The sequence below is a fragment of the Ruditapes philippinarum genome, unplaced genomic scaffold (genome assembly GCF_026571515.1).
Source record: "Ruditapes philippinarum isolate M1 unplaced genomic scaffold, ASM2657151v2 ctg139_1_1_1_1, whole genome shotgun sequence".
Taxonomy (NCBI): domain Eukaryota; kingdom Metazoa; phylum Mollusca; class Bivalvia; order Venerida; family Veneridae; genus Ruditapes; species Ruditapes philippinarum.
In genome coordinates this window covers 292,075-436,253 of record NW_026858874.1, presented here as the reverse complement: position 1 = coordinate 436,253, position 144,179 = coordinate 292,075, and the positions used below count along the sequence as shown (strand labels likewise).

The 144,179-nt window shown below is 31.9% G+C and overlaps 5 protein-coding genes and 1 long non-coding RNA gene across 6 annotated transcripts; 3 read left to right on the top strand and 3 right to left on the bottom strand.

Annotated features, from left to right (window-relative positions):
- Positions 1-18,518: 18,518 nt before the first annotated feature.
- On the bottom strand, positions 18,519-19,361 carry LOC132754547 (uncharacterized protein K02A2.6-like). The gene has a single exon (XM_060745187.1). It carries the CDS (start codon positions 19,359-19,361, stop codon positions 18,519-18,521), a length of 843 nt encoding a protein of 280 aa, XP_060601170.1.
- Positions 19,362-32,587: 13,226 nt separating this feature from the next.
- LOC132754549 (prostaglandin E2 receptor EP4 subtype-like) lies at positions 32,588-35,003 on the top strand. Its single transcript, XM_060745188.1, has 2 exons — positions 32,588-33,479; positions 34,055-35,003. The coding sequence occupies exons 1-2, from the start codon at positions 32,598-32,600 to the stop codon at positions 34,631-34,633; spliced, it is 1,461 nt and encodes a 486-aa protein (XP_060601171.1). The 5' UTR covers positions 32,588-32,597; the 3' UTR covers positions 34,634-35,003.
- An 8,024-nt stretch (positions 35,004-43,027) lies between these two features.
- LOC132754546 (serine/arginine repetitive matrix protein 1-like) lies at positions 43,028-54,081 on the top strand. The gene is made up of 8 exons (XM_060745185.1): positions 43,028-43,147; positions 44,515-44,650; positions 45,387-45,664; positions 46,449-46,659; positions 48,253-48,445; positions 49,082-49,218; positions 50,175-50,496; positions 53,019-54,081. Exons 2-8 carry the CDS (start codon positions 44,552-44,554, stop codon positions 53,606-53,608), a joined length of 1,830 nt encoding a protein of 609 aa, XP_060601168.1. The 5' UTR covers positions 43,028-43,147; positions 44,515-44,551; the 3' UTR covers positions 53,609-54,081.
- Positions 54,082-54,993: 912 nt separating this feature from the next.
- Positions 54,994-56,987, top strand: LOC132754548 (uncharacterized). The gene is made up of 3 exons (XR_009629096.1): positions 54,994-55,198; positions 55,708-55,871; positions 56,266-56,987. It is a non-coding gene; the product is annotated as an uncharacterized LOC132754548 (long non-coding RNA).
- A 2,510-nt stretch (positions 56,988-59,497) lies between these two features.
- Positions 59,498-86,126, bottom strand: LOC132754545 (FAS-associated factor 1-like). Its single transcript, XM_060745184.1, has 19 exons — positions 86,050-86,126; positions 83,132-83,200; positions 75,332-75,443; positions 74,340-74,543; positions 73,604-73,695; positions 72,110-72,207; positions 71,138-71,246; positions 70,553-70,636; positions 69,852-69,944; positions 69,055-69,184; positions 68,465-68,528; positions 68,013-68,094; positions 67,412-67,566; positions 66,774-66,910; positions 65,956-66,044; positions 64,837-64,917; positions 64,234-64,344; positions 63,461-63,676; positions 59,498-62,894 (listed from the first exon to the last, which is right to left on the bottom strand). Exons 1-19 carry the CDS (start codon positions 86,110-86,112, stop codon positions 62,796-62,798), a joined length of 2,088 nt encoding a protein of 695 aa, XP_060601167.1. The 5' UTR covers positions 86,113-86,126; the 3' UTR covers positions 59,498-62,795.
- Positions 86,127-125,420: 39,294 nt separating this feature from the next.
- LOC132754544 (uncharacterized) lies at positions 125,421-127,315 on the bottom strand. Its single transcript, XM_060745183.1, has 2 exons — positions 125,680-127,315; positions 125,421-125,544 (listed from the first exon to the last, which is right to left on the bottom strand). Exons 1-2 carry the CDS (start codon positions 126,073-126,075, stop codon positions 125,452-125,454), a joined length of 489 nt encoding a protein of 162 aa, XP_060601166.1. The 5' UTR covers positions 126,076-127,315; the 3' UTR covers positions 125,421-125,451.
- Between the last annotated feature and the right edge of the window lie 16,864 nt (positions 127,316-144,179).

Sequence of the window (144,179 nt, the reverse complement as noted above, 5' to 3'; positions counted from 1 at the left end):
TCCGATATCTCTGTCATACCCTTTCTGAATCTTTTGTGCCAGTCGAAATCTAGTGTGCGGCTTACTGAGGCTTTTCCCTTGATATCCAATATCCTTTTGTAAGTTTTAGATGGTGTTTCGCCTTCCTCTTGACAAAATTTTATTATTGCTCTTATTTCAAGGCGTTCTATTGACGCCATTTTGAACAGACACCTTATTGCCACAAGCTATATTAAAATTGTGCCTGTAACGACAAATGTTGTTTAAAGTACGTCATTTTTTCTGACAACGTCATAGACATGACGCATGACGTTTTAGTGAACTTTGAAATACTAAATATGCCATATTGTGATATATACGTATCATAAAGCGCATGCAGTCGGCGCAAATTTACGCACTGCGCCGGGTATGCGTTACCATGGTTTTTAGATTCGCTGATACGGACAAGCTATCTGCGTTATCACATTATATATGATATCAGTTTATAGGTATTGCTTTCCGATTAATTGTGATATATAACAATAAGTGATAGGTTGAAAATTGTTCAACTTACAGCCACAGTCCGGTTTATTTTTGATCATCCCTCGTACTCTTGAATAATTTCATCATAAAGACTGAAACTTCGAAGATTCCTTACTGTAGGCACTAGAAAGTTAATGTTGGATTTCTCTGGATCACAATTTCCCCTCGTGTTAAGCCCTTCGATTATTTGTGATTCGTTCTTAAAACCAGACATATAGTTTAAGAACTCGACTCCAAGCAACTTCCAACCCAGCTTCCAAAATATTTTTGTTTCGTTGTCATAGCGCATTGATGAAGCTGTTTCATGTTTATACCATTGAATAACGTCTGTCCGCAATAGAAAAGCAATGTTGTCTGGCTTTTGTACTCAAGAAGTCAGCTGTCTGAAATAATCTAAGAAGACATATGCAAGGCATTGTAGGACTGAAGGCATCAGCTTGATCATTTCTTCTATGTCGCCTGTGAAAAAAAGGAAAATAAATATCAAATAAGAATCATGTGAGAACAAAACAAACAAACAAATTGTATTTGTATTCTTATTTTTAACAGTCATTAATAGCATATTTACAATTCTAATTTCAGAAACAAAGCAATGTAATTCAAGACGATCGAAAATTCTTTTATAATGTTCAATTACTTAAACTTAATTAAATAGCCATTAAGCATTTTACATTATTATTTATATAAATTAGTTGCCTTGTACCTTTGCATACGTTAGGTTCAACAGACTCATTAGATAATCCATGTTCATAACCATAATCATTTATATTGCCATACATCTAATTCTCCTGCATTCTGCTTGCTTCAGGTGATGCTGTAAATACGTTTATATATGTTTGAATGTTTTGTAGGTATTATACATGATTTGGATACCAAAGTTACATAGATTCGAAATACTATTCTTGGTTATGACTATAATATAAACACTTGGAATAAGGTGTTGAAATATGTTACGTCTATAATGTAGCAGGCAAATATATCTTACACTTGCTAAGTTGGTAGTAATAATAATAACAACTAAAGTGAAAAACTATTTTCCGGCTGTCCAAGGCAGTCATTAGTAGGCTACTACCATGTTTTGTCACGCTGTTTAAGATTAAACCACAAAGACCAACCAAAAGGTTCACACACGACCACTTTATGACGGATAGTTCAGTTTTGGAACATTTCTTAATATATTGCTACTATATGGATTTCTCATAGAATATGAATCGAAAAGGAAAAGGGTCCGAATAAATTTGTTTACGTTGTACATTATTTATAATGTTATATGATCCTGAAATATAATTGCATTGATCTGCTTGAGCGTACACACTATTATCTTTTAAAAGGGCTGCTATGTACCTTCTCATGTATTGGACTCAGCATAATCACCAAGGACGAAATCATTATTCATCACCATAATCGCAGTTTTTAGCAGACACCTCACACACATGTCAGGGACGGCTCTAATAATGTTGATTCAGTTGAAATGGCATTCATTTATATTAAGTGACATTCATTTTTGACGTTCATAAATCTTCACTTATTCTAAATAAAGTTATGACGATGCAGGGACATGTGTTACATTGCCGACAAACGGACATATATATTTTTGATTGGCAATACTCAAAAAGTCTACTTATATTGCAGTGTGCATCTCCAGCAGAAGTAAAACCTGTGACATTTTTTAATAATAAGGTATGTTTCAAGATCCTGTAAATTGTAAATAAGGATGTAACAACACTTAAGTGAAATTTTATATATGTATATAATAATTCTTCTAAAACTATTTCCAAACATCCAAGAATATGTTAAATATGTACTGCAAATGTTAATGCGCATTATAAGTAATCATTAAAATATATGCTTCGTTTATTATTGAATAATCTGGCATAGACTTTAACGAAAATAAATTTCTAATTACCTCCCTTTATTTACATGAACTGTAAATTCGGTTATATATTTACAAATAATGCTTTTTGGAACTAACAATGTTGATATATCTACATTTGAACATCATATTTATGATATAAAACCATAAAAATATTGAGTCACAGGATCTTTAACTAAATGTCTTTTAATAAAAAACATTCAATAATGATTTGGTTTGTAACTAAGTATAACATAATAAAATACATTGATATAAACATGATTGAAAAATGGAAGGTTACTTACATCTTTAAGATATTAGCGTTTACGATGGTATCTGCGGATCAAATGTCGTATTTTCTTCGGTACTTTGATAGTGACCTAAAGAAGAAAGATATCAGTAGTGATTTTTAAATAAACAAATTTTTATATCCCAAATTTTAAAACAATGTTCAAAAATATAATGCATTTTTTGCACTTTTATGTCAAAATGTATTTATAAATTGTTGACATTTTCTTCTTGTTTTTCATTTTTATTACTGGAAACTGAAAACAAACCAAAGTATTTTTTAAAAAAGAACTTTTATGCGCAAAAAATCAAAAATTAGGATTTATTTTGAGCTTTCAGCAAATTTTTATTTTTTTAAAAAGGATAAGGCTTCGGATGGTTGCCTTTGGCCGAGTAACAGCAACAGAGTTAAACAGCATGATATTGGATATCATACCAAAAATTGTATCTTTCCCAAACCGAAACTTAAATCACTTACCGAAATCTATTTTCCCGAACTTTTTATTTCGTGGAGGTTTTGATGGTGTAAATGATTTAATTCTTGATGATTTCAGTGGCGTTTGCCGATATTTTCTTTTCTTGAATGATATTGTTGTTGTTTCATTGGTATTCATTCTACCAATTTGATGTCACAGAGAGCTAAAAATAGAAAAATATTAGTTTAACACTTTTAAAGGCTACTGTTTCATTTCAAAATCCTGGTAAATTTGGCCTGCAAAATTTGTTTTGATAATTTAGGGTTTCAAATTCGAATATGGGTCACCATGGAGTCAAAAACAGGTCACACTGACAAAATATGGAAAAAACATTGTTAACGTTCTAATTGTCACATTTTTGACTCAATTGTCATCAAACTTGGTCAGGAAGCTTGTGTCGCTAATTGCTCAGAGGAGTTCGATGGGTCAGGTGAGCGATCTACAAAATTTTGGAAAGTCGATTTATGTTTTACAAACCCTGTGTTTTTTAAACTCCTGCTAACAAACTGCCAGTCAATTTAAAGCTTTACTTAGAATTTAGTTTGAAAATGAGGAACAATTGTATTTTATATCATTAAATAAATTAATCATATCAAGCTCTATTAACGTTTTTCTCTCTGTCATTCTTTTTTCAATCTATTGGCTTTTCTTGTAGAGAGTAGATATATATAAAATCAAACTTGATTTAGAATTAATGTGGACTTAGAAACCATTATGAGGTTGACTTATCGCCGAAATATGACAAACATTTGTTAAACATTTGTTAAAATCGGCGTACAATCAATCAAATAAAAAGATATTTGTCTTGAATTTTTTATTTATTTTCTTCTAAAGTTTGACTTGTCTGGCTACTAGTATGGTTACCCGCAAAAATATAATCCTGTATTGTGTTTGCATGTCATTTTAAAATAACATGTCAGCATAAAAATCTAAAATGGGAAATATATACATACAAGATAAGGATAGAGATTTTTTTTTAAATGCGTTCTTAATATTTCTTAATATTATGTACATAAACGCATATGAGGACGAAATTGTATTTTTAAGGAGAATACTTTTTAAGTTCACTCTTTATAGCACGTACACACGCGCACGTTCACACCCACACGCATGCGCGCGCGCACACACTCACACACACAGAAGTCAGGTAAACCGAAGCACGCACGCACACACAGATAGGCGAAAGAATTATACGTTATTCTTTGTGGTTATTATTCTATGTTCTAAGAAGAAAAAAACATACAATTACTGAAAAGGAATTAAAAAAAAAACGTAAGCAGAAAAAATACACATGCTTTTTAATTGGTCAACAATATGCTCATTTTTTTCTATAGATATTTCAAATATTGATAAAAACAATAGAAATGTATCATTTTGATAGTCTTGTTAAGTATTGATTGATAAAGAAATGCTGATGAAGTTCTAAAGGTTTTTATATACACAATTCAAATGATGGATAATAATAATTTTGTCTAGAACAATTTATTATCTGCTATATATAGATACATGTGTGTATATATGTGTGTATGTTATATTATGTGTCTATATAGCCAGTTTAATAAAAACAAACGTTTTACTTTAGCTTTCAATGTGTAGTCTTCTTCAGAAAAAAATTGACGTTTATAAAATAACAAATGACAAAAGACGCAACGTCCGTTTAACTCAGAACGTGACGTTTACGCGGGAATAAAATCTTCGTCAAATAAAGAATCTTTCATGAACATAAATACAGCAAAATACAATAAAGTACACATATAATATGGAACGGCATTTGTGCTACAAAAATTCTTGTTAAACTTGAATCCAGTATGATTCTTGTAATGAGCGTTCCATATCATCGGAGACAATCTCTATAGGCATAAATTTAAAATCCTTAATACAATGATTGCTTTTATTAAAATGTGTAGCGACATTGGTCGGAAAAATTGTTGATATCAAACCTAAGGTTATACATGCGTTTAGACACTTGTTGCTTCGTTTGACCAACATATTGCTCTTAACATTTATTACATGTGACAAGGTATATAACATTTTTCGTAGAACAATCAGTATTGTTATTTACATGATAAATCTTACCAGGAATATTAGTAAAACTAAATATATTGCTTTCAATAATGGAGCTGCAATGTGTACATCTACTTCTATTACATTTGGATAAACATTTCGCATTTTTGTTATTAGACCTAACATTAGAATAAACGAGAATGTTTCTTTTTTGTTTTTTTAGGTCTTTTAAATGCAACCAAGGTTTACTTTCATGAAGCTTTTGCGAAGAACATTTGGTAAAATTGGGTTATACTCAACAGCAAAGGGAATAACACTGCCATCACTTGTTTTGTTGTTAGTACACAGGGCCTAATCCTGTGTTATACATGAAACCTTACAAAGTGCATTATCAATAAAATTGATAGGATAATTTCTTTCTTTGAAGTATGTACGTCAATTCTGTAAAGAATCGTTGAAACATTATTGTCAGAAATGATACGGCGATAACGTTTTCCTTGACTGTACGGAATATCATTTTTGCTAGACACTGTGTGACAGGAAAAGTATTCTAAATACTGATGATTATATGTCTCTTTAACATGTATATCAGTGTATAATATTGTTTTCGTCTAATGAAACGTTAACATCTAAAAATGATACGAGAGATTCAGAAACGTTCGCTGTAAATTTTTTAGATTGATGAACGTTTTCAAACTATCATCAATGAAAGCATTCAAATCATAAAGGGAATAACTCCATATACAAAATATTACGTCAAGAAAACGGAACCATAAACTGGGTTTTAAAGAACGTTGGCTTAGTTGGTTTAAAAAATCATTTTCAAATTTACCCATAAAAAGCGAAGCGTAAGAGGGTACCATAGAACTCCCCATTGTTGTTCCCATTTTTTGTATATAATGATCACCGTTGAAAGTTGTTATTTTCTAGGACTCAGGAAAGAAGTTTACATATTTTATTACATGAAAGTTTTTTGGGGGGATTTCTCTCAAAAAAAATATCTGCAAGATTCTACTCCGTCTGTATGGGGAATGTTCGAATATAGAGATGTAACATCTAACGTAACAAGGTAATGTTCTTCCGACCAAAGAGATGTGGTTTTTAGTTTTGCAATAATATCCGAAGTGTCCGTGATAAACGACTGTAGATTATGTGTTAATGGTTTTAAAATGGAATCTAGGTACTTAGAAATATTTTTTGTTCTTGATTTACAACCGGAAACAATTGTGCGTCCAGGATAACCTAAAGAGTATTGTTCACTATACTGCTTATGAATTTTAGGAAGGATATAAAAGTCGGGAGTACGTACATTTACCGGAAAGAAATGTCAAATTCTTCTAAAATATTCCCGTTAACATTACCTAATTCATCAATACATTTTAAAACATTGCTATGAATTGCAGATGACGGGTCATGATCGAACTTAGTATAATATTGGGGACTATTAAGTTGTCTATTCACCTCTGCAATGTAATTTTCTTTTTTCATAATCACAATCAGCCTTTTTGGCTTGCAGCCACGGCTGCAAGCCATTTAATTTGGAAAGCTTGTTCCGGTTAGGTGTATTCCTGCTTACATTTGTTGGTGCATGATTGAACGGGAAACCAGCTGCAATCGTGCCAATCGCAACTTTTCGACCCTTTCCGTCACTCTTCGAATTAATGATAATAACCGAGGTAGTTCCGATTGCAATCGTGACAATTCGGGCGATTCCGTCATACTGCGGAATCAGACGAAGTTATATTACGGAAATCTAAGCTATTTTAGTTACTTCGGCAATCCCAGTTTGTTTATATAAATATGATTTCTATTTTTACTTGATTTATCGAAATTGTTCCGTTTCAATTCTTTTTCAAGACGCAAAAGTTAATTTCTTTTATAATTGGTTTTTGTCTTTATTAGTATTATACAATAGAGAATGGTTACTGTAGTAGTACTCCATCTCCAAAGGGCGGTCCTGCTTACCAAAAGATCGTGACCGCAGAATGTTAGTGCATGATCAAGTTATATTTAGATCTACTGACAGAGGTGAGGTAATCTAAAAATAGCCCATGCATATCTTTACCACGTGTTGTCGGTATATATGTGATCATAGATATTTTAGGTGTAACACAGTTGATACATGCATATTAATTGGTACCATGCACGTAACGAAATCTTTTAGTGTATTTACTTGTTCTCTAAAGCTGCTATATAAATGAAATTAGCAACTACCAAAACGAATGACTCTCTGCGAAAAAAGTGGAAATGAAATGTACACACTTGTTTCCATTCAGTATGATAGATAGATCTCCACGTGAGAGCCAATGTTTGTATTTTTACGATTGATTATTTTCTTGATTAGTTTTATACAATAGAGAATAGATTTCGAATCGTTTATGACAAGAAATATTCGTTTTTACAAAAGAAGTTGCTACTGTTAGATCGTCAGCATGTTTCCCGTTCAGTTCAGTTTCTGGTCCCTCTTTGGTTCCAAATAATCAGTGGACTTCTGGTCCCTCTTTGGTAATTAAAAAAAAATGTGTTAATAAATTGAAACAAAAACAGACAATTTTAAAGGGATGGGATGATGGCACAACTGAGCAAGCCTTTCCTTTTAAAAGGAAACTTTATTTATATCTATGTTTTCGTCACTGGATAAACTTTTTAATGATTAGAGTTCAGGTTTTGAAATATTCGTATAATTCCTCCGTTTTGGTTCAGCCTTAAAGATATTTTGATTCACAGCTTCTATGTAAAAAATCCAAATATGTATCTCTTCCGGCAGGTGGCGTGAAAGTAGATTGTTTCTTATTGAAAAAAGGTTTCTGTTTATTTTCATTTTCTGTTGATACATTATTTTCACCTTTGAAAAACTCTTTAAGCCTAAGGCTTCTAGTAAATTTGAACGAATTTTCACCAAACTTAATTTTGTCATGACCATTTGTTTCTGTTCGTTGCTCGGATAAATCGTCTGTTCTTTTTACCAAATCTTGCACTATTTTCATTAAGATTTTGTACAGTTTGTTGACTCTTGACTGCATACACCCTGTTTTGTGGCCTCTGCATATGTTTTTCTCGTGCCTGGGACTTGAAGTCTTTTTTAATTGTCTATATTTAAATCCTTAGAGTTTCTGTGTTCTTTCTGGGTTTTGAACCTGGTCATTCTGTCTTTCATTCTAGTAAATAAGAATATCATTTTGTTAATCATGTTCGACTTCTGATAAGTGTCGGTTATCGAGGAAAAACTTTTCGTTTTTTTTATTTCCGTTTCTTTCACTTTAGTATTTGGTGCCCTCGCCTTAGCATTAGACCTATTCATCATAGATTGGCGCTCTGTTATCGTACAGCCACTTAAGGGATCTTCATTATGTTGCATACCGCTGGCCGTTTAATAAAATATATTGGTGTCTTTCCGATCAATTAAATCTTTTAATTTTTTACTGTGCTTAACAGCTAAAATATCTTTTTCTGTTGTTTTTTTTTAAATATTTAATGTGTCTTACACTTACCAATAACAATCAGGTATAGTTATTACATATATGTTATCATTTATTTTACTAAATACTATAACCATAATTGTTTACGGTATTACAGACCCTTTATCATGAACCAATTCACTTTAATTAAACATATTACAGAGCCTACACAATTGTTATGTTACCTGTAAGACATTCTTCTGATAAAATATGTAACCCATTTGGACTAAAATTACTCTCTTTATGTAAGCAGCATCAATTACGCAATATAAATGGCCGATTAGAAAAGGGTGATTTTACGTTTCACTGCTGCTGTAGAAAAATAAAAAGGGTGCTAGCGTTGTAGATGATCTCATTGTTAATATTTTAGGTTACTGTAATTTGAATACAATGGAGTTGTTAGATTTAAACGAATATTCAGATCATTGTGCTGTTGAATTTTCTTTAAATTGTATTTTTTCAAGTTCAGCTAATAATACAATCATTAAAGAAGATAAATTAGTTTGGAATAATGATCATGTTCGTGACCTTTTGGCTTGTTAAGAGAATAATTGAAACAATTTCGACAAGATTGTATACGAAATTGATAACAAAAATATTAATATCAATGAAGGTATGCATGCATTTTCGGATGTGATATATAAATGTTCATCTATAATTTTTTGTAAAACAGTAACAAAAATGGTCTTGCTTATAACAAAAAGGGCAGAAATCGTTAATTTAATCAGGAATGTAGGCATTATAAATCACTTTTAATGAAGCAAGAAGAAGGCTCAAAATAGTTAACACAGAGGAAAACATAAAACGTTTTTTAGAATTCAGGAGCAAATATAATAAAATCAAACATAAAGCTAAATTAAAGTTTTTCACGACTGGAAAAAATATATTTTCTGATTTAAATAAAAGATCACCTCGTAAATTTTGGCAGAAAATTAATAAATTCCGAAATAAGAATGAGAGTTCAAACTTCGATGTTCCTTTTGATGATTTTGTTAATCATTTTGCTAAAATGCCAAGAAATACAGATATGAATGATTTAGAAGTAAACTTCATGATGAAATTCATGTAGATTTTTTAGATACAAAAATCGCAGAAGATGAAATCTTAAAAACGATTTTTTCGTGCAATAGAAATAAAGCTGCATCAAAGGATAAAATTGTGGCCGAATTTTTTATCGACGCAAAATATTTCATTTAAACGTACTAAGTTGAATTATTTAGCATTATCTATGATGCAGGGGTTGATCCTGAATCATGGACCAAGAGCATAATTGTCCCAATTTACAAAAGGATAAATCCGATCCTAGTAATTATAGAGGTATTATTTTTGTAAATAGCATGGCTAAATTTTTTTCCCTTGTTTTAAGAATCAGAATAAACAAATGGTGCGAGACAGAAGATATATGTTGTGAAAATCAGTTTGGTTTCAGAGATAAAAAAGCACGACCGATTGCATTTTTTATTACAATGTATTATCCAAAAAGTGTTACATGATAAAAAGAAATTGTATTGTGTTTTTATAGACTACGAAAAAGCCTTCGATACAGTTAATAGAGGAGCATTATTTGTTAAATTGTTAAAAGAGGGAATTAGAAGTAAAATGGTGAATATGATAAAAACAATAGATGAAAATACTTCGTTATGTGTAAAAAATGCTTGTAAATTTTCAGATGTTTTCGATTTATCAATTGGATTGAAACAAGGAGAGACACTTTCAACGATAATGTTTATACTCGTCATAAATGATGTATGCAAAAGCATTAACCTTAATAGTTTATCAGATTATGATTTTAACCAATTATGTGTATTTATGTTGCTTTTTGCAATTGATATGGTTGTATTTTCTACCAATCCTAATACTTTACAGAATCACCTTAACTATGTATATCAATATTCGAAACAATGGGGTCTTAAGATCAATATAAAGAAGACCAAAATTTGTATTTATGAAAAACGTAAATCTTGAGAGCAAAGACAATTTTACATTGATGATAATGTTATTGATATTGTAGACAGTTTCTGTTATCTAGGAGTGACTTTTGTTTCAAATGGTAACATTGCTAAAACAGCTAAATTTCTTTCTGGCCAGGCTTTAAAGGCAATGTACAATTTGTCTTTTACAAGAATACATGTCGGTATTATAACGAAGCTAAAACTGTTTGATTCCCTAAATGCACCAATTTTGCTTTTTTCTGCAGAAGTATGGAGAATATATTGTCCTAAAGAGGTTGATAAGATTCACATAAATGTTTGCAAAACCATATTAGGTGTGAAATCGCAGAATTCAAATTTCGCTGTTATAGGTGAATTAGGAAGATTCCCCTTATTAGTTATTTGCCACGAAAAATCTTTAAAATATTACACTATATTAAAATCAAACCCAGAGTCATTAATGTGTAAGATATTTTCTACTGAGTGTAATAGTAATAATGATCAAAATTGTGCTCTCTTTGTAAAAAAGCTATTGTACAATCTTGGTTTTAATGATAAATGGGATAATTTTAATAAAGATGTAAACTATTTTCCTACTTTGTCACGAAGATTGAGAGATCAATTTATTCAACATTGGCATACGACAATCAATAATTTGCCAAAATTTATCTTTTTATGTTCAATTTAAAACTGTATTTGAATCAGAGGAATATCTTAACAAAATAAAATTTGAAAATAAAAAAGTGACAAATTAGTGAAACTGTTTGCATTCTTTGGCTTAAGCAGTCACAATCTAGCTATAGAGACCGACCGTTATCGAGGCAGAGATAGACAGATAGATTGTGTGAACATTGTACAATGCATGTTGGTGAAAGTGAATACCACTTTCTTTTAATCTGTACACATTATTCTGAAATTCTCAAGAAATATTTTCTTAACACAGCATGGCCATCTTTACCTTAATATTATAATTTAATTTCAGGTAGAAAGCAATCAACTTTAATAAATGTATCGACATTTTTAAATGAAGCATTTTTGAAAAGAAATGAAATTAATATGTAAGTTAATGCATGTCATATACTTTACTGTTTCTCCACATCAGCTTCGCAATGATGTTACAATTATATAACAATTATATGTCATTGATGCATGTGTGATTTGTATATATTGTAGTTTGTTGCCATAGGCATTTTGTATGCGGATTTTTGCAAATAAAATATTGAACAGAATTGAATTGTTATATGTGGCGGCTTTTATAATGATATTAACACAATTGGACACACAATGATTAGTGTTATTTAGCTAATTTATATTTTTTCACCACTATTATCAAATTAATTTGGACATAAATACACAAAATATTCAAAATATCAAAATATGACATTTATATGATATTAATGAATTGCAAATTGCTTGGAAATGCCAAATTTGAAAAGTAATGGCATTTACATATGGTTTTTACTTATTACGAGTGATATTAAAACCCTCACTTTGGATGGATAGAGCTGCAACGTAACAAGTTACTCCGCAGATTCATTCGACGTTTTGGTGAAGACGTTTGCTTTATGTGATAGGCCAGAGCTTTAAACAGACATTGAATGTTGTGAAATTTAACATTTAAATCAAGCCATCATGGCTTTGAAGTAGTTTATCATCTTTATTTTTGTCAGCTTTTTTAATACAGGTAAGTTGTTGATTATATTAATAAACTATATTAATAAGTTTTGAGTTTAGCATGTTTCAACTTATAATTTATATTCAGCTGATGGTTCATAAATAACAATTCTTAACATATTGCATATGACCAGTTCTCATTCATTTCTTTGTGTTTATATCTACAAGTAGATATTCAGTGTTTTAAGAATGAGTTTATCTGTTTTTTAAACATTTCACAACGTTCATCCCACCATGGCAGTTGCAACGTGCTTGATGAATTAGAAGCCAACATACAACGTCCAGCATTATAATATAATGTCTGAATAGTTTCAATAGCTCGGTCAATATCAATATTTACAAGACTTGTATAAGTTGGTCTTGCATTTATTTGCTCACGGAAATGATCACCATGGTGATCCCACCATTTGTGTATTTTAAATTCAGATGATGTATTATTTTTATATATTTGTATTACGATTACTTTCATTTAAACAATTAAACTTAAAACAACATGCAATGGAAAATGGTCCAATTCAGTTAGACCAAGTACACTGAAGTTACATATATTTTCAAACAACTCAGACGAGGCTATCATATAGTCGAAAACGGACACTTCATTGTTAGAAACGCACGTAAAATTTCCCTTTAAATTCCCATTAGTTCTTCCATTTAAGAAATGTACACTTAAATCACAGCACATTTGTACTAGTGGCTAGTTTGACTAGTTCAAAATAACTACATCCATACTTAACTTTCCGTGAAACAAAATTTTAGTTATCATGTGGAACAAAGTTTAAATAGTCTTTAGTTCTAGAATTAAGATCCCCTGCTAGAAATATTAAATTACGTATTAGGAAATTCTAAAGTTATTTTGTCTAAATTTAATTGTAAATAAGAAATACCATTTCTTTCCTCTCCGGAGTCGTTAATAAGCGGCCCTTCAGGTGATACATAAACAAAGTACATAATATCATTTTTACACTTGAAAAAATTCAAAAAGATAAAATATAATACAACACAATCCTCAAAAGTGTTCTTTATACGTGTAATAATATTCAGTTATATAAGCTTTTTATGAAAACGGCAATACCACCGTTTTTACGTATGCTATTAGCACACTGGCCATAGCTTTTGCAGATGCGGTGGGTCCATCGCAGCGGTGGTTGAATATTCGTTGTAGAAGCGGTGGATAAAATATGGCCGTTTGCTGTTGTCGGTAAGTATGTGACTGAATTTTGTTTATATTTTAACGTTTTACTGGAAACACTTAGTGAGACTGGAGCCCACATATGTACTCTTTCAACTTATTACACGCACACGGTGCAATTCATTGCCGTTTATGCAAACAGTTCAGTACAGTTTGGCGAGGAGACAACACTTTTGCCTAATTTTGGTTAAAACCCGTACAAATGTTTACAAAACGATCCGATAATACAACGGCATCACATCGTATGAATAATACTATCACAAAATAACCATATTTTGGAAATTATTATTGCCTGTTTATATAATAAATTACAAACAATGTTTTCAACGCGAACGGCGGTGGATTCGATTACAACGCATTGCGGTGGGTCCGATACCAATAATGTATATTTTGAGGGTTTAACTTGACGTAATGCACTTTTCAATTGAGTACAACCTTTTTCTTACTTTGACATCTGAGAAACGTGTTTATTTGATGTTTTAAACAATATTATTATATATACACTCGTACAAAAAGATGTCCGAGTTCCGCTTCAATTTTCGTTCAAATGAAAATTTCTTTGTCCGTTATTTTCATAGGGAATTCACTGCGCATCGCTAAATTTCCTTTCGGTGGTGCATCAAGGTCAAATATTATGAGTCCTTGTTTCCGCCAGGTCCTCTTAGGTCCGGGTTGTCAAATGCATGATCCTAATATGAACTTGGAAATACAAATATAATGATAAAAGGCACTATATATGTTTTACTTTACTGCGCATTTCAACTGGAATGGTGCATTCACGCTGTTAAAATAAAATCTATCTAAAAATATGATAATATAACACAGTGACATTCAAAACTGAGATTTTCGTATTCAAGAAGCATGCCATGTTATCTCTTGAATATGTCTGTATGACAAAAACATGTTGAACCTGAAACTTACGGTGTTTTTAAGTCCAAGGTTGAACGTGGCTTATTCCATGATAATAAAGGCCAAAGGAATTTTCAATAGAAGCAAAATGGAAGCGGAACTCGTATATCTATATGTACGAGCGTATATATAATAATTAATATCGTTTTAAACATAGAAACATATTTCTCAGATGTCAAAGTAAGAAAAGGGTTGTAATCAATTGAAAAGTGCGTTACGTCAAGTTAAACCCTCAAAATATACATAAATGGTATCGGGCCCACGGTACTGCGTTGCAATCGAATCCATCGCCGTCCGCGTTGAAATCATTTTTGTCATTTATTTTATAAAACGGCAATAATAATTTTCCAAATTTCCAAAATATGGTTATTTTGTGATAGTATTATTCATTAGATGTGATGCCGTTGTATTTGAGGGCCGTTTTGCACACATTTGTACGGGTTTTAACCAAAATTAGGCAAAAGTGTTGTCTGCTCGTAAAAACAGTACAGAAGTGTTTGCATAAAAGGCAATAAATTGCACCGTATGCGTGTAATAAGTTGAAAAAGTACATATGTGGGCTCCAGTCTCACTAAGTGCTTCCAGTAAAACATAAAAACATAAAACAAAATTCAGTCATATATCGACAAAATTCAAACGGCCATATTTTATCCACCGCTTCTGCGACGGATTCTCCACCGCCACTGCGATGGGCCCATCGCTTCTGCGATAGCTATGGCTAGGGTGATTAGAACGTTGTGCTCTAACATGTTCAAAACAAATAACATATCCTAAAAAGGAGCTTAATTTACACTCACATTTTCCCCATGATTCACACAGGTAAATACTTTCAAAAGAAGAGAAACATGTATTAGTTCAGCATTGTCAACACGTTTACTTAATCCCACAGTATTACAGTTTGCAATGTTAATACATGAATAATCATTGTTTATTTGGCCTTGACGGTATCCCTATTTTATATTAGTTGAATCATCGGACAAACCCGTATCGCTCCTGATTGGTCGGTTCACACAGTGCGGTTGATCGGGTTCTACGTCAGCACTCATGTGGTTTTTGAACATCAACTTGCTGCGTGATGTGTAAAACATCGCTTGCCCTGGCCACGTAGTAAACCACGTGGACGTGTATTCCTTCGGCGAGCACCTATTGACACAATAGACTGAATACACAAAATCATTCACGATCTGTTTGTCATACGGATTACAACATAGTTACCATTTCGGCGTTCTGTCAACATCCAGATATTTTCTAAGTAATCGGATATTATTACCTAGTTCCATTGAACTGGAAAAAGATGTATTTTCTTGAAGAAAATCATTTGAACTTCGTATAGTATAGTTAATCGTATTGTAGCATTTAATAATACTTCCAGATACCTTGGTGTTATGTTTGGTTAAGATAATTCTTATTTTGATCAATTGGTGTCTGATATTTATCCCCATGAACTACGACTAAATAAACTCTTGAAATTTTAGTACATCATTTTTGGATCTTCATATTACTGTCAACAACAATTCTATTCACATGAAAAATTATGACAAAGGAGAAGACTTTGAGTTTTGTATAGCTTATTATCCACATTGAGATGGAGACGTACCCCATGCAACACCTTATATGGTTTATGTTTCTCAGTTAATTAGATTCGCTAGCGCTTGAAGCAAGGTAAAGCATTACAACAAGCGGATATTTTCATTACCAGCAAGTTTCTAAAGCAGAGCAACCACTATCATAAATTACGGAAATATGTTACAAAATTTTACAATCGTAATTATGCCCCCCCCCCTTTTGACGAAGAGGGGGGGTATTGTTTTGCTAATGTCATTTTGTCTGTCTGTCGGTCTGTCTGTCGGTAGACCACATGGTTCCCGCTGATTATCTTGAAAACTATTTATCACAAAGTCTTCATATTTCACATAGTTATAAGTCTTAACTAGTAGACTACCGTTATTGATTTTGAGGTCACTAGCTCAAAGGTCAATGTCAAAGGGGTTTAAGCGTCAAAATAATTTCCGCTGATTATCTTGAAAAGTATTTATCACAAAGTCGTCATATTTCACATTGTGATTGGTCATAACTAGTAGATGACCCCTATTGATTTTGGGGTCACTAGATTAAAGGTCACAGGGGCCTTAAATGTCAAAATGGTTTCCACTGATTATCTTGAAAAGTATTCATCACAAAGTCATCATATTTCACATATTGATTGGTCATAACTAGTAGATGACCCCTATTGATTTTGGGGTCACTAGGTCAAAGGGCAAGGTCACGGGGGCTTAAATAGTAATATGATTTTCGGTTATTATTTTGGTTTCTATTTATCACAAAGTCTTCATATTCACATATTGATTGGTCATACATAGTAGATGACCCCTATTGATTTGAGGGTTAATAGGTCAAAGGTCAAGGTCACATGGGCCTTAAATGTCTGAATGGTTTCCGCTGATTATCTTGTAAAGAGTTTATCACAAAGTCGTCATATTTCACATAGTGATTGGTCATAGATAGTAGATGACCCCTATTGATTTTAGGGTCACTAGGTCAAAGGTCTAGGTCACAGCGGCCTTAAATGTCTCATTATCTTGTAAACTATTTATCACAAAGTATTTATTATTTTTCTTTTTTCCATAATTGAACACTTTCATGTACCCATTCATGGCAAGTATCTCTAACAAAATTACCAATAATATGAGTCAAGGGCTAGAAAGGGGGGGGGGGCATATGTGTCGTTCGATTTTTCTAGTTTTGATTTAATTTCAAAGCTCAATAGTGATTTGAAAACACTTCTGCGGCAAGGGATGGGCCAGCCTGATTTTCAGTATGATGTTATTTACAAACCTCGTAAGATCTGTGGTCATGGTAATTGAAGGGGTCAGTGCAAGATAGTACCTAACTTAATTCACATCATTTTGAGAAAAAAGGCATTTTATGAAATTTTAGTTTTAATTGAAATATTTCAAAATAAGTTCAGTTGTAAGTGAATTTATAATTGAACAATCATTTGAAACCAAAGTTGTTTGTTTTACACAATATTTAACCAGTTTATTTATAAAAAAAAGTTATATTCATTAAATGTGGTTATGCAAACACGGTTTTGATTGGAGACCTCTATTAGCTTCAGGCGCAACTGTAATAGGCTGTCTTACTCTTTTAATTCGTTTTAAACCGATTCCATGAATAGATTTAACTGTACTTATGCAATTTTCAGACTTGCTACCATCATTCACAATAATAAAGTACTTGTAAGAAAAACGTCTGTAGTTTGCTCTTTCTCCTGTGGTCCCTCTCCTCTTTACTGGGTATTTCTGTATTATTCTAAAAAGATAAGCATCTTGTTTATTCTAGTCACCAATATCCTAAAATTCCTGGAATAATCTGTTTCTGCAGTCTTCAGATAATGTACTAAAACATTTTGATCTACAATTTCATGGTTCACCTATTACTTTTTGACATACAAGCTTTCCTCTTGAATTGACAAAACTTTCGCCTCTTTTGCACTTTCTCCTTTTAACGTTCCTTGCTTAATTTTCTGGTTGTCTTACTCTTTTACGCCCCCTTGATGTTATCCCTATATTTAAATTTTCCGTATGTTGAGTTTCATTTTCACCTTGCGTCATATTTTATTGTTACTGTCCATTTGACCGGATGCGTTACCATTTTTCGATGTATATAAATTATCTTATTTAAATCATATTGATTTCCTCATCTTATTGAGAGTCTATTGAAACGTTTGGGTTATAATCAGGATCTTTGTTATAGTCATTGTTGTGTTGGGTTCTTATATTTTAATCAGGAAAAACTAGAATATCGCTGTTACTTTTTACTGATTTAATATTGCGCTAAAACCCTTCACAAAAAGAGAGGATTGAACAGACTTTAAGAGCCTAAAAATGTAACTATACTGTTAATACTTCAATAGACTAAAACAGTTAGTATTACACTGTACATTCAATCACTACACTTTTCCCCCTTTAGAAAAAAATAATAAAAAGTCTAGCTTTTATTTACTATGGATAATAATAATCCATGAAACTGATTAAAGTTTATACTGTAACATCAAACTGTCAACTGTTTCTTTTTCTATTCAAATTTTAAGAATATTGTTTATCAGTTACTGTAACTAAAAAGAAACAAACATTTTAACTAAACATATGACTAGAATATAAGAGAACTTTGTTCTCCATGGTAGCACAGGGATTATTATGCCCTTACACACGTGCATGCCATATACTATTTAAATCACAAATCTAATTTCTTTGCCGGAATTCCTCTAGTCGAACGTTTTGGTAATTGTTTCATCGCTGGACTTGCTGTCTTTGAGATTTCATGTGATTCTGCTTGAACTAGGGTTTGAATACACGCTTCTGTTGCTGATTCTACTGTAGAATTTGGTAAATTGTCTTGTACCTGGTTTGACTGAGTTGAATCAAATGGTGCATGCATTGTTATAGGTATATTTGTATTGCTTTCGCTTACAGGAATATCAGTTGCGCGTTCACGAATTTGGTCAACATGGCGTTTCCAAATTAAATCACCCACTTTAACTTGGTAACTTACTGGACCAAGTTGATGAACTATGATTCCACCGACCCACTTTTCAATATATTTTCTGTAGTCGCGAATCCAGACACTATCGCCTTCTTGAAATATGCGAACTTTAGATTCTTTTGGAGTGATATTCTTTTGAACCTTGTTACTTAAGTTTGGACGCATGATATCTAGACGTGTTCGAATTTGTCGTCCAAAAAATAATTCTGCTGGAGAAACTTGTGTCGTGGTGTGTGGAGTGGAACGATATGATAACAAAAATCTCGCCATCTTTTGATTCAAAGTTCCAGGTTCATTATTCATAGTTTTCATGGTTGTTTTAAAAGTTTGGACAGCTCTTTCAGCCTCCCCGTTTGAACTCGGATGATAAGCTGCTGAACAAATATGATTTATTCCATTTAATTTAACAAATTTCTGGAATTCTTCAGAGACAAATTGTGGACCGTTGTCAGATACTATCTCCTCCACTATCCCGTAGGCTGAAAACACATATCTTAATGCATTACCAGTACTTTCAGTAGTTGTAGAAGCCATTTTGAGAACTTCCATCCATTTCGAGTGGGCGTCCACAACAATTAAAAACATTTGATTCATGAATGTCCCAGCATAGTCAATATGAATACGCTGCCAGGATTTACTAGGCCATCTCCAAGGATAGGCGGTGCTTTAGCCATCGGACTTCTATTCTGTTGACAAAGAATACAGCTTTTTACCTTACTTTTTAAGTCAGTTTCTATATTCAACCACCACATATGCATTCTTGCTAAAGATCTCATATTAACAATTCCAGGATGATTTTCATGTTATTCTTCTAACATCCTTTCTTGCAACGTACGTGGAATAACAACTCGTATCCTCTTAATAAACAACTTTCTTCAGTGGTAAATTCATCTCTAAACTTATAATATGGTAACTATTCTTCACTTAATTCAGATTTGACAGGCCAACCGTTTATTGTAAAATGTATCAACCTTGATAACAATGGATCATTTCGCGAAGCTTTGGCAATTTTATCGGGTGTAACTGGAAGAGAATTCACTTGTTCCTTGTTTACTTCGCTGCCTTCCACAAACAACACATTGTTCGACTCCTCAGTAATCTCAGGTAGCGGAAAACGTGACAATGTATCAGCATTTCCATTCTTCGTTGTTGATCAATATTTGATATCATACTGATAAGCAGACAACTGGATTGTCCATCTTTGTAATCTCGACGCGGCTAGAACTGGTATGCCTTTCTTTCTTAGGTCCTAGTATTAGACTTAAAGGTTTATTGTTCGTCAACAAAGTGAATTTACGCGCATACAAGAACTGATGAAATTTCTGAATACCGAATATTATGGCTAAGGCTTCTTTTTCAAGTTGAGGGTAATTTCTCTCAGACGCAGTTAGTGTTCTTGATGCATACGCTATAGGTCTATCTGAGCCGTTCTCCATTTCATGCGAAATAACAACGGCTAGTCCATACGGTGACACGTCTACAGCTAATGTTACTGCTTTCTCCGGATGATAATTTACAAGGACTGTGAATGACGTCAACAATTGCTTAACAGTTCCACATGCTTCTTTGCACGATTCTGTCCAATTCGACTTAACACCATTATTCAATAACTCTGTAAGCGGCTGTACAATAGTTGACATATTTGGGATGAATCGACGGTAATAATTTACAAATCCAAAGATGTGAATTTAATTTTTTCCCAGTCTAAAGTTAATGCTGATAACCAATTCCTACCAAATAATGCTGGTCCGGAACCTTTCACAACCACTAAAGGCAACTTAGCTTCCTGACTTCAATAACAGACATTTACATCAATTTCGCCCAAAATTTGAACAGTTTCATTGGTATATGTTTTCAGAATCACTGAACTAGGTCTAAGAGCTATGTTACTGAAATGTCCTTTATAATCAGTCTTTGACAATATTGAAACTGAAGCGCCAGTATCAAGTTCCATCTTCTGAGAATAACCTCCTATATTGACATGTACAATTATTTCCTTCTGTTTTGGTGACTTCATTGTAAACAATGGCCAATCTTGATCTTTTTCATCAGATTCAGATGAAATAGATTCAGCATTTTCAACAAACTGCACTCTAGATTTATTCTTTTTGAATTTCTGTCTGGATCTTCCTGAATGCTCTGGCTTTGATGTACTACGTTGTACCGACTTTTGATAAGATTTTACATGTTTTTGAGGGCAACATTTACCTTAGTGTCCATACTGTTTACAGGAATTACACTGACTTTTCTTATGAAAACAAACATCTGGCTCATGGTTACTTTTACCACATCGAAAACATTCCTTTTTGTTTGTTGTGAGTTTATTTGCACTATGTTTAACCTCAATCTCAGGACCGTTTTTAAGTTTCACAGTTTCTTTTGCAGCCATTTCCATCGATACTGCAATGTCTACAGCTTTCTTAAGTGTTAACTTATCTTCTGACAGCAGCTTCTTCTGGATTGAAGGTGTTGCTAGACCACAAACAAAACGATCTCTAAGTGCATCATCAAGAAAGTCTTTAAATTCACAGTTCTCACTTAACCTTCTCAATTCAGCTAAGTATTGACTCACACCTTCCCCCTCGCCCTGCTTCCTTTGATGAAATTTAAACCTTTCTGCAATGATGAGAGGCTTAGGCTTTAAATGATCCTTGATCAATGTTCTGAGTTCATCAAACGATTTATCTCCAGGTTTAGCTGGTGAGGAAAGATTTTTAATGAAACTGTAGGTCTTGGATCCTACCACCGACAACAGAATAGATCTTTTAATTGCCTCATCATCAATCTTATTTGCGATAAAATAGTGAGACAACCTTTCATCGTATTCGTCCCAGTTTTCGCCGTACAGGTTAAACTCGTCAATTTTCCCGAATACTGCCATTCTGCTGCTCAAATATTCAGTAAATCAAACAGTTAATAACCGACAATTGTTTTTCAAAGATCCTCGTCGCCACTGTTGTGTTGGGTTCTTATATTTTATTCAGGAAAAACTAGAATGTCGCTGTTACTTTTTACTGATTTAATATTGCGCTAAAAACCTTCACAAAAAGAGAGTATTCAACTGACTTTAAGAGCCCTAAAATGTCACTATACTGTTAATACTTCAATAGACTAAAACAGTTAGTATTACTCTGTACATTCAAACACTACAGTCATCAATTAAATTATCATCTTCACTCAAGTCGAAGCTGACATTTCCTTCTAACTGTTCACTGTCAGGTTCATTGTTTTCTTTTGTTTCTAATGACTCATTTACAGAAATCTCGATATTTAGAGAAACATTGTCAAGGGCAGTTATATTTTCATCTGCATTTGTAATATTCATCATTATCCAAACGTTCTGTAATCTTCAGAAATTCTTCGCCAGACAATTGACCTAGTACATTATCTGCCATGTTGATGCTTTAATTCATAACCAGGCTCACAATATTGGCAATGAATATCGTTAAGTCTTAAATCATCTAAGTGCGCATGATTTAAAGCTTCATCCGGGAAACTGCCATGGATACAAGTAATATGAAAATATCGTTGACAGTCTGAAAATTGGCATCGAGCATAAAACTGATCATTTGGTAATTTTAAAAGGTATTGTTTATTTTCGAGAACTTTCATCAGAATGAGACATACAGATGTCAAATTATCAGTTACATCAATTAAAAATAGTGTGATCCAATGAAAGTATTAGAGGCAAATTTTGCTTTCCTCAGTCCTCAGCATGATTTGAACGTACAGAAATTAAGAATAAATACTGGCCATGAAAACAAAATCCCAGAAATAACTTGATTCAGATTAGAATATTTTTAATTAAAATTTGGTATTTTTTCCGATGCATTTTATGATAAAAAGAACTGATTGTTGCAATGCAACAAAAGTCCTAACTCCAATTTTTGTTTGCATAGCAAACCTAAAGCATCCTAAATGCTAACATTTAGACTTTATCTCTCAAACTAAATATTTTATGTGATTCGTACTGAAAATCTCTAAACAATATCTTTAAAACTTAAATGTCTTCATACAAAATGTGAAAAAAGGATGGAAATGGTATATGTACAACAAAGGTCCTATCTCCATGTACACTTTGATTCACAAAATTCGTAATATTTTTCAAACAAGTGAACTTTTCTTCAAATAATTTAGATAAGACATATAAAAAATAGTGTTGTTGTGAAATATCATGCACATATTGAAATAAAATCAAAATGTTCTCACATTTTCATACAAATTTTGTTGACTGTCATTCTTTCATTAAAACAAACCACATGGAAACAAACAACATAGATAGCATTAATGTAACAAAAGTACCAACTCAACATGTTGAGTTAGGACCTTTGCTAATTTTTTTTTAATCAAAAACAAAGAAGTGAGTAACAAAGGGGGTTAATCAAATTCAAAAAAGTGTTCTTTAAATCACAAAGGTCCTAACTCAATTTTAGCAAAAATTGAAGTTAGGTACCTTCTTGCACCGACCACTTCAATGTTTCTGTTGTTTTTAATAAACACAGAGCCCGTCATATAGTCTACATTTTGTATATCGTTTCCTTTGCAACAACAGACTCAAAATAGCTTCATGACAAAGAGTATGCTGAAAGGAATATATACATGTATTTGGAAGCATATATTATTTGATATATTGACTTTCTTTCAGTACCTTATATTACTCGTAATATAGCGTGTTTGAAAGTATTGGAATGAAATATAAAAATTTAAAAGATTAGTTATTATTAAAGGAGTATATATTTATCTAAGAAAAAACGACGTGAACATACCATACCCCCTTTAATTTAAAGCATCATCGATGCTTGACAGGGAAACAGGTCGCTTTATTTTGAGTATACTAGTATATACATGGCAAAAGTTTGAAAAAATCTATTCAATTTAAAGATTCCTTGACTATAGTACTATAAACCATTGTCTATGCACAAATTTAATTCATTTGGCAATATTAATCTTATCTGAACAGGCATTTTCACTCCTATTTCTGGTTAATACCAATAACAATACATTGAGAAAATTGTTAAAATTTGTGTACGATGTTTAAGACTAAGAGACGAAAGTTTCAATTTTTTAGCTGCTTCATAGTAAAATAATTGTATTTCATTTACATAGTTATTGAATTAGTACTTCTGATAAGTTCATACTTAATGTTAATTACACGCCAAGAATATAGTTATAACTTCACAATTATCATGATTAAGAATTTTTGTTCACTTCGTACATAACCCAGTTACTTATGATTTTGTATTTTATGTATTGCAAAAATGTAATGATATTGTCTTGATCTTTATGTGTCTGTATGTATATGTATTGCCAAAGGTTTTAGGACTGATTTGCCAATAAACTATGAAACTTTGTTAATGATGAAATTCATATTTGAGGATTAAGTGACAATAAAAAGCCTCTTTATGTTCAATAATTATGTTTGTATGTCCAGATGTGTGTCACAATATGTCTATGTCTACTCTAGCATTGATTGTTCAGATGATGTTATTGATTATACATTTAGCAATAAGCGATTGTTATTATTATTAACATGTGGATTTTGGTAAAGTTAAAATTCGTAAAACCCAAAGCTATTTTGTATACAGTAACCGTAACAGTAAGGTAAGAGTAGATAAGAACAATTGTCCAGCTGTATACGAGGGATAATCTAGAAATACTCTGAATAAAGCCGTAAATTCAATAATATTTATTCAAAGTTTATATAATAAACACTATATTAATGCGTAATACATCCTCTTAACAAGGAAACAATTAAACACATTATGCCCACCATATGCATATTTAAGCAATCATAGTAATGTGCAGTCTGAACGTTGTACTAACTTTTTTCAATTGTACTGGTACAAAACACAGAGTATGTCTTATACAAAGGGAGCTTAATTTGCATTTTTTTTATTATTCTTCAGGATGAGATTAAGAGTTGTCGCTCCTGCATTTGAGTAGTAAATTTATTGTATCATAGTGCATTGTTGATATTTTCGAAGCCGAAGATATTATAGCAGGAATGCATATCGTTGCATTTCTGTGTCCGTCTGTTCCTCCTGTTAAAATATTTATTCAAACACTAATGTTAGGTGCGTCAGCCTTTAAATCAGATACATCTTTAACCCATTACATCATGAGCATTTTGTGAAAAATTGCTGTTTTCATTGAAAAGTCTCCCGTTACAAGTTCAAATTGCTATAATACTATAAAAACTGCTTCAACACTAATCAAACTTGGCACAAATGTTGACTGGACCATTGCCCTTGCAACAACATGCTCAGGCTTAAATTTTCTGTTACCATGGCAACGAGGGGACATCTCAAAATTGCCAAAAATCACTATTTTGCGTTGATTTTTTCCACCAAAATTGATTTCAAAGTGCTGCAACTTCTCAATGGATTGAGATAGAGTCAAATGCTTTTCAGCGTTGGTTACACGTTACCTTATGATCAATCTGGGGTCATTTACAGCCTCTCACAAGTCCAAAATTTTCTTGGTTTTCTTCAAACCCCCCAAACAGAAGGGGGCACATCCCCCTTCTGGCAACCCCCTGCTGTATCTTTTGGTTGGGGGCCGCGCCGAAAAAGAGGTCACTTTTTTTTACAACATTTCTCAAACAAAAACAAGTGTTTGGGGCCTAAATAAGGCATTTTTCCACCATTAGAGACAACAAAAGGGGGGTGAAAAAGGCGTTAAAAGGCGTGTATATGAAGTAATGGGTTAACAGAAAATGATGAAAATACTTGAAATTAACCAAAATCGCGTTTTTCCATGTTTCAACAAGGCCTGTCTTATAAATTTGAAGAAAAATTGTTGTTTTGTAGATTTTTTAATTTTTTCATTAACCCATTACTTCATGAGCATTTTGTGAAAATGGCTGTTTTCATTGAAAAGTCTCCCGCTACAAGTTCAAATTGTTATAATACTACAAAAACTGCTTCAATACTAATCAAACTTGGCACAAATGTTGACTGGACCATTGACCTTGAAACAACATGCTCAGGCTTAAATTTTCTGTTACCATGGCAACGAGGGGACATCTCAAAATTGCCAAAAATCACTATTTTGCGTTGATTTTTTCCACCAAAATTGATTTCAAAGTGCTGCAACTTCTCAATGGATTGAGATAGAGTCAAATGCTTTTCAGCGTTGGTTACACGTTACCTTATGATCAATCTGGGGTCATTTACAGCCTCTCACAAGTCCAAAATTTTCTTGGTTTTCTTCAAACCCCCCAAACAGAAGGGGGCACATCCCCCTTCTGGCAACCCCCTGCTGTATCTTTTGGTTGGGGGGCCGCGCCGAAAAAGAGGTCACTTTTTTTTACAACATTTCTCAAACAAAAACAAGTGTTTGGGGCATAAATAAGGCATTTTTCCATCATTTGAGACAACAAAAAGGGGGGGGGGTGAAAAAGGCGTTAAAAGGCGTGTATATGAAGTAATGGGTTAACAGAAAATGATGAAAATACTTGACATTACCCTAAATCGCGTTTTTTCATGTTTAAACATGGCCTGTCATATAAATTTGAAGAAAAATTGTTGTTTTGTAGATTTTTTGATTTTTTTCATTAACCCATTACTTCATGAGCATTTTGTGAAAAATGGCTGTTTTCATTGAAAAGTCTCCCGTTACAAGTTCAAATTGCTATAATACTATAAAAACTGCTTCAACACTAATCAAACTTGGCACAAATGTTGACTGGACCATTGCCCTTGCAACAACATGCTCAGGCTTAAATTTTCTGTTACCATGGCAACGAGGGGACATCTCAAAATTGCCAAAAATCACTATTTTGCGTTGATTTTTTCCACCAAAATTGATTTCAAAGTGCTGCAACTTCTCAATGGATTGAGATAGAGTCAAATGCTTTTCAGCGTTGGTTACACGTTACCTTATGATCAATCTGGGGTCATTTACAGCCTCTCACAAGTCCAAAATTTTCTTGGTTTTCTTCAAACCCCCCAAACAGAAGGGGGCACATCCCCCTTCTGGCAACTCCCTGCTGTATCTTTTGGTTGGGGGCCGCGCCGAAAAAGAGGTCACTTTTTTTACAACATTTCTCAAACAAAAACAAGTGTTTGGGGCCTAAATAAGGCATTTTTCCATCATTTGAGACAACAAAAAAGGGAGGGGTGAAAAAGGCGTTAAAAGGCGTGTATATGAAGTAATGGGTTAACACAATACGCTGTATGAGTAGGTGAAAAAAAGAAATGTTATTCCAACATAATAATTGTTATGTTATGTAGTAAATTTTAAAATGAATGCTTATAATCAAAACTACATGTATATTTAAGTATATAAGAAATGAAATACATGTATTAAAGTAATCATGTCGAAATACATTATAATTATGAACTCAAGTCCTGCAAACCGGATATAATAACAGTTGTGTCCTGTGTTTGACAGTCTTCGGTTTGCTTTCATACCCAAACAAATATGAAAATGCTTATATTTGTCTAAGAATTCTCATTTGTTTATCTTTTTTATAAGAATCCCGGTGTTTTCATTGCTTTTATAACCTTCATTGGATTTATATCCGGCTTAACTCATTTGTACGACAAATAAATCTTAAAATATTCTCGTGTTTGACTTGTTTGGACACAGTTTAAGAAAAATGATAAAATTTAAAAAGTGTATTAGATCGGAGTCAATATCGCTCTTGAAATGAACTGAATAAACCCTTGAAAGCACTTTTATAAACATCAGCGTCATATGTCATTTTTAAAGAAGAAGACTCTTTATTTTGCAAATTAACTCTCAAAAGAGTCATATGTACAAGCTTTCATGATATGTATACAATTACATGTATGCATAAGTATATTACTAATTACATAGCAAGATGACGTGACTGCAAGTATTTCTTTTCTTTTATTATTAATGGTTATCATTGATTATCATTCAATATACAAGTTATTTCCTTTTATAGAGATTCTACATTCAAATATATAGTAATAAAAAAGAATTCATATATGAATAATACTTGCCATATCGGGAGAGACAGTGTCAGCATCTATTACATAGTATCCTTAAAGTTCGAGATAAATGTATACTATAACATGTATAAAACATGAATGAAATTTTCTTCAGTACACTGATCTACATAGTATATTTACTTATCTAAGCTATATGATTTTGATTTATGACACAAAACATTGGAATTATAAAAATAAAACAAATGTTATTTTAAAACTATACATTTAACGCATATAATGCTTCTAATTTGATACAAGTAAGACCAGTGTATGATTTGAAAATTACAAATTTTTAGCCTTTATAATACTTTTAAATACATGTTAAAATAATGTTAATTTTGTGAAAATAACTATTTAATCCACTGTTTATCAGGTTTCCCCTTTTAAAGCTAAGATTATGGACAGAATAAAGGTCATAAACCATCTGATGAACAGTTTGACGATTATATATCAAAAGTGCCGGATAGAGCTCACCAAATGATCTTTCCTATAGGATACCCACAGTTCGTAACAGAGCATACGTTTTACAAAATATGGGGGGAAAGCAGTCCGATTTTTTGAGTGTCTGATGGATTGTACTTACTATTGAAGTAATTGGAAATCGTTGATAATACGTCGCTGTTGGTGATAGTTTAATGACTATTCATCTGTACAGAGGTCAGGGTATCTTTCTTGTTGACCAGTTTTATCTACAGATTTGTTGTCAAAACCCTTTGTAATCAACATCTCCAGTGATAGGAGAATAAAAGGATTAACCAGCAACGAACACGTTTGAGAATAGATTGATTAAGTGTTACATTTTGTAAATTACTTCATAACATCGCTTATTATTATAATATTCAAAATATATCTTATTCAATATATAAAACTAAAATATGCGTGTATCAATAACAAATAAAACGCCATAATCCGAGCTTATCAGATTATAGCTTCAAGTGGTGATTAGAAAACTTGTCAAAGTTTTAAATGTAGTGTGAAATATAGCATTTTTGGACATAGTCACACAATATTATGGTGTGTGGGGGTGGGGGCTTTCCGGATTTACTTTGCATAAACTGTTTTATATATAACGTTATCAAAGCATCACAGAGATTATAGATAATAAAATATGCGTATGGCGGGACAATTTTATTGCAAATTAATTAAAGAGCTTTTTACATAATTAAGATTCCTAGTGGTATTACAGTTACGGGGCCGGGAACAATGGACAAGATAGTTAACCTGCCTGAATGTAATTCTATAATTCTGAGTTACTTAAAGACTGACAGAAAAATCAAAATACGAAAACTGTTATCCAAGTCTGACATGGCATTTGGTAAAAATGTGTCATTTACACATGTGATCTTTGTTGTAATATAACATTGTACGTATATTTTACCCAAGTAACAGCTTGATAGTGATGGTCTAGAGAAGAAGGCGGCATTCACCTTTGATATGATATAGCAGAAAAATAGACATTCCTTTCTTCCATATCAGAACATCGTCATATGGAATAGTTTTCTTGAGGGATTTATTATCTCGGTATTATTGCGAATAAATTAAAAATTGAATTTTATTTTGTGTTGAACACATTGTAGATTTTCTATATTTTCTTCTTGCTTTGTTTAATAAGTTACATTAAAATGTTTTAGGGATTTCCTTAACATGCGTTTACAAAAATATTTCAAAAATTGTATGTTTTAAAGTAATCAGAACAAGTTTTAACACATACGTGTCTTTTTATTATATGCTTAGAAATGAAATATTGAGAAATATTGCGAAATATTGATGAAATAAAATGCGTATTTTTGTTTTCCGTATTTTTACTGTACAATTAATTTTTCACAGCAGTGAAAACATATTTTCAGTATTTTCACTGATGTTTTGTCGGACTACTTTCATCTAAATTCTGCCAATACACAAAATTAAATGGGAAATATTTAAAATTTAAAGGCAATAAAGAGAAAAGGCATATAATTTACAGAAAAGTCAAGTTTTTTTTCTATAAAATTTAAAAAGGGATTCTATAAATACAGGATTTATTTTCATCTTGTGGTATGAAAATTGTCATATTTCACTCATAGCTACCGCCACTCATGAAATATTTATTTTCATACCATCCGATGAAAATAAATCCTGTATTTATAGAATTTTTTTTTAATGTCCTCTATAAACTTCGAGAAACAAAATCTGTAGAAACACGTCTATGCAACTAATGCTAGCCTAATTTGTACTAGATTTTCAACTGCACTTAATCTGTTTAGGTGTATTTATTAAATACTATTTAACCTGAATGTTTCTAAGATTAGACTGGAAAAAAATCTTAAACCAGACTACTTGTGTTTTACTGCAAAGCTCTGTTTACCTATATTTTAGACATCTTACTTAAACAAAATACTATTATAAACGATATATTATGATATTTCATTCTTGCCGTTTACCTTGTTAATCTGCATACAATCGGGTTATTGGTTTATCAGATTAACTGCGCAGGTCATCTGGAGAAATAATCGAATTGTTGTGACATGAAATACAATGTAACTTTCCGGGGCTATTATTATACGATTTACTGAATGAGCGAACTTGTTTTCATTACCCGACAAATACTACTTGATGAGATTTTGAAAATAGTACTTTAGCGTAAAGTGTTCAGTTGTTTCGCAATGCAATCAAACAAATTATAAATGTTCATGGTTATTTAACAGTAATTTTATTTTAGCAAGATATGTGTAAAAGACGGAATAAGTAACATTTAATTTATTTATATAAAAACGGGAATTACAACATAAAAGTAAGTACACTTGTTCAAACATTTTTTTTGTTTAAAATATATTGTAAGTGCACGCATAAAATTAACATGAGCATTTTAAGCCCCCACAGTGTTGAGTGACATGTGATTTGAACTTAGTAACCATAACTGCAATGACATTGGTCCGTATGCATGCAAAATATATCAGATTTTATACATATTTTTATATGATTACTTATTCTAAAAATTCGAATTTATGTGAAACTACTTATAGTTTAATATATGAGCCGCGTCACGACAAAACCAACGTAATGCGTTTGTGACCAGCATGGATCCAGACCAGCCTGCGCTGTTCGCTTACAAACACTATTACAAGTAGAGAAACTGATAGCGAACAGCATGGATCCGCGCAGGCTGGTCACCTTTGTTAAAGTACAATTAATGCCCTATTCTATTTCCAAGTGCTTAGTCTACGTAAATAACAGCCTTCTTGTCATTTATTTTCTATATACATTGTGTATTATACAACATATATTACTGAATCTCCTTTTAGTTTATGTTATTTTTTATTTTATTTTTTAATTCTCATTAAATTCAGATATTTTTATCGTGCATACTTTTTGTATGAATGTGCAATTTTGTTCTAGATCTATCGGAAAAGTGTACACGATCAGAGACAGAAATTAATCTTAAATGAATTTCGATAAATATTGTTAACATTTATGTTCGACAAGATCTTACCGGGTGAATTCTACGTGTTTTCTAACAAGTCAAAATACAAGAACGTGAATAATGGGAATCCGGTGCAAATCTTAAAATTTGCTAAATTTGATAATAGATATAAAAGTTGCCATACACTTATTCATGATGACTCAGTATATAATACTTTGATATTTGTCAATATAAGGTGACTTATAGGTCTATTGGGCCGGGTGTAAATGCTTTAATCTTATTCACATGTATCACATCATTGATTTTACACACGTCACTATATAATGAATAAATTTCTTTCTTTCATTCTTACACAAATGTTGCCACTAAATGTGCCAAATGAAGAACGGGAAACATATTTAAAGTTATAATTTCAACACTAGTTTTATTCATTTATTTATCAAACTTAATTGATCGGCTTTGTTATCCCCCGCCGAAAAGGCGGCGGGAAATATAGAATTAGTCTCCGTCCGTCCTTTCGTCCGTCGGGCATTTTTGTCCGGAGCATATCTCAAAAAGTATTACAGTTATCAACTTTATCAATAATTTTTGAGTTATTGCCCTTTGTTATTTTTCATACTTAATTTTTCACCTGAGTGGAGCATAACTAAAACTGTCTTTGAGATGTCAACATGAAACTTTATAGCTGGATAGATCTTATTGAAGAGGAATGCTGTGCGCAATAATGATAACTCTACCCTTTATATTTTTGAGTGATTGTCCTTCAAGTTTGTTAATTTTCATACTTTTTGTCCGGAGCTAATCTCAAAAATTTTTAGAGGTATCAACTTGAAACTTCATAGGTGGATAGATCTCAATGAGGAGGAGTGCAGCACACAAGAATGATAACCTACCCTGCATTATTTTTCAGTTATTGCCCTTTGTTATTTTCCGCCATCAGTATTCACATAGGTTTCAAATCTGTAATCACTACAGCCATCAGTTTTCATTTCCAAAAGACCTCTTAAAATTGAAATATTCTGTTCTACTACATATACATTCTTCCAATGAGCAAACACATTCGGCGGGGTATGGCCATGTTAACATGGCTCTTGTTTGAACTTGAAATACGAATATATTTGCGCATTTAGAAATCATGGCTTAATTATGTTTATGTCTGATTAGTTTGACATGTTGTATGATAAATGATAGATAAACTATGTCAATAAAAACATATGATTTTTGGAATTCCTTGAATTATTGAATGTCTTGATCAATGCTGATAACTTTTTTATACATGCTTTTTTATGTATATGTTTTATAGATTTTTCGTTTAATTGTTATATGATAGGTAATTGACTTTGAGTGATAATTTGCAGATGAAAATAGTTTCTTGTTTGCATGATAATATTTTTTTAAATTATATAGGTGATGTCTTCTACAACTGCAGATGTCGCGACAACAGTTTATAACATGTCTTCTACTGCTGCAGATAGTGCGACAACAGTTTACAAAATGTCCACAGATGTCGTCATGAATGAAACAAACCAGACATATTTAACCGTCATTTCGGATAATCAACCGCCGACCGATCCTTTGATTACATTTACCGTACCTGCAACAATGTTTGCAGCAGGAGTCATCGGCAATGTATTGGCAATCATATTCCTTGCCCGGTCATCGAGAGAACATAAACGATCTGTATTTTACAGACTGGTCGGAGCACTTGCCTGCACGGATCTACTCGGCACGTGCGCTACATCTCCAGTAACATTAGCAGTGTATGCGAATAATTTTAAATGGGTCGGAGGAATGCCGCTTTGCAATTATGAATCATTTATGTTAATCTTTGCTAGTTGTTCAACGATATGTATTATATGCACCATGGCCGTGGACAGATTCGTTTCTATTTGTCATCCATTTTTTTACGATAAACATGTGTCTGTTGGAAAAATAAAGTTCATAGTTTTAGCACTTTGGACATTTGCCTTTGTAATGGGATGCTTGCCAATCATTGGTTTTGGGGAAAACATTGTACAATTTCCAGGAACATGGTGCTTTTTCACGTTTACCAGTACAGTCATGAAAAATAAGATTTATGCTTACTTGTACGCAGTGATTGGTATTCTAGGAATCATTGTGACGGCAATGTCAAACATGTTTGTTATAATCGTGCTAGTGAAGATGCATCGTAAAGCAGCTGCTATGTCACCGTGCAATACGTGCTCAAATAGATACAGCAGGGAAATACAGATGATGGTTCTTATGATTGGTATTGTCCTCATTTTCTCCACATGCTGGTGTCCATTTTTGGTAAGATATAAACGTTCGTTTCTGATAAACATTTAGAAATCATATAACCCGTGGTCGAGGGGTTAGAGTTGATGACTTCTAATCCAGTTATCTCTCTGGCGTGGGTTCGATCCCCGGGAGATGCTTTGGTAGTTTAGCGCGGAGGAAGGTAGTCTAGTACTGGTGTAACTCTCCAGGAACGATGGTTAGGAAACTACCCGCCTATATGACTGAAATACTGTTGGGAAAAGGTGTAAAATGAAACAAACAAACAAACAGCAAGTGACCCCAATCTCATATAAATATGGTATATCTTTAGCAGGCCAGTGAAAGAGGGTTTTTTTATATCAAAGTGACACTTTTATGTCTCTGTGAGTAGTATAGGCGTCGGTAACCGACGCCTATACTACTTCTGTGTGTATTTTCATATCGATCAGTTTTAAACATTTATCTGTCTGATTCACTACAGTCATAATGAAAGTTCAATGACATTGCAACGATAGAAATTAGTATATCTGACTTGGCATGCTAGTGTATGATATATATCTGAATAGTAATATAAAATTTTACTTTATAATAATACAATATATTTTCAGGTTCGTCTTATCATCAATCAGATAAATCACAGACATGTAAACGTCAAGGCTGATCTTATGACACTCCGTCTAGCCTCTCTAAACCAGATTCTTGATCCGTGGATATATATTCTGTTTAGAAAAGAACTCTTTTCAAATGCAATGAAATTGGTACGAAACGTTTTGAGTAGATTTTGTAAGACAGTATCAAGAAAAAACAGCTCGTGTAATTTCAAAACTGGAATCTCAAGTGCAAATGAAAGAACGTTTCATAAAGAATCTAATGTTGACAGTTTAGCTAATAATATTGATGAAAACGACATGTTTCTGAGCGAGCTAAGTTCAACAAAAAGACAAAGCAAAAACTCATACGAGAAAGGGAAGTCGAAAAAAGACAATAATATGTCATCTCTAAAACAATTGATGAGTCAACACAATCCACACTGTTTTGGACTAAAACACCCAGCTTGTCTATTTTGCTTTTCAAGTCTTCCTAGCGCGTTGGCAATTTCGTTTGGTACAGGACAGACTTTCACACCGGATATGATGACACAGGAAGAAAACGAACAATCAAGCGAGGCGCATAACTCGGATGCATAAATTATGACATTTTATTAGGCTTCACATATACATGTATTTACAAATTTTATGGCTAAATATCTGAGCCATAAATCTTTTATATTAATTCTTGTTCTGATATAAAACATACCATTTCTGATTGTTACTTTAATTTAACAGTTTTGAGTGACTTTGTTTTAACAGTATTTAATGAATATGTCTTTTTACCTGACTGTGCCAAATTTACATTTCATTATTGGACAATTATTGACAAAAAATAGTATGCATGCATAAAAAATAAAGTTAAACAATGTTGAACAGAAATTGTGATCTTTGAAGTGGCGCTTCCTATATGATGTGGATGTTTAACAACAGTTACTGTGAGATGATGAGATTTTTAGAGAATGATCGAGTAAATGTCTCAGGTCGATAACTAAATGATATTTTTTTTTACTTTTCATCTATTTTCTTTGCATAAATGTTACCCAGTAAATGGAATTTGACAACATTTAACATTGTCAAGAAAAAAATATCAAAGGGCAGGACGTTAAGTGGTTGCACACTTAATTGCTTCTTAAAGGGAGAAAAATCCTTGCAAACTTGACAAAATTGCTACCGAGTCATGAATATTTACAACACCGGTACGTATTTTCTTCAGGTAAATGGCTTTGTATGTTATTTGAAAATTTTAAATATGTCCATTCTTAAAGGCAATTTTTATGGCACACTCGGTTTTAGGTCTCAGCTTCCTAGCTTTCGATTTGGCGAAGTTATTGAAGATATTAACAAATATTTTTCGGCCGAAGGCCGTCTGATTTCACCTTGACTTCCGCTAAAATTAACAGTAAAGAAATGAATATAGGCAGAATTTTTATTGGCCGTTTTAACACTTATAGCCTGTTCGATTGATACTTTAGAAGAGCTTCCGTTATAGGTAGAGGTCTGTTCGATTGCGCGATGGCAAGAAGTGTTGGAAAAAGATATAAGTCAGAATAAATATAAAAACACAATAATGATATTTTCTAGATGTTTCTAACAGCTTTTCAATAGATACATGTATGTGAAATTAAATATGACAGATCGCCTTTTTGATACTTTTGCGTTCGATTGGGTTTCTCTTCTAAGCTGTTCTAGTCATTATATTCTCTATTAGACATACATCTGAGGAACACAGAGGGGCGCCGCCTTGGAACGGTCAGCAGCATAAATACTGCTGGGGAGTTTAAACCGGTTAATGGTGGAATTTGATTTGAATAGGAATTTATAAAAAAAAACAAAGATTTAGTAGATACTGTACACTAAGTTGCAAAATTCTCCGTGGAATTAGTGTACTCAATATATTGCTATTTGGACATAACAATGTTCATGTTTATAATTATAAGACAGTCAAGGCTTTCCATATAAATGCCGAGTTAGTGTTCACATCATCTCTGGGTTGGACATCCGTCACTTTAATCACCAACATTAAGTTTTCAATGAGCAGAGTGTTGAATGTATATTATATATATTACTAACATCTAAGATGATATTAATCTGTTAGAGGGTTCTAGTTCAAACACACCCAAATCATTATACTTTCAGTAAACACTACCACTTCACAGTGTCAGTAATCTTATATCTTATTTCCTGTATATAATACTCGCAAGATGGATTGGCAGTTTTCAGAGAAAGATAAATTCGGACTCTGATGTTTAGATTAAAACAAAAAATGAGCCGTTTCATGACAAAACCAACATAGTACGTGCGTTTGCGACCAACGTGGATCCAGACCAGCCTGCACATCCGCGCAGTCTGATCAGGATCCATGCTGTTCGCTTACAACCCGTATTACAAGTAGAGAAACTGACAGCGAACAGCATGGATCCTGATCAGACTGCGCGGATGCGCAGGCTGGTCTGGCTCAAACGCACTATGTTAGTTTTGTCATGGCACGGCTCAAATATCTTTGAGATATTTATTGGCGAACAGCTAGATTCTTTGAAAGGATGGACTTTTACTAGACAAGTTACTTAGTTATTATTTCTATATAAACTAAAAAATTTCCTTTAAGTAAATATTAACGATTTAACATTGTATTATTGCTATGAATAATGCACATTTGTATGAGTTACCGCGGTATTGACAATACAAGTCTATGCTATCACTTCCTGTTGTTAATACACCAGTTCAGTGTCTGTGACAATGAAGTGTCTCATCATTTAACTGATCAATAATCAATCCTCCTTAAAGAGATACGTATATGCTGTTGATGGCTATTAAAGGATACATGAATGAATGAATGAATGAATGAATGAATGAATGAATGAATGAATGAATGAATGAATGAATGAATGAATGAATGAATGAATGAATGAATGAATGAATGAATGAAACTGACTGGCTGGCTGGCTGGCTGATAATGAATGAATGAATGAATGAATGAATGACTGACTGACTGACTGACTGACTGACGGACGGACGGACGGACGGACGGACGGAAGGAAGGAAGGAAGGAAGGAGCGAGCGAGCGAACGAACGAACGAACGAAGGGTAAGGAGCGAACGAACGAACGAATGAATAGGGATTGTCGTTTCCTGAATCACTAACAATTTTCCCTCTTGCACACTGATGTTTATTCTTGATATAGGATCCACTATTTTCAAGTATTTTAAACATAATAGGATCAGTGCACTGTAACCAATAATAATTGGTGACCATAAGAAAAAGAATAAAAACATAAATTAACTTATTAAGCTTCATGTTCATGCACTTTTTGTCTTATACGAGCAACAACAACAACAAACAATTTTTTCAACAATAGGCCTATTCCTTTATGAAAATCGAAGAGCTGTCGGCTACATACGAAAGAGCATAAGTGCCAGGTGTGAGTTTTTTATGAACTCGAAATTTCGACTTATTAACTCGAAATTTCGACTTACATTGCACGACTTACATTGGTTGCCGGTGAAAGCAAGGATTTAATTCAAGATACTTTCTTTAATCCATGTGTAGCTATTGCACATTGACAGAGCACCTATGTATTTTACAGAACAATTTAATAGGATCAATTTGCAATTGTCCACACAGACCGGACATACCCTTCCCATTTTCTATGATTGTTTGTTTTTGTGGGGGGGGGGGGGGGGTGATCACGGATGTTTCTTGTGTCTAAAGCACACATACAACCATTATGTAGAGATACGTACAAGTCCAAAACCCACCCTATTATAAACTGTGCAATATTCATGTGTAAGCTAAGTTTTAAGTGGCGTGTATACGCCAGTTAGTCTGTCACGTTTCTAATATTATTTTTGTAACATTTTTAAAAGATGTTTGTCAATATTCGATTATCTATTATTTACTTAGACTTCGATTCATATTGTGTTGATGATAGCTGATAAAAATGGAACCTTTTCTTTGATACTTGTTGGGAATAATGTTAAAGCATCCGATTTTATATGAAACAGAAAAATTCTCGAATAGTAAGCCCAACAAATTTGACAATGGCATCAGGACGTCTATTTCTTGGTTATTCAGCAGAAAGTTCTAAATCAGATGAAAATTATAAGTCAGAAGAATCAAATAAGTCAGCAGAAATTCGTAGCTCCTTAGAAAGTAGTAGGTCAGATAGTAATTAAAATAAAAGTCGTTGGTCAGTAGAAAGTTGTTAGCCGGTACAAAATTGTAACTCAACTCAACCAAAACTTTTATGTCGGCAGACTGTAGTAAGTAAAGTGGTAGTTGTAAATAAGGTGAAAATCTTGAGTTAGTAGTAAGTAGTAAATATGATCAACAAGATCAACAAGGAAAGGCGGCGTTCAATGAACGCAACCCCCATATGACCCAGCAGAAAGTGAGAGTCATCAGAAAGTTGTAACAGAAATTTATGTCAGAAGTTTAAGTTGTAAGTTTGAAACATGCAGTAAGTCAGTAAACAGTAGGTAAGTCAGATGGAATTAGTTAGAAAGTTGTAAGTCTGAAAATAAGTTAAAAACTTGAAGCTGTTGTAAGCCAGCAGAAAGAAGTAGGTCATTACAGCATAAGGTTGTCATTACAGCAGAAAGTCAGCAGAAAGGAGTAGTAAGGCGGCAGAAAGAATAAGTAAGATAGCAGAAAGAAGTCAGGCAAAGAAAAGTAATTAGTCAACATTAAGTAGTAAGGCAAAAGAAATTAATAGTAAGGTAGCAGAAAGAAGTCAGGCAGAAAAAGTAGTAAGTCTGCAGAAAGAAGTCAGGCAAAAGAAAGTAATAATAAAACAGCAGAAAGTAGTCAGGCAGAAGAAGTAAGTAAAGAGAAAGTAATCAGGCAGAAGAAAAAAGTAAGTCAGCAGAAAGTAGTAAGCGAGCAGAAAGAAGTAAGGCAGAAGAAGCTTAAGTAGCAAGGCAGTCAAAGAAACATGATCAATTTATAACAGTGATGCCTCTGTTAAAGGTAATTTTGTCTGCTTAATTAAAAAGATAGTGAACATAAGTGAGTCCAAGCATCTAAAAGGTTGTTGATGATTTGAACAAAAGGAAAAAAATGATTTAGAAGACTTTGATAACCCTTGAGTGGTTGAAAGTACTTAATTTTGTCCTGTGATTGTTCCATTTTTTAAAATTTATTTGGTACATTTTATCCACACCAAATTGTCATTGAATACTGTCCTGTTAAATCAGGGTTACAAACCCACACTATGTAAAGATTCAAACCATATTTATTAGCATTTAAGAAATACTTATCAATATAAAACTAGGGGAGAATAACTGTGACAGCACACTTGGATTTTGACATAAGATGAATGTCTTACGTTTAAAATCTTCTTGTATTAATGAATTTAATACAAGTTTGATGAAATTGTGAAGTACCATGCATGCATATTTTTGTCATTGCTGTAACAGAAATGTCCTTCCTGTAACTAAAATGTCACTCATGTAACAAGATGTAAATGACATTATTATTTAACCACGGTCTCACGGGGGAGGAAGTGTTACACGAAGGATGGAGTTCTTATGATAACTTGTTTGGAGTTCTTATGATAACTGTCACGGAGTTCCTGGAAAACGTTACGGATTTCTGTGGAAAACTTTTCTATGTACTTGGAGAACTCGCGTAAAAAATGGTTATTTTTAGCTTTGAATGGGGAGTTTGAGGTGCTTAATTAAACTTTGATAATTAAGCTTGCGCTACATATTGTATTATGTTTCAGAAAAAAAATCTTTTAGTCCATATTTCGTCGCCGTTTAAAAAAATCTGGTAGTTTTGAGAAAAATTCCCGAATTACTCGCTAATTCGTTCATATTGACCTTTTCATTTGTGATCTTCTTCGTTGCTATACATAATCACCTAATTATAGTGGAGAGTTGCAAACATAAAGCCCGGGCTAATAAATGTATACCCGATTTTTCAAATGTTACGGAGTTCTTGTGATAACTCAAAATATGTCCTGGAGTTCTTATGATAACTTTTGTTACTGCCAGTGTGTTTCTTGTGCTTAATTACGGCACGTTTTTAAAAGCGTATTTTATTAGTCAATAAGTGTGTAAATCATTATGAAGCATATAGTACGCTTATCATTTGCACAAAAATTTGGTTATATAACGTTGGTTTTGATCGTGTTTTAGTTCCTAATTAAATTTATGCGAAATCATATTGACATTATAAAACCCAACGAATGCACTAAATGTTTCTGTGTATACTGTTCATCAACAAAAGTTTTATGTCATAAGTTTCCGCAAATGCAACATTGAGGCCATGTGGCAAAATTAAAACACGATCATTCAATATATATGGAGAAGACATGAAACTGCTTTAGTGTACAGTCTACATAGGATAAACAGGTGCTAAGCTATCTTCAGGAACGACCGCTTCCGTGGTCGAGGGGTTTGAGTCGATGACTTCTAATCCAGTAACCGCCTTTCTAAAGCAGACAATAAGTAGTTGGGCTTCCCTCAAGAAGCGGCTAAGTAAATTGTATCATTATATACCATGTATCGTATAGAACCGGGATACCCTTCACACCCAAGCACCCGAAATGTATGATCTTTTTATGCATAAAAAAATCAACCGATTACTACCGATCTCTTACTACAGATTTGCACGTGCCCTACGGGTTCGAGCGAAAGAAGTTCGACAACATATTTTTGTAATCAATTACAGCAAAAGTTGTTGCAAAATTTCCACAACTAGGACTCCAACTTTGATAAGAAAAATGTATGCAGCAATTTTCAGAAATATGGAGATTGCTGTACGTCACGTGATGCTACATTGGATGTAATAGAGAAAGGAACAAGGTCGATAAACGGCATGAACCTTACGGTGACTCACATATCTTACTGAAGACTTACTTTCTATCGTCATATCATTGTCATAGAACTTTATACGTTTCTATGACAAAAACTGATAACTTTTAGAAATTGAAATACCCGTTGAATATATAAAGACGACACCCACCTCATTAAATTTAGATAAAGGTAGTGCATACTACCTCCTATTTTGCTGAAAACCATTTACACGCATACCGATAGCATAGTTACTAAATGTTCTTTAAAACTGCCAGGAATAATGTATATATGAAGAAATCGTGCTTGAGTATTAAATTCAAAGCGTATTTTTATCCTGTAGGTAAATGCTCTACATTAAGTATGTTTACAGTCATTCCAATAAAATTTAAAAAAAACACACACACACACACACAAAGACCAAAACAAACACAAAAAATCACAAGAAACGGAGGTAAGAAAAATATCTCTTGAACTGAAAAACGCGATCAAAACCAACGTTATATAACCAAATTTTTGTTCAAATGATAAGCGTACTATGCTTCATAATGATTTACACACTTATTGACTAATAAAATACGCTTAAACGTGCCGTGATTAAGCACAAAAACACACTGGCAGTAACAAAAGTTATCATAAGAACTCCAGGACATATTTTGAGTTATCGCAAGAACTCCGTAACATTTGAAAAATCAGGTATAAATTTATTAGCGCGGGCTTTATGTTTGCAACTCTCCATAATAATTAGGTAATTAAGTATAGCAACGAAGAAGATCACAAATGAAAAGGTCAAAATATGTACGAATTAGCAAGTAATTTGGTAATTTTTCTCAAAAACTACCAGATTTTTTTAAAAAGGCGACAAAATATTAACTAAAAGATTTTTCTGAAACAAAATACAATTTGTAAGGGCAAGCTTAATTATCAAAGTTTAATTTAGCACCTCAAACTCCCCATTTAAAGTTAAAAATAACCATTTTTTACGCGAGTTCTCCAAGTATATAGAAAAGTTTTCCACAGAAATCCGTAACGTTTTCCAGGAACTCAGTGACAGTTATCATAAGAACTCCAAACAAGTTATCATAAGAACTCCATCCTTCGTGTAACACCTCCTCCCCCGTGGGTCTTGTCAGGTGATAATCAAACACTACATAACATATTTCAGTTTACATTTTATCTTAAGATAAAATAAAATTTAATTCTATAAAAGTTTGGAAAAAATAACGAAGTATACTATGCATGCTTATTTTTTGTCACTGCTGTAACAGAAGTGTCTTTCCCGTAACAGTACCTGTCACTCATGTAAACAACACATAAAAATGATTTTTTTATTTTACTGATGTCTTATCAGATGGTAATGAAGTAACAGTTCATAACATTTAGGTGATCTTTATATAAAATTACGCCAAATGCGCTCATTTATAATTATATAAACTCCAGTACTCTAAATATTTACGATTTAAAAATCCAGGTGTATTCATCATCTAAAATTGATATTTGGTACCTTTTTAATATGAATTAATTGTTCTTTGAAAAGAATAATACCAAACCTGTTGAACGTTACATGTTTAGGATGTGTAGACACAGTATTCTCATTCTAGCTGTTAAATATAAAAGTCCCAGGTGTTACAGGAGTGACATGAGAGAAGTACTGTATAGTCAGGTCATAGTCAATGCTCTTCTGACAAATTAAATGCATTTTAAGTTTGCAAAAATAATTTTTCATGATTGGGAAATATCCCTTATCACACCACATAAATTCAATCCTCAATGGACATCTAAAAATCAAAGATATTCAAACTGAAAATGTTACGAAAATATAGAATGACTCATAAATGTGTAACGTTATTAAATGTGGAATGTGTACCGTGGGTTTCGACATAATCATGTCACATCTAATGCAAGGTATAGCTATATTTTAACCTGCACTGTATATATTCCTCACTACTTTTTCTCTTTCTTTCCCTCTTGCGCATTTCTTCAGTTAGTTGAAGATGGCCAGTATATTGGAAGATAATCTCAATATTTCGACTGCAAGACAGACCGATTTTATAATCTGATATTTCAAAGATGTCTGTCTTTAGGGCGACCATTGTCTATATAAAAAAGCCCTTAAGCGCTAATTGGAAAAAGAAGAAGAGGTACGCAATATTGGAAGATGACAACAATATTTATTGCAGTCGTTAATATTTTGATCATTTTGGACAGGCGTTTGTTTGTTTACAAATGGCGGATGCAAGAATTTTTAAAAATTTGCTATGATATAAATTAGATTCTATCACATTATGATGTGAAGTTGTTTGTTCTTCTGCATAATGTAAGGTTCTTAGATACATATTTTTTGTTCAGCCATCAAATGTTACATTATAGTTTCTGGACATGATATTGAAAAATTATGCGTTTTTAAAATTCTTGACATGATTGTGCACGACAAAAATCTCTAAATCAACTCATCCCTTGACAAACTAACTATCATACCTGCCAGTTCCCACGCATTTGACATGATGAGACTCATGCATTTTTTACAGCAGAAATCATGCTCTAGTTTCAGTTTTCTACGCTAATGGCACAAAGGTCGTTGACTTCAAACCACTTGCCCCTCACCGCTGTGGGTTCGAATCCCGACAGGGACTTTGGATTCTTTCATGTGAGGAAGCTATCCAGCTAGCTTACGGAACGTCGGTGGTTCTACTCAGGTACCCGTTTGTGCCTGAAATAATGCACGGAAGGGCACCTGAGGTCTTCCTCCACCAGTAAAGCTGGAACGTCGCGATATGACCTATAACAAACAAACAAACAAAAACAAAACAGAGCAGTGCATACTGGATATTGAATGAGTGTAGTTAATACTGAATTTATTGAACAAGTTGAATAAAATCATATTAATGTGAGCCTCATGCGTGCATAATATTGTTAAACTTATTCAACTTGTTCAATAAATTAAGTATTGAATCTGCACAAATATAATATGCTATTTATCACATATTCAAAATAAGAATGGTTAACAATTAAAAAGAGTCATTTTGCATTGATGCCCCTATAGTGTAACACGAACATTAGCATGCTTTAACGTTATGTTTGCACATAACGCAAATGATGTCACGTCAAAGTGTTATTACACATACTTTTACTGGAAGTGTATTTTAAGTAAGTTAGGCCTGCTAACTAAGGTTTTTATGTCCCCACAAAGTGGGGGGTATATAGCGTTGCACTTGTCTGTCTGTACGTCTGTTCGTACGTCCCGAAAACTTGTGAATGCAACTTCTCTTAAACGGATGGCAGATTTTGCTTTAACTTCCAGGGATGAACAACCTTAATGTGTAGATGGAAGTAAAGGAAGGAATTTTTGCTGCGACCAAATTAACAGAATTATGGCCCTTTGTTGATTTTTTCACTATATACCATATATATGTTGTCAGTGGGGGCATCCGTGTCCTTTGGACACAGTTCTAGTTTTAAATGTGATTTCAGTTAAATATATACACATCACACATGTTATCTAAGAGAGCTACATTACTCGCAGGGCCTGCAGCCCTGCTCAGACTTTCTGCATATTAGAATCTCTTTGTCTTAAAAATTTCAGTTTCCCCCAGAATCTTTTTCTCCTATAAAATGTGATATTAAATGGGATCCTTTATGGTTATTTTACATTGATAAAACTTTTGGTCCTTGAAATTATTTCAGGCACATGCTATATATGTGAACATTAAGAGATAACAAAATGCAGCGTAGAAATCCAGGAGCAACTGCTGCATTGCTACAAAGAGCCAACAGTCAGCTGAAGGGAGAAAAAATTGAAAAGCCAGAGGATGAACTTAATGTAAGCACATAATCATTAATGATATTTCCTTAAAAACCAATTGTTTATCTGATAGCTGTAAATCGGCCATATATAGAAAAAAGCCATATGGCATTGAAGCTGAAAGAATACATACACAGAAAATATTTTCCAATAACAAGATTCTTAAATTAGCAACACAGGCAAAGCAGAATTGGACCAAGATAAAGAAAACTTATTTTCTAAAGTACAAAATGTTATGAACACAAAAGAATAAGTACACTATTTCATACTATGAGAGATTTCTTTAGAGATTTCTTGAAGGAATATAAGAAATGAAGAATACATGCAACCTGATTCTGATAAAATTAGTATAAAAGTGATTAGTTGTAGTACTACATGTAAGTTAGTACATAATCATGTTTCCATGAAAAAGTAAAACATATATTTTCAATATAGTATACTGTAACAACATAATTGTGTATATATATAAATGTATCAGGTAATGGTTAACTTTATCCTCCACACCAAAGCAATATCAGGAACTTTGGAAAATTTTATCAAACCTTCCCCCATAGAATAATAATAATCCTCACTATTAAAGTGACAAAAAATTACTCCATTGACCTGGCTATCTACCCTGAGGGTTAAAGGCCAGACTAACAATTTACTGTTTCCAAAAACAGTATATCAGAATATCTTATTGAAGTTTTGCAAACTTATTATGAAATATTTCACACTGACAGTGATATAATCGCTATGGATACTTACTTTTCAGGCCTACATTAGTTCATTAACACAGAAAACTTCCAAACAACAGAAGACTGTTAACTTTGAAGATCTTGGTGATAGTATTTCCATATCAAGTGATATTGAAGATGTGCGAGTTCAGGCAAAACCTGCCCCAGAAATTTCTTCAGGTAGTAAATTTTTGAAAAAGAAGCCAGGTGCAGTCGGAGATGAGAATGTAGAACCGGCAGGGAATAAATTTCTGAAGAAACCTCAGGTCTCGGCCACTTCTCCATCTCCAGCTGTTAAATCTCAGCCTGCTCAAAGGTAACCATTTGTATATAGTAAAAATATGTATCCAGGGTTGTCATTAACATTTTTTGCAGAAGGTTTGTTTTGAACTTGAGGCAGTCATTTCTGTCTTTATCATGCATAACAAAGAGTGTTTTCTTAATTTTGAGGCGGCCCATAATGCATTTGAGACAGGCATTTTGGCCTCCTGCCGCCTCTTAATGACAACCCTGTGTATCTACATTAAACAACCTTTTCTAAGTTACTGAAGGAAGTGAAGTAATTACTTGAAAGTGTACAAGCATAGAAAATGTCAGGATTCAATAACACAGTCTATTAGTTATTTATTAATGATTTAGACATGATGAACAGTTTGACAGTCTGGAAATATTCAAATAGGATTGATAATATCTGTCACATGATTGGGTTTGAATTCCATCCTGAGGTGAGGGTACCTAACCATTGAGCAAAAGTGAAGCTTGTTGAGTTACAGCCTATAGACAGTAATGTATGGATATTTTGATCTGAGTCACAAACACATGTCAGATATTTTTCATGTATATTCTACCATATTTGTAAAGGTTTAATTTACCCCAATTTATTAATTTTACATGGAAATTAATGTCATTTACATTCATAACTATTTTGTTTTAGTTGCATATGAATTCACAACGTCATTCAACCAGGCAAAGCGATATACTATTCATGCAGTAACTTCATAGAAGGCACTGAAATAAAAAAAATTTTTTTTGAGCATTTGCAACTTGCAGTATACGTCATGTATTCATAAAATATTTTCAAGTTTTTGTTTAATTTGAAGGTATGGTAGTCAGTCTGTTCAGAGTGCAGGGTCCAGTAGACCAGTCAGTCAACTTGGGTCAAGCAGACAAGCCTACAGTGCCTTGGATAAGGCCTCGGCACTAACAGGCAAGATTCAGCAGAGAGCAGCCACGCGCAAGACCTACACCCTTGAGTCTGACAGTGATGAGAGTTTTAGTGCTGTAAAACTCTCCCGGTCTATTGGAGACCAAGTAATCCTAATTTCTATATATCTATTGTTAAATACCTATACTAGTGACTACTATTTGTATATCAAACAATACAGAGTTTGCTAGATTTCAAAACAGATCAGATTGATTTTACTTTCATTTAAAGTTAAGAGGAGCTTAACATCAATCACAGAGTCAGTAAACTTATTTTGTTAAAGATTCTACCTGTTTCATTACTTCTGCACCTTCATCAGGAATACAGTAATGGTGAAACATGCTAAAAATATACCTTGAAATTGGCATTAGCATTAACTGTAGAAAAGCTAGGTATCTAAAATCTGACAAAAATTGAGTCAAATCCAATCATCTGCTTGTTTAACTTTTAGTGATGTCATCACCTCCTTCAAGATTTAATTAATTTTTAGCTCGACTATTCGAAGAATATGAGAGCTATTGTAGTCACCCCGGCGTCGGCGTCAGCGTCCGCGTCGGCGTCTGCGTTGGTTAAAGTTTTTTGTAAATTCAAATATCTCAATTATTACTTGAGATATTCAATTGAAACTTACAATACTTATTTATAGTAACAAGGTACATCAGATTGACAAGTTGGATAACTCTGCCTACAATATTGACAGAATTATGCCCCTTTTTAACTTAGAAATTTTGGTTAAAGTTTTTTGTAAAGTCAAATATCTCAATTATTGCTTGAGATATTCAATTGAAACTTACAATACTTATTTATAGTAACAAGGTACATCAGATTGACAAGTTGGATAACTCTGCCTACAATATTGACAGAATTATGCCCCTTTTTAACTTAGAAATTTTGGTTAAAGTTTTTTGTAAAGTCAAATATCTCAATTATTGCTTGAGATATTCAAATGAAACTTACAATACTTATTTATAGTAACAAAGTACATCAGATTGACAAGTTGGATAACTCTGCCTACAATAATGACAGAATTATGCCCCTTTGGAACTTAGAAATTTTGGTTAAAGTTTTTTTGTAAAGTCAAATATCTCAATTATTGCTTGAGATATTCACTTGAAATTTAAAATACTTTTTTTATAGTAACAATTTTACATATCTCTATAACTATTAAAGATATTTATTTAAAACTTCACATTTAGGGTCATAATTGTAGGTCACTGACAAAGCTTGCATTTAGGCTGATTTTTCTCCCCTTTTTCAACTTAGAAATTCATGGTAAAGTTTTGTTTGTAAGCTGTTATCTCAATAACTACTGAAGGGTTTGTGCCTTTTTTGGGACAATTTTATGCATTCATAATAATAAAGCAGTGATTTACTTGATAAAACATCTTAATAACAAGCCTTTGTACCTTTTCTGTCAAATTTATGTATTCATAGGTAATTAGTATTATTATACTCAATAAAACACCCTTGTGACATTACCTTCCGAATAGTCAAGCCAATACTGTATAATTAGACTCTCTCTAAGGCCTATAACATGAATTTATAAAAAAAAATTAGCCCTTTTGTGAACTTAAAAAATTTAACATTATTAAGGCTCTTTTACTATCAAGCACTTAGAATAGTCGAGCGTGCTGTCCTACCGACAGCTCTTGTTAATTGTCATGGTGAAGTGGTAACATAGATCTTATCATTGTCTTCAGTTATCAGATTCCCATAATTCTAAATCAGAGAGCATAAAAATAGGTCGGGATGGAGGCAAGTTTTTGAAGAAAGCCACTCCCAGTCAGGCCCCTCTTGCATCAATAGAACCACCTAGAGCTACCACAGCACAACAAAACCGAGGACTTTCACCAGCCAAACAGTCATTAGATAGTCAACCTCAGAAGAAAAAAGGTTTTATGTTGAACTTACCTCTTTTTAAAATCATGCTGTAGCTATTTTATAACAGGGAGATCAGTAAATTTCCATTTTATAACAAACAGGTTGTTTGATATTTATGCTAAAGGATATGTTAGCAATTTTCGTCAATTTGCCCTTATTTACATGTCGCTTACTTAACCAGTATTGTACAGTATGTGTTAAATTAAATGATTTCAATATCAAGATGTCAAAGTCAAATAGCAATAAAGTGTTTTTTCAGACTGACTTAAGTACAGACTGACCTAGCTATGGCTGCTGGCAAACTTTACTTTGGCTATTAGTAGCATAGCTATGACTTTATGTCAGCGATTTGTAGTAAAGGCAATGCTGTATTACAGCTTATTGTAGCTTAGGCATGACTTTTATTACTTCTAACTGTAGCATAGGCAATACTTTGTAGCATAGGCAAGTATTTGTGACAGCTAATTGTATTATAGGAAATCCTTTTATTACAGCTGGCAAGTTTTTGTGACAGCTTATTGTACTATAGCCATAATAGGATATCCTTTTATTACAGCATAAGCAAGTAGATTGATTATTTTCTTTTCTAAAAATAGTTATTTTTTATATACATGTGAATATATATATATATCTCTTTTTGTATTGCAGCATCTCCATTCCAACTGAAGAGTTCATTAAAGTATTCAACTGATGTTGTATTAACCTCTGAAGAGGAAAGTTTGGCTGAGTTTGTTGGTGGCCTTCCATCCTCGTCTGATAGCATGGACATTAAACCTAAGAGACAAGTTAGACATATCTATTTACATCAATAAGACAATATTAACTTTATACACCTTTAGTTATAACAGTAATTAATTAATAATGATATCTGTCATATGTTGCGGTTCGGACCGGAATATCCGTCCCGAGGGGACACGCCCATGGGCGGGTTCCCGAGGGACAGATATTCCGATCCGAACCGTTAACATATGTCAGATATTTTTTCTTGCATATTCTGCCATATTATTTCATATTTAAAATAGTTTACCTCAATGCGATATATGTTCATGAAAATTAAAGTCATTTCATCCATAACTATTTTCTTACAATAGCGTATGAACTTACAACTTAAATAACAACGGCGAAATGACGTCATCCTAAGCACATATTTCCCTTCTAAAACAACGTCATTTTAACGCGGTTCATTCATAAAGTGCGCTAAAATGACGTTGTTTGGCACGCAACTCATCTGGCACCCCCCATGCCAGACGAAATTTTCGGCATGGGTAAAACTAGCGGAAACGCCAGTCTGCTATGCAAGAAAATACTGTCTTCTTTCACACTTAAATCAGTTTATCAGTAGTTATACATGTATACACTGGATCTTCAGGTAGATTACAAAACAAATTCTATCAATACATATTAAGTTTACATCTTTACCATCCATTACATATGAGGAAATTTGGTAATGACACCAATGAGGTTCAAGCCAAAGATCCTAGTGTTGAAGGGCAGGCACCCAAATCATTATGTCTTCATTTCCCATTAGCTAATCTAAAACTGGCTGTAAGTGGGATTTATGAAGTAAGTAGGCAAAAGCTGAATTAATTAGAATCTTCACTACATATAGATAAAAACGTGCCTAATATTATTCAAGTCAACCATATGCCCTGCAGATGCTTTAGATGATATTAAGGTTTGATTTTAAAAGGTTGTGCATTTTTCTGTAACAGTAGTTTATATATATATTTATATATTTCAGTATGGTAGACCATCAGGACGACACACCCCGCAGTCACCACCTGCAAAAGTCAGCAAAGGCAGGCGTAGCCCATCTCCACCCCCTCCTAATAAATCCTCAGGAAGACCTACATCCTCCAAAAGTCAAGGTCGTTCTCCATCTCCGCAGAATAAACCACCAGTCCTGCGTCGCACACCATCTCCTAGTCCCCGCAACACTGATAGATTGTCACCCGGTCTTAGACGGCGATCACCGTCCCCTAAACTTAAAAGGTCATATTCTGATGACTCAAATGTAGCTGAATCTATAATTGATGAAATAGCTGATGACTTTGGAATCAATGGTATATTCTTAAATCTATTTGATTCAATTTGAAATCTCATGAGTTTATGATTAGATCATTTATATAAATTATCATAAAGAATCATAAATCATTTTCTTAGATTTAATTGAAAGAATTAACAGCTTATTTAAAGTGACATCATGCCTATCCAAGTGTAAATGACGAGTGCCCAAATAAAAGTCAAAATTACTTTATATTTTGCCATTATTGTGTTCAATTTTATATTTAACTATGCAAAACTAATCAATAATCCATGTGACACATGGAAATTTATATACATATAGTCCGGAATGTAGTGGTAACATTGAACTTTAAAAAAGAGTGGGGCAGTCATTTTAAAAGTAAGGTAGTTTTTATCATCCTTTTCATTTTTTATTATCATATATTGGTCAATCATCATCATAATAGTGTATTCCTTGAAATATATTATTAATTCATCTCAACTTGACAGCGAAAAAAAATTATCATAATGTCACTTTAAATATGAAAACATTGTGCTCATTCAACATTTTTCACATGATATTTTTTTTATTTAATATATTGTGCAACAATATTACTGAACAATATTCAGAATTTATAATACTAAAATATGTACATTTATTTAACATCATTTTTTATCCAAATCAGACAAAAATGGAAGTACCCCTAGGGTAAAACGGACAGTTGGTAAGGAACAGGGCTATGGTTTGCACATAGAGAAAAAAAATCTTGTCAACTTTTTTAGTTTTACTTTTTTATCTTATTTTAATTTCCTGCCATGTATCATATAAACGTCATTTATTGTTAAATAATCCTGAAATCAAAGTCTGTACCATTCTTTAAAGCTGATGCGCCTATTTATAAATTGATGTACATTGCATGTCTTTTCTATTTTGTTCTGTCATTTTTTGTTCCTTTTTTCCTTTATATTTAATTAACAAAATTGTCTTATTCTTTTCAGATATATTTTTAAGTCTTAACTTTATATATCAAGAATATGTACCATCTCACTTATCATTATCTCTGTTTTTTACCACTTTATATGTTGTAAGAATGAAAATATTTTTCTATACAAAATTATTTTAACATTTTAGCAAAAATGACAGACCACAACATAGTTTTACCTTAAGCTAGACTAAGTGCATTTTATTGATAAGTTTTACTTTATATATAGTATTACCTGACAGTATTACCTGCACATGGTGAAATATTGAGCACTGATTGTTGTGATTCTTATCTGTTATATATTGTCTTTTACTCCCCCTTTACAGCGATTACAACACACACAACAACAAAATATATATAAATATTAACATAAAATGATACCTGATTATGACAAATGTGCATTTATGTACATTGTATAATTAAACATACATTATTAAGTTCAAGTTAAAGTCTTCATTTCAAAACTTTTCATTAGAACTTTAAACCTGATACTTCTATATTTTTGTGTAATAGACATGCCCTAATTTCAACTTGGAATTTTCCATTTTTAGTAAAAGGGATTTCAGTACCAGATTTGTTAAATAGAGCAGACAACAGTAAAGTGTTTGGTCAGACTGTAGAAAAGTACAGGCTGGCCTAATACTGGTGGTATACGTCATTTGTTATTGTTGCAATGCTCCATGAGCAATGGTTTATTAAAGTGTTGCCTTGAACTTGGGGTGGCTCCACCGCTCATGTTTTAAATACTCAGCCTTTGGATTCTTTCATGTAAGGAAGCTGTCCAGCTAACTGATGAAAGGTCTATTGTCCTATTCTGGTATCTCTTTCTTCCAGAAGTATTCCTCCACTAGTAGAGCTTGGAATTCATCATGTAACTTTTACAATGTTGGCATGACTAAAAACACCAACAAATTAATCAAATCGAACTTTTGGTGATAAGTCTGAAATCTTCCAGAACTTTGTATTACAGCCTGAATTTTCCAGTGATTCAAACAAGAATTTGAACATTTAATTTGAATTGTTTATGTGTACATAATTAAGTGAACTCAACCTAATAATGTTATGAAATTTTTTTGGTCAGAAAAATACAGTAACAGTTAAAAACTGAAATTCTTAGAAGAAAGTTTATTCCAAAGGAATACAGGAAAAGTTATTCCAAAGGAGTACAGTTTTTCATGTATTTTAATTTTTACAATGGCAAAAGATAATGATTTCCTCTATGTGATTACTTATTAACTATTTTGTCATTTGAACATATTGGCAAATTTACTGACTTAAGATGGCAAACCTGCTTTTAAGACAAAGTGAATAGATGAATAGTAATATAACTTTATGTATTATTCTTTTAAAAAATTTATTTCAAGGAAGCAACAAATTTAGCAAAATTATAGTTGTTTGCAGATATTTTATATTTTTGTTATTTTCAAAATTTAAAAACCATTCCGACAATGATAAAATTATAGAAATTTTCTATTCAGTTTATATACTAAATATTGAGCTGACCTTGAAACCTATTATCATTGGGGAGTTGTTTCATATAACTAAATTTTTCTAACTTGTATTTCTTGTGTTAACCTATGGAATTTTTTGTTTTGTAGTGGTAATGGATTTAGATGACCTTGGACCTGTAGATGATGCTGAACCTCTGTCTAGACCTGATACCCCAATCTCTCGTAGCAATTCCCCATCTCCTGTAAGATCTACTGCAAGAAAAACAAAGAAAGAAAAGAAAGGGAGAGGAAATAAATCTATAACAAAATCAACCTCTGAAACGTCTCTGAAAGGTAAAAAGAATAATGAATCCCCATTTAGAGCAAAGGCTGACAAAGAATCTTCAGTATTTAAAGCCAGTAATGATAGGGACAAATCTCCATTTAAGGCCAGCTCAGGTGGGAATGATTCACCTTTTAAAGCTAATAACAAAAGGAATGAATCTCCATTCAAGGCAGCTAATACTGAATCTCCATTCAAAGCAAAGGCAGACAGTTCCCCATTTAGAGCCAGCAATGAGGGGTCTTGTTTAAAGCTTCAAATAAGAGCAGCTCTCCATTTAAAGCTCGTAGCTCTGACCGGTCAGATTTGTCAGATACCAGCAGAACAAGTTCTCCAGTCAAGTCACGTGGCAAAAGCTCAAAAAAAGGCACAGAAAAAGAAAAAAAGAGCGTTCGAAGGAAAGGTCGAAAGGTAAAAAGGCTTCAGGAAATGACCTTTTTAGTTCATTTGATTACAGACCATAGATGATTTAATGGGACATTCTATTAAAGAGAGTGAGTATGACAGTGTAAGAAGTGAGGTAGAAGAAGTAAACAGTGAAGTGTCTGAAGAGATAAGAACAGAGAAACCTGGTGCATACAGTTATAGTCAGAAATTCGAAGACACTGAAACTGAAATTGCTACAGATTATGAAACGACTAAACCTTCTACAGTAAATTATACTGAAGATTTTGATAGTATATTGAGAAGATAGGTTACAGCAGTGACAGAGGACGATCATCAGCGTCAGAGGTGAGAACAAAATACAGTGGTGATGAGACAGTGAGAAGTGACTCGGAAGTTCACAGAGAGCGACACAGAAACAGTGATATCTGAGTCTAAATTTACAGAAGATGAAGATGATAAAACATACAGTGAGAGTTATTCTGAGTATTCTGAGGATTTCACTAAAAGGTATGACTAGGCAATTTTCTTAAAAAATTTTATGATCTTAACATCTTTGTACAACATTTTGTTTATTTTTCCTGCACATATGCCAACTAGTTGTAAATGATAGAAAGAGCATCATAACACAAGGCTATCTGATTTGTACGAGGGGGCGTAGCCCCTGAGTATAAATCAGATTGCAGAGTGTTTTTTGATATTCTTTCTCTTTTGTATCATAGTTAAAAATAAAAACATGTTCCCTGTTGTCACAATATGACACCCCTCAAAAAAAGAACCAATGAACAAGCATCTGAATATGATATCATTATCGCTTTCCCTTTCTCTGATGTCACAATACTTTAACCCCAGACAAAAATGAGCCAATCGATGGGCATGCTCTTGAGTGTAGGTTACTTATACCTGCACTCCAGTTAATGCACTGTGCATGTATATTTATATGGTTTAACTCAGACACATTTTCAGCCGAAAGGTCCCCTAACTATAATACAAGTTGACATGATAGCACACTTATGGTAATGATAGATGTTATACATGTATATTGGTGAAAAAGCATGTTGGTCCTATTGTTTGAAAAAGTTAGTGAAAATAAAATTTTATAGTTGTAATGGTTCTTGGATGACCATTTATTTAAAAAGCTATCAATTGTTTAAACTTGAGCAAGTTGTTCATTGTATTCTCTTTATAGCTAGCTTTTTTACTAGGTTTGTAAGAATTTGATAAAATATACATAATTTACATCATTTACTTAATAAAACAATGCATATTTAAAACACAATGCATATTCAAAATACATGTACAATGCATGAAGATACATTACTTTACACTAATTCTATGCAAGATCAAGATATAGAAAATTATCTTATAAACTACATGTAATTAAAATCACACATCTTCTGTTTTACCAGTTTTGGTGCCAACTACTTCCCGTTCTGATGTAACACCACGTCCAAGGCGCGGCATGACCACAGCTGAGGCACAGACAGCTATGGATGGGATTTTATATTCTTGGGACCCAACAGGCTCTGGACTGGCCTTTCAAGGTGTTCCACATGGACTTCATTTTGTTGATCCTACTCCAATAGCAACACATGTTGTATCAGCAAAGACGCTCTTGAAAGTAAGATAACCTAGAAGTACAATATATAAATTTTACACAGAAAACTCTTGTGAAAGGGTCCTTTAGAATGCAGAGTTTTATATGTTAATATATGTAAAATAGTGGATGCATAGATGCCTACATGATCTTAATCTGTCCATATTGAATGATAGATTAGTGGATTTGCAAAATTTCACCATAAGATATTTGTTAACAAAAGAACACATGTCAATGTTTGTGGAGAAATCTGTTGTTATTCTAAACATAAGTTCTGTGTCGTCTGTCTTCCAAACATAAGGTCTTTGTAGGGTCTTATCAATACCAAATAAATATTTAAATAAAAGATGGCCATTAAATTTTCAGAATAAAAATTAAAGTAGTCATATTTACTTGCACAAAATCCTTTAAAGACTATTTTATAATGTAATTTAAAAAGCAAATTTATCTGACATAATTTTTGTTCTAGAAAAGACATTTCCTTATTAAATTACATGTATACAATGTAATCTTTATTTTATTTATTCTGTCAGCTATGACAGCATATAGCCCTGCCATGATTGCCCTACATGATATGTTGAAAGCACAGATGGAGATGACAAAAGAATTCCTGTCCTCACAGAAACAAATGTACGAGGACTTTACCAGAAATATTAAACCAACCTTCAAGTATACAACTCTAGAAGATACTAAAAAGGTAACATGATTTTATAAGTTACACGCTGTCATTACCTTTAATGGGTTGGGTAACAAATTCTAGCAACATAAGATTAAGCCCTTCCCAGGTCTTGCTTGCAGAAATCTGAATATCAAAGTTACATCATAAAGTCATATTTGCATTCAGCATCCATTATTCAAGCTGTATTGGTGAATTTTTTTTATTCATGGGAAATATTTTGGTACCTGAGAAATTGACAGCTATTTTTGTATTAAGGAATGACTTGCAAGTTTAGCACGTACAGACGTGAGATCATAAATATGTACTTGTAATTCAAATCTGTCAATAATTAGTACATTGTAGTAATGATGTTCAAAGTAACTTGAAATAATTTGTATTATTATACATGAACTTTATTTTTCTTCTTCTGCAGTATATAAAGAAACACAGAAGAAAGAAACTATCCTTCAAAGAAGCCCTGCAGTTAGTGGACCTTGAGATGGCCAAAACTTAACACTGCACTGACCAGACAGTTTTTAAAATGGATTGTGTATAGCTAACTGTGATAATGTTTTTAATGTAATCTTTTAGTGATCATCAAAACAAGTGACATGTTAAAACTGTTTTTGTTACTGAAATGTAGAAAATAGTTGCATTTCTTCCCATTGTAATGTATAAAGTATAGACAAATTGGTTAAGTTATCTGATATTATGTAATGTCGGAGTAGCAATAATTAATTTTAACTTAGTATTAGGGCAGCTTACATGACAAATTCTTGGTTGAGAAGATATACATTAGCTGCAAGTTTTAATTATTATAAATATGATCATTTTAGAAGGGAGAATAAAAAAGTGAATTGCAAATATTTATACATTCAAAGACACTGCTTCATTTAAATACCTTTAGTTATTTATGTACATTTGTGTATGTTCATATTACAGATATGTAGATTAATACAAACACTGTGAATATATAATTATCTTTAAGTTTTACCTGTAATTTCAGAAGAAAAAAAACTTAAATGAAAAATTTACACCTGTAGGTTTTAGTGAGCCAATTTATCATATAGCTTTATTTAGGTTATTGATATACTAATTGTGCTCTGAAAATATTGTAATATTTATTTATTTGTCTAGAATAAAAGTGAAAAATTATCATTTGTTTATTGTCATTTTACCATATCACTTATCTGTCAAACCAATGTATATAACTTACGTACGGATGAAGCTTATAATTGAGACACTTAAACTAGTACGAGAGTTGAAAAATAGTTGTACTTTAAGTTTTATTATAAACGTTTTTTTTGGGGGAGGTTTTATTAACATATAGGAAGAAATTAAAACTATTCATTAAAATTTCTTTAAACTTGGCATGCTGTTAGAATATAATGACAAAATATTTTAACCGGAAAAAAATTGGGTGTCATCGATCTCACATTTGAGTTACTCTTGAATCAGAAATATTTACTTATTTGAGGTCATTTCAAGGGCAGATAACTTAGACAAATGTCTACTAAATCTTGTTTTTACTTCTGGATTTTTATGTGCCCGAAAGAATTTCAGGAATACTATGTTATACCCCCTGGCGTCTGTCCGTCCGTCTGTTAGCAATTTGGTTTCCGGAGCATAACTTAAGTTCCATCTAGCCCACACTAGGATGATTGTCCTTATTGGGTAGAAGACCCCTATTGATTTTGGGGTCAAAGGTCAAGGTCACTATTACCTTAAAACTGAAAACAGTAGAGCATAACTTCAGTTCCATTTGGCCCAGTGTTCAAACTTCATAGGATGATTGTCCGTATTGGGTAGAAGACCTCTATTGATTTTGGGGTCCCAAGGTCATTATTACTATTAACTGAAAACAGTTTCCGGAACATAACTAAAGCAGTGTTCAAACTGCATAGGATGATTGTCCATATTAGGTTGAACACCCCTATAGATTTCTGGGTCACATGGTCAAAGTCAATATTACCTTAAAACCAGAGCATGATTGGGTTCAATTTAAATTTTTGTATACTTTCAAGTTTACAAGTATAGGACATTCAGCAAATAGTAAAACAAAGTATGCTAATCATAACATAACATAACATAAATTTTATTTAACATAAAATTGTAAACATACAATTTATAGTCAAATCATATTCTGTATAGTGTAAAGTGTTACAAGTTACAATTAGCCGAGAAGTATTGTTAACCAGTATGAACAAATGTTATGATATATATAACAGAGTTTGCATAAGAAATAATTATAAATGTAAGAAACAAATGTACTTTAACAAAGAAGAAAAAAATATTTGTTAACGTTGCCGAGAAGTATTGTTGACAAATATAAACAAAGTATGCTAATCATTTTGATTATTGGATCGATGGTATGTCTGTTCTAGGTTTTGTAACAGCTGACAGTGTTCCACCATATAGTACTGTCATGCTTTTGCATTATTACTTGTTTAAAGTTTAAACAGGCATCATCTAAGCATGAAAGTTTTGTTCATATCAATGAAGTAATTTCACTTTGAATAATTTTGAAAATATGGCTATTCATAGATGGCCTTCAATTTTGGATACTATGAGCTGATGTCCGAGTACCTCAGGTGGTCACAACATCTTTAGCTAAATTGAATTTGGAGTCATGAAAGGTTACAGGAATTTTGATCAGCATGTCAAGTTGTGCACCTGGGGGTTTATATTTGTACAGTAATTGCCCTTGACATACCGGGTAGTAAATATTTTGCAATTTTCAACTAGTGTCATGCGTAGTCAAACGTTTTTTTTTACCAGAGACATAGATAACAGAGATAGGCAACTTCCTAACCAGTTAAAATATCACGCGTTCCTGATAAACTTAAAACTTGTAGCAAGTAAAACTTATTAACCAGATATCAAAATCAGGAAAATAATACATTTTCTGAAAGCTTATGCATTTGTCTATGGCTGCAGGTAAAAATATTTACAGTTCCCATTTAATAAATGATACATCAGTTTTTAAAGAGAACTACCTATTAATTTTTGTTACAAAACTATTCATTTGACAAAAAAACTGGCTTAGTGGGTATGTTATGCTATGTTTTTCTAGGTGAAAGGCATGGAAAGTTACAAATATTTTAACATGCAGCAATAGATAAAAGATTTACCTTTCAAATGGTATATAATATTAAAGGATCAAATGTACCAACATTAAGTTTTATTTGCTACAAAATGCCTAATTTTTCACTTTTTGATAGGCATGAGTGATATTTCAATGGAGTATATAGGAGCTGCTTATCTGTTATCTATGTCTCTGTTTTTACCTAATCATAAAACTTTATAGAAATGTTGGTCAGCATGTGTAGTTGTTCATCTTTGGATTTGCTTGTATATTTAAAAAGATTTGTTGAGTAATTGCCCTGGATTTAGTAAAAATCTCTTCTAAAATGTTATGTCATGTGTACCTCTAACATGTCTAAAAGTGCTTCATTTAGAATCAACAAACTTTTCAGGAATGTTCATTAGCACATAAAGCTGTACACCTGGGGTTTTGCTTGAGGATTAATTCAGTTTTGTTAGAATTAATGCCCTTGACTTAGTATAAATTTGCAATTTTCAACTTGTGTATATATATTGTGTATTGACTATGAAAGTAATGAAACGCATTTCTAGTTATCACCTGAGAAAAGACAAAAACAGTATGAATTTTGTATCATTTTATTTCAGCAATTGTTCTCTCTCTTTGCAATCAAAACATAATATTTGTGCTATAATAACTAGCACGGTTGACTTAAAACCATGCAAGGGTTTTACCTTTACAAGATGACATTTAGAAATTAGATGTATAATGTATAACTAACTATTCATATAACAGGAGCAAGGCAGTGTTTCACAGGACATTTAAGCTGTTTTGGGAATGAATAAATATTATCATAATATCTATATACAATTTTATTATTAATAACTTAATGGTACTAGACTTGAAAACCTGTTTATGTGAGTTTGAAGTTGTACATATGTTGCACCATACTACTAAACTTAGACAAAAAAGTTGCATTTAATCATAAATTATCAGTATAATAGTAAAATTAATTGAAATTCTAGTAAATAGTTTTTAAATTATAATAGATTGAACATTCATACATCTTTACGTATTGGACAGATTACTGAAAACTACCAATGGCAAATTGCACAGAATTTATTTAAGACCTATCCTTTAGAGGGGTTTACACCATTTATATATAAACTATGAAGACAGGTCATATATGACATGATGTTGCTCCTGTATTGACATTTCTAAAATGATGATCTAGCAAAATTCAAAATGGGAAGTGGGGTTAAGGACATTGATAATGTGGAACAGTTATAGCTGATGGGGAGTTATAGAACAGAAACATAATTAGTAATAACAGTTTGGGGTTCAAGCAAAAACAAAATAATACAACAAAAATTTATAAATTACATTATCACATTAGAAAACAGGTTCTAGTACACTACATATACTTATACAAATTTTGTTTTTTACACAAGTCGAAGGTAATGTATCATCTATACATGTTTTAAAAATCATGTCATCCCTTGTGGAAATAACACTTTAAAGTCTTTAAATCTGAATGACCAAATTAACTTTGAAATTAATAAATTTATAATAATACATGTATTTAAAGCATGTTTCAATGTGAGTTTTGGTTCACAATGAACTTTGTTGTACATCTGTTATTAAAAAAAAGTTCTACCATGTTAACAAATAAATCAAGTCATCAAATTATTTGATTCTACAAAAGTTTAAAAATAGAATTATATCATCTGGTCTCAACATGTTATAGAAACAGTTGAAAAATAATCATAAGTTTGTTTATATTCTAATTGACATTATGTGTAACTAAGATTTTATAACATGTATATAAAATAATACTGTAAAAAATCATATATAACCCTTTCATGAACAAATTTTAATTCATAGCCCCACTAACTTAACTAGAACTGCCACTATCATGGCGTGAATACCCCCGCATACCACTTTGTCAGAATCAACAGTGGTCATTTAGAGCTCAAGGACAACCTCCCTGCCAAATCTGAGGTTACTAAGCCAGTGCATTGCTAAGTTATGTATTCTACATGCTTCAAATGTGAAAATGTCAAAATCAATACATTGCGGACAGGACATTCTTTAGCAATTGAGAAGAAAACCTTTTTTATGTCAAGGTCCCTGTGACCTTGACCTTTGACCCAGTGACCTCATAATCAATTGGGGTCACCTTATAGTCATGATCAACATCCATACCAAATATGAAGACTGTGGGTCAAAGGAATCTTAAGTTACTGGGCGGACAAGCTTTTTTGAAGTCAAGGCCCCTGTGACCTTGACCTTTGACCTGGTGACCTCAAAATCAATAGGGGTCATCTACTAATCATGACTAACCTCCATGCCAAATATGACGACTGTAGGTCAAAGGAATCTGAAGTTATTGGGCGGACAAGCTTTTTGAAGTTGAGGCCCCTGTGAGCTTGACCTTTGACCTGGTGACCTCAAAATCAATAGGGGTCATCTACTAATCATGACTAACCTCCATGCCAAATATGAAGACTGTTGGTCAAAGGAATCTTAAGTTATTGGGCGGACAAGCTTTTTGAAGTCAAGGCCCCTGTGACCTTGACCTTTGACCTAGTGACCTGATAATCAATAGGGGTCATCTACTAATCATGACTAACCTCCATGCCAAATATGAAGACTAAGGGTCAAAGGAATCTTAAGTTATTGGGCGGACAAGCTTTTTGAAGTCAAGGCCCCTGTGACCTTGACCTAGTGACCTCAAAATCAATAGGGGACATCTACTAATCATGACTAACCTCCATGCCAAATATGAAGACTAAGGGTCAAAGGAATCTTAAGTTATTGGGCGGACAAGAAAAAACTGACGGAGGGCCGGACGGACGGACGGACAAGCTGATTCCAGTATACCCCCCTTACAACTTTGTTGTGCGGGGGTATAACAATAAATTTCACATCATTATCTAATGTTTGTTTAAAAGCTAAAATTAGCCATAGAAGTTGTTATAAAGTCTCATTAAAAAGTTAAGATCTCTGTAACCAAAGTAAAATATCTGAATCAACCAATAACACATGTTGAAGATGTTAAATTAATTTTGTACATACAGTAATAGACGAAGCACCAATATGCAAATCTTGTTAAGTCTATAAAGATTTACAAGTATTTGATATTTTATTTGATTAAGTGTATACATATTTTATTATAGTATGGACAATGACAGCAAGAGTTTGCCTATTTTAAGAAACATAGGCGATGCAACTACAAAACAAAGAAAAAATCATCCTTCAGTCAGTGTACCAGAATCAAAAGTTCCCGCCCAATATTTCTTTAGTATACACAGGTTTTAAGAATTTTGTTCTCTTCCGGAGAGGGTAACAAATTAAGAAAAAAAATTTTTTTTTTTATATCCCTCATTTCAAATACAAATAGAAACACTATAAATACATTTTATTATAAGTAATTAAGTTATTACAAGTTTTACAAATCTTATACATTGTATAAGAAATAGATTACATATCTGTCTTTCCCGAGACATTACAATAATTCATTTTGATCACAAAGCATTTGAAACATTTGTTTTTGATACCAAACATTAAAAAAAAACAACACAATGTGTATTCTGACCCAAGTCTTAATAAATAGCCTTACCTAAAACATGATAAATGAAGACTCATGTATATGATACTAACCAAAATCTGCCTGGCTTAGCCTTGAACTTCGGTAGGAATTTACAATCATACATATAATTGGAAGAGGGAATTTCATTCAATTTTATTGTCAAAAGACTGTGTGTTAACACAAAACATGTTCACTTTAAACTTCACCATCCATGTATTCCTTTCAATCATTTAATCCACAGGGATATATGTATGAAGATGTTTGTGTAACATACACACATATATTTGTACACTGTAACACATACTAGAGCAGATCCGTTCATGGCACTTTAATCATGTAAGTCTGTACGTTCTTCAAGAATTAAAGTTTCTTGTGGACACAATTTTAAAGCTTCTAAAGTTTGACTTTTAAAAGATTTGTCAGATAACTGAAATATACAATAAACAAAACTCATTTTAAATCATTCAAAATATTTGGACAAAATGACAAAAATGAACATATTTCAATCACTAAATTTGATTAGTTTTTTGTCTCACATGATTTCTTAACTGTAATTTCTCACATTATTTCAAAGACTAAACTGTACTTCATTAGTGTTTAAAAAGACATTCATCTGAACTATTCTCTCAATACATGATAAAGATCAATTCTTATCTCAAACAAACTTTTATATTTGTAATTTGACATAAAATATAAATAAGTGATGTAAATGTACATATAGTGCCCATCTGATTAGAACGTAGGTAGAGCATCAGATACCTGGACTTCAGACTCTGCAGGCACTTGGCATACAATTTACTGAGACCAATTTGGCCTTTCTTTTATTTTTCTTAATGTCCTTTCTTTCAATAAAACATGTAGAAGTTACAAGCAGAAAAGAATGTAAGAAAAGTACAGAATCTATAAATAACCATTAACTGTCTCAAAAACTTATACTTGCACTAAATTTTAATAATGCAAACACAAAATTATGTTATCTAATATAAAACTTACATCTCTCCGTGGAAATGTTGTCAATAATTTGTAATCTGTCATATGAAAACCTTGGGACGTTATATAGTTAACAACAGCTTCTAATTTGTTGGAGCCATAAAATTTTCGTAACAACATCTGTCGGTCTGGTGTACGAATACGTAATGTACAAGTAACTTCTGTGCAACCCTCTGGTGGCTCGTCAGGAACTTTTTTCGCTAGGGATTCTTGTATTGCCTACAAATTATATAAATAACAAATCTTAACAATGCTTATTCAATTTAGAACAAAAAGATACAAACACATCTGGAAATTAACGTTGACATGGGTTTCATACTCCTGACCACCAACTTACAGGCTAATAAACATATTTTAGTCATATTTCGGCAATCGCTTAACCAACGGCTTTCAAAGATGACTAACTGGTAATTACCAATTACTCCAAAAGTAACCAAGTACTTATCCTACATGATTTCTAAATCAGCAGTGAAAGACAAATGAACTCAATATCAAACTAAATTATCAAGGAATTTTAGCCCCACCCAAAAATTGCACCAGTGAACCCAGGAATCCATTCTCAGAGACAGTTGTTAGCACCTATTTTTATGTAACAATGCTTAATCTGTACAAAAGACTAGCTATTCTTTGACTATGGAACCGTCACAATCACAATCAGAATGACTTTTCTATCAAATACTGAAAATGAACTGCGAACTTGCCACTCTACATTGTAAATTTTATATGATAAAAAGTATGACCCAGTATGGAAATTATTTCCCCCCCACAATTATTACCTGTTTCATTGCTTCATCTTCCATCTTTTTCCTTTCTTCTTCTGCCTTCTTCATCCTCTCTCTTCTCTCTATCTCTTGTTGTTTTCTTTCTTCAGCCTGCCTTGCTTCTTTCTGTTAAAGAACACAAAAAGAAAGAATTTCAAATATTGCACACACTAAGACACTCACTAAGACACTCAAACATCATTCCTTATATCAGGAGTTTTTATAGTAAACCAAATAATTAAAATCATCATAAATCAATTTCTTCAAACAACATAATTAACAATATGGAACAAACATAAATATTCATGTTTCCTTAATGACAAGAACTTGTGCTAAAGATAATTTATATAACAGTTATCAGCAGAGTTTGGAATATGAACAGAATCAATCAGTTTGAAATTTAGCACATGAACAATTGATAGCATATCCAAAATATAAGCAAAATCAGTACCCATATTTTGTTCAAATACCAATGAGAAATACTTATCACTGCAGTCATTATATATATAAAATAACATAAATGTACTATTGTTCAAACTCTGCACAATTTTATCTACTTGTTCATTTGAAACTCAACATATTGACGCACTATAATACGCAGTTTAAAGTAAGACAGACCTTTTTTCTATCTGCTTCTAAAGATTCTTTGTATGCAGCATCCTGCTCTGTTCTGATACTTTCTCTAGCCTCACGTTCAGCCTGTAACACAAATCATTTATAAAATACCAGAGCAATAAAACAAATATCAATATCAAGCATCCCTTCCTCAAGCACATTTTTAGACAGAAAGATAGCTCTATATGTAATACAAAGAGCATCGAAACACAATGCTATCTGATTTGTACGAGGGGGCGTGTTTTGATGTTCAAAACACGTTCCCTGTTGTCACAATATGAAACCCCAGAAAAAAAGTCACCAATGAACGAGCATCTGAATATAATATTTCTATTGTTTCCATTTCTCTGCAGTCACAATAAGTAAACCCCAGCAAAAATGAGCCAATCAATGGGAATGCTCTGAAGTATGGGTAACTAATACCTGCACTCCAGTTAACGCACTCTGCATGTATATGTATACGATTTAACTCTCGACACATTTTCAACAGAAAGGTCCCCAAACTATGATACAAATTATAAATGTATAAAAATTCCTAAATATTGTAATTTGTATAAACTAAAACAATTATCATTACCACTAGGATAAATTAATCACTAAATATAGGGAAAACATTTTATGCCTAAATCTGAGAGCCTTGCAGGCGTTCGTATAAGATACTTTCAAGTAAAAATTAAACATTGATGACCTATTTGTTATATATATTTTATATACAGGGCTTTTTTACCTTCTATAATGGGGGCCTATAAAAGGCCCCTTCACAATCCAAAATTTCACTTTTTTTCACAAAACAGAGGGAAAAAATTCACAATTCTTGCAGATTTTGCAAATTATCATACTTTGATTTTAGATAATAGATAATAGATTGTTTTTGTTCTACTTTATAAATCCAATAGGATATGGATAAACGTGTATAAACTCATTTTTTTACCAATTTTAATCAGTGACTTAAAATATTTAAAGCAATCTCCCCTTTAAAGTTTAATTTGTTCAAAAATTACTTTTTCACAATTGTCCTATTTACTGTGTTATTTTTTCACAAAATGACCAGGCCGAGACCCCTTCACAATTTTGGCAAGAAAAGCCCTCTAGTACACCAATTAAGACATAATTGTACTTTACCTCCTCTACTATATCCCTCTGTTGTTGTTGTGAAAATACCTCCTGATCTTGTATTAACTTTGACATCAGTTCATCTACAGTTACATCTCCTGTAAAATTATAAAATGTTACAGTACTGGTTAGAGACTAACAAAACCGGATGGCACCGAAAATGCCTGATTTGGTTTTTTTCTTTGTACAGTAGTTATCAATTTATCAGTCACTTTTTATCAATAATAAATGCATATTTATTCTATAATTAAGTTATTGAATTTATTTCAATTAAAGTAAACAGTAATATTTAAATGTCTATTTAAAGAACGTTGACTATTTGGAGGTCAAGAGTGCTATACCTGACCTCTTATACTTAGCTATTATCATTTGCAGAATAAACAACAAAATATCCAAAACTTCAGCATTTGCTGTAGAAATATTATATATAACATTTAAAACACCCAACCGTTTTTCTGAATTAAATCAGCGTCATTACATATTTGTCCAGACACATGGTACTGTAGTGTGGACAATTTAGATAATTAGGTACCCTCCTTGATGGGCCTCAGATGTGTCAAAATAATCAGAACTAAACAATCTAGTTTGTTAGTTAGGAGAAGAACCTAGCTGTACTTTGTCAAATTTTTAGATCTCAAGCTATACACTTATGAAGTTTGTGTGAAAAAATGTTCAAAAAGTGTGCGGTTGATGGTCCTCGTCAGTAAACATTAATGTATATGTTTGTCTTATCCTTTTAAAAATTAACAATGTGTTACAACTGAAATATGTCTTATATAGCACCTTGTAAGAATGACCTGTTATTTCCAATAAAATAATATGTTTACCTCTTATAACATCCACAACTTCATTTGTTGCCCTTGACCTTGATATAATTAACAGTACAGGAAGATTATCAGGTTTATAACTCCGTATTTGATTGGCTGCTACACTTCCAAAATGTCTGGTTGCCATAGTGATTAATCTGAAAATATTATCTTATTTAAACACTTGTACTACAATATGGTAGAGCTCTCTATATTTTTTTCAGTATTATATGTAAGATTTAAAAGCAAAAGCATTTCAAAATTAAACTTCAGACTAAGGTTAATATGCCTGTATGAAAAAAATTACATTGACTAATTGACAAGGCTTGCTAACAACTGCTTGTATTTTTTAACTAACATTATACAGGACTTATATTAAAAGTAGACTTATCCTAATTGACTACACTCATTGGTAACAATTAAGTGGATGTGGATTTGATCTTTATGAAAGGAATCTAAACCTCTGGCTAGGTCTAATAAGCACACTTGACAATGTCTTAGATATGCTCAAAACTTCATTAACTCAGATCAAATCTAGAAGTTAAATGAGTTTCAAACTAACAGCTATACCCACCCTCTACAGAAAACCCTTTAGTTCAATATGCACCAGATTTTTGCCTGAATACTATGACAGGATATGTAAGAAGCTTAACACACACCTTGCAGAGTTTGTAGAAAGGGTCATATCCCAGGCCCATGTTAGGAAATTGTTGGTTAGATAATTTACTATTCCTTCATTACAGAAGATTTGTGAACAGAACACATTGGCCAGAATACTGGTGTCATGGTGGAGATAGATTGCTAACAACTTCCTCTGAAATAAAATATATACATACATGTATAAATTTCAAACAACAAAAAGAGGCTTGAAAAGATAATGCAAACAAATATAAGGCTGAAGTCTTTCAAAAAACAGATAAATAACAATTTTACAAAGATGATGTGCAATGAAAGCTGTCACAATCTTTAGAAAATTTCTCCTAAGTTTCTTACAAATTACTCTTTATCTCCAATTGTCAATTATCAACAAGAAATGACACTTTAAATGTTCTCCTTTATAAAACCTGGGACATACAGAAAATTTATGCACATAATGAGTCCGGCTTGTACGGTAATTACTGCATTGAAACACAACACTTAGCTTGGACAATATCAACTAGACACCAACATAGAGACTGATAAGAAAGCGATAGTTGCTTATCCCATCATTTTAAGTCCCAGATAAAACAGTGATATGACCATGTTTTGTTAATAACTTACCTCTTTTGCACTTACTACAAGTGCATCTTTAATGGCATTGTCTAAAGAGCCAACATAAAATACTGGGTGAGTTTCTCCATATCTAAAAAGAGCACAAATATAAAATGGAACTTCTGTTAAAATTTTCCATGTTATAAACTTAATCTTGAAAGAATCCACATTCCCTAAAAAGGATACTAACACACATCAGAAAGGGGCAAGTGGTTTGAAGTCAAGAAGTATGAGATCAATAAAAGAGTACAGAATGCATCTATATACGAGATAAACAGCCAGGCTCCGTCAATGACACAACCAAATCTCATACTCAAATTCTTAATGTTAAGAATATATTTTAGGTAGTTAGTCATTACTTTTACTTAAATAATAAAATGAAACTTTCATGATTTTTAAAAAATATTTTAATTTGATGAAAAGTTTTAAAAAAACTAGGATTACAAAAAACAGAACAATACCTTTCTCTAAATTCTCGTGTAAAGTGTTCTAAAGCCTCTGTTTCATCCTTCACTGATTCAGGCACTGTAACATAACATGTCATTCATGCAATATTCATTAACATAAAACTATCGTAAATGATGTAATACTGATCTACTGATTGCTTGTGCAATCTGATCAAATCAAAATAAAACTGTTATTGTTTTATAGTTAGAACCTAACATGAATATTATAGATTTAAGTAAAAATCATTAAATGAAGTCATCATTTACTGTTATATCAGACATGATTTTCTGCATATCATTTTACAATTACAATGTACAACATGTCAGCATCAATAAAAAGCAACATAAAAACAGGATACTGTAGAATAACAACTAAGTCATTGTATTTCAAATCTATTTTCATTAGAACAAAAGGACACTACATCTGATAAAATCCACTTTGGCAACAACGAAAGTTATGACCAATTAAGACCTTATTGCAAAATGTTAGACCTTCGCCTTCAAAATAATGACCTATACAGCTTATCATGATCTTCACACTTTAAACCAAGTAAGAACAGTTATAGTTAGAGTTGTAACAGTTAATCAATAATATGAAATCATACTTAATGGATCTTGTTTTCGTCTGCTGCCTGGAAGATCATCATGTGAGAAGAGTTCCGAATCATCATAAACATTTGCCTGGAAATCATCTTCTTCCTCGTCTTCACTGATCTCAATTTCGTGTACAACTTCCTGTGTAGTTATAAATCATACATGATAAAACTTATTGACTATTACGTAATGCACATATATATTAATCTAGAACTTTCTATTTTATATAAACTGTAGTTCAATATAACAAACCACTTTTTTGGGGGGGAGGGGGGGGGGGGTTTGACCCTTCTGTATATTATTTCAGACACAAAACGGTACCCTAGTAGAACCACCAATGATTCATAAGCCAATTGGATAGCTTTCTCACATGAAGAATCCAAATACTGAAGATGGCAAGGCTCGAACCTATAATAGTGAGAGGCAAGTAGTTCGAAGTCAATGCCTTAAACCACTCAGCCAAGGACGCCACCCATAAAACAACTTAAATCTTGTCAGAGATCATGTGGTGGTGTTATATGAACAAACAATCTTTTGGTTGAGAGCCAGATACCTTAATCAATAGGCTATCCCATCCTAAGCACAACACCAGGTCTTTCTGCTTTTAAATCTCAAGACTAGGGCAAATGTTAAAATGATGATGTAACTTTAAATGCTAAAGGTTACGAAAGTAGCAATCATAATGCTTGTTTTTTTTATTCTATTACTCAGACATAAATGTTATCCTGAATTACTGACATTAATATCCATCTCTGCAGGCATAAAGTTAAAGCTTTTTTGCATATGAAACTATAAAATATACACAAACCTGTGCCGTTTTTCGACTGGTAGAACTAAGATTGGATCTGGAAAGCTCTAACATATGACTGGGGTATGACAGACCAATACAACCTATAGTTTTCTGAAATACAAATATAATACATACATCAGATCAATGGACTTACAGGATTAATCATCTTGGTTACACTATTATGTAGTCAATAAACTTGGATGGATTAATGACATAATCAAACTTTTTAAAAAATACAAGACAATAAATATGTTTTTAGCTAGCTAAGTAAATATAAATCATTAATAAGAGCTGTTGTAGGTCAGCATACTAGACTATTTTCAGTGCCTGATTGTAGATTTTTACAAAAATGAGAGCATGGATAATATAAAACTTTCTAAGTTAAAAAAGGGCCATAATTCTGTTAAAATACATTTTAGAGTTAAAGGCCTTGGGCAGTGACCTCCTATAATGCTCTCATTAAGTATGTGAAGTTAAAACCTATTTCCTTCAGTAGTTTTGGTACACCAACGTGCTTGCAAAAACTTCAATAAAGTAAGACAGTGATGGCAAAGCCAGGGTTAGTACAACAGCTCTCTCTATCCTTTGAATAATCAAGCTTAATATACAAGTCAATAAATTTTTTCATTAATCAGCAAGGTCAGTACAAATTATCATAAATCATTATAATTAACAATAATTCACATGCATATGATAAATATCAGTTTAATAAAACTTACAGAATCTTCAGTAGTCTCTGGCCATCCAGTCCAGATTTGATGTCTTACTGGGATATCTGATACATTAAATATATCCCTTTTCACCTGGAAAAAATGGTAAGATTTGAAATCTAAGCTTGTTTTTGTTATAATATTCTGAGAACCCTTAAATGTTACAAAAATTCAAAAAATCAAATGAAAAACATGAGTAGTTGTAATGACACATGGATTTATGTATTTGAATGTTTTTGTATTCCCTGAGATTTTCTTTCATCATCTGTTAAGAATTTTCGTGGGAAAAAGCTAAATATAATAATAAATAACAGAAGAAAATAATAGATTCTTGTTGACATATTTTACATCTTACAATTTGACCAAAAATGAACTAGAAGTTTAAAGTATGATACTTTATTCGGCAAATTTTGAAACAATACTTTAAAAGGTAAATTTTGAAATAATATTTTATAATCTAAACTTTGAAACAATACTTTATAAAGCAAACTTTAAAACAATAATTCATAAGGTAAATTTCGAAACAAAACCTCTAATAATTAAACAGTATCTTGTATGACAAGGTGGGGCTAATATAATAACAAGAGTACTCACTTCTTCTACTGTTTTTGTTCCTGGAAAGTTGAGATTGAACTGATTGTATCTACTTCCCTCTTTACATGTTATCTTTAAGTTGTAACTTCTATTCAAGTTGTCAATTATACTGGAATAGTAAGTAAATCATTTCTTTTAAACTTGAATAAGAACATGATTATTGAACAGGTGCTACAATTAAGAGCAACCACAACATTTGAATTATTCTAATTCAATTTAAGATTCAATTTAAGAATGTCCACTTTATCTGCTTATCTAATTCTTTGAAATCTGACATATACACAGTCTCTATTTTATTTACAGCAATTCATCAACAAAATTGAGCTAAAAAGCATTTCTGAGATAGAAACTTAAATTTGAAACAGTAAAAAAGTGGCCATAAATTATCCTTACAATGGTGAAACTGATAGTATTTGCCATCAATAAAGAGCAAGAAAGTGTGCATCCATGTAACCTGACAGGCTTTATAATGCTGGCTCCCTGTCAATGAAGCTAAGTAATTCGTAAGTGATTAAAGTGGCCTTAAGCTTTTATTTTTTGTTGGAAAAACAATTCTGTGTGGTTTCAAACTAAATATTTCAGTACTTTTATCTTCGAAAAGTGCAACACATCCATGTAAAGCCTTATTCAACAAAGCGTCCAGAGAGCTACATGTATTTATAGCATGCCAGCGATGTTGGTTTCTATAAAATAGGAGATCGGGAAACGAAGCGTCCGCCTTGCTTATTTACATATAGAGAGTAGACCGGTAGATTAGAGGTTTCAACGGGTTTCCTTATTGCTCCGTATTTTATCGAGGGCAAATTCATTTTTCACCTTAATTTTTTTTATGTGAGAATTATATACAACAATTTAGCTTATAATAGCATATTTAAAATCTGTAGAAAGGTTGAAGGCCGCTTTAAGGTTAATAATGTGCATATATTATATAGATGAGTGTGAAGGTTACAGATTGAGATGGATGTAGTTTACCTGGCTGAAGAACCCGCTGTACCATCTGTTGGGTGAAGGTCTGGAGTTAACAGGAACAATGTGTTCTCTTTCGGTAAATGTAAATCTCTTAGTAGAGCCTGAAAAATAAACAATTTCTCATACCTTCTTACCCTATTTTCATATATTTAAACAAGGAACATCGCAATGCGATGCAACCAGGTTTTCAGCAAAATATTTCACAGAAGCTTTGTCATGAAGGGGCATTTGTTTTTAATTGAACTTTTAGGAGGAATTATGGCTTTTTTAATATTCCTCAAACAAAAATGATTGAGAAATTTTATGTTGTCTATTCGCCTTTTTTTCCCAAATGTTTTAGAAAGGTAAACAGTACTTTATTTTTGCTTAATTTTTGCATTTTTGCGTCTCTTGTCATTTTCTTTTGTCAACAATATTGGCGTGTGGTGTTTTGTGCCATATCAAGAAAAGTATGTTCACAATTTTAAAAAAAATACTTGAATGATGTCTTGGAAGAAACATGGTAATTTAGTGAGCACCAGGGCACTTGATGACAAAGCTTCTGTGAAAGTTTGGTCAAAATCCATTGAGAAATGTAGGAGAAGTTGCGCACTGTAGAAATTGTTCACTATATATTCTGTATAAGGAAAAAATATACAAAGGGCCATAATGCGGTCAAATATTATCCAATCACAAAACCCCGACAATATGTGCCAGGCACTTGATAACAAAGCTTCTAAGAAAGTTTGGTCAAAATCCGTTGAGAAATGTAGGAGGAGTTGTGCACAGAAGAAATTGTTCACTATATATTCTATATAAGGAAAAAAAACAAAGGGCCATAATTAGGTCAAATATATACCAATTGCAAAACCCTGGCAATATGTGTCAGGGCACTTGATGACAAAGCTTCTGAGAAAGTTTGGTCAAAATCCGTTGAGAAATGTAGGAGGAGTTGCGCACAGAAGAAATTGTTCACTATATATTCTATATAAGGAAAAAAAACAAAGGGCCATAATTAGGTCATATATATACCAATTGCAAAACCCTGGCAATATGTGTCAGGGCACTTGATGACAAAGCTTCTGAGAAAGTTTGGTCAAAATCCGTTGAGAAATGTAGGAGGAGTTGCGCACAGAAGAAATTGTTCACTATATATTTTATATGAGGAAAAAAACAAAGGGCCATAATTAGGTCAAATATTATCTAATCGCAAAACCCCGACAATATGCGCCAGGGCACTTGATGACAAAGCTTCTGTGAAAGTTTGGTCAAAATCCGTTGAGAAATGTAGGAGGAGTTGCGCACAGAAGAAATTGTTTACGCCCGCCCGCCCGTCCGCCCGCCGACATACCTCAATCTAATAACCAGTTTTTTCCTTCGGAAAACCTGGTTAAAAATTTAATAATTGTTAGGATGTTTTGCTATACAACTTTTTACATTTATTGATTATTATTTGAGAGCCATAGTGAATATGTACATGTATGTGATAATAAGTTAAAAGTCATTTCTTTAACTTACATTATCTGTAACCTTCCTGTTTGCCCATCCTTTTAATTCCTGTTTACAGATAGGAATGCCAAGGTCTAAGCTAAGCTGCTCTTTAATTTGAGCTGGAATGATAAAAAAAAATATATTTGATTTACAATATATCTTGTACAAATGTTGCATACACTTTACTTTCATTTCCATAGGTACTATCATGCAAATTAATATGAAATGTTTAATCTTTTTATTCATCTTTTTTTTCATAAGTGAATAATTCAATCCTAGTCTCGACTGTGCTTCAAAGGTCAAACACTCTGAACCATCTATCCAAAGAACTGATTTATTTACACAATTGTTGCAGATTGTACATAAAATAAAGTCGATGAATTTAGGAGTATCCTGGGATTTTACACTTAACTTGTGCATTTTACAAAATGTATACAAAGTTCTATTCTATCAAATCTAATAAGTTGAATAGTAAAAGGGCCATATACAAGCGGGAAAACTCACTGCTAGAACATTGATTTTATTTGCAACAGTTGTAGTCAAGGAACCTGGAATTTCTCTTAACTATCTCAGAGAAGTGACTTAAATTCACCATCAATTAATATTAAAAATTATTTCAAAAGCAGTTGAAAAATATATATATTGGGGTATGAAAATCAGGTTCCAAACTAGCCATAAAAATAAACACTATGATATGTATATCCATAAACAAGATATAAGAACAAGTTTTACACAAACACGGCATCTTAAAATCTTAACTTACCAACAGTACAACTATCTTCTATAAATACATCAACATTTCTGTTCCTGTATTCAACATGAAAATGTAGCATTCTCTTGTTATGAGAGCCAAGGCCAGTACCAGATGTTCCGGGCATGGCTCCAGCAGCAGACCCAGGGTCAAAGTTTGTCGCTGCATCAATCACATTTGCATCAGATCTCCAAGGTACAGGATCACTTAAAATACCTGAAAACATTAAACTGGGCTATATTTCAAATGATTACTTCAAGAGAATTTAGATGTTCTCGTACTTTCCCTTTTTTAAAGCTTTTTCTTATAAATTACTTATAAATACTATAGTATGAAAAATTTGTTGCCAATTTAAAAAAATATGATGAAATTAAGCAAAAATTTTTAAATTTAAAAACACTCATTGAAACAAATTATAAGATCAATAATCAGAAACATTAGAAATGGTTGCATAATAAACTTTGAGAAATTTATACATCAATATTCACATTTCATTTGGTGTATTGCATGTTTTGAGCAAGATACAGAAAAGTTTAAAAATAAGATCAGGGGGACATTTAAGGAAAACGTGAGGAAAGAATCACTGAAGGCAGAAGGCTCTTATAACCTAAACCATCTCAGTGATTTTCCTACTTATATAACAGACTCCGAAAAAAGGACTCTTCCCAATTGAAATTTTCTTTAAAATCATGCAGTTTTCCCAAAAATCTGAACTTTAACCAGCTTTTAATTTATACTTCCCAAATCAGCTATTTTAGCGATAATTTTCCCCAAAATCAAGAGGCTAAGGTCTCTTCCTAATTAAGTGAGAAAAATCACTGCATCTATAGGAAAGTTTTAAGCATAACTAGAAAAATATGGATATGCTATCACTATTTTCATTATTACTGACTTGGAACCACACAGAATGAATTCAGCAACCTCAAAAACTACACCATAATAACCTGATAAACTTTGGTATCAAAATATATTAAAACTGACATCAATATACTTCAGTAGCTCACCTGAACTGAAATACTCATCCCCAAGAGGTCTGTCAGGCATTGCAGTTTCCATGGGTTGAGGCACTGATCCTGTGGGGGAGTCAGTTTGACTCATCACACTCTGAACCGCTTGCTGTCAAAGTAATAAAAGAAAACTCAAATAAAACAAAACTGAAACCTTATTTTAAAAGTTTAAATTACAGTGATACTATCATACTTGCCATTAAGTCTACTAATTTGTCAAAAATATAAAATTGATCAAACATTCATATAATAGAATATCACTTTCATCCTTTGTCAAAGTAAATATCACTAAAGAATGTCTCTAAACATCTTTACTGAGTAACATATTTATACGACTTACCGGAATCGGCCGAATTACCGGAATCGACCGGAATCGGCGGTGAATTACCGGAATCGACCTGTAACTTTGTAATAATTAAACTTTTTAAGTTTTTTCTTGCAATTTTATAAAATATAAACAATATCAATGATTTATGAAAAGATTTTTAAAAATAAAATCGCTTTTGATTACTTTAACAAGAGATCTAATATCGGCGAGCTACTGGAGTTGGTATAGGGCCGAGTTGACTCTTTTCCGAATCGGCCTGTTATTTCGTTGTTTATGCAACTTTTGATGTTCCTTTTACATGTTTTTATAAAACCTAAATATTATCATTAATCTTTCTAGAGATTGTGAAAAAATCGCTTTTAAATAATAATAATAAACAAATATTTATGATCAGCAAAAACGGCAAACTGCCGGAGTCGGCGAAGGATTACCGAAATCGGCCTGTAATTTGATTATCTTTAAACTTTTAACAAAATTTTTGCACCCTTGATTAAAAATAAACAATAGCAATGATATGTAATCTGATTATTGTCAATAAAATCACTTTTTATTAATTAAACAAGATATTTAATATCGGCGAGTTACTGCCATACTGTCGGAATCGGCGAAGGATTACCGGAATCGACGTATAATTTAGTCTATTGTACTTTTTAACGTTTCTGTTGCATTGTTAATATTCGTGTTATAAAATATAAATATAATGAATGATATTTAAAAGTTTCTTTCTTTCTTTTATTTTGTAAATTTCATTTCGCCTTTGGTTAATAAAGTAAGAGATCAAAGATCGGCGTGTTACATATACTGTCATACTGCCGAAATAGGCGAATGATTACCGAAATCGGCCTGTATTATTGTAATTTATGGACTTTGCAAGAAAAAAATGCAACCAATATAATAGATATCTAAAAAGATTTCTAAAAATGAAGAATCCTTTTTAAATAATAAACTAGTGATCTAAGGTCGGCGAATTACTGCCATATCGCATATATGCAGTGCCAGGGCTATGGGGACAATTACCGGAATCGGTCTGTTTTTCCCCACCAATATTTCAACGTTTAAAAAATACCTTGAATTATTTTATTAAATACAAACAATTTAAACGATTTTTATAATGTTTATTGAAATCGGTATTAAATAAGAAGCAAAAGATTTATAGAAAAACGCTGTAATATAATAATAAAAAGATTAATATTGAAGATCGGCAAAAACGGGAAACCTGTCGGAATAGGCGATAGATTACCAGAATCGACCTGTAATTTGGTTATTTGTGAACTTTTTTAATATTTCTTTTGCATGTTTTCATAAGATATAAACATTTTCAACGATATTCATTTTTGTAAGTAAATTCGCTTTTGATTAATAAAACAAGAGACCTAAGATCGGCGAATTACTGTCATACTGCCGATATAGGGGAAGGATGGGCGGGATCAGCCTGTAATATAGTTATTTTCTATGTTATTTTATTAAATGCAAATAATATCATTGTATAAAAAGATTTTTTTGAGAAATAAAGATCACTTTTTTACTATAAACTAGATATCTAAGATAGGCTAATTACTATCACAGTGCCTGAATTAACAGGGAAATACAGGAATTAGTCTGTTATTTTGTTATATTTCAGCGTTTTAAAAATATCTTGCCATATTTTATTAAATACAAACAATTCAAATGATATTTAATAATATTTATTGTAATCGCTATTACATAATAAACAAGGTGATCTATGATTTTTTTCCATACTACCGAATCGACGAGTGATTACCGGAATCGGCTTCACTTCGTCTAGGATTACTGGAATCGGTTCTAATTTTGTTATGAATGTGAACTTAATATTATTATCATCATTTATTTTGGCATGTATTTACAAACATAATCATTGATCTTTTATGGAATAATGCAATATCGTCTTTACATTATATTTTTCAGGACATTTGTAAGAGGATTGTTTGAAATGACGGATAACGATAGGTTAGTTCAGTCTTTCTTTATGTTTGCATAACTCAATTCTTTATTTCATAAAGTAGTCGATTTATAATTACATGCAATAATTTCTATTTGAATCTTTATTTAAACAATACAAACCTCATGAAATATTCACATGAAATCAATGTTTTACCAGGCAGTTAAATCGTACTTACTTGACAGTTCTTGGTCATTCAATCAAATCAATTGTTGTCATTTGCGTTATTGGTGCATCATAAAAATATTACAAAGATTGCAAATTAAACACAGATTCTTTAGACAAATCATATATACCCGTAACGTATAAAACAGTGCGATATGGATGTTAACTATATACGCACAGATGTTACTGTCACTTTATTGGAAGTAAACGAGCTGTATATTGGGAGCTGTGTATTGGGAAGTGTGATATACTACAAAACAGTGGGGTGCCAATATACGGTATGCTGATATATTTCATAGTGGGAGGGACTATCTGTTAGAGAATGCCTGTTGTTCAGCAAGCTGTAGATGAATTTATTGAACTTCATAAAAGAATTTATTGAACTTCTTTAAAAGCTTAAGATTTGGTCAATGTAAAACCAAACAACAATATAAAGTATAGATCTAAAGATTCTTTTCAAAGTTTGGCATAATTTCTAACCGTTTGACCCATTTAGTTATTAATAATAAATGGAAGAAGATCCTTAAAGTAAAGGACTATGATATATACATGTAGTTATCTATGTCTCTGGCTTATGACACTGAATTAATAATGACATTTTCCGCGAACATCCCAAATAAACACACAATATTTTTTAAATGTGATGTATATACATTTTTTCATCTTTGATTAAATATAAACAAAATCAATGATATGTAATCAGATTTTTGTAAATAAAATCTCATTGATAAATGATTAATTAAACAAGATATTTAATATCGGCGAGTTACTGCCATACTGTCGGAATCGGTGAATGATTACCGAAATCGGCGAATAATTTGGTTATTAATGAAGATTTTAAAAAAAAGGTTCTTGCATCTTTATACAATATAAATAATATCAAGGAAATGTAAAAAAATGTAAATAAAATCGCTTTTGATTATTTAACTAGAGATCTAATATCGGCGAGCTACTGCCAAAATACCCGAATAACAATCCTTCCGACAGTATGGCAGTAACTTGCTGATCTAGCTCTTGTTTAATTAATAAAGCGTGATTTTGTTTATAAAAATCGTTGTACATGTCATTCATATTGTTTGTATTTAATAATTTTTAAAAAGTTCATAAATCAAATTACTGGCCGATTCCGGTAATAATTCCACGATTCCAGCAGTATGACAGTAACTTGCTGATCATAATTAAATCTCTTGTTTAATGAATCAAATGTGTTTTTTTTTTTTATAAAAATCTTATTACATGCCATTACTGTTTATATTTTATAAAAGATTCAACATTTTTTTTTAAAGTTCATGAATGGCTATAGCTTTGATAATTTTGAATGGATTTTCTTCAAACTTGAAAACAACAATCTGTTAGGATAGACCTTCAAGCTAATCAGACACAACTTGACCTTCACTCATAATGATCTTGAACTTGAAGGTAAGTTATTGCATTGACCGTCAAGGTCAAATTAATGAAATCCATATAACCAGCTATAACTTTAAATGACATTGACCATCCAGGTCGGATGATTGAATTTTACTTACATTTTCTTAACTTAGTCATTTATTTATGGAAATGATTCATAACTTAGTCATTTATATATGGAAATGATTTATACTTAGACAAAACAAGTGTGACTAAAAAGATCAGTTAAACTACAAAAATGTGCATATTACTAACCTATAATTTTATTAATATTATTATTTAAATATTCAAAGTGCTTGATAGCTTAAAAAGGATTTTTCTCTAGGTGAAATGTGCATATTTCTGTTTTAATGATTTTGCATTAAACTTTGGTTGCTACAAACCACTGAATGTATTCAAACTGGAACCAGTCATACTGGTTATAACATAAAAATCTTACACCAGCTGTCAGTACAGATCTGAACATCTAGCTTAAGCATAATTGTTTTCGGCAATATGCTCTGCAGAGTTTTCTGTAAACAGTTACCCGTGAGCTAGAAATTCCCTTTAAAGCCAGGGGTGTAAGCAAGGTTTTTTAGCACCCGCGCAAACAGTAGATTATCCTGTCTGATATGCAAGAAATTTTTGTGACATGTTTACCAATACCTCTAGCATGGATAATTCAGATCTGATAAGGAAAAAAATACTCTTAATTTGAGACTATCTAGCAAGCAGTTAGCATCTAGGACAAATACTGATAAATATAAAGTATATAAAATGTCTAAGTATACTTATATTATAAGTTTTATTCTGGTGCAAGCCAGAAATGATATCTAAGTGTATCTTCCTTTTTCACTCCAGTTATGGTTGAAACTTGCCATATGACCTCTCCAGTGTCAGTTTTATTAAAAAACCCACTATATCCCGCCCCGGCCCCCCCCCCCCCCCCAAAGATAGTAAACAGTAAAATAACTTACTTGACATTAATATATTAATTATTGATAAAATTAATTTTTGTACAACTGTTTTGCTGATTTGTGTTTTGATATATATGAAAGAATCTGGGTATTTATTTAATATTTGGTATTCGACTGGTATGTAAGTACCTGGCAGAAACGAATATAAAAGAACATTTCGAAGAGAAGATGTGCACCTCTTTCCAAGCTGGAAATATGGTATTTCCAGGTTATGTTTCTTTATTACATACTTATAAATAAAATGATGAGAAGTATTGATGAAATTAAATGCTTATTTTCACTTTCCTTATTTTCACTGCAAAAAAAATATTTTTCACTGCAGTGAAACATATTTTCACCGGTGTCTTGCCAGACTAATTTCTGCTATATTCAGCCGAGTTAGTCTTTCATATTGTGATGTCAAAAAAGAGAAATGCATATAATAAACAAGTAAATTTAAGTATTTTCTATAAATAGTTTGTAGTATGAAAATTATCATGTTTCACTTGTGGCAACCACCACTCATGAAATATTTATGTTTATTCCACGCAATGAAAATAAATATTGTATTTATAGAAAAAACTTGGCTATCCTCTATTTCTTCAGTTATAATTTATGTATAATTACCTGACTGTAATGACTTGAAAAGTGAAAACTTGATTACAAGTCTAAAGATCATGTTTATGATTGAAACATGTTTTTTGGGTTATACATTATTTGGAAATATAAAAATGTTGAGCACCTAACTATGGTTGTGTTTGAACTTGCCAGGAACTTTGATTTATTGGTGTAGCATTGCTGTAAGATTATAGTTTGGTGCTTAAAAAAATTTGGTACCCAATCATTCCTGCAATAGTGTATTCTGCAACCAGTGATGCTTGAAAGAATGTGTAGATCTCCTCTGCTAAAACGAAAGATCTTCTAGCATGTAAGTTTATAGGACAGCACAGTGTAGTTAAAAGGCACAGACACTTGGGATGTGGAGCTCGTGTGTGTGTATTATTTTAGACCTTGAAATATGATTTTTTTTTTCAAAACAGCTTATATTATTTTTTTTACATATATTACCAGTACATGTGCTGGGATTGACAAACATATATCTTATTTGGATTTTAAAGGCACCCCAAGTGTCTGTGATAAAAGGTATCTATCACAGGGACACAGCCCAGTGTTGGGATAGTGTAAAAAATTAATTCTAAAAAAATATATATACTGTATATCTAATAAAGTCTACATATTATATATACAGTATATACTTTTTTTTAGAATTACCTTTTTACACTAGAATTACCTTTTTACACTATCCCAACACTGTGCTGGGTCTGTCACAGTGTGGTATCTATAGGTTTAAAGCACCAGTCTGTTCAAGTATTACCTTATGTAAAATTAATTAATACCCACTGGTGTTATTTTTTATCACAAAACGTCTGTTGATAATTTCTTAACAGATCATAAGGATTATTTGAACGGATGCAGTTTGTGGCCGAGATGATCGACTCGGTCGAGTTCATTTAGGGCCGAACAAGATGATTTCAATTTACTACTCGGCATTTGTGTAATTCACTCATAGATGGACAGCAACATTCACTATTGTATGTTTTTATTTTAAAAACATAAGGAGTGGTCCATTAGTTACTTCATAATTACTTCATAGTAGATCTATGCAAAATATAAAAATCCAAATTAATTTGTAGAACTTTATCATGAACATCCGAGCGGCTATTTTAAAGCTGAAACATTGATTAAAATTGTTATTATTTACTCGTAAAAACAGTCAAACTCCTTCGCTTTAACCATTACTTTATTGATGCAATGGAATATTGACAGTATTTAATTTAATTGCAACAGGAAATGTTCTCCACTCAAATAGTCTTACGTTTCTCACGTCTGACATTTTTCACAACCCTCCCGTGAGATTCGTAAGATCTTACATTTTTCACGGGTCTGACGAATCTCACGCTACACCGGTAATCATTCGCCTATTTCGGCAGTATGACAGTATATGTAACTCGCCGATCTTTGATCTCTTGCTTTATTAACCAAAGGCGAATTGAAATTTACAAAATAAAAGAAAGAAAGAAACTTTCAAATATCATTCATAATATTTACATTTTATAAGACGAATATTAACAATGCAACAGAAACGTTAAAAAGTACAATAGACTAAATTATACGTCGATTCCGGTAATCCTTCGCCGATTCCGACAGTATGGCAGTAACTCGCCGATATTAAATATCTTGTTTAATTAATAAAAAGTGATTTTATTGACAATAATCAGATTACATATCATTGCTATTGTTTATTTTTAATCAAAGGTGCAACAATTTTGTTAAAAGTTTAAAGATAAGCAAATTACAGGCCGATTTCGGTAATCCTTCGCCGATTCCGGCAGTTTGCCGTTTTCGCTGATCATAAATATTTGTTTATTATTATTATTTAAAAGCGATTTTTTCACAATCTCTAGGAAGGTTAATGATAATATTTAGGTTTTATAAAAACATGCAAAAGGAACATTAAACGTTGCATAAACAACAAAATAACAGGCCGATTCCGGTCACGGGCAGTTTGGCAGTAGCTCGCCGATATTAGATCTCTTATTAAATTAATCAAAAGCGACTTTATTTATAAAAATCTTTTCATAAATCATTGATATTGTTTATATTTTATAAAATTGCAAGAAAAAACTTTAAAAGTTTAATTATTACAAAGTTACAGGTCGATTCCGGTAATTCACCGCCGATTCCGGTAATTCGGCCGATTCCGGTAAGTCGTGTAACTCCTTTTAATATTTACAAGGTACATTGTACTTGCGATTAAAAACTGTTTAAAAATTATTTTAAAATTTTTATCCACTTGATATTAACCTAATAAGACCTAAGTGAATTAATTATAGGAAACAAACTACTGTTAACATTATACAATATATCAAATTCTTTCAATTAAACATACTTCACTTTATTTTTGATATCATTTTCAAGTGGATAAGAGTTTACTTCCTTACCATAAGATTCCAGTCATGTTGATCTAAAATTGCAATGCATGTTTCTATGTCATCAAGCTGTGTACAAGCCTAAAAATAAAACAGTGTATATATCAATTATTATATAATACTCCACAACATTAAAATGTTATATAAAGAACTTCTGCTTTAAAAAATCTTCAAAAAGATTTACTAAGACAAGTTTCAAGAAAATATTAACACTTATGTTTGAAACAAGAACTTGGTACATACATTGTAGCTCATAGATGCCCCCCCCCCCCCCCCCCCCCCCCCCCCTATGCATGATATTTGGTAAAGAAATGAATGTCATACTACCTGTAATGTGACTTTAACTTTTGAATGAAACTATTTGTTTTGGTGATCACTTACTTTAACTTATTTCTTGTTGTATTATGGGTCTATTTATTAATATGTAAACAGAGCTTTTTGTAATACATATATAACACAGACACGTGTTACTAGTTCTATCGTTTAATGACCAATGAATGTTCCAAGCATATAAGTGGCGGGAAGGTAATGGACATGGGCATTACAGATTAAGGTAGTATTAAGATTCAACATATGTATACACTACAACATTTCTTATACAAATCATAGGCCAGATTCCTTTAAAATTTGACCTCAATATTTGACCTTGACCTTTGAGCAACAGACCTGGGCATTGCCTTAGGTACATTTGATCATGCATCATGATAGTTATTGTTCACATGACAAACTAGTAATCAGAATCACTAGCCAATTTGGTTCAAACCCAATAGGGGCAAGCAGTTGGTTTTTTTTTTACTTAAGTAAGAAACTTTTAACTTATTGCTTGGTACTGGCTGGTACTTGCAGGAACAAATTCGTGTTTGTGTCTATATATAAGCTTTTAGCTTCCTTCACAATTGATCTAGTAATACTTCAATACTTCTGTATAAATTAACTTTTGAAGGGACAGTTTTTGCCTACCCAATTTTACAAACTATTTGTTCTGGAAAATATTGATTTCTTGCTTTGCAGATGGAAATACATGTGTGTCAAGACTCAAGATGTAACTTTGTCCTAGCTGATCCTTTATGTATTATTTTAAGCACAAAGACTGTCACAACTCTGCCACATAGATCCATCCTGAACTTTAGAATCAGCAACTTGAAGAAGTTCATATGTATTTGGGGAACAATTTCATCACAGAATGTACTTATTGTGAAATATTGCTAATCAGAATATTTTTAGAGACATGAAATTTATTAAAACCTGGGACATCATATGAATGGAATAATCATCTACTGACTATATTTATGCAATATGATATGTTGGTGTTTAATTGACAGTTGATTGAACAATAAGCCTTGTGTTGTGTTTGACTTTTGAAAGCCATAAATTTATATGATAAATAATATATTGAGATTCAAATTTACAATATAATCAAACCATTTTCTTCTTTAAAAAAATCATTTTACATGCATTTGATCAACATCTTAACACATTACACCTAGACAAAAATGTACAACACCTTATATGGTAATATTAAATGTTCTGTCCCTGAATATAAAATTGACAATTAATATTTAAACTAAAAATTCATATATCATTATGTTAAGACTAAGGATTAAACGATTATCGAGTATAATCGAAAATTTGTTGTTTATAGGACCAATTGGCGATGATCGTAATCGATTATTGGTAATTTATTTTCTTGCTGTTACTTAAGTGACTCACTGTATTATAACAACACTCTAAATTAAAACCAGCTTTGGTTGAAACAATAATTTTCATTCAAATGAATATGAAAGCATACTGGTGACCGTGGTGTTAATAGTTGACAGTGAGGCATTCTAGTTTGTGCATAGTATATCTTTAAACTAGTTTATTTCTGTTGATAAAGTGGTAGTTACACAAAATATAGAATATTAATGGAATTATAATAAATTTTAAAGCATGATATGTGCATTGTGCATATTTAGTAATTTACTTTCTAATTGTAAATGTTTTGATTATATAATCGATGATTGATCGAAAAGGGTTGTTTGATTATTTTCGATGATCGATTATGATTTTTGGCCGGTTAAGAAACCCTAATTAACAATTTAAATATGAAAGGACTGTTAAAAAATTAAGATATCTCTCACATGTTGGCTTATATTTAAGCCATTTTATGCAAAGATACCCTTTCACAATGATCAATAAAATAAGCATGTGGCTGACTTGACCCGAGAATAACATAGAATTAACCACCAATTGCATACAAATCACATTCATACTATGTCGCAGTACAAATGTACGAGTATGGATTACTTTCTGTCTTATTTTTGTAACAGATTAACGCAGCTTTAATAAATGTTATATAATATTACAATAATATTTTAGATATTACATTGTAAATATCAACAGATATTACAATGTAAATATCAAATAGAATCTATTTTTCAAATATCAAAACATAAAACATTGAAAAGTGATTGTTTCATAAATCAATTCTTTAATGAATCGCTTATCATCATAAAGGAAATACAATTGAAACACTTTTAATGTTAACAATTTTTACTTTTGTCTTTGATAGAAAATCTAGTTCTAGTTCTATTTTTTTTTCAAGAATAATTTTAATATCAAAATTTGTTCAATACATTTAAAAAAGTTATATGGCTCTATAAGTTCTTTGCTTCATTTTCATATAAGTTTTTTAGAAAAACTAGTTTTAATTTACAACTGATGATTCAGTGATATGCACTAAGAACAAATTATTATTCATCGCAATAGAAATTTTGCTCTGTCATGAACTAAACAAACCAAAGAGAAACAAGTCAGAACAGTTCAATAATTTGTCTTAATCTGATCATCATCATGATAGCCAGTGTGTCAGATAGAAAGCAGAATGGTGCAATATTATTACTGCTGAAAATAAACACTCAATTAAAATTATAAACGAGTAAAAACCGTACTTGAAAGTCAGCTAAAATCTGCTCTCTTTCTCCAGATGCCATTGTTGATTTGCGAATGCGCATGCCTCAGTAACCGGAAACAGATACACATGTATATTGTAATTACGTCATAACAGTGTATTGGTCCCCGGGTATACTCAATTTGGCTACGAATGCGCAAAATACAGATATAAAGCGGTACAGCTGTAAAATTCAATGAAATTTAACATTACATGTATAATCTAATAATGAAAATAATAATAGTAGCTCTGTGCATAAAATAATAATAATAATAATAATAGATATAACAATGATAATATTAATAATAATAATAATGATATTGATAATAATATATTAATAATAAAATAATAATAATAATAATAATAATAATAATAATGATGATAAAAAAATAAATAAATGGGCCCTAAAACAACAAATATTATAAATAAAATTGAAAGTCATACATAATTGATTGATAAACCTAAAAGGAAGGAGGGACTGTTCAGAATAATTGTCAGGCGGAAGAACATAGTAAAGATTTATAGAAACCTTCTATTTGAAAGACCCTGCTCCAGCATTAAGACACTTGAGCTATGTCATTCAAGGACTCCAAAGCTCGAACTATTAACTTTAGAGTTTCTTTTTAAATTTTAATTTAGTTAAAACAAGAACATTAAAGTAAACATAACCAAACCACTATTGAGATACAATATTTAAATGGGAGACAACCAATCTATGACGAAAGTGTTGTCAGTGTAAACGTAATCTCCCTTATACCACAGATATATAAACATAAAATAGCTAGCAATACATTTTAACCTACTTAATATTATCTTCGTCATATAGAACACGTTCTATGTAATAAATATAAAAACGTATCACTGCTCTGTTTATGTGTTCCATGAAAATGTTAGCATTTTGCAGGCTAAAAGATAGTTCTAATTAAGGCAGACTTTGAATCATATATCCAGATATGATGACTGTATACAAATATTCATGTCTAATACATATAAATATATCAGTATTACTACTTCGAAAGAAAGTTTATAGAAATCATGGACATGGAAAAATTGACGAGGCACTGTTCTAGAAATGCAAGTTGTGGAGGAATTCAGCAGGTTAAGGTTGAAATCGTCATTCCATATAATCACTACCAATGAAACACGATTTCTTGTTTTGTTTTGGGGGTAAGAGATGTTTTTTTTTTTCAAAGTACGACCAGAACAAAGATTTTTATACGCATATAAAAGGGACTCCGCTGAGGGTTTTTTTTTTTTTTTGACAGGGCTTTGAATAATTTTTCAAGGTTAATGTTCCATTTGATGTAGGTCAAGACGCTAAATTTTAGATAATTCGCTCACTCCATTTATAATTTCTAATTGTGAAAATAACCGATTTTTTATATTTCTGATTTATTTCTTATTTATCTTTTTGCAAATGTCTCCATTTGTTAAGTGCCCCAGTTGATCTTTGTAAGAAATTCAATTTTCATGTTTTTAGGCTATTGGACCTCAGTGGATTTCATTTCAGAATTGAAAATGATTGAATATCGTTAATTTTTTAGAATGAATTAGATTAACACAGAACCGCTTGTTTCGATAAATGACAATTAATGGGGATAAAAACAAACAACAAAGCATGCTAGGTGTAAAGTACCATTGCACGTGGCTTCGGTTTAAGTCTCGTCCGAAAAGGTTGATTAGTAATATTAATTGGAGTATCGGAACAACGACCAAGAAGTATTTACGAAAATAAATACCTTGGAAAAAGAAAACAATTAGAGGACACTTTACATATCAAATGTGATAGAAAATGACACATCATTAATCATCGTGCGACAAAGCTGTTTTTTTCTTGGACGTGTAATCCATTAGATCGATCTCTGATTTGGAAAAGACAGAATAGCAATGTGACACATGCCTATTTTGATTGGTGTGTGTGTGTATATATATATGCACCCTATTAGAGTATCTAAAATTAGATTGAAACTTTATTAAATATGTACAAAATATAATGTATTCTAATACAAAGTAAAGGTATTCGGAAGAAAGAGACATATGGATGATTAGAGGTTAGCTGTATGATGACTTCCATAACCTGCTGAAGTTCTTAAATTGACATTGCCAGCCGCCAAATATTGTAGCTATAATCGCCATTAGTTGTAGCAGGATAAGGGGAAACATTTGAATCATTCGTATCATTTCTCATGTCATATATCACGTGGGATGGACAACCTGATAATGTTAGTTTAAATGGATGCTTGGTTTTTTATATAAAATATACTACAACCTTCAGTTCGGCCATGTATAAAGTTAGGTGAAGACAAATTTTCATATGTTATTTGAGCCATTATATGAAAACAAGCACTAAAAAGGAACTGAAAGAAGAAAAAAAATATCGGACTTTCCTTAAGCAAACGCTTTTTGGAGAGATTTTAAGTTAAATGGAGAAAAATGTATTGCATGCAGAAATAGTTCCATATGTTTATTTCTAGATCCAACTTAAACACTGAAGCTATAATTTCATAAGAATAACTTATGAAGTTGAACATTCATAGAAGATTAACGTTGTTTACATTTTTACACTATAATTTATGACTGTAATTATTTCCGATGCAAATGGATGTACATTTTGGCAGATAATAAAAGCCACAGGTTTTATCAAAGGTTATTTTATGATAAAGAAATTTCACAGAATATTTCAATATGAGTTTGAAATGTTGTCTACCTTTGTCAACATTTTCCCGCACTTCCCATCCTATTTTATGGTCATTCCTTAGGATTATTTCTGACAAAATTATATTTATCTTTTTGATCTCTTTACAAGCTTAAGCGTTATACTTGTTTTGCCGTCAATACGTTGTCATATTTTGAAGACACATATTCAACCGGTAGATTTCACACGACAGTCAGTCAATCACTGATGTATTGTTTAATCACGTATATCACAGATTGCCATTATTATTTAGAAGTATTAAACCATATACCGGTAATTGGTTTGGATGAATAAAATGTATAAAGATGGCGAATGACACGAAATATCCCGTATGCGTGAGAAGATAAAGATTTGCTATTATTTTGTAGTGTTTAAAGTTATATATCTTCTGCAAAATTATTATTTTATTATTGAAAAAGATTACTCCAACATAATGTATTGTAATAAGGCGCAGCCTCTAGAACATGTTATGTAACATAAATCTTTACCAATCCATATAATAAGATTATAAAGTATTTTATCTAAATAAATTGATTAGTATGTTTAAGAATTATATGTCTTTCATCATCAATTGTTCAGAAACCTGTTTGAATCGATGATTGTAAAAATGTTGTTTGTTGTCACAAATTAACCGAAAATATTTAGAAACATGCGAGCATTAGTAATGCAATATTTCTAGTTGACAATTTTTTTCTTTTGAGATAGAGTTTGAGTTCTTTTATCATATTTGATTCGTTCAACCTCATACTCGAAATGCAGTTTTTGAAGTAATAAGCACGGCGTTTAAGTGGTTTTACATAATAAAGGAAAGTTGTCCTTTTCATTTATGTCACAGATGAAATTACTTGAAAAGGTTTGCTGCTTAGCGTCCATACTTAAAGATTTTCAAAAGCGTATTCTTCAATATTAATCGCATTCCGAAGAAGCATTGCACCATAAAACACTATGATCTCAATTATTACAAGACATTCAGTTACGTTCCAATTTGCATTAGATCCCCCTTAATTGCTTAATAATCCATTAAAGAGACATGCGTTTAAATGAGCAGAATAAAATTTTATATAATATTAACTGTTCAAGAAAAAATTACATGTTCACAATCCCTTTGGCACGTTCAATGCTTTTCCCACTTCATAATCGAATTGACTATTTGTGTTACCATATTTCTAGCCCTCTATCCCGTTCCTTTTGGATTAATAAACGGTTATTTATGAAAACTATGATATGTTGCAAATCATTTGTGGATAGTAAATGTAATAAGCAAGATTAAATAACTTTATCACTACGGCTGATAGCAAACTTCCTCCACCGAACACATTTTCAGGTTTAACAACATTGTCACGAATCTGGAGTATTGTTGCTATTTGAAAAAAGGCATTTGGGACGGGAAAGCATTTTAATATAAGATATATTTCATTTTGAAAAAAAAAAATCTTTAGCTATTGTGGAAATTATTGTTACATCAACGCATTTAATCTATATAGAGCATAACTAATGACGAAGCGTTTTGGTTAATGTTTTCTTTCATTTGATAGCACGACTAATTAGGATTCTGATTTCGTGAATTATACATTTACGGCAATTCATAATGGAATATATATTGTGTTTAGGACTGACAATGTGTACCATTTCAGTAAAACAAATGTGCTGAACATTTTGTGAAAACGAGTTGCTTTTCAAAAGAAATCTCTTGATATGAACTGCTGCCGAGTGTTTAACGCATCGGCAACTTCCGTCGGCTTCATTTAAATCAAATCTGCAATTCATTTGCATGGGCACATTATTGAAATATTAAAATTAATTTAAAATATAAACTATGCAGAAAATCTTAGATGTTAACCGTTGTGTACAGAGCTTTCATGATCACACTTGATGGCGTATATTTTCAAAATACCGTTCTCAGTATTACAAATAAAAGCGGAAATTAAAATTGATTTTGTTACATACTTTTGTGCTCGAATAACATGGTATGATAAATTTAGAAATCCTGTTAATTATACATTGAATCATGCCTTATTACATTTCAAAGGATAATTATTACAAACCTTGTTTCCTTCATAAATGGAATAACATCAATAGAAAATGTTTCTTGTGGTCGTATCCTGGTAGATTAATTTGTTTTGTTGTTCTGATGATCAGTTTGTTGTTTTCTATAATAAACCAGATTGGAATCAGGCGTAACTAACGGACTTTCGCTTTGGGAGTTGAGGGTGCATAGCTTAATTTTCAAAATGATATTAAAGCTGTATTTGCTCATTTTATCATCAAGTTATAGGAACACTTACGTAAGTGTGTTAGATGTCATTATAACACATCTTCATATTTTTGAATGCATTTTAATTGTTGCTTAAATCATTAAAGACTTCAACTTCGGCAATCTTTTTAATATAGCCGTTTTAGGCGTTATAAGAGATTCCGTGTTTCTCTATTTCATTAATAAAACATATAATGGATAATATCAGACTTTGAGACAATTAAAGGATGAAAAATACTGAGAAGGAAGGTACATAGAGATGTTCTAAATAATACACAAAAATGTATTACCCCCATTATAATTTCTGCATTACAAAAACAGAACACATTTACTAGTTGAGTATATGTATATGCATTTGCAAACAGTTTGTCTGTATTGTTTGGCTTTTTTAGTCTAAACAGTATGAACAGCTTATTTGTGGAGGAAGACATCAGGTGCCCGTCCGTGCAATACGAGAGAGCGAGCACATGCGTAGAACCACCGACCTTCCGTAAGCTTTACGGAGAGATTCATCACATGAAATAATCCAAATCCCTTGGCGAGGGGCAAGTGAATTGAAGTCGACGGTCAGAAAAGTCCCACTAATTGCAAAGGTTGACGAAGTACCAGAAAAACACAATTATAGATGCTTTGACTAATGAATCATTGGATACAAAAAAGTGATCTCTAAATCAAAGTGATTAAACTTACACCATCATAAGCGAAGTCAAATTTGTCGTAACATAGTCAACAAGGACACGACGTCTTTATGTTAATTGATTAATTATTTTGATTAGTAAGTTGATACGTTTAATCATTATGTGCTACAACTATTTTTAAGATACCTACATGTAACATCTATATCAAGAGTTGTTATAAATGTCTATGCATGTATTGTATATGTTGTTTATGTTGTAACTGAATGAAGTAGATTTCGACATTTGAATTGTCTATCTATGCATCATATTATGTTAACTGCACTCGATTGATATTCAATTTTCATATATAAGTTGGCCGACATTAAAGTTTAATATTTACTTTTAATACTTGAAATGTTGTAGCAATACTGATGTTTTATTATGAGCACATTACAACAAATCATCAAACAACTTTAAATATCAATCTATAATTAGTATGTGCAGGTGTATGAAATAACTGAATATTGTGGGTAAGAAATATACTGTTTAAATTCGTAAATACACAACGCTTAGTACGTAACTTCATCCACTAAGTAACAAGCTTCTGTTTGGTGCCGTGCTGCCTGATCATAGTTTGTTCTATGTACGATATATTTATTTATTTTCAAAAATAAGCCAACAAAAACGTAATTTCTATCTGAAGTTAAACATTATTTGATTAAAATGGAAGAAGCGTGCGTTGTTATCAGACCTTTATTTGAAGATCTTAAAAATCAATTAGGTTATGTGTCTCTAGTACGTACGACACAGGGTGTCACCCAATGTTTTCATAAATTTGATGGCAATCCTAAAATATTTCGAGAATGATCGAAATGTATAGATAAATACGCCGCATTAGGGTTTTTAGAGAAATAAGAACAAAATAATACCATACCAAGCTGCCCAGGGATCAGTAAGTGGATTTTATTGAGCGATACAATAAGGCGCATGCCGATTGTACTTGGGATGAACTTCGTAAGGATTAGCTGTAAGATTTGCCAAGGTGCCCGACTCAAGACTTGTTCTTTCAATGTTAAAGTCGGTAGTATGCCGAAAGAATTTTAGGTTTAGCCGGGAAAGCATATACAGGGGTTAGCTAGTGAAGACATAGAGAGGTCTTTGATCGACACTTTTGTAAATATGTTAAACAATGATCAATAAAAAACGAAAATTTTCAATTTTAATTGCTACCAGTGAAAATGATTCAAGACAAAAGGTGTTAATGACAGGACATCATTTTATAAATAATATTGAACATGAACCCATGGAAATAGATAATTCAAGAGGTTTAAGAAGTTTTAAGTGCAATTTGAAGAGACATCAGGCAAAACAATGTCGAAAGGTTAATTCCGTGGAAAATCGCAGGAAGATATTGTTTTGTTTTGGTTGTGGAGAAGGACATATTCCTAGAAATTGTAGTCAGAAAATTCGTATAAGCAAGGAATGGGACATGAAAGACCATTTTATAGATACAGGTTAGTAATAGAAATGAACATCAACATACATGTGATTTTAATCAATCAGGAAATGGAAACACACTTTGCATGTAAAAGTCGTTTGAAAGAGTGCAGAAAATAACATATCTTAGATAGTAATATTTTGTACGATTCAATATCGTGAGCCTGAGCGGTAGTATCTATGGCCACGAAATTATAAATTTGTGTTTGAAGGGTTATAGCGTGTACATAATATATTTGCATATCATGGACATTGTTATGGAACTATTGTGCTGTTGAGTAAGTTTACATATTTTTTCTTCTATCAATGTATTGATGTCTTTATCTTCATAGACAATTTCACTCAGTTTAACATGAATTAAACAAACAGTCATACAAACATTTTTCAACGCTGTGCTTCATCGTATACATATATTCTTATTATGTTGCAGAACAAATAAATACTATTGCATTTTAAATAAAAAGGAGGCAATATCGTTAAAGATGCATGACAAAAAATTAATGTCCACATATTACCAAGAGCAACGTGTATATCCATGGTACTTAGTCAAAAACATTTATACTAGACGCTGAAAGGTCCCAGGTCTTCACTTCCTGAACATTTCCACATCAGATGCCAAAAAAGCAGGAAGGACAACAAATACATGAAAAGAAACACAACATTAACTGCAACGACGACGGCGACAACAAGAAGTTACATTCAAGACAGAAGAATTACTACCTACAGACAATGTTTAACGACAATGTACTTCTGCAATTATAGTCATGATTAATTCATCTGGAACAAAATAAACTAATGTGTGTTTTAATGTTTTGTTTAATAATATTGACAAGTGTTTTCAACGATAGTAAAATAAACTTTGACATTTAAAAAAAGTGTTTCATTATATATAGGACTTCGTCAACAAATATGTCAAGTGATTAAAATTATTTCATTCATAACAGGAGGTTTTCATTGCAGGATTTAACGCCCACCAGTAAAGTGATGTCTGTGTTTTAAATGTAGAGATTTGAATTGTGTAAGTTCAGAGTCCGCGGAGTAATTTTGTTTTGAATATAAATGTTTATAGAAATTTTGATAAATTAAATGTTATTATTTTAATGTCTCCCGATGACAATGACTATATCGTTTAGAACTAGATAATTATCTTCAATAGATTGAAAGTATTAATAGTTAATAAATAAATAAATAAATAGTCAATTACTTAGTATGGGTAGAGTGTTACATAGTAAAATATGTCACGACGCTTTTATGTTAATTAATTAATTATTTTAATCAGTTGATTTATACCTTTAATCATTACGTGCTACAATTCTTTTTTTATAACATTTGTAGATACATACATGTAACATCTATATAAAGATTTGTTATACATGTCTATGTATATGATGTATATGTTGTTTATCAAGTAGTTTTCGACATTTGAATTGTGTATCAAAGCATCATATGATGTGAATTACACTTTATTAATATTTAATTTTCATGTATAAGTTGGCCGACATTATAGTTGATTTGATATTTACATTGAATACTTGAAATGTTTAGTAATTCTGATGTTTTATTATGAACAAATCATCAAAAAACTATAAATTTCAATCTATAATTAGTATCATAATAGACGTGTGGTACAAAAATGCAGGCATATGAAATAACCGAATAGTGTGGGTTTTCTGGTTGACATTAGAATTATCTATATATACATGTACTTATGACAGAACGGTCATTAGCGAAGAGGAGGCTGAGAAGTCTAGAATGAGATTAAGAAATGGACTGTTTAAATTACTGAATAAATTGCTCGTAAAAAACAACACCTAGTACTTTACTTCATCCACTACGTAACAGTATGTAACAAACTTCATGATGATTTATACTAAGATTTCACTAATTTACTATAAAAAATAAAATAATTTCTCACTTGATGCTTAAATCATTACAGTTCGGCGCGGTATGAAAAGTAATCTGTCAATGTGCCAGTAAACCCAAACTAACATTTTCCGAATATGGAATTGTTCAACTCGATTATGTCCGAATATTAATTCGTTCTATTACTTACGAAGTAAGCAATTTTTAGTTGTGTATGTATAAACTTGTATTACTGCTATGAAAAATAAGCTCGGATGACAACACAACGTAACATGTTATGTTTGTATTTTAATGATCTGTAAATGGCCATGATCCGATTTTCACCATCTTTGGTAAACTAATGGATGTTGTCGTTATAAGCCAATTAGAGGAACATTAACATGGGAATATAAATAGTCATAGACATAAATTATTGTTAGGAAATTATATGACCTTTGCATAGATAACTGAATAATGATGAATAGTGACTTTTTATGTTTTTATATGAAAGTGACAATTGGATCTTGTCTGAAAGCTTTAAAATGATCCGAAGAAGGTATATGATAAGCTTTTGAATGCTTAGATGAACGACTCATTAATTTAAGATTTTGTAACACTTATTCTCAGTTAATCAGGACATTCAAAAATTCTAAATCTAAAAAAAAACACTTTCTTGAATACTAAACTTTTATAACACTACAAATTTGATAACATCCCAGCATCATGAATTTAGAATTATGAGCAGTTCACGTTTTAGTTTCTTACCTATGAAAGGTGACTTCAATTAAGGTAGAACAAGTAATTTTCGAAACATATAAGTCTAATAGCTTATATCTTATAAATAAACTGCAAAACAATGTACGACATGTATGTTTATACAGGTATAAAATATCTAGATGGTAAGACTAAAATATCTTACATGCAGATGCAAATAGAATCATACATTATTAAGCTTAAATCCTGGAAATAGTAGTTGTTATGTTTTAAGAATTTATTTCTCTAAGGATCTCACTTGTTTTTCGGTAAGAGATGTTTTTAAATTAGGTTCAGAGCAAACGTTTAATAAGTATAATTACTGAACATTTTGCAATTGTTCATATCGACAATTGAACCGGGGCTCGGTTTACAGTCTTATCTAGAGCACTTGATTAGTGCTTCTAATTGGACTGTCTGAACAATGACCAGTAAATATTTACTAAAATAATTACCTTGGAAAAAGAAAACAATTAGAGGACACTTTACATATCGAATGTGATAGAAAATAACACGTCATTAATCATCGCGCGACAAAGCTGTTTTTCTCTTGGACGTGCAATCCGTCAGATCGATATCTGATTTGGGAAATACAGAATAGCAAAGTGACACCCGCCTAGTATGACTGGTGTGTATATATGTACTCTATTAGCGTATCTAAATTAGATAGAAACTATACTTCATGTTAAATTAAATGTATAGGAAAAAAATAAGTATTCAAATCCAAAGTACAAATGTAGAGCGGAAAGAGATATATGGGTGATTTGATGCCCCCACATACGATTAGTTGTATTAACCCGTAATCTTGGATTTCTGAAATTGACTTTTCCACCTTCCATTTTTTAATTTTGAGGATTTTAATATGACTATAAATGCTTTAAATTACTATCGGCTGCAGCAAGGTAAGTCAAAAGAACACTAATCAAACAGTCATAGATTTGTATATTTTACAAACAGGAGGATGACAATTAAAATCAGTCCTTGATGTATTCTAAGGTGACATTATGCCCATCTAAGTGAAATTAGCAAATTCCTGAAATAGAGAGAAATAAAGAATCCTTAAAAAACGTACAAAACGACAAAAGTGAAAATTTTGTAGGCTCGGTTTGATCGAGCCTGTTCATGGACGGTGATGGAAAGTGCAATTAACCGTCCACGACCCCTAGCAGCACTTGCTTTAGCAGAATTCAACATGATGAAATTTTGAGTTTAGAAACATTCGAAGATGTGTTCATACTGCGGATATCCGGGACACAAGCACTGGAAAGAAAGGAATTGAAGGAAGAAAAATTATTCGGCATTCCAATAAAATACCTTTGACAGGGATTTTGAGTTAAATGGAGCGAAATGTATTGTATAGAAGTTCTTTCTGCACAAATAATTTCTGATGTTTTCTTTTAGATCGCGGAAGAACACTGAAGCTACAGATATGAAATTTTCTTCTCATAAAACATAACTTTTAAGGTTGAACATTCATAGTAAATTAACGTTGTTTATATCTTAGGACATGACAGTAGTTGTTTCCGATGCAAATGAATGAAAATAAAAGTTACAGGTTTTACACTATCAAAGGTTACATGATGATGAAGAACTCTCACAGAATATTTCAATATGAGCATAACACGTTGACTACATTTGCCAACATTTTCCCGCATTTCCCATCCTAATTCATTGTCATTCTTTAGGATTATTTTTGGCAATATATGATCTCTTTACAAGCTTAATTGTGTACTTGTACTGCTGTCAATAAATTATCATATTTTTACAACACATATGCAACCGCTAGACTGCATGACAGTCAGTCAATCACTGATTTATTATTTAATCTAAGTAATAGGTAGACGTATATCATATATTGCCATTTTAACATTGAAAAAAGAATACATGGTCTTCCAAAATAATGTATTATGTTCACGTACGACCTCTACAAAAAATATTATAACATACATTTTCACCAATCCATATAATGAGATTATAAAGTATTATATCTGAATAAATTGATAAGCCTCTTTAATCAGTAATTGTTAAGATTCCTGTTCAAATCAATGATTGAAAAAATGTTGTTTGGTGTCACAAATTAACCGAAAATATTTAAAAACATAAGTGTATCTGTAACGCTATATTTATAGTTAACAAAATAGTTCTTTTGGGAAAGAGTTTGAGTTCTTATACTATTTTATGATTTGATCAACATCATACTCAAAATGCAATTTTTGAAGTCATTAAGCACGGCGTTTAATTGGTTTTACATAATTAAGAAAGTCGTCCTTTTCTTTTATGTCACAGATGAAAGGTGTTGAAAGTATTTCTGCTTCATTTCCATACTTAGGTTTTTTAAAATCGTTTTCTTTAATATTAATCGCATTCCGAAGAAGCATTGCACCATTAAACACTATGATCTCAATTATAAAAAAAACTTTCAGTAACGATCCAATTTGCATTAGACCCCCTTAATTGCTTAATAATCCAATAAAGAGACATGCGTTTATGTGAGCAGAATAAAACCTTATAATACGTATATCAAATATTAAAGAAAGAATAAAAAACTTGCACAATTCCTTGGCTGTTCCCACTTCATAGCCGAATCAACTATTTGTATCACCATATTTTCTACCCCTCTACCCTGTTACGTTTGGATTAATAAACGGTTATTTCTGAAGGCTACGATATGTTGAAAATCATTTAAAAATAGTAAGTGTACTAGGCAAAATTAAATCACTTGATATCTACAGTTGATAGCATACTTCCTTCATCAAACACATATTACGGTTGCAACAACATTGTTTTGTTGCTATTAGAAAATTGCATTTGAGACGGGAAAACATTATATTATATGTATACATCATTTTGAAACATCATTTTTAAGCTTCTATGGAAATTATTGTTACATAAACGCATTCAACCTTAACATAGAGCTTAACTGATTCATAAGCGTTTTGGTTAATGTTTTCTTTCATTTTCTTATCACGCGTAGTTAGAGTTCGGATATAATGAATTATACATTTACGGCACATCCTTTGTTTACATTCATAATTTAATATATCTAATAATGTTACAAGAGCCTAACGATGTGTTTTTTTTCAGTAATAAAAAACATTATGCAGAACTTTTTGTGTAAACGGGTTGATATTGTTTTTCAAAAGAAATCTCTTGATATGCAATGCATCAGTGTTTTACGCATCAGCAACTTCAGTTGGTTACATTTAAATCAAGTCGGTAACTTAAGTGCATAGGTACATTATTAAAATATTAAAATAAATTCAAAATATAAACTATGCAAAACATCTGAGATGTTAATAGTTGTGTAAAGAGCTTTTATGACCCCAATAATACCAGGGATATGCTGTGTATCAGATTACACTTTAAGATGGATACATTCAAAATGACGTTCACAGTATTACAAGTACATGAATAAAAGCGAAAATTAAAATTGATTGTGTTACATGCTTCTGTGCCCGAGAAACATGGTATGATAAATTTAGAAATCTTGTTACGTATGCATTGTAATGGAACAATTTGATGCCTTAAAGTTTAATTTTCCTTATTAGATTTCAAAAGATAATTATTACAACAACAACAGAAAAAAACATCAAGAGACAAATTTTTTTGGTGGTCGTATCATGGTAGATTGATTTGTGTTGCTACGTTGCTACGTTTTCCATAATAAATATAAACCAGATTGAAATCAGATGAGTCTTGCAGGGTAAGAGTGCATAGCTGAATTTTCAAAATAGAAGTATTGCCATATTTACCTATTTTATCATCAAGAAATAGGAATTATTAACTAAGTTAGATGTCATTGAAATATATCTTTATATTTTTGAATGTATTTTAATTGTTGCTTAAATAATTAATGTCTTCAACTTCTGCAACATTCTCAATTTTGACGTTTTATGTGTTATTTGAGATTCCGTGTTTCTGTATTTCATAAATAAAACACATGATGGATATCAGATATCAGATAAATATCTGATTGTCTCAAAGTGTGATATCTGATAAATATTTATCTGATACATGTATTTATCAGATATCAGACTTTGAGACAATTAAAGTATAAAAAATAATGAGAAGAAAGGCACATGAGATAAGTAAAAATGTATAACCGCCATTATTATTTTTGCAATAAAAAAAACAGAACAAACTTTCAAGTTGGGTAAATGCAATTGCAAACAGTTTGTCTGTATTGTTTGAATTTTAAGTCTAAAGAGCCTGACCAGCCTTACTTGTGGAGGTAGAAAGGTGCCCGTCCGTGCATTAAATCAGACACGAGAGAGCACCAACCTTCCGTAAGCCTTTCGGAGAGATTCCTCATATGAAATAATCCAAAGCCCTGGACGAGATTTGAATCAAAATTCGCGAGTGGCAAGTGAATTGAAGTCAACTATGTTAACCTCTCAGTCAGGAAAGTCCAACAAATTGCAAAGGTTGACGAAGGACAAGAAATACAATTATAGATGCTTTGACTAAAGAATCATTGAATACCAAAAAGTGTTTCAAAGGTTATAACATTTTTGCAGTTGATAAGGCGATTTAAATTAGTCTTGTAAAATAATTTTATGCCATCTCACTATGATAACATGAGAGTCAGAATCAATTACTGAACTCACGCCACTTTTGATTATTTAAAAAGAAACGCTTTGGTGAAAGCAAGTCACATCGAATATGCTTAAGTCTTATTTTCAAAATAAATTAACTTTCAAAGCTCACGGAGATATTCAGTACAAAGGAAAAAATATTTTTGCTTTTTTGACGAATTATTGATAGATAATAATTTACTATTCAGTTGTCAAATGTTTTAAAATGTTTTACGGTATCTCAGATATTGAAAAGTTATGAAAAAATTCATAAATGATTTTTCAAAAGTCCCGGAACTTAGGCGTTGGTTACCCGATCTCCACGTGTTATGGTTTGATTCTTTGATTTATATACTTATAATGTTTTAAGGTTCTTTTCACATGTGTTTATTAAATAGAAGCATATAATCTTTTGGCACGATTAAACTGAAAACAGAACAGCGTATATATTGTCCAAAATAATAAATCTTCAGAAATGCTACACAAGTAATAACATCGGCTCGAAAACGAAAAAGTAATTTTTGTATTGAAATGCCATTTTTATTTTAAAAAATCACTGTTTAACACTAGTCATTTACGGGACATATAGGACTAAATAACTATTTCTTATCAATGAAATGCAAAACAATATGCAACATTTTAGTTTACACAGGGATAAACTATCTAGATAGAGTAAAATATCTTATATGCATTTGCATAAAAAATATACCTACTTTGGCTAAAATTCTAGGAAATACTTCTAATGTTTAAAAAAGTTATTTCTCTAAGGATCTCACATGTGTTTCGAAATGTTTTAATGTAAAGTCAGAGCAAACGTTTAATGCGTATATTAAAAACTGAAAATTACTGAACATTGTGCAATGATTCACTTTTGATCCACAATAACACCATTGCAAGGGGCTCGGTTTACAGTCTCATTTAAGATATTATTAGTGCTTCTAATTGGAGTATCGAAGCAACGACCGGTAAGTATTTACGAAAATAAATACCATGGAAAAAGAAAATAATTAGAGGACACTTTACATATCAAATATGATAGAAAATGACACATCATTAATCATCGTGCGACAAAGTTGTTTTCTCTTGGACGTGTAATCCGTCAGATCGATCTCTGATTTGGAAAAGACAGAATAGCCTTGTGACACATGCCTATTATGATTGTTGTTAATATATGTACTATATTACAGTCTCTACAATCAGATAAGATCTATATATTAGTTCATAAAATGTATACGAAAATGTAACTCATTCTTCCAATCTAAAGTGATTGTTACGGGTGTTTTGATGTCTTGGCATACGATAATCTGTTGGATTAATGAAAATGACTTTTCCAGCTTTCATTTATGATTTTTTATGATAAATATACATGCTATCAATCACTATCGGCCGCAACAGAATAAGTGAACAGAACTTGTTTCAATCAAACAGTAATAGATTTATAAGCAAATACCTGAACACAAACACTGGAGAGAAAATGAAAGAAAAAATAAATAAAAGGGCATTCAAAAAAAATATACTTTTGATAGAAATTTTGAGATAAATGGAGCAAAATGTATTGTATGGAATTTCTGTCTTCACAAATAATTCCTAACGTTGTATTTTAGATTCCGGAAGAACACTGAAGCTACATGTCCGTTTCATAAATCATAATTTATTAGCTAGGACAGCCATATAGAATATTAACTTTGTTTATATCTTAACAGTAATTGTTTCCGATGCAAATGAATCATAACATAAGCTACAGCTTTTACACTATCAAAGAAAGAACTCTCACAGAATATTCCAATGTGAGCAAAAGATGCTGTCTACCTTTGCCAACTTTTTGACGCAATTTCAATCCTATTTTATGGCTATTCTTTATGATAATTTCTGGCAATATGTGATCTCTTTACATAAGTTAATCGTTATAATTTTATTGCTGTCAATAAATTATCATATTTTGACGACAGATATTCAACCGTTAGACTGTCTGTCTGACAGTCACTAAATTACAGATTTATTGTTTAATCTTAGTAATAGGTACACGTATATCACAGATTGCCATATATTATTTAGAGGTATTAAACCATATAATTGGTTTGGAAGAGTAAAGTTTTTCATCTCTGCTAACGACACGAAATATCTCGTATCATCAGATGAAAAGGTTTGTTAGCTTTTTAAATGTATAAAGTTATTACCTTCTGCAAAATTATTAATTTAATATTGAAAATAAAAACACTTCCAAAATAATGTTCATGCATTATACATGTATCTCTTTCATCATATTGTTCAGATTCTTGTTTGAATGATTGAAAAAAAGTTGTTTGTTGTCATAAATTTACCGAAAATATTAAGTTACATGCGAGTATTAGTAATGCAATAATTCTAGTTAACAAAATGTTTTCTTTTAAGACAGAGTTTGCGTTCTTTTATCATATTTGATTTGATCTGAATGCTATTTTTGAAGTAATAAACCACGATATTTAAGTAGTTTCACCTAATAAAGGAACGTTATCCTTTTCATTTATGTCACTGATGAACTTTCTTGAAATGTTCTGCTGCTTAGATTCCATATTTTACATTTTTAAAAGCGTATTCTTTAATATTAATTGCATTCTGAAGAAGCATTGTACCATTTAACACTATGATTTCAATTATAACGAGACTTTCAGAAACGTTCAAATTTGCATTAGATCCCTATTAATTGCTTAATAGTCCATTAAAGAGATATGCGTATAATACCTTATAATATATTAACTGTTAAAGAAACAAATAATTGTTCATAATTCCTTGGCACTTTCAATGCTTTTCCCACTTCATAACCGAATGTACAATTTGTGTCACCATATTTTCTACCCCTCTACCCCGTTACTTTTGCATGAATAAACGGTTACGTCTGAAAGCTATGATATGTTGCAAATCATTTGTGAATAGTAAGTGCACAAGGCGAAATTAATTCTACAGTTGATAGCATACATATACTTCCTTCATCGAACCTATTAAGGTTTCAACAACAGTGTTTTGTTGCTAATAAAAAATTGCATTTGAGACGGGATATATCATTTTGAAACACCATTGTTTTAGCTACGTTTATTATGGATATTATTGTTAGATCAACGCATTTAACCTTTGCATAGAACTTAACTGATTCATAAGCATTTGGTTAATGTTTCATAAGCATTTGGTTAATGTTTTCTCTTGTTTTCTTAGCTCGCGTAAATAGAGTCCGGATTTATTGAATTATACATTTACGGTATATCCTGTGTGTTCATTCATAATTGAAGATATCTCATAATGTTCAATGAGTCTAACGATGTTTGTTTATTCCAATCATTAAAACGATATGCCGAACTTTCTGTGAAAACGTACAGAAATCTCTTGATACGAAAAGCAGCAGAGTATTTTACGCATCAACAACGTCAGTCGGTTTCATTCAAATCAAGTCTGCAATTGAAGTGCATGGGCACATTATTAAAATATTAAAATTACTTCAAAATATAAACTATGCAAAACATCTTTGATGTTCTTCGTAGTTTTTAGAGCTATTATGACCCCAATGATATGAGGCATTTGCTGTGTATTAGATTACACTTAATGAAGGATACATTAAATAAAACCGTTCTTAGTATTACACATATATGAATTAAAACGGAAATTAAAACTGATTTTGCTACATGCGTCTGTGCCTGAGAAACATGGTATGATAAATTTAGAAATCATGTTAATTATGCATTGTAATGAAACAGTTTGATGCCTTTGAAATTTTACTTTGCCTTATTAGATTTCAAAGGATAACTATAACAAAACCTTGTTTCCTTCAACAAGAGACAAATGTTTCTGGTGGTCGTATCCTGGTATATTGATTTGTTTTGTTGTTTCTGATGTTCATTTTGTTTTTTTCGATAAAGTAAATGCGTATTCCAGATTGGAATCAGGTGTGACTAAGGGGTTTTGTCTTTGGGAGTTGGGAGTGCATAGTTTAATTTTCCAAATGACATTTATGCCGTATTTGCCAATTTTGTAATTCAGAAATAAGAACTCTTACCTAAAAGAGATGTCATTAAAATGTATCTTTAATCTTGTCTTGAATGTATTTTAATTGTTGCTTAAATAATTAAAGTCTTCAACTTATGCAACATTTTCAATTTTTGCTGTTTTGGGCGTTTTTTATGGATTTCTTGTATAATAAAAGAGAAGGATGTCTAAACGGTTACATATATTCTTGTCATTAGTCTTATGATTTTTGTAGGTTAAAATAAAAGAACATTCTTGTACAACGAAATAACCACACTGCTCATGCGGCATTGATCTCTTAAGAGCTCTTTCAGTTCTATGATAATTTGTCCTTTAAAATTAATACCTAGGTAAAACAATTAAAGAGTAAGTGACAAAAAACATACAATAAAGCTATGTCGATTCAATAATCTCATATCATGTTCATCTTACAAACATACTTTCATCGTACCAACATAGGCAATATTGTAGAAATTTATAGACTGTTAACAAGATTGTCTTCGTATTGACCATGATGATTGATGTGTCTGTCATTTTATCGGATTACCATCATACATAGCCAAATTACGTATAATACCACACTTAGAGGATAATGTTAATGGGAAGGAAGGTACCACTGTTATAATTTCTACATGAATAATAATGTCTTACAGAAACTGAACTCATTAACTAGTTCCAAATATATTCAACTGCAAACAGTTTGTTTGCATTGTATGGATTTTAAAAAATGACAACACAGATCAACAAGGCAAAGCGACGTTCACAGAATGCATCTCCCGACACAACCCATTCACACAAGCAGGGCACGCCGACACAATAAAAGTGGCCTTTTCCAGCTTTATTAGTGGAGGAAGAACTCATGTGCACTTTCGTGCATTATTTCAGGCATAATAGGGCAACTGAGTAGAACCACCAATCTTCCGTTAGTTCATAGGCTGACACGAAAGTGTCACATTGAAGATTCCATTATAACCGCCGTATGTGCACATCTGCGGATGTTTCAAATTCAAAATTTCACAATTTTCATTTTTAAATGTTGAATTCTGCTTAAGCCAGTGCTAGGGGGCGTAGACGGTAACTTGCATGTTCCATTACCTCAATGAACAGGCTCAATCAAACAAAGCCTGCAACATTTTCAATTATGTCATTTGGGCGTTCTTTAGGGATTCTTTTTCCCAATATTTTACCAAGTCGGCAATGAAAGCACAACTAACTGCAAGGTTGACAAAATCAATTATCTCAAAGGATATGGCTAAAGAATCATTCTTACCAAAAGTGATTTTCAAATCAAGGTGTTTACCATAATTATTCCATCTGGACGGAAATCAAATTTGAACGAAATCGTTTTTAACAAACTTCATAGTAAGATCTTTAAAATGACGGAAGAATGTATAAACTATGCATTTTAATGTTAATATGAATCGTTAAATAAATGTATTTTCAAAATAAATTAACTTTCAAAGCTCACAAAATTATTCGATGAACAAGTAAGCAAGAACACACTTTTGCGTTTTTGACAACTTATTGATAGTTCCTAATAATTTACTATTCAGTTGTCAAATGTTAAATGCTTTTACATGTCCGTTACTAGGGCGTTAATTACCTGATCTTCATGTGCTATGGTTTAAAGGAGATAAATATGTTGATAAAAGTATATGGAATTATATATTTATGTAATGATTCAATGTACTTTTTTACATTTGTTTATTAAAGAGGAGCATATATTCTTTTGACAAGATTGAACTGAAACTGGTAATTTGCTTATAAATATGTTTTTTTTCATATACAAATCACTGTTTTTTTTATATCTTAATAAAAAAAACTATAATCATTTACGGAACATATAAGTCTAATAACTTATATCTTATGAAAAGTCTAATAACTTATATCTTATGAATGAACTGCAAAACAATATACAACATTTTAGTTTACAAGGGTATAAGATATCTAGAAAGAGTAAGGTATCTTATATGCAGATGTATAAAATAAATAAACCTCATTTACCTAAAAATCTAGAAATATTTATTATGTTTAAAGAATTATTCTTTAAGGAGGTCACATGTTTTTCGGTAAGAAATGCTTTTAAAGTAAGTTCGGAGAAAATATTAATAATTAATAACTGAACATTTTGCAATTATTAAATTAACAGAAGACTGTACATCAACGATTGCACCATTACAGTCTCATCTTTCTATTTTGGTATTGGAACAAAGACCAATTACTAAAATAAATACCTTTGGAGAAAGAAAATAATTAGAGGACACTTTACATATCAAATGTGATAGAAAATGACACTTAATTAATCGTCGCGCGACAAAGTTGTTTTCTCTCGGACGAGTAATCCGTCGGATCGATCTCTGATTTGGAAAAGATAGTATAACAAATGTGACACATGCCTATAATGATTGGTGTGTATATATGTACGCAATTAGAGTCTCTAGAATTAGATCGAAACTATACATTCATGATCAAACTATGTATACGAAAAAGTATTACAATCCAAAGTAAAAAAATAATAATGGGTGATTTGATGCCTCCGCATACGATTAGCTGTATCAACCCGTAATCTTGGAATTAAATTGACTTTTCCAGCTTCGATTTTTGAATTTTGAGGATTTGATGATGAATATAAATGCTTTAAATAACTTTCGGCCGCAGCAGGATAAGTCAACAGAATTTGATTTAATCAAACAGTAATAGATGTGCATGTTTTACAGACAGAAAGATGACCATTTTATCAGTCCTTGATGAATTTTAAGGTGACATAATGATCATCTAAATGAAACTAGCAAATACCAGAACACAAGCACTGGATTGAAAATAAAAGAAGAAACATTATTCGGCATTCCATTAAAATACTTTTTACAGAGATTTTGAGGTAAACGGAGCAAAATGTATTGCATGGAAGCTGTCCTGCACAAATAATTCCTAATGTATTTATAGATCCCACAAAAACCACTGAAACTATAGTTATTTCATTTTCTTCTCATAAAAACATAACTTATGAGGTTGAACATTCATATAATACTAATGTTGTTTATATCTTAACACATGACAGTAATTGTTTTTTAAAATGATGTAAATATAAATGATGTAAAGCTACAGGTTTTACACATTCGAAGGTTACTTTATGATGAAGAACTCTCACAGAATATTTCAATATGAGCATAACATGTTGTCTACCTTTGCCAATATTTCCCAGCAATTCCCATTCTATCTTATTGCCCTTCTTTATGATTATTTCTGGCAACATTATATTTATCCATATGATCTCTTTTCAACCTAAATCGTTTTTCTTGTATTGCTGTCGATACATTATAATATATTGACGACACTTGCTTTATGACAGTCAGTCAATCACTGATTAATTGTTAATTCTTAGTAATAAAGGTACACTTATATCACAGATTGCCATATATTATTTAGAAGGATAAAACCATATAATTGTTTTGGAAGAATAAAATGTTTCAACTCTGCGAACGACACGAAATATCTAGTATTCATGAGATGATAAGATTTGTTAGCATTTTAAATTGTATAAAGTTATATATCTTCTGCAAAATTATTATTTTAATAATAATACAGCATCTAGAAAAATGTTTATGTGGCATAAATTTTTACCAATCCATATAATAAGATTAAAAAGTATTTTATCTGAATAAATTGATAAGTATGTTTATGAATTATATCACTTTCATCAGTAGTTGTTTACAAATCAACCGAAAATATTTAGAAACATACGAGTATTAGTAATGCAATATTTCTAGGGACAGAGTTTGAGTTCTTTTATCATATTTGATTCGGTCAATCTCATACTCGAAATGCAATTTTTGAAGTTTTTAAGCATTAAAGCGTTTAATTGGTTTTCCATAATAAAAAAGTTGTCAATTTCATTTATGTCACAGATGATACATTAGATTTTCAAAAGCGTAATTAGATATTGTGATAAAGTCTATGAAAACACAGGCAAACATCTCTTTGGTCAATTAAAAATTCTGGTGAAATCTTGGATAAATTCAAAATTAAGAACTTTCAAGCTTCAACTGTCAGTACATACGATTTTTCTACACTTTATACAACTTTGCCACATAAATTAATCAATGATAAACTAATTTCCCTAATTCAGAAAACTTTTGCACGGGAAAAAGTTACCTTTCTAGCATGTAATTCTAACAAAGCTTTTTTTACTAACGGTATTGTAAAACATTTATACTATGTGGACCTGTGACGAAGTTTGTAGAGCACTCTCTTTTCTTTTAGACAACATTTATGTTAGGTTTGGTAATACCCTATTTAAACAGATCATAGGGAATTTCTATGGGTACTAATTGTGCACCCCTGGTCGCCGATTTGTTTTTGTACTGCTATGAAAGAGACTTTATGTTGAGTCTCTCTGAAAGAAAACAACAAGATGTTATAGTCGCATTTAATAATACTTCCAGATACCTTAATGATATTTCTAATTTAGATAATCCTTATTTTGATCAAATGGCGTATGACATTTATCCGCATGAACTACAACTTAATAAAACGAACTCTTCAAATTTTAGTACATCTTTTTTGGATCTTCATATTACTATCAACAACAATTCTATTCACACGAAAATCTATGATAAAAGAGATGACTTTGACTTTTGTATAGTTAATTATCCACATTTAGATGAAGACGTACCCCATGCAACATCTTACGGGGTTTATGTTTCCCAGTTAATTAGATTCGCTAGAGCTTGTAGCAACGTTAAGGATTTCAACGAGCGGGATATTTTTATTACCAGCAAGCTTCTAAAACAGGGCTACCGCTATCATAAATTACGGAAATATTTTACTAAATTTTACAATCGTAACTTTGATTTAATTTCCAAATTCAATAGTGATTTAAAAACTCTTCTGCGACAAGGGATTAGCCAGCCTGGTTTTATGGCGATGTGATTTACAAACTTCGTAAGATTTTGGGTCATGGTAATTTTCTGCTGTTTTTACTAAAATCATTAAATGTTTTATTAAAAGAGGTTATGACCCTACTATTTTAAGACATACTGCATGTTTAGTGTTCAACCTTTTTACAGTTGGACACTACGCTTTCCTCTTTTGATTGCATCTGACGGACCAAGTGGGAGACTCTATGATGGATAGTTCGTAAGCCCTTTGGGACTGAATTGTCTTAATGTTCGTCTTCTGCCTTGCTTCGTCGGGCCCTTGTAGGTGATTTTCTTGTTGCTCTGTCTTCCTTTAGGACATTGAGTACTTTTGTTATGGTCATTGGGTTTACTTTTATATGTTTCTACATGATCATTTTAGTGTTTTACTTATTTAAACCTTTTGTAACCATGACAAACTGTTAGAATTTCACTTGGCGGGGATTCATTTTATTTACACTGTCTCGTTTATAGGAACATGGTGGGCTAAGAGCGAGGTTTGGTGCACCATTAACCGGTTTAAACTCCCCAGCAGTCATTATTATGCTGCTGACCGTTCCAAGGCGGGCGGCCCCACTGTGTTCCTCAGATGTATTGTCTTATGTTGTTTCATACTGTTTTGGTGACACTTTTGCTTGTGTCCCTTGTTGTTTTCTCGTCTACGGTAAGTATTCTTCCCCATTGCCTCTAGTTTTTTATTTCTTTGATTACTCCCCAACCCCTCCCCCGGTCTCCTGTCCCCTTTCCCTTTGTGGGCCTATTTTTATTTTCTTTGAATTCCTAATCAGTTACAAAATTAATTATCATTTAATGATTAACCTGTCCGTGCTCTGTCTTTGCCCTGTCCTGTTTTGTTTGGGTCCCCCTGGGCTCCTTGCCATTGGTTCTTGTTGCTGGGTCATGTGGGGGTTGCGTTCATTGAACGCCACCTTTCCTTGTTGATCTTGTTTATCATATTTTCTAAGTTAACCGCATTCCGAAGAAGCATTGCACCATATAACACTATGATCTCAGTTATTATAAGAGATTCAATTACGCTCTAATTTGCATTAGATTCCCCTTAATTGCTTAAGAGTCCATTAAAGAGATACGCTTCCAAATGAACATAAAAAACCTTATATTAACTGCTAATAAAAGAAAAAAAACGTAAATGTTCACAATCCCTTTGGCATTTTCAATGCATTTTTTTTACTTCATAACTGAATTTAATATTCGTATTTCTATATTTCTACCCCTTAACCATTTTCATTCATGATAAATATTTATGAAACTTTGAATGTTGAAATCATTTGGGTATAAGGCACTGAAAATAAATCATTTTTATACCCAAAATTTAAAACATTCTTTCATTCAACAAAAATTTCAAGGTTTTCAAAAACTTTTTTAAGGGACTCATTCTTGCAATTACAAAAAATGCACTTATGACGGGAAAGCATTATACTATAAGATATATATCATTTGGAAACATTATTCGTTAGCTACTGTCGAATTTAGTGTTACATCAACGCATTCAACCTTTACATTGCTTGACTGATTCATAAACGTTTAATTTAATGTTTTCTTTCATTTAACAGCGCTTGTGTAAGTTTCTGATGTAAAATTAACATTTAGGGGAACTTTCTTTGTGTACCATGTGCCTTTTTTTTATTATATTTAAAAGGGGTTCCCGATGTGTTTATTTTCAGTCTTATTACTAAAACAATTTTAAACCATTCCAGTAATAGAAAACATATGCCGAACATTTTGTGAAAATTGGTTAATTTTGTTTTTCAAAAGAAATCTCTTGATATGCACTACAGCAGAGTGTTTTACGCATCAGCAATTTCAGTCGGTTTCATTCAAATCAAGTTAAGTGCATGGCCATTTTATTAGAATATTAAAAATAAAATAATTCAAAATATAAAGTATGCAAATTTTAACATCTTAGATGTTAACCGTTGTGTACATAGCTATTATGATTCCAATAATACCAGGAATCTGCTGTGAATCAGATTACACTGCTTGACTGATTTTCAAAAACCGTGCTCAGTATTACAAATATATGAAAAATAAAAGCGGAAATTAGAATTGATTTTGTTACATGCTTCTGAGCCCGAGAAACATGGTATGATAAATTATGAAATCCTGTTAATTATGCATTGTAATGAAACAAATTGATGCCTTTAAAGGTTTACTTCGCCTTATTAGATTTCAAAGGACAATTATTACAGAACCTTGTTTCTAACATCAAGAAATCAACGTTTCTGGTGTTCGTATCCTGGAAGATTGCATAAAAAATGCATTAATGCCGTATTGGCTCTTTTTATGAACTTGTACCTAAGTGCGTTAGAGGTCATTAAAATATATCTAAGTATTTTGAATGCATTGATATTGTTGCATAAATCATTGAAGTCTCCAACTTCTACATCATTTTCAATTTTGCCGTTTAATGCGTTCTTTATGGATTCTATTTTTCTCTTTTACATTTATAAATATATTAAAGAAGAATATGTTAACGATTACATATATCCTGGTCATTAATCTAATTATTATCGTAGGTTTACATAAAGTAACATTTTTGTACATTGAAATTACCAGACTGCTCATGCGGCATTTATCACAAACAATCCAATTCATAAAACTATGATAAGACGGGCGGAAAATCTTATATTAATACTTGTTAAAGTTGTTATGTTTGTTATCCTTTGAAATTAATACGTTGGTAAAAAGATTAAAGAGTAAGTGACAAAAATCGTACAATTTAGCTATGTCTGTTCAATAATCTCATATCATGATTTATCTTTCAACATACTTTTATCGTACTAACATAGGCAATATTGTAGAAATTTATAGACTGTTAACAAGATTGTCTTCTATTTAAAAAGGTTAAGACCGTGATGATTGATGATGTGTCAGTTATTATATCCGATTACCATCATACATGGCCAAATTATGGGTAATACCACACTTTAAGACAATTAGAGGATAACAGTAATGAGAGAGAAGGTACATGAGAAATTTTCATAATTGTATGTTACCACTGTTATAATTTCTACATGAATATACATGTCTTGCAAAAACTGAACACATTGGCCTGTTTAGAATATATTAAATTGCAAACAAATTTGGATAAAGTTTGATCCCTCGGAAGCATTTGTCAGAACAAAATTACTTGAAAATTGCAGTCTTGGTTTAATGAGTCTGTATAATAGGGATAATGAAAAGTGCAATATCCCCTAACATCGGTTTGAGCGATACTCAAACACTTTGTTTGTATTGTGTGGATTTTTTTAAAATTGAGAACAAAGATCAAGGCAAGGGGGCGTGCACAAAATGTAGTTCTCGAAACAACCCAGCCACACCAGCAGGGCACGCTGGCACACTAAAAGTCATATGATGATTTTTTTTCAGCTTTACTTGTGGAATGAGAGCTTAGGTGCCCTTTCGTGCATTACTTGAGAGAGCATGAGAGAGGGCACCTGAGTTAAATCACTAACCTTCTGTTAGCTCCTCGGATAGCTTCCACACATGAAAGAATATCCAAAACCCAAAGTCGGCGACCTTAACCCGTCGGCAACGAAGGTCTTACTAATTGCAAAGGTTCATACAATTATTTATCCCGAAGGACCAGAAAAAAACAACTTAAATTATATATGCCTTGGCTAAAGAAATGTAATGTGACAATGTGCCATTAAACCTGAACTATCAGTTTCCGAATATGTAATTGTTTTATACAATGTTTCCGAATAATAAGTCGTATTATTATTATCAGTGAAACCTTGAAATTGAGTGAAATGCTATGCAAAATAAGCTCGGATGACAACACCACACAGGAATTTCTCCTAAGGCGATTATCACAGGCATTAAGATTATTATGTATACATCAAGAGCAATATATTCTGGCTTATGTATTTAATGATCTGCAAATGTTCATGATCCGATTTTCACCATCTTTAGTAAACTAATGGATATTGTCGTTATAAGCCAATTAGAGGAACATTAACAAGGTAATATAAATAGTCATGGACCAAAATTATTACCAGGAATTATATTAGGTATTACGTGACCTTTGCATAGATAACTAAATAATGACTTTTTAGGAAACTATTCAGGCTTTTTCACTATAACATGAAGCTGACATATGGATCTTGTCTGAAAGCTATTTAAAATATCAGAGGAAGTTATAATCAATGTCCACACGAATGGCTCTGACTTAAACATTGTATTACTTTATTTTTTCAGAGTTTTATAAATAAAGCTTGAGCGGAACAAAATAGATGATCAACAATTAGATTTTAATACATGTCTTATTCTGTTTATACTGTACCATTCACGTGTATTTACAATTTGTAAATGAGTTACCTACAAAGTCATACATTAGATACAAAAAAGCTGTTGTAGAAATCAACAACTATAGAAGTTATCTATAATATCTACTATCATTATTTCATTTGTGAACTAGAACTGCCACTGTCATGGCGTGAATACCCCCGCATACCACTTTGTCAGAATCAACAGTGGCCATTTAGAGCTCAAGGACAACGACCCTGCCAAATCTGAGGTAACTAAGCAAGTACATTGCTAAGATATGTATTCTCCATGCTTCAAATGTGAACATTTTAAAATCAAGTTTTATAGTCAAAGCCCCTGTGACCTTGACCTTTGACCCAGTGACCTCAAAATCAATAGGGGTCATGTACTAATCATGACTAACTCTCCATGCCAAATATGAAGACTGTGGGTCAAAGGAATCTCAAGTTATTGGGCGGACAAGCTTTTTTTTAGTCAAGGCCCCTGTGATCTTGAACTTTGACCCAGTGACCTCGAAATCAACAGGGGTCATTTACTAATCATGACTAACCTCCATGCCAAATATGAAGACTGTGGGTTAAAGGAATCTCCAGTTATTGGGCGGACAAGCTTTTTTTTTTTAGTCAAGGCCCCTGTGACCTTGACCTTTGACCTAGTGCCCTCAAAATCAATAGGAGTCATCTACTAATCATGACTAACCTTCATGCCAAATATGAAGACTGTGGGTCAAAGGAATCTCAAGTTATTGGGCGGACAAGGTTTTTTAAGTCATGGTCCCTATGACCTTGACCTTTGACCCAGTTACCTCAAAATCAATAGGGGTCATGTACTAATCATGACTAACCTCCATGCCAAATATGAGGACTGTGGGTCAAAGGAATCTCAAGTTATGGGGCGGACAAGCTTTTTAAAGTCACGGCCCCTGTGACCTTTACCTTTGCCCCAGTGAACCCAAAATCAAAAGGGGTCATATACTAACCATGACTAACCTTCATGCCAAATCTGAATGCTGTGGGTCAAAGGAATCTCAAGTTATTGGGCGGACAAGATTTTTTAGTCAAGGCCCCTGTGACCTTGACCTTTGACCCAGTGACCCCAAAATCAATAGGGTCATCTACTAATCATGAATAACCTCCATGCCACATATGAAGACTGTGGGCCAAAGGAATCTCAAGTTATTGGGCGGACAAGGAAAAACCGACAGACGGCCGGACGGGGAGACGTCCGGACGGCCCGACGGACAAGCTTATTCCATTATACCCCCCTTACAACTGCGTTGTGCGGAGGTATAAATATGTATCTTATCTTTTTGCCTAAGTCTGATAGTATAATATATAGCCAATGTAGTTTTTGTAGTAAATGTAAATTTTGTTTTCGAAACCGCTAATCTGTATCTTTGAAATTTCATATACATTGGCATCTTTAGACATGAAGGATTTTTGTATTTGAAATAAATGCCAGTGAATTGAATCTAGCAATTATTAGTTGAGTAAGACTATCATCGGTAAACTATGCCTCTGTCAAAAACAGCTTTGCCTCTTCTCTAACGTTTTGGATTACCGATTAATAAACCATTCTTCATATTGCATAAGTTAATTAATTAATGAAAAACACCAACTGTAATGCTGAGATAGACTTGAGTGTATTAAAATATAAAAAAAACAATTTGATGCTTCTACTTTAATTGGACACTTCAGTTAACTTTGTGGATAAAATAATACATAACAACCGCTTAAAGTTATATACATGTAAGGACATGTATGTGAGGATTGTTGCGTCGCACCCGAAAGAGAAATTGACCAAATATTTTTTAATATATAATATTTATAGTCAGAGGAAAATAATTCTTGACTGTTTTCATTCTAAACAATTTTTAATAAAATGACTGACATCAAATTCTTAAGATTAGACTTAAATTGTTGATAGCGATTATTCTATAATAATCAAATGAATGGAGATATAAAACAATCAGACAACACTTAACATGCAAGACATTATAAACAAATAACACACCATCAATCATTGTGCTACAAAGCTATTTTGATTAGATATCAATGATCAATTTTATAAGAGAAAATTGTATATAGATATAAGCTAGTAGTATGGAATAAGTCAGATATATATATCTTCTTTACAAAATTTTATGCTCGTATTTGCCTTTTAAGACTTTTTGGTTGATAATTAATTGTTTAAATTTTTTATTTAAATCTATTTATTCTTAAACAAGAACTTGTATGTAAATGGTACTTTATTAGCTGACGCAGTTAATTATGAAAAAGTCTGATAGATCTTCTTGATATTCATACGTAATACTCAACAGTATTAAGTTGCACATGTTAAACACATTCAGACTGCTAATAATGTCAATTTATTTTGTAAGAAATAATTCCACTGCACGAATAATGGATTACATCACAATTTCATATATTGGACTACTCTTGTATCGTTTTATTCAATACATGCAATATTGAAATGCATTGTAGACATCTGTTTTTTGAGTTTCTGAAAGTTTCTAGTTACTTGTGTATCTCTATGACAGTTTAGTTTTTGTTTTTTAACCGTGTGCTTCTCTAACATAAAGAAACAAATTTAACCACACATACTTACATTTCGTACTTACATTTGCTAAGTTTAATTCTCCAGCTGTAAGCAAATTTATCAGTTCAGCCAGAACATGTTAACTAAACTTTATTCAGAATTGTTATGCAATCTTTCAGTAGTATAAGATTTGTAAATAAAATTGCTGAAATTTCCTTTTAATGTAATTTCAAACATATGAATGCAAACTCATAAAAAACTAGACGACATAACAAAAGAAGTATAAGCAAAAACTTTCTTGTCATAAGAACTTACAAGTCTTTACCCTATTGGTCAACATTGAATTACAAACACAACTTGTTTTTTATGAATCGAGAATAAAAGCGAAATTAACATTTATTTTTGTGTCATGATCACAGCAATTAAATCATTATATGATGTATTTTACATCTGGTGTTCAAACATTTTAAAACCGATGCATGTATAGGCTATCAAAGTTTTGTAAACCGTGAATGTCCTTTCAAATGAAATTGATCATAAAAGCATTACTATATTTATGATAATAAAGCATAAAATAGTCTTTTACAGTCGCATTACTTGCATTTCCAGTTAAGAAAGTAAATTTAATACAAGGCATTAGAATAAAATTGTCGAGGTTATATTTTGTCACGATTGATTTTACAGACAGATTAGCGAAAGCATCATCTTTTTATTTGGTCTATTCATATAATTTATCCCTATGTTTTTAAATTAGTATATCAGAAATGTGAGGTTTGAATCTGAAAAGTGAAGTCTGAAGGGTAAGGTCTAAAGGTTGAAATCTGAAGCGCGAAGTTTGAAGTGTTAACTCTGAAGTGTAAAGTTTGAAGTCTTTAGTAAGAAATGTGAAGTGTTAAGTTTGAAATATCAAAACTCTAAAATGCCACTAAAAGCAAACCGATGAGATGACTTGTGAACTTCACACTTCAGTTTTCAGACTTCACACTTCAGATTTTAGACTTCATGCTTCACAGTTCAAATTTTACACTTCAAACTTTAGACTTCATACTTCCAATTCAGATTTATGATATACTATACATCAGGTCTTGGATGTGAAGTCAGAAATGGGAAGACACCACCGGTCTTTCGTAGCAAATAGTTTAAATAAATTAGATAAGATTAAACTGAATTGAATTAAATTAAATGTATTCAAACATTTCTTTATAGACCAAATGATACACTGGCGTGTACGTACGTTTCTTCTGTTTACCAGAACGCATCATTGTGATTCTGATTCATATAAGCTGCTGCATTACTTCAGTCAAAATGTCACAACAACAAAAACTTAAGTTGTTCGATATGTTTGCTTTGATGCTGGTATCTTTGAATGCAATAAGTACATTGTATCACTTCAGTGAAAAAAGTACTCGTAGATATAAATAAATATTTCTGTGTCTATATTTTTTTAACCAGTTCTAACATGACGTACCAGGACAGGAAAAAGATAAAAATCAAGAGCATGAGTGATTATATTTGATTTTTTTTAAAATTTAATTACCAATCACATTGTAGCTTGTCTGTCCTTTTTGTCGTAGACTGACGAGGAACACGTTTGAACTGCAAGCTATTGGCGTCCTAGTTGCTAAACATCAACCGATAATAATAAAAAAAATATATGAAATATCAGTATTTGTAAAAAAAGGACGCTAAATGTGAGAAAATAGTTTCTTCAGATTAGACGAAATAAATTTGATCCTTATATATCGACATTTTGTGGGGACACGTTAGGTCGTTTAAGAAATCTCTGTAGACTCGTATACATTGCTTCAGAGTGGTTATACTTCAGAAACAACTGTCGGTTTCGTTCATATCAAGTTACGCTATTCTATTGGGCACATTATGCAAAAGATTAAAATTCAAAATCATGCAATACTTCTTAGATGTTAACCATATCTCACAAAGCTATTATGATCCCTGTTTTAACAAGCGATTGAACCAGGAATCTGCGTTGTGGTAGATTACACTAGATAAGTGAAACTTAAAAAAAAACTTCCTTGGTATTATGAATATATGAATAAAAGCGGAAATTAAAATTGATTTTTTTACATGCTTCTCTTGCAGAGAAACATGGTTTGATAAATTTAGAAATCCGGTTAATTATCCAACTAAAAGGAAACAATTTGATGCCTGTACATTTTTCTTTGCCATATTAGGTTTCAAAGGATAATTATTGCAAAACCTTGTTTTCTTAAACAATGAAATTATATAAGGAGACAAGTGTTTCTTGTGGTCGTTTCCTGCTACATTGATTTTTATGTTACTGATGATAAGCTTGTTCTTTACGATAATAATGCATTTTCTATAATAATAGTAGACAGGTATAGATTTAAATAATTGAAAATCAGGCAAAACTATGGAATTTGGACATTGAAGGACAGAGAAGCATATTGAGTAAAACCATTAAAGCATTTTGAAATAATCCCAATAATTTTGACTTATGTTTCATCCTCCTGCAACATTTTACATTTGGCCATGATTTAAACATCCAAAATATTGTGTATTGTTTTTTGTTACTGGTAAATGCTAACATCTTCCGATATTACCATGTTAAATATTTACGTCATTTCCATTCAACTCCATTCCAGACATGTGTGTCACATCACTTTGTATTAAAACTGTCAAGAAGAGGGTCTGTAAACAAGCCTACATGGGTTATTTTAATGACTTAGTTAAGGATACATGGAGGCTGAGATGACATGTTCTAAAGACGCGTTTTTGGCCAATATAAAATCGTCAGTATGCGGGCGGAAAATCTTATATTCGAGGAAGTTTGCAACGACTTGTTATCAATTGAACAAATACGTTGGTAAAAAGATTATTGTATAAGTGATAAACAACGCACAATGAAACCATGTTCTTTTAATAATCTCATATTACTTTTTATTTTATAAACAAGCAATTATCCCACAAACATAGGCAATAAGGCAATAATTTATAGACTGATAACAAGATTGTCTTCCGTGATAAAGGATTATATCAGAATGATTGATGAACTGTCACTTTTTGTATCCGATTATCGCCGTACATGTCCAAATTATGGGTATATATCACTCTTTAAAACAATTAGAGGATTAAATTGACGAGGAGGAAGGTACGGGAATGATGTTTAATATGGGAAAACTATCATATTGCCAGTTTACAACTGATTCATTTTACAGAAAAAACGGAATATCAGTATACTTTATTACAAACACGTTTATCAAAATTTAACTGAATTTACAAATACGTTTTTACATTTATTTAACGAATTCCCTCAATGACTCAAGAGCGGCGCAGCTGCTCGACCAATTTAATTTCGTAAAGGCTTACAAATGAAAATACAAACCAACTAAAAAAATATCTCGCTTAGTAAAATATCACGTAGTCATGCCTTTAAAATATTATGTTTTTATTTTGTAATCAGTATTTGACCCGTTTGACATACGTTTTTAATGACGATCATTTTCTGTGAAGTCCTGTTCGTACACACGGTATATAAATTTATATGAAAACAAGAAGTTGAGAATAAGCTTATGCAATGGTAACGTAATAAATTTATTGACAAGGCATTTTAGCTAGTCGGCTAGAACTTGACCCGTAAATTAGCATGCCTCTAATGAGCCAAACTATTTCAAGAAAATCCAATTTAGGGAAAATTATACAAACATTGTAAGAATAGCAAACAGAGTCGAGTAATAGTTTACATGTTATGTGCAATTAATGACTGATTTTGCAGTATTTTTCATTATATTACTACTGCGTGACTAACGCAGGTAGGGCATTTTTGACATGTTTTGGCCACTCTTTAGTAATTTACGTGTAATTCAAGTGCCATTCGCAATGTATAATTTTACTATCTTAAGTGAACAACTTAACAATATTTCACTTTAAAACGTATTTCATTTTAATGAAAATTGGCATGAATCTGGAAAGATGCCGCTTTAACGGTAATGTGAAATGATCAAAAACTTACATTCATCGCACTCGTTAATAGGCTCTTATGTTAACGTTACAAGCAGTATACTAAAGACGCTATTATTATATGTATTGGACTTTCATTTTGTATGTTACCTCCATAGCGTTCTGTCATATGTCTAATTAAATCATTAAGTAATCAATTCAAAAACAATTCTCAATGTATTCGTAAAGTCATTTTTGGGGAGAGATATTTTGTTCGGCCTGAACATATCTCCATGTTTTCATACAAAATACGCAGGTCTCTTAACTGTGCATAGGACGTGTGCGAAATGATCTTGTAATACATTGAATGTTTACTAACTGATTAAATGTTTGGGACTTTAAATGCACTTCAATCCTATTGGACAAAACATAATTTCAAACACTAATAGAATACATGTCGATACCTAAAAAAGCAAGCTATATTTCACGTTACATTTTAATTACAAATACAGTATACATCAGAAATTTTAATTAAAATTCTCATTATAACATAATTATTATTATAGGAAATAGCATTATTGTTTTACCATAAAATATTGCTCACCAAAGTCTGGAGTTTTATTTCATATTTTGAAGACGCAACATTTTTATAGAACAGGGGGAATGAGATAAAAACCGGCTAGATAAAAAACGTACAAGTGTTCTTTGACGTTTTCATGAACTCAAGTTAAAAAGAAAGCCTTTTTATGAAATAACTAGAACTGTGTCCAAAGGACACGGATGCCTCCACTGACAACATATATATATGGTATATAGTGAAAAAATCAACAAAGGGCCATAATTCTGTTAAATTTGGTCGCAGCAAAAATTCCTTCCTTTACTTCCATCTACACATTAAGGTTGTTCATCCCTGGAAGTTTAAGCAAAATCTACCATCCGGTTTAAGAGGAGTTGCGTTCACAAAATTTCTATAAGGTATATAGTGAAAAAATCAACAAAGGGCCATAATTCTGTTAAATTTGGTCGCAGCAAAAATTCCTTCCTTTACTTCCATCTACACATTAAGGTTGTTCATCCCTGGAAGTTTAAGCAAAATCTGCCATCCGGTTTAAGAGGAGTTGCGTTCACAAAATTTCTATAAGGTATATATTGAAAAAATCAACAAAGGGCCATAATTCTGTTAAATTTGGTCGCAGCAAAAATTCCTTCCTTTACTACCATCTACCCATTAAGGTTGTTCATCCCTGGGAGTTTAAGCAAAATCTGCCATCCGGTTTAAGTGCAACGCTATATGCCCCCACTTTGTGGGGGCATAAAAATAAATCAAATAATGAGAAATAACTATTAGTAGTACAGATTAAAATTTAGTACGTCGATTAAGTCATATTTCAGTATTCCTCATATTGCGTTTTAATTGACCACGACTGGGAAAATTTTGAACAAATGACAGTACATGAAGCTATTGCTTTAAATTAAACGGACAATATAATGAAAAATAAAAGTATTACAACAATCACATAAAGTAACAAAACTGAGTGTTTTAAAATAATTTCGACCCTTGTATAATGCAATTGGAATAGTATATATAATATTGTTATTAAGGTGATAACAGACACTTTCCGTGGTACTCACATAAATGTCATTTAAACCAACTTATTTTAGTAATAATTATTATTTATTTAATCTTTGTGCATTAAATGTCGTTGATCATCATAAAAAATAACATATTTGAAAAAAATGCCTTTGTAAATGATTGATTTTTAATAAAAATCCTAAAATTTTAAATCGTCATATCAAAGTCATTTTTTATTTTTTTGTCATAAAACTTTTGGAAAATAAACATACTTATAATATCTGGGGAACCGTGTCTCAAATTTTTTTCCATCTTTTCTCAAAAAAATATTACGTAACGTCAAACATTTTATACGACTTTTTTCACCATACATATTACGTAATTAAAGATAATTAAGTCGCTGATTGAGCAAACAAAAATCCCTGACACGGTTCCCTCCGTAAATAAATTCCCTTTCATGTGCTTTAAACCGCATGTTAATTGCTTGATTATTAAAAAAGTTATGCCGATTCAAAGTTAGTCCGACCCGCATCAAACGAAGTGTCATAAATCGGCTGTTCTCTCTCGGACCCCTACGTTTCACGCTAAATAATTGCATAATACACAAATATCGCACCAGAGAGGGTCACAAGTTGCGGTAACATACTCTAACAACATTTTATGACCGAGTGTCATCTGACCAATTAAAAATTTGCTGATTAATATCAGTTTATTACAGAAATTTCTTCAAATTTTAACGTGATTTACTTTTCGTCTGGTAACGGTCTCACATGTCACGTGACTTTCGGTAAAATTTGAGGCACTCGGTGGGGGGGGGGAATGGAACGTATTTGCGCACCGTTAGCGGGGTATTTAATTGTTTCACGTTTGAAGATTATTATTATTATCATCAGCATTATTATTATATTATACCAGTGTCACTCTGTCTGTGTATTGGTGTATGAATTTCCGTTAAAATATAAATTAAAATAACAAAAAACTTAGCTTCTGACGGTCTTTTAAAGTCCATGGTAGATGTACAAATTAGAACGGGATATTATATATTTTTTCCTCCAAATTGATATAAATGCTTGACATATTTTAATAGAAATTAAAGGTATCACTCGATAATTATGATCTGACCTTCTTGACATCTATTATCATGAAAATCATTTACGCACGGCATAGAGATCCAGTTTCTACTGGGGTATACAATAATTCCATACTTTGTCCCAGGTTTATTAGTACTGTGTTCGATTTACTGGCGAACAATTTATTCAAAGCATACACTGATAATATATATTAATATTTTTTTATTGATTCATAGAGAAATAATCATCCTTAAACAATCTAAAATGGTTAAGAAATTTGTCAGGGACACCGTACCGCAAGTCATATAGGCGTTCACATAAAAAAGTTGTCTGTTTTTGTTGTTGTTTTACTTGACATTGTTAGAAAACGAGGTTGAATGTAAAGCAAGCCATTGAATCCGTTCAAAAGTCCATAAACTCAATGTAATATCTATCAGATTAACGGGACAGACAAATTATTTTCACACATTATGGATATTTTAGCAACCATGCATATTTTTAAACAACCCCGTGGTCGTGCGATTTGCCGCTATGCTTAATTGTTTATGTTTTATACATTATGTTACGTACATTGGCCGACAATTTCTTATTTTATAAAAAAAATGCTAAATAAAAGGTAGACGATATTCATAAAAGATGTACGGTATTTGTACGATACATGAATTACGAGTAGTATGGACCAGTATGGACCGGTAATTCACGGATATATGGAACTACCGATTTCCCTCATTGATGCCTCAACAGGGGGCGGAGCGTTATCGATAATTGACAGGTTACGCGAATAGCAGATAAAAATGGTACAGGTACCGTTTAAAAACGTTTAAAAACACATTTTTTGGACTAACTGCTTCCAAAATTAAATCACGAATGTGTTCAGAAATGGTTGATAAATCTACTAAGCAAAAAATCTCATTTTAGGTTTTTTCAGTGATAATTGACTCCGTTGTCACCTTAATCATCACTGAGGTACGGCCGAATGTCACAAAAAAAAGTAAAATTTCACGAACCGATATTTTTTTGCTACCTGCGAGTTAGGGACATTCAAACAGAATCAGTGATACATTGATATGTGTTCTTTGGATTGGCAAGTCGTTTGAAATACATATTTTCTCCAATTTTGTGGGAAAAGCGTTTAAACACCTTTCAGTTTGCAAATCTGAATAAAAACAACGGTCACGTGATGATTCTCGGGATGACTAAAAAGCGAAAAGGAGAATTTTTTGTGTATCGGCAGCAACGAAAGTGCGAAACCGGAATATACCAACAATCCATAAATTTAAAAGCAAATAATGGTTTTGTTTGTTAAATTTCTTGTTGTTCACATATGTTCTTGTGAGAAAAATCTTTCAAAAGCAATTTCAATATATTTAAAGCATTACATTGTTGTAATCATGTTTTTTTCTCCATTACAATGATGAATTTAGCTAAACGTACGGAGTTCGAAACTGACATACACAAATTTTACAAATATTCTATGTTAATTTGAGAGCTTTCGTGTAATTATTAAATATTATGTATTAACTTCGTAATGGTTAAAATATCATGATATCTAGGCTAAGAAAATTTACTTTGTCAATCAGTGTAATGGGTCCTATTTCAAAGGTCACTTTGGTTTATCTGACACCCGTTCAGGAAAAAAAACTTCGTAATACCTTTTATACAACGAACATGAATTTGAGTATTGTAAGCATAAAAAATCACACGCACACACAGAATGTTATTCCAGAATTTTCTCTTTAACTCTGATCAAAGCACTGAAAGCACTGGCTAAATAGAGAATGAATCCGGCCTCATTATAGGACATTTAGGCTTCAACTTTATTAGATAATATTTCTAATGTATGTCTAGTGCACATAATTAAAATTCTTAAAGAAAAAATCGATCTCCTTTGCTAGATAGATCTGAAATTTAATATTTATCATTTTACATACATACTTGCATATTTATCCGCATTGGATATAAACTTTGTTGATGAAAAGATTACTATGTTTTGATCTAGACATTCAAAACTATAGGTAATTGATACCTGTTTCATGCACATGGTAAGTCGGAAAAGAGTTACAATCTGGCTCTATTAATATTATTATTATCATTATTGATTTAGCAGATATCCTGATAAATTTTTTCTTATTGGAAGGCCTCCGTGCTAGTGATGGGTCAATTGAGCTGTGCTTTAATGTTACCAATATATTGAAAGCTTCCCGGTGGAAAAGAAATTGAGAGCGTTATAAGAGTAAAAAAGGAAAACTGGAATAAAGACAATCAAGGCGACGGCAACGTTCACATGACGCAGCCCCCGACATAGTCAAGCTTCCACAGCAGGGTTATTGCCGTGACTAGTGAAATAAACTTAAAACTGATTATATAGTTGTTGTTTTTTAAACCCTAACTTTCTTTCAAATTAAACAGTTGGGCATACTTCCTGATCGGGAAACAAGGGGATTCCCCTTCGAGGCTTCCCGATCAGGCAGCAAACGTCAAAATCCTTCCCGATCGGGAAGTTTATTGGCCTTTTTTACGTAGTTCAGGAAAAATGGCCGCTGCATAACAGTTCTCAATACACGTCAATATGAATATCACACTTTAGTTCAGAAAAGATACATCTAAAATCCTACCGAGTCATTTTCTTTTAAAATGTCTACAATTAAAATGTGAATTAAAGAAAAGTTTTATGATTTTACTAAAAAGTAGCTGCTTCCCGTTTTGGAAACACTGCTTCCTGATCAGGCATCTAGCAAAATGGACACCATTTAAAGTTTCCCGTTTGGGAAGTTTTTTTCTTGATATTCTGGAAATTGCTTTGGACAATAACCAGTGATAACAACATACAAAGTAAGTATTTTTTATTAATTTCCTTTACAAGAGATCAACAGTCAGGGTGTGCATGTTTTGTAGTCTGGGGTGTCTGGATGTCCAGATACAGATGATAGTATCATAGGCGGCGTCTTCTCACCATCTCGTTCAGTCTGAAATTATTAACAGCAATAAGTGTTGCATGAAGATTACTCTCAAACAAATATTTAGATAATTGCAGGAAAGCAAGGTAAATAATGAATGTTAAATGGTTATATGAATCTGTAATTGTTTTCATATATACTTACTGTTATTGACATTTGACTGTAGATATCCTGGTTTTCATCTGCGACCTCGTCTAATATGTTCAATATCTGTCTTTCATATCGAAATGGTGTACTAATTAAATAAACTGCTGGCTGGATAACACCTCCACCTTTCTGGAAGCAAAGCGGCCAGGGATGAGCACTTTGTCTTGGGATGTCATATGACTGACTGAAATATGTAACAGAAGCATGAATTTTCTTTTCGTTCAATTTTAAATATACATAAGCTTTCAACTCAATAATGTTGATGTTCAAATAAACAGAACATACCAGTAAATTTCTATAGTAGAATCTAGCTGAAGGATGCGTGTAATTTTTTTGTTCAATTTCACCGGTTTTGAAGGCACATGTCCGACAGTATTTCCAGACTCCAAGCATTTAACAACAACTGCATCTTTGTCAATACAGTTATCTGGTTCTTGTTGACACTTGTAATGTTTAGAATGTTCCATCTTTATCTTGTAGTTATGATACCCTTTGATAACAGAAAAAAACTTTATCGTTACTCCTGGCCCATGTGCTACAGCCATTTTAGTCAATGCAAATACTTCCTGATCGGGAAAACGAATGGATTTACATAAATTTATGTATTTTATATTTTAGAAAATGGAATCTGAGGACACGTCTGCTGCTTCAGCATTATGCGAGTTACTGACAGGGAGGCCAGATGAAACAATGACACATGATAATGATATGTTATCTACCATTCCATTACTGAATGACAACAGTGAGACATGTTCAGATATGAATGAAAATTATTGTTCCTTTTATTCAGAAATCGAGTATGATGATAGTTTTACTGTGACAAATCTTGATGTACCTATTGGCAATGAAACAGTCGTATCTGAGGAGACATCTAATAATCAAGCTCAAAGTGGGTTAAGTTTGGGAAATGAATGTCTGCAAAATAATGAATTGAGCGTAAATGACTTCGAAAAACATGGCCACAGCTATGCGTCTACTAAAATGAAACATCATTCTGGAAAAGTAGACATATCCTTTAAGCCAAGTAATCGAAAACGATCAATTTCTTTGTGTAAAAGGAGACCGACATTGCTGAAAAAGGCATATGAGTAACATTCCATTACAGGATCAGATGTTTTTTGTCTTGTTCAAGACAAAGATGGGAATCGATGGTTTTATGGCTCTGGTGAATTGAAAGACAAGTTCTGTCAAGAAGGTTTAAAATCACATAAAACCGACCAAGAATATACAGTGAAGCAAAATCCAGACCGCTGTGTTATTGTAGAACCATCACCAAGTAGACCATTAACGGCCCAGTCATACCTCCCATCCAATCTTAGATCAACCAAGCCAAATATATCAGAAGAAGAAAAAACAAATTCTATTGTTTCACCACCCAGGAAGAGCAGTAGGAGACTTTTTAATAAATGTGCAAAAGAAAAGAGGTCAAAAGACAAAAATATTGAGAAAATAAAAGAAAAGAAGACAAGAAACACTAGAAAAGAGAAAAACAATGCAACACATAATAGAGTTGTAAAACGTAAAGGTAAACATTAATTTGTAACACAAATATTTGTAGCATATTTAACACTTGTTATCCGTGACATGTGTTCGAAGTAACAATTCTAATCACACACCAGTTCAGTATTTTATATTTCTGTAATATTAATAAGCATTTAAGTACCCTTTTTGGGTATGCTCATTTTTTATATGATGTTCGATAATACGCTGTTCAATTTATGTTCTCTGATAGTCATTTGAAATCAGATGTTGGTCTTATATGTTTTAAATAATGTACAATTTTAAACAATGCAAAATATTGTATTAAAGGCTAATAAAGCACATTAAGAAATTATTAAGAAATTATGGTAATTTTGGTATTTTTGATTGTAAAATGTAAAGTATTGTTTTAATGTAAATTTTTAAACAATGTAAAATATTGTATTAAAGCTAGGCTAAGGAAGCACATAAAGATATTATTAAGAAATTATTATAAATTTTGTATTTCTAAATGTAAAATTTAAAGTATTGTTTTTAATAAAAGAAGATTTACGGCTTGGGAAGCTAATAAATGAGACTGGTATATTTGTTAGGAAGTTTAAAAACAAAACTACAGTAGACTTATTAAATTGATATGACAACATTGCAAGTACTATGTTTTAATATATTTAAAGTAAAATTTGTTGTATTGTTTTTGTAGTTGTTTTGTGCTTTGATAGTTTGTTCTTTAATTTTTATTAAGCATTTTATTTAACATTGTTTAATCATCACTGTCAGAAAACTCCTCACTTATTTCATTTTGTATTTGAGAATAAAAACTTATCAATGCATCTTTCGTTTTGCTTCGAATAGACTCAAACACTTTAGAAAGATTTTGTTTCTTTTCATCACTTTCAATCCTTTCTAAACTGTTTTCGATTCTTGTAAAAATAACCTCTTTAGTCTGATTATGAATTGATTCATCATTCTGGCGCTCAGCTAATGTTACACAAATTCGTTTGATTCTGATTGGTTCAGTTGTGTTTCCTGACAAAATCACCGATTTATTTTAGCCATTTCAGTAAAATGGATCAAATCGGGATTTAACACTTCCCCAGAAACTGATATGAACTCAGTTTCTTCCAAAGGCGTTGACAGATAGAGTTTCCGTCTTAATGCCTCTCTCCATACTGTTATTTCCTTTCTATATTCTGTGGCGCTTTCTTGATTAACAACGCATGTATCTGATTCATTTTGTAATCCAACTGTGTTCATAAATGATTGTCGAAGTATATCAAGTCTGTCTAAATTACGAAATATTCGCAGCCATGTATCAAAGTTAGGAACTCCGCTTATCCATGATTTACTTTTTTTGTTCACTGTTTCTAATTTGAAATCTAAATCTTCACCCTTACAGCCAGAAGAAGACATATCAAATGAACAGTTTCCTTCCAAAAATGTTTTAATTTCTTGTGGGTATAAAAAATAGTCACAAGTTTCCATAATTGATATGTACTGATACTTAACATGATTTCGTCCAAAAAATATATTTGAGAACATTTCCTTGCCTCTAATAACTAAATCAAATTTGTTCAAACGAAGTCCTTGTCTGTAATTAAGCAAAGCTTGACAGTATGTTAGTATCTGCTCATGCACATAGATATATCTTTGACTTCTGCATGTCTTACACCAGTTTATATATCCCTCCGGAGATGCAACTATATCATTTGATATACAATATCTGATGTAAGGCAAAAGCAACTCATACAAAGTACCAAAGTAAAATATTTTTAACATTTGCCATACTTTGTGGTTGTCCGTACAGAGTTTTGCACAGGCTAATGCTCTTTCACTTTTAAAACCCATCAATATAGCTATTTGCTTGAATACAGGCTCCCAATTTAATTCGAAGAAACTTTTGATCATGTTCATTTCAAAATGACCTTTGCCGATAAGTAAAACAACCCAATCGAATTCATAAACAATTTGTGTATTTTCACCATTATGATGTTTTATACTATCTAATTTAAAACATTCATATCCCAAAATAGATTCATAGCATTTTACACAATAGTAGCTATCGTGGATTAACTTGTGTGCAATTGAATAAGGTAAACCATCACACATCACAAAAATCCAATCTCTAGTGGAAGATTCATCTGAGCCAATTCTATACCGTCTAATGCCAGCTTCCAGTCCAATTTTACGTAAAACAAATTTAATAGATTCATAAGAATTAGGATTCAATTCAACAGGGTCAAGAACATGGAATTTAATATTTCTATGTTCATTTATTGGTGTTTTGCAGTCTGGTTTTGGAAGATGTTTTTAGTAAAATTATATTCTTTTTCAACTGGTTTTCTTTTTTAGGCTCATTATAAGTTTTACTGAGACTAGGAGTAATCAACTGCTTATGTACTTCCCTTATGTTAACATGGCATTTATCGCATTTTATTTTTGACTTTTTGAATTGCATGCCACAAAGCAAACATTTGATTTGGTCCATGCCTGGTTCGTCAGCAATGGACTGGTCAATATCATCAAAGAAATAGTCATCTTTAATAGCAGCGACTTGTTCTTTATAAATGAGAATTATTGCTTCTTCCAAATTCATATACAGTTGTCTATAGTGGGTGTCATATACCAAATCGTAAACTTTACCCTCACGATTTCTTATATCTAATAATCTTTCTGTGAAATCAGAATATTTAAACCATAACTTAGGATGTATAGAATGATCAAACTGCTGTTTTGATTCAAATTCAACTGCACACATAGATGTAACAACAGAGACATTAACTTTGTTATTAGCTCTAACATTCCATGTTTTTCCAACGATCTGATCATTGTCAAAAGCAACTATGCAATCATGTTGTGGATATACAGGACTCCGAACACTTTGAGAACTTAGCCAGTTAGTAACAGTCGAGTAACTGCCACCAGGATACAGCTTTGAATTCATGTTGAGAAGCATCTTACTTTGAGTTGACTGAAACTGTATAAGATTATTCACAAATGACAGAGGAGAAACAAAGTATTTATGAGTAAGTCCATAAATTTGTTCAAGAGCGAGGCAAATTTTTACCTCATTTTCGGTTGTTTTATTGACAGAAGATACTCCATTGAGAAAGGCCAATACAACTTTGTTGTATTTTCTGCTATAAACATCTATCTTGAGATTTATTAATTGTTCAAGGTCTTTATATATACAGGATAGCTTGTGACAATCTTCAAGAATTGCCTTTGATTCTTCCTTAGCAAGCTTGTATGCTAGTTCTTCCTTTTGTTGGGACTCCAAATCTGCAATAAATATTCCTCCATTTTAGTTAGTTTAAACATATTTAGTTTGAAACTTATGTTATTCCACTTCCTGGAACAAACCAGTACTGGTGTCTATTGAGGAAACATGAACGTGCTCCGTCTAGGCCTTAAAACCACGACCCCTGGTTTGAGAGGGAGACACCTTAGCCATTAGACCAACGTTCCCCTAAATAGTTGATATATAAAGGAAATATTCATAGATATTCAATAGAGTAAGCTATATTTTATCTATTTATTTTATTTTACATTTTATTATATATTTTTCCCAAATTATTTTTAATTAAACGTGGCTTAAGTTTCATAAAACAGAAATATGACACAGTCACTACAATGTAGTATGTAAACACATCTTGAGGAGCTATAGCCAACGAAATATTGCACATTAAAACCATTACCTTCAAATATCAACTTCCAAGTTTCCCCATCCGTCTGTGTGCTCGAGTCAACGGTTGTCTTATTTGAGATGCATGGTAATTGTTTAGGAATATTACACTCTGTGCAATGTTTCTCAACATGTGCTATACAATCTTTACAGTACGAAACTTTTGTACTGTAATTATGATTTTTGTACTGTCCGTCAAGTAAAGCTAAAGTTTTTATAGGTATCGTACGCCTCACAAGTACACACGCTTCACCAGATATATTCCACTCGTCATGTTTGAATTCTGTGCCACATGTCTTTGAAAACTGACCAGACTTGGCCATTTCTAATTTTTAGATTTGCAAACAAGGTACTAATAAAATATAGTGTACTTCCAATTTGGGAAGCAATGTATCCCAAACGGGAAACTTTTAATGGTGTCTATTTTGCTAGATGCCTGATCAGGAAGCAGTGTTTCCAAAACGGGAAGCAGCTACTTTTTAGTAAAATCATAAAACTTTACTTTAATTCACTTTCAGATTATTTTAATTGTAGACATTTTAAAAGAAAATGACTCGGTAGGATTTTAGATGTATCTTTTCTGAACTAAAGTGTGATATTCATATTGAAGTGTATTGAGAACTGTTATGCAGCGGCCATTTTTCCTGAACTACGTAAAAAAAGGCCAATAAACTTCCCGATCGGGAAGGATTTTGACGTTTGCTGCCTGATCGGGAAGCCTCGAAGGGGAATCCCCTTGTTTCCCGATCAGGAAGTATGCCCGACTGTTAAACGAAACAAACAAAATCACGATACAGCAAGACAAATGTGAAGGGCAGGTAAGTAAAAGTAACTTTAAGAATTCAGTAAGATATTATTAACCTCACCTCATACAACAACCATTGCTTAAACTATGTTTTATAATACTTCCAACTCCTAGACGGTAAAGGGCAATGCATATATAAACCATTGTTTTTACTCCTTATAGCCTGTTTATCATGGCATACTCATTGTTAATAGTTTTGTAAATGTTTTGATAAAAAAAGTCGGGTTCATTTCCCGACTATTTTGAAAACACGAGTGACTGGTTTCAAAAACTACAATGGCTAAATATTGATCGGATGCATTTCATTGCATAAATAAGTTAGGGAGAGAACGCTGCTTTTCTTTCTTTATAGCACGAAAACCTTTACTTTTCTTTACTTTTGTCTCTTCTTTCTTCCTGTTTTTCATTTTTGTTGTTTATTCTTTTTATTTACCACTTGAAAGCCTGAAATTAATGTTTTCATTGATAATTTAGCTGTGGTCCTGTTTTGCTTGGTCGTGTGGGTGTTGTATTCATTGAATGTTACCATCTATTTTGTATTTCTGATCGAAGATTAGGAAATACAAAGCTAACATTCAATCTCTGACACAGCGGTTTCACGACAAACAGTTCTTAAAACACCTGAAAACTACCGATTTAAAAGAAAGAAATATTTTCATTTTGTTATAAGTATCCAACAAATTACAACGCATTCAAAGTTTAAAAGTAGCTTTGGCTTATAGAATTGTCAATGAATGCACATTCACAAATTACGCGGATGAATATCATTTTAATCAATGAAAATGCTATTTTAAGCGATGTCGAGAGCTTATTTCACAAATAAATCTGATTGTCGAGTAGTGGAATATATACATGTCGGACTGTTTTGGCGGGAAGATTTTTGTTAAATTATTTACATCAATGTTAAAGAACAGGTTTATCTTGAACAAAAAACCTCGAAATTAACCCGAAATGCAGTGAAAAATCTAAATTTAGTATTACTTGATTTTATTCAGGCATTGTTCGTATATCTTCTCCGTGGTGCAAGGGTAACGCGCTCGTTTAGTGTGTCTGGGGTTCAAATCCAATTCAAGGCAATTATTTTTTATAAAGTTTCTTTGTTAAGGAAATAGCCACGATATGCAAGGATAAAGTGTGGCTGTCATAAAAATGAACATAAATGATTTTTGATGCAACTCTAGTCATGCAAAATGTTTCAAACTCTGGTACCAAGCAAGAAGAATTATAGTACATAAAAATAAACTTATACAGGAAAATAATACAGTTGTACAGTGCGCTTTATATTGCAAAGATCAGAAAATACCACAGAGCTTGCAGCCTTTTGATTTATCTTGTTTTTCGTATGTATTTCTGGAGATTAAATGGGTGGTTCTCGTAATACTTTAAATTCATAAGATTGTGTATTAAAAGCCTTTGTAAATTGTTTCGGAAATACTGGATATCGTTTTGAAAATTTTAGAGCTACTTAAGTATTTTAAACACGTGAACGAAAAATTTCACAGTAACAGGAATTAAAATTAATTCCTAAGTATTTCGATTATAGTGATTATACCGTAATCAAACGTTAAAGGTCTCCTAAGAAATGTTCTTTGGAATTAAAAATTAAGTGTAAGCACTAGAACATAAACCACCAGATTGCTTGCAAAATCTTTATCGGCAGGATAAATTGGTTCACAAAACATGATCTTTCTCAGTCAAGATCAAATGAACAGACTGTCATTTTCTTCCTGTTACCGAATGATACGAACAGACTGTCATTTTCTTCCTGTTACCGAAAAAAAACACCAGGAAGATTTCAAGTAGAGGACACGTCACTGACAGAATGTTCTTAATATTTGAATAGAAAAGAATTTGCTAAAGCCAATTTATGAAAGAGAAATCGGGAATGCTACTTATTAAATTATTTGCCTATAAAAGAGGATTTATTTTACTCGTTTAGATTATTTTCAAAAACAAAAGTCTCAAAAAGCAAAGGTTAGCTGATATTTAGATGTAAACCGCGACATATAAAATTAATTTACCTGTGAAACTGGAGTGAAAATGTGAAAGTTTATCCGTTTTTTCTTCAGTGCCTTCAGCACTTTGATCTTATCTGTAGTACAAGTAAACTATATCGTTTTCACCAAAAAATCATTAAATTCTAAACAAGTTTCTAATAGAATCATAATCATTTATTGTATCATAGTTTGAAGACTTTTCTGTTGAAAACGTGTCAGAGTTAAATCGAATTCATATACATGCACAGTGCGTAACTGGAGTGCAGGTAATAAATACCAACACTCCAGAGCATGCCCATTGATGTATTCATTCTTTTTTTTGGGGGGGGGATGCTTTTATGGAATAACGATAGAAATGCCACATTCAGAAGCTAGTTCATAGGTTTTTTTCTGGGGTTTCATATTGTTACAATAGGAAACGTGCATTTAATTTTGCCTATGGTATGAATATGATGTAATTGTGTGTGGAACGTGTATGTACGATCCTATCAAGATAGCCTACGAAACGTCACTCATTACATACACAGATGCCCGTTTGTGCCAGAAACAATTTTGCAAAGGGGGCACCTGAGTTCTTTCTCCACCAGTAAAACTGAAGAGTCGCCAAAATGACCTACACAGTTTTCTGTGACGTAACCCCCACTCCATCCCAAATACAAACAATCAAATCAAATGAGACTTGTCATTAACTGTATTTTATTTAAATACGTTATAGATAGCGTTAAATACTTTTATTAGTGTGATTACACTGTGCTCGTTTTAGTATAAATATCACCGATGCATTATGTTTGCCTTTGAATATTGAAATTGAAACTGAAATGTCAATGAAAATAATTGTACATGTATATAATATCTTTCCGTTTTGTCTAGAAAATGACCGCTTCGCTGGCGTTTGATTTTTCAAGACAACGAAATTGCTAACTTGATTATCTTTTATACAGTTTTTCTTCGTTATACCCAAGTTATATAAACATGATAGGTAAGAGAGTTGAGAAAAAATCAATAGACTTTTTTACCCCCGTTTACTCTGTTGTTCCAAAAATGTCCGTTGCGTATTTTAGTTATACCCGATGAATTGTGGGTAACTTCTGTACATGTCTGGGAAAACCAACTTTCATTTTTGCATCAAAAGCTAATGTGAATATGCATTTTCTAGCATAATTGTTGTTAGTGGGTTGGTTAAAGTGTAAGTTATTGTTATTTTAGTCATAATATTGTGATTTGTGGGGAAATTTGTATACATTTTTTTGGACACCAAATTACCCGTCAGACCTCAGTGTAGCCCCTTTAATATGCAGATTATGAAGATTTATTGGTTATAAAGTAACTTAACAAATTAATTATTAATATCAATTAAGAGATTTTCGATTAAGAATTATTCATTTCTATGACTGTCAAAGATACAAACTTTCCCATCATATTACGATACAAAATTGCCATAATTATAGAAGTATGATAAGGTAGCATTTATAGTGCTGGTGTAGCTGAAAACAACAAAAACACAAAAAAGATACAAAACAGCCTGAAAATATCAAACAGATCAATGTTGCGGTTTGTTAATTCAGGAAAAGTACTTCTTTAAAAGACATTTCTAACTCAACATCTGTAAACGAGTAACTAAGATATCATTACCGTTGATATTTTCAATGTACATGCTTAAAAACGTCATACATGGTGCCTGTTAATTTCATTGTACTTACTAAGTCAATAAAGCACTGAATCACAAAATGAAACGTAATTGTCAAAACTCGTGCAATATGCGCAAGTACTTGAAATGCCAATGAATCCTGTAAAGTTTCATTCAAATGCATAATTGGTATTAAAGAAGTAGCCCGGACAATCTTTTGAAATAAAAAAAATCATTAAAGTGCCATAACCCTGACAAAAGTCATTGAACTGGAAATGCCAACGATGCACACCACTAGAATCAGATGAAATTGCACCATTAGTTTTTGAGTAATCCGGACAATTTTTCCAAGGCAATTCTTGACATATTTTATTTTACAGTATTAATATTGAAATGACCTTAATTCTGCAAGAAATAATTCTAGATGATCAAGCTCGAACTGCTGTGACTTGTTTGATACTCAATATATTACGGAAGAAAACAATCAGAGAACACTTGGAATGTAAAATATGACAAATAAATGACACATCATCAATCATCATGCGACTAAGCTTTCCTAAGATATTGTGATCAGATTTATTGAAGATTTATTTCATTAAGAAAATAAAGAATCGCAATATTTAATTTGAAAGTTATACACCTTTATTAACATGTTACAATGCTTTTGGATTTGTAGTTGTTAACATAATGCATTAATATATCTTAGTATCTAAGCCTTATATCTTAGTATACATTCGTTTTCTGAGAGTATTTTACATAGACCTGAGGGAGGGAGGGAGGAAGGAAGATAGGTAACAACACTGATGTTAAGTAGGATACAACTCTTTACAGCTGCCACACTACACTTGACACCTGCTGTTGTGAAATATACAAATATAAAAAATTAAAAGATGGTTGTCATGATGGCATATAAGTTTGGGTAGGAACAGTGATGTGTTGTGAAATAAGTTGTCATTAAGATGAATTAAGACGTTTTAATGATTCATTTGAATAGGATAAGTGATTTCTTTTCTGCTCAATATCGCGTATATACACCAATCTCTTTAAGAGCGGTTTCAGTGTAAGTTGTTTTAGGAACTTTTGACTTCTTATTAAGCTTATAAAGCTGCTTGAAATCCCTTTTACGTAGGTGAACTTGTAAATTAACAAATGAGTTATAAAATTTTATATTTAACAAATTTGTGTCTTCGATTACCTTGGAATGTTCAATAAATTCTTTAAGTATGTTATTTCTGTTAATAAATTCTACGGTACTGAAAAGAAACCACTCATATACACAAAAAACAACACGAAAACAACATCAATAACAAAACAAACATTTTTTCTTCTTATATTGTTTAGATACTAATCGCTTTATTATCTGTACAAATTTTGACCAATATACTTGTTATCAAGCATAAAATAGGTACTTTGGCACTGAGAGTTTGTTCCTAAACACTGAATGATGTAAATATTTTGTATGTACATACATGTATCCATGTAGATATATTTAAATCGTTTTTGTCATTTTCATGACATGAAGACCTGTATATTTATTAGATAACTTGTAGTTGTGTATGGTATAGTATTTCTTTACTGCAAACGCACAATTTAGTAATACAATTCAGTGAAGAAATTGGTTTATCTCCAGTGGGATATTATACAATACAGTTTCAATGCAAACAGCAAATTCGTTGTAAATTAACGTATTTCTGTCGTAAAACTTCTGTTCTCCTTAGAGGATAAGATGTTTAATGTATGAGACGAATATTACTGTTGGCCTTGGCAACTCAGCGATTTTATCTGAATCTTGACAATTGTATGACTTTGTGTTTTTATTAACCTGCACCCGATATTCCCGTTTTAATAAAATTGACCAAAATAAATGAGTTATACACATATCGGTGTCTAGTCAAATTTTATCAAGCTACACTTCATTTCATCCAGATTTTTAACTGTATCATTATTATATAATTACTATATCGCATCAATCAAATTGTGTTTTTGCTGTGATAGTAATAATACAATTATTCACTTGCATGTTCAAATTTTAAATATGTTTACACAAATAGTTATAAATTATAACAAACAAATATACAATATGAAAAACAATATCAACAAGGAAGGGCGGCATTAAAAAAACTCGTACCACAACACAGGACCGCCAGCAAGCAGGGCACCAAACAGGACAGGGCACACGGGCAAAAAGCGGACGGGGTGTCAATATAAACAATTCATAATAGGAGACAATAGAAACCTAAATGGCAATTAAAGACAAATAGAAAATACATGGTTGATGTCGGGATGGAGAAGGTTTATCCAGTGAGCGAGAAAGTGTATCTTGGCGAGCTTTAGCGAGCCGAGATTCACTTTCGCAGCGAACCGGATAAACCTTCCCCATCCTGACATCAACCCTGTATTTGATTTATCCTGCTTTTTATCATGTTTTTAGAATAATTAAATGGTTTCATTCTTCTTTTTCCCCGATAAAATAGCATCTATATGAAGTTTTGTTTTGCTGCTAAACATGTGACGTCATCATGTGACGTAATGACTGGAAATAGATAAGTTTATCCGGCAAGGCTTTATCCAGCTCATGATATCAATGGTAGGATACTACGTCATCGCGCACCTGCTGAATGCTCCCACTTGGACCATTTTTTCGTCGATTCGAAGGTAAAATACAATTTTATTATAAGAAAACGTAAGAGTATTAAAAAATCATGTAGCGCACCAAAGAATGGCTATAGTACTTGAGATAATTGTAAAAAAAGTTTATAGATTCATTGCCTGGTTTAAGCCTGAAAACGGGATAAGTGTTTTTCTCTGAATGCTCCCACTCGGACTTTTCCCGAAACATATATGAAATAAGGTTGAAAACCTTCTTGAAAATTATTTTTAACGTACCAGAATATAAACCGAGTCATGTTTACACTTTTTTATAGATTAGTTTCAAATATTTCTATTCAAAAGTCAGTTTCTTAAAGTTTTTTTGTAAAAATGGAAAATGCTCCCACTTGGACTCGATTTCAGAGATGCTCCCACTCGGATCCAACTATATATATTTTGAAAGCACATTGATGTGCCAAGCTTTTATGAATTATTCTTACAATTTTTAAAACCATTTTGTCAATAACTACTGTGTTTGGCGACATGAACTTTTACCTTTTTTTTACACAGATCACTTCTTACGTCGTTGGGCAGGACCCGGTGCCATGGCAAAGTTTCAACTGACAGGATCACTGTACAAAAAGGTGCACTTGGCTTGTGTTTGAACCGAAGGGATGATTCAAAATTATTGCCAACAACAAAGATAGGACTATAAGACTTTAAATGGACAGTTTGGATCTCAAGAATAAAGTTTTTTTGGGATGTTAAAACAATGGTGTTGCTTTATAAAGAAGTCATTATACATTGTTTAGTACCATACTGGATTAAGATTCTGTTGGACTCGTACACATATTAGAGGCCTGCATTTATTCAATAATTGCTGACTTTAATATCTTGTTAATGATTTAAAACCCAATGATTTGCGTGTTTGTTAATCTTGTGATTTAGATTTTATAGCATCATAATGGTACGTGTATGAACATAAAGAAGTCAATATCTATAGGTTGATTTGAATAGTTTATTAAAGAACAACATGTGAATCATTAAAGATGTCATGAACTGGTTAGAAAGTCAATGTACTGCCATACCATGGCATATAAAGCATGCACCACAATTATTGACAACTTTGACATTTTTAAATATGAAAGTTATCATATGTACGTATTTTACCTAAAATAACAAAATTAAATAAATAAGAAAACAAAGATCACAGTTATTTCTTTATCACAGTCTTTACCATATCTTGGTAATTACAATTGAAATTTTATATATATGTATATAAATATGCTACTAAAACAATTTTCAAACATTAAGGAATATGTGAAATACGCACTGCAAATGCTTGTCCACATTATATGTAATCATTAAAATATACATATATGCATTCATTTCTTATTTAAGAATTCAACTTAAACTTAAAAGAAAATATATTTCTAATTACCTCCCTTTATGAAATATTAGTTCGGTATCATCTTTACAAATAATGCTTTTTGGAACATACAATATTGATAAATCTTCATTTGAGCATTATATTTATTATATAAAACCAAAATTGATTTCAGGATATTTAAATGACGTTAAAATAATAACAATCATACAAGGGGGAGTCACAGACAGTAAAATCCCCCGCCGAAAAGGAGGAAATACATTTCCTAGGGGAAGTAACCCTTACATACATGTAAAAATCCAAGTAATGACACTTGTGAAAATTAATGAAAAGTTATAGCCTAGAAATAATAAATCATGACAAAAATAACACTCCCATGAAAAAAAAAACAACAACAACAAAGAAGCATTAAGAGAACACTTCTGGGTCTTATGCTCTGCTATTCACTTCTATCTGCACTGTCCAAGTGTTGTTTTCTTAAATTAAAAACAGCATACGGAAGTTTTGTTCAATATAAAGTTTCAAGGCTATATCTCAAATACCTTTGGAGGTATGGTCCTTGCAAACTAATAATAGTGAATACATAGGGCAATAACTCCAAAACTGGAGAGTTGTTATTCTTGTTTGTGGTATATCTATCCTCCAGTGAAGTTTCAGATAAATTGATCCTGTATGACACATTGTCCGATCCTGTATGACACATTGTCCAATGATTAACGCAAAAACTGAACAAAAGACAATTACTTCAAAGAACTATTATTCTTGTATTTTCTAGAGTATTCCTCCTCACTGAGATATATCCACAGTTGGTATCTAAAATATTTGCTCCAGCTATGCCGTGCCAAGATGTCCTACCATGTGCTTCCTTACGTAGCAATGTGGTTTATACCTTTTCCCATACTGGTCATACTTTCTGCAAAACAAAACGTTATTATATTTTTAAAATGTATAATCAATTTGTGTCTTATTTCAACGACTCTATTTAACGAGGAATTGTTTCAACACAACCTTTTTTCTTATTCTTAGGCCGATAACTGATCCTCTAAGAAGACATATTTACGAGACTGTTATGATACAATGTGTCACAATTTAGTGATCTAAATATTAGTATCGTATTTTAAAAATGCTGTTTCATTGAATTCTAACTGCTAATATGAATATATGAACTTGAATATAAAGATAATTTGAAAAAATAATAAATTCTTAACACAGCAATGTGCTTTCAAAATATGTGTATATTTAGGTCCGAGTGGGAGCATCTCTGAAGATGAGTCCGAGTGGGAGCATTTTCCATTTTTATAAAAAGAATTAAGAAAAACTGATTTCTGAATGGAAATATTTGAAACTAATCTAGAAAAATGGATAAACATGACTCGGTTTATGTTCCGGTACGTTAAAAATAATTTTCAAGAAGGTTTTCAACCTTATTTCATATATGTTTCGGGAAAAGTCCGAGTGGGAGCATTCAGAGAAAAACACTTATCCCGTTTTCAGGCTTAAACCAGGCAATAAATCTATAAACTTTTTTTACAATTATCTCAAGTACTATAGCCATTCTTTGGTGCGCTACATGATTTTTTAATACTCTTACGTTTTCTTATAATAAAATTGTATTTTACCTTCGAATCGACGAAAAAATGGTCCAAGTGGGAGCATTCAGCAGGTGCGCGATGACGTAGTATCCTACCATTGTAGACAGTAGCAGGATAAAAATAATAAATTGACCTACAACACGATACGGGTATAGGTGAAAGGACCCAGAAGGACGTGGATGGGGTATGGTAAAACTGAAGCCTGCAAATTTGATCATAGAAATTAGAATTGTAGAAATAAATTGAGTTGACTGTAGAAGCTATCGGTAGCTTAACAAACGAAATGTTTGTGAAATGTGTATCTAATATCATACATGTTCACTTTATGTAACTTACAGACATTAAATATTTTTTTATTTTTTTTTATAATCACGCCAATCACCGCCTTGTGTAATAAGAATCTAAAATAATATTTGATATTAATAGATTATAGAATTATAATATTGTTCTTTGTATGAATGCCAATGGTTTGAATAATAGCAATTATTTGCAGACTTAAACTATCATTGGATAAACATGCCTCTTCTAAAAACATCTTTGCTTTTCCGATAAAGTTTAAGATTCACCGATAATTGAATCATTGTTTATTTTCTTTAAGCATGAAATGTCAACTTCTATATAGAGATAGATAACAATATAATTATGATTGTATTATCATTTCAGTACATCAAAAATATTTTTTTTTCTTTAAGAAGCTAAAACCCTACAAAAGCTGTCGTGTTTTGACGTTTTCGCAATTTCAGCATTCTGAAAAAATGATCGATGAGTAAAAACAGTCTGATCTTCACCAGCTGTCTTCAATAATTATGTATATCATATCAGCACGAACAAGTATCTTCATATAAATCGCATAATATTTAGTAAATTATTGATTACAGTGACACAATTTATTTGCTCTTTGGCCTACAGCCCATGCAAAAATATAATATACATCATATTAACAGCGCATAGTTAGTAAGTGCAAAATAATTGACACCTCAGTCTTGCAACGAATTAATATATGTATCAGTAGTATAATAATCTGGATAAAGTGTAATTCCGCGGAAGCAAAAATCACAACAGATTACATGAAAATTGCAGACTCGGTTTCATTGAGTCTGAACATGAGGGATAGTGAACAGTGCATCATCCCTCATGACAACTAGCACCGGCTTGAGCGGTACTAAATTTCTAACACTTAAACGTGTTGGAATCAATGAACTCGAAGGACCAGACTAATTAGTTTCTTAAAGGATAACCCCCTTTATTTTGAACATTAGATAAATATATACATTCAAACATACATACAAAGACACACTTATATAAATATATATAAAAATATATATATAAATCGAACAAACAAACAAACAAACAAACACAGAGGTACCCTAAAAATAAATAAATAAATAAATCAAAGAGGCCTGTACTTAATATAAAATCTCTTTAAACTTTTCTATTTATAGTTTAGAAGAATGTACTCTAATGAATGAAAACTGTTCTTGTCCTATTGTATTTAGAAATAATAATACATAATCAATAATACAATATCCATACTCGCATACTTATTATGAAATGAAGAAATTAAAATATATTTCAAACTTTCCCAATGTTTGTCAAAAATATTTACCGTGTTAATTATTTTTTGTGTTTCTCGCTCGATTTGGTATTTGTACTTAATATAATGCTTAGCAATCTGAACACCAGCATTAAAATATACTTTTTTTACCAATCAATAACTTTATAAAATAATGGATATTCCAAACATTTATCAGAACATAGAACTTTTTTCACATAATTGAACAGAGCATTTAAAGTATCCTTCCAAAATAAGGTTTTACAGGAAAACGCTTTGGTTTCTGGCAATGAGAGCCACACTTTAACAATTAATTAATGTCTATTATTTTAGTAACACAGTATTTTCCGTTGCTTGTAATGATTCGTCGTTTTTAAGGCAGATATAAAGGCATTTAAATCTATCATGTCAAGCCCTCCATCTTTTTTTATCAAAACGTCTTTTTTAATTTTGCATTGACTTTGCCACATAAAATCAAAGAATTAAGTTTCTATTTGTTGAATATAAGATTTTGGAGGATTAGGCAAAGAAAAAACCAATGATTAAAGAGGGATAGTACAAAAGTTTTAATGACAACTATTTTTCCAATTGGTGTAATTATCGTCTCTTCCACATTTTTAAAGTATTTTCTGCTTTTGCAATTTTAGTTTTGTAGTTTACTTCTAGCATTTTTGACAAATCTACATGGAACTTACAGCAAGCATGTCAAAATTTTGCTAATTCCAAGATAACTTCCATCTTGTTTTTATACTATTTGCACTAAATTTTTCTTTTCTAATCCAGACGATTTTTGTTTTGTCAAAATTAACTTTCAAACTGAAATAATAGTAAATATGGACAATGTGTCTAGGGTTTCATTTAAAGAAGAGGCCGAACCATCTAGAATAATTGTAGTATCATCTGCAAATTGTGATAGCTTATGTTCTACCATATTCATTTTAATTCTTTTAATTTTGTTATTTGACCTAATTTTCTGCAAAAGTATTTCAGCACATAAAAAGTTAAACCATCTTTTGATGTCTTCTCCAAAATTACAAAAGTGACAACGTTTTATCTACAAAATCCAAAGACAAAGAATCAAAAGCCTTTTCGAAATCGATTAGGAGTAAAAGCCCAGAAATGTTATTATCTTCTGTATATTGCATTATATCATAAATTAGTCTTACATTTTCTCCTAAAAATCTTCCCTTTATAAATGCTGTTTGCTCATTGTTAATAAGTTTGTCTAAATATATTTTTATTCTATTTACTATGCATCCAGAACCAATTTTATAAATTGTATTTAGCAATGTTATCTGTCGCCATTATTTTAGGAAACTGTTTTGGCTTATCACCTTCAGGGATACATGTTATTATACCCTGTGTTTGTGTTACCGATAAGTTTCCAGATATAAAGGCATGGTTTAGAGCCCTGCAAACAAATACACCAATTCTGTTCAAAAAACATTTATAACATTCTGCTGAAAATCCAGATGAGCCTTGACTTTTATTATTTGTCATATTCTTTAAAACGGTAATCTTAGTACATGTAATAAAGTACATTGATCTTTGATAAAATAAATCAATCACAAAAAAATTACATGTAAATCGCAGACTCGGTTTGAGTCTGTACATGAGGGATGCATCATAACAATTTGACTAGATGTTGCTCAATCAAACCGTGTCTGCAATTCTTATGTTATTTTGTTGTGATTAATGCTTCCGAGGGATCACTTTGTTTCCAGAATTTTGTAATAGCACCCGTTAATAAACTTGACAGTTGTTTCATCGTTGTCAGATTTATCGGG

Excerpts from the sequence above, each read along its gene's own strand:
- LOC132754547 (XM_060745187.1), bottom strand. The coding sequence starts at position 19,361 with ATGGCTTCTACAACTACTGAAAGTACTGGTAATGCATTAAGATATGTG.
- LOC132754549 (XM_060745188.1), top strand. The coding sequence starts at position 32,598 with ATGTCTTCTACAACTGCAGATGTCGCGACAACAGTTTATAACATGTCT. Across the intron at positions 33,480-34,054 it reads CATGCTGGTGTCCATTTTTG|GTTCGTCTTATCATCAATCA; the intron begins GTAAGATATAAA and ends ATATATTTTCAG.
- LOC132754546 (XM_060745185.1), top strand. The coding sequence starts at position 44,552 with ATGCAGCGTAGAAATCCAGGAGCAACTGCTGCATTGCTACAAAGAGCC. Across the intron at positions 45,665-46,448 it reads AAATCTCAGCCTGCTCAAAG|GTATGGTAGTCAGTCTGTTC; the intron begins GTAACCATTTGT and ends TTTAATTTGAAG. Across the intron at positions 49,219-50,174 it reads ACATTAAACCTAAGAGACAA|TATGGTAGACCATCAGGACG; the intron begins GTTAGACATATC and ends TATATATTTCAG.
- LOC132754545 (XM_060745184.1), bottom strand. The coding sequence starts at position 86,112 with ATGCGCATTCGCAAATCAACAATGGCATCTGGAGAAAGAGAGCAGATT. Across the intron at positions 69,945-70,552 it reads CAGAGACTACTGAAGATTCT|AAAACTATAGGTTGTATTGG; the intron begins GTAAGTTTTATT and ends TTTGTATTTCAG. Across the intron at positions 63,677-64,233 it reads AAGATGAAGCAATGAAACAG|GCAATACAAGAATCCCTAGC; the intron begins GTAATAATTGTG and ends TATAATTTGTAG.
- LOC132754544 (XM_060745183.1), bottom strand. The coding sequence starts at position 126,075 with ATGCTTGGAGTCTGGAAATACTGTCGGACATGTGCCTTCAAAACCGGT. Across the intron at positions 125,545-125,679 it reads ACAGTCAAATGTCAATAACA|ACTGAACGAGATGGTGAGAA; the intron begins GTAAGTATATAT and ends TAATAATTTCAG.